The following is a 144179-nucleotide window of genomic DNA, read 5'->3' as shown; positions in this document are numbered from 1 at the left end:
ATTCCAGGGTAAAATATAGTCCAAGCGGAATCTCTAGAAAGAGCAAATAAAAAATGAATGAAGCGAATGGTGGCCATTGTTACAGCTGCATCAGGGCCGTCACCCAACGTTTCCACCTGATTAATACATATTCCCACTTATACATCGCCAAGCCTCTGCAGCTGCCTATAGAGGAAGATTGGCCATACAGGAGCCGTGTCCTATTGGTGGCCGCCCAGTTTTCCCAGAAACTGGTACAAATGTCTAAATAGAAGTTTTTACAACAGCAGAGGATGATTTCAGGATTCAGACCAGAACTGCAAGGCCACTTTTTGTTTTGCTCATCGTAAGTGTAAGGCCCAATGCACACAACCGGATTTGGATTGCGGAATCTGGAGCGGGCGTCCGCCTCCGGGTTCCACAGCAAATGCCTGCCATAAGTATGTAATGTAAAAACAGGTTTCCATGCCCACGAGCGGAAAGAGATTGTGGGGGGGAAATCGCAGCATGCTCTATTTGAACCGGATTCCATGCAGGTGGCTTTCACTGAAGTCAATGGAAGCCATCCATCCTGCGGCCGTTCCGCAATCATCATTGCAGAAAGGCGGCGGGATCGTCGTGGTCACATTTGTACTGAGCATGTGGGCCGGCGCCCTGGCTGGCACATCTGCAGTATAGAAGAAAGAGGACCCAGACAGGGCTTTCTGGCCAGGCACCGGGTTGTATTTTGCTGCAGGATCCCGCGTGCGGAATCCGACCCAGCTGTCTGCATTCCGCCTGAAGGGTTAAAGTGTTGCAATGGCAATAGACAGCGAGATGCGTGAGAATTTGCCCCAAATTATTGCATGCACCAAAATCAACTCCAAATTTCAAGACAGTAGACCTGAGCATACTCCCTGCTTTAGAACTGATTGGCTGAAGCCTGCCATATAAAAGGAGTTTGTGCTGCACCACTGGAGGAGCGCATGGACGGTTAGGCCTTGTTCAGTGTATGTGTCTCGCCGCATTGAGGGCAAAAATCGGGTGAATGAAGAATAGCCGCGATCAAGTCGTGATCTAAATTAGCGTTTTCTCATCCACTCACACAAGCCGCTGAGGCATATTGGCGAAAATATACGCTGCTGCGCAGAAAGCCATTGGTTGGCAGGAATCCTCAGACTGACTGTTAATGCTTAAATAGTCTTCTTTTCACACCTTTGGACGTAACTAAACTCCCTCCCCCTCCCTCTGTCTTCAGCTCCCATAGAAGCCTATGGGAGCCTCCAGCATATCTTATAGCAAGATAGGACAATATAAAATCGGTCGCCGATGTCCTATTATTCCCGGAGCTATGTTTTTACATGACTAAAAATCAAAAAGAAAGAAAGAAAGAAAAAGTTCTGTGTCAAGGTGCTAGATACGACACGATATAGAGAGCGGTATATTAAGTGTTAGATATGATGCATTGTTCTGAGCGAGGTATCTCCAGTCACCAAACTGTGGATTATTGTGGACGGGAATTGGACTACATGGAACGTTACCATGCTTTTCTACAACTGCACATAAAACTGATTTCTTTTTTACCTGTTTCATCCTTACCCCAACTCCGGGAGCTCCTTCTCACTGGGGAACACCTGCTCTACGCCACGTACTACACCACCCTACAGGTGAAGGGACAATAACCCCAACAACCACAAACTTTGTTTGTAGCAAGACTGACTGGGTGGGAGTACAAATACCCAGCTGGCCCTCACTCTGGCCTGCGGCTGACTGGTGTCACGAACCAACACCGCCATCATCCTCCTATTTTCCCCTGTAGTGTTGCGGATGGGAGTCAGAATTTATAGCTACTATGAATCCAAGCTGACACCCAACATCCCGCTTGTTACACATAGCAGTCTTTGTAAAAAATCACTGCGGTTTCCTGTAGGTTTTTTTACCCCCTCTTTTGCAGCAAAAAAAACATTTGGCCAAATAGTAGCAGTAGATTAGTCATAAGTTAGGAAAAACACTTCGGCCTTTTTTTCGGACCTTTTCCCATAGACTTCTCTATAGAAAAGAAAACGTGTGTATACAAAAAAAAACACACCCAGAAAACACTTTCTGAAATGGATGTCATTGTTTACAAGCCTCAAAAACACTACAAAAGTTCTATGCCAAGGAAGTTTAGAGACATATTCCCATCATAAATGCCTGATATGTATTGACCCTCACCTGTCAGAGTACAGGGGTCCTATGACCATAGTTTGTCAAGGTAATGCGGAGTGCGGCCCCCATAGTTTTCTAATGATGTTACAGGTCCAAAAACTAGTGCAGGCAAGCAGTGGATTGTCGTCCATAGCAACCAATCAGAAAACAGCTTTCATTTTGCCAAGGCAAATTGGGGAATGTAAGCTGTGATCTGATTGGCTGGGATTGGTGAAAACTCAGATCCCGGCTGTTTAACCATAAAATACTCCTCGTTCAGTACTGATTGTGGCGTAAACCAAGGTATCACCAGGACTGAGGATGTTCCGTATAAAGGGGGCATTCAAGGGGTTGTCCCAGATTAGAAAAACATGTCAATGGGTTCTATTGTCTGTGGTTTGCACGATTCACACATTGCCAAATCGCTTTAGGAATTCCATAATGGAATACTGCAGCAATTTAGCTGAAAAGCCACGGTGTTGAAACCTACACCTATGTTTCGGGTTTTGGTTGTGAAATTTAACCCTTCTATTGCAGGGGTTGAATTCCACAGCATAAATTCGCAGAAGAAATGGGCATATTGCCGATTTAGAATCCATAGATTCCTCACAGTCCATCTGAAACGATTTTTTAAAATCCCTTCCACATGGCTTGTATTGTATACACTGCAGAATTTGCGCCGTGATCCCGCCAGTGGAGATCCCACAGCATTTACGGCCCGCGTGCCAATACCACATTCCCCCTATATGAAGCTCTCGCTTGCTTACTGCGTTGTCCTCGTTATCGGCGCGCTCATATGCCCCTGTTTCCAAATATTTTCTTCGTTTTACAATCCATCAGCCTATTTTATGTGGAATAATTATCACAAAGTTCATTTCATGCGGCCCGTTCCTGGCATAATCTGCGCGGTAAGCGTAGTCGTATATCTGTAACGAGGATGGAGAAATTAAGATGGTTAAGTCGTACATTTGAAGATTGTGATTAAGTTAATTATAATTCTCAGGCGTTCGTGGCGACGGGTAAAGTGTCTGGAGCGCAAAGTGTCGCTTATTGGAGGAATTACCGTATATATTTCCACTGATGTGCTGATATACAGGAATGTGAGGGATGGAAATGAGGAAAATGTCAAAAGTGTGAGTATAATATAATGTAATATGCTACAAGAAAGAAATAGTCTTTGTCAAAAAAAAAAATCAGTCACTTAGAAGTAAAAAAAAAATTCTTGTTATTTGTATAGCTCCAATTTATTCTGCAGCGCTTTCAGGGTTTTTTTTGTTTCATTTTCAAACTTAAAAGGATGGAGGGCTACCTGAACCACACGGGGATTGAACTTGTAACCTTCAGGTCGTGAGCAAGAGCTTAGGACTGCATACAGCTGTCTTAACACTCTGCACCACACAAGTCTCTGAAGAAATTGTTGTTTTGCTGCAAAACCAGGCAGATAACAAATGATGAGAGTTGTGGTGATTAGATGAACGGTCTTGTCATCTGAGACCCTAAAAGTGGTTCCCCCTCGGCCTATAAGAGGCTCTCGGAGGCTCCTTGTGTGTAGTGACCTCTTCTTCCGCTTGTGTAGAGCTTGTTGACCACTAGACGCCTCTACGATGCAGAGAAGAGATTTCACCCCGCTACCAGAGTCTGAGAGGGGCGCATTATTGGGATGTGAGAAGCTGGATGGTCGTATTGACAAATTGTCCTCCAACTGGCCCTTCTGTCCAGACTGTTAGGAGGTGTTGGGCCAGTGGATGTGTGAGGGTAGACAAGGTAACCGGGCTCAGGACGCCCCGAAAGACCAACCGTAGAGAGGAGCCTATGACTAGACGGTTAGGAGGTGTTGGGACCAGTGGATGTGTGAGGACACGCAAGGTGATCGGGCTCAAGACGCCCCCTACAGACCACCATTAGAGAGAAGCGTCTGACCAGACTGTTAGGAGGTGTTGGGACCAGTGGATGTGTGAGGACACACAAGGTGACCGGGCTCAGGACGCCCCAACAGACCACGAGTAGAGAGGAGCATCTGACCAGACTGTTAGGGGATGTTGGGACCAGTGGATGTGTGTGGGTACACAAGGTGACCGGGCTCAGGACGCCCCCTACAGACCACCAGTAGAGAGAAGCGTCTGACCAGACTGTTAGGAGCTGTTGGGACCAGTGGATGTGTTAGGGCACACAAGGTGACCGGGCTCAGGACCCCCTGACAGACCACCAGTAGAGAGGAGCGTCTGACCAGACTGTTAGGAGGTGTTGGGACCAGTGGATGTGTGAGGGCACACAAGGTGACCGGGCTCAGGACGCCCCCTACAGACCACCAGTAGAGAGGAGCGTCTGAGCAGACTGTTAGGAGATGTTGGGACTAGTGGATGTGTGAGGGCACACAAGGTGACTGGGCTCAGGACCCCCAACAGACCACCAGTAGAGAGGAGCGTCTGACCAGACTGTTAGGGGGTGTTGGGACCAGTGGATGTGTGTGGGCACACAAGGTGACCGGGCTCAGGATGCCCCGAAAGACCACTAGTAGAGAGGAGCGTCTGATTGTCCGACAAGCACCTTCAACAGTTTCAATATCTGCTATCCAGAGACAGGGGGCGCCACTGTTATACAACTGTGTCTGTTGGAACCATTTCCAGACGCTTGACTGAAGGACATTCGTTCTAATGGCGCCTATTACATGGACTGCTTTCACTCACCCTCCCACCATCGCTTTTTATTGCATCACAACGCAACAAATTTGCAATTTTAACATTAGAGAGTCCTACTGACCTTCACTAAGAAATCACAGCAAAAAGCGATAAAAACGTGTGAGAAAATTGCATATTGTTTCAACATTTAAAATTTGAAAGCGAATTGCACTCACGTGAAAATCGCATCTACGTGCGGATTTGATTATTTTTTTCTCCCATCAGAAATAATGGGCGATTCTGCAACAGAATCGCCAAAAATAGAACAAGCTGCGATTCTTCTATCGCGGCGAGAGAAAAATCCCCTGTGCAAATGCACCAATTCAAAGTAACGAATTCTTTTCACGTGCGATTTCAGTGTATTTGCAAAGCACAGACATCGGGCATTGCTTATAAATAATGAACAGAAATCTTTGCCCTACTTTTCAAAAAGAGGTTCTGCAGCAGCTGAGATGTGTATAAAAATAAATAACGTATCCTCTACTACAAATTATAAAAAGTACCTTGGAGTTACCTGTGTACATGGGAGCTGTCTGTGGCTTCTTGTGGTCGCAGAACGTGTCAGTGACTAGTAAGAAGACATATTATATACATGCGGAATACAAACATAATCTAATAATACCAATATAACATACAGTCATCTGATACAATCCCTTAACCCAGCAATAAGGGACCTTGCACTATATAATACGAGCTTGTTGGCAATGCCCTTAGTATTCTATATGGATGGCTCAGTCCAGTGCCGTGATATATGGCGCTATCCAGGAAATGGGAAAAATGGCTTTTTGCCGTTCCCCTTACTTATTTCCATGGTACCCAAGGAATAATATGACTATATGTGTATTTTTCTCTGCAGTGGCTCACAGGTTCCACGGGGCCATTTATCAAGCAGCGAGGAGCTAGCGAGTGTAAGAGGGATGACGTTTCGTCCGCCTTCTCATAGCAAACATTAATCAGACGCAAGGTTGTTACATACACTCCATTCGTTATTAAGCTAACTCATATCCTGATCCCCCACAATCCACTTTATAACTACAAGTATGAAGGAGGAGAGGTCAAGATGGGCTGGAGGTATTCACTGGCAATACAAACTTCTTGTCTCTCTCCAAGGAACACGAGCGGACTATAGAAATCCAAAATTTGACAGATTGGATCCATTTGGGAAATGCTGTATACTCGGATATACGTATAATATATACCCTGAGAGGATCACAACCATCAGGTATGGAGCGTGCCATGAGAGGGGAGACGATTGCAGGAACTTGTGCAGGGGGCTAGCAGGCAATGGGGAATTGGACCAAGGGTCATGGAAAGAGTAAGAACAACTTGGGGGGAGTTATTAAAGAGTTTGCGCCACTTTTATGTTGCAAACATGTCAGAAATTAAGGCGCACCCCACATTTTCACAATAATTTGAGACTTTTGCCACTTTGCTCTTTTCAAAAGTGCCAAGAAAATGGCGGCGGATAGAAAGAGGAGGCGGGGCCTTCCACAGTTTCAATATAATTTACACCAGAAAGAAATGTAGATTTTATTTTGGTGCGTGGATAGCCAAAATGTGCCAAATTAATTAAGAGGTGAACACCTTTTAATCACTTGGACTGCCTCATTTCAACGTATTTTGGATTTAAACTGGCGCATGAAATGCCGGTCAGCGTAAGACACAACGATTATGGCTCAAAATTCGCTCAAAGGCAATCTTTTGAGCGATAATCGTTGTGTGCATTTACACGGTAAGATGATCGCGCAAAATTCGCTCAAACGGCAGTTTGAGTGACAGTTTTGAGCTTTGACTTTGTATAAGCTCTTAAGTAGCTAATTAGCTACTTAAAGTGGTTGTCTCGCGCCGAAACTGGTTTTTTTTTTTTCAAACCCCCCCCCCCCCCCCCCCCCCCCCGTTCGGCGCGAGGCAACCCCGATGCAGGGGTTAAAAAAGAACACCGGACAGCGCTTACCTTAATCCCCGCGCTCCGGTGACTTCTTACTTACCCGGTGAAGATGGCCGCTGGGATCTTCTACCTCCATGGACCGCAGCTCTTCTGTGCGGTCCATTGCCGATTCCAGCCTCCTGATTGGCTGGAATCGGCACGTGACGGGGCGGAGCTACACGGAGCTACACCGAGCCCCATTGAGAAGAGAAGAAGACCCGGACTGCGCAAGCGCGGCTAATTTGGCCATTAGACGGCGAAAATTAGTCGGCTCCATGGGAACGAGGACGCCAGCAACGGAACAGGTAAGTGAAAAACTTCTTATAACTTCTGTATGGCTCATAATTAATGCACAATGTACATTACAAAGTGCATTAATATGGCCATACAGAAGTGTATAGACCCACTTGCTGCCGCAGGACAACCCCTTTAAGAGCTTATTAGTTGGTAAATTAAGGTTGGAGCACTGTCTTCTGCATACTCCTGCTGTGTTCTCCGAGCGGGATAGCAGTTGAAACAATAGCATCAGCGGTTTCCCGGTGAGAACTCAGGTTGCGGTCCTGATAAGACTCATCGTTGCCTTTCAGCTAGCTGAAAGACAACGATGAGCGAATCATTAACGAAAACTGCACGATGGCCGCACGTTTAGACACAGCGATTATCGCTCAAAAGATGGCTGTTTAGTGAATTTTGAGTGATGATCGTTGTGTCTAAATGGCACTTAAATCTCCCCTAAGGCCCTTTTTCAGAATAAGGCCGCCTGCCCATGACCGGGTCAGATTCCGCATTCGGGATCCCACAGCGGAATCCAACCCTGTGCCTGGCTGGTGACCCCGCGTACCTGTTCCGGGTTCTACTTTCTTATTCTGGACTGTGGATATGCCGGACGTCGCATTGGCACACATGCACAGTACAAACTAGGCCGCGCTATCGCTAGGTGATGACGCGGATGCCGTGGCCTTTCCGCAATGATGATTGTGGAAAGGCCATGGGTTGGACAACATTCATTGCCGTCCGCACGGAATCCGCCTGGAAACAGAGCATGCTGCAAACCCTCCCCCCCCCCCCCCCCCCAATCGCAATTGATTTCCACTCGTGGGCAGGAAAAAACGCTTTTCCATTGCATGCTCTGGAAGGTATTTGCTGCAGAATCTGGAGGTGGACGCCAGCTCCAGGTTCCACAATGCAAATCTGGGCGTCTGCAGGTGGCCTAAAGGGCTTATTCAGATGACCACATCTGCAACTGCGCATGCTTCAGCGCAATGCATTGGCACCATGAACGAGGTAGATTGGTGCATAGTACTGCACTTTTTGCATATGCAGGGCATGTTCACATGAAGATGCAAAACATCCCCGCCCTGATTTAAAAGGCTATTTAGCCTAATGAGGTCCAGATGTGTTCTATTTTTCACGAAATTGCATAGCATATTGCACATTTGCGTGTATATTTGTGCACCTCCCATAAACCTTTATGGGGGTCTTTGCTGCGCAATACACAGCAGAAAGAAGGAGCGGGTCCTACTTATTTGCTCATGCAAACCCCATGCATGAGAACGAATCTATTAACATCAATGGGTTCTACTCTCTGTGCATTGCATGCATTGCATGCGTATATTTTACGCATGCGAATATGGTCGTCTGAAGAAGCCCTAAGAGCCGGCTGCACCAACCATGCTGGTGATCCAAGTTTAGTTATATTGTGATCAGCTGTTGAAGTTTGGTTAAGCAAAATGTGTTGCACCATCAAGTGATCCGCAATCAAAGGTTCAACCTGGAAGAAATGTATTGCACGCGGTGATTGGTGACCGTAGTCAGGTGATCATCCTAGCATTCATGGCGATCTTCCCAGCATTCACAATGATAGTAATAATGTGGCCGAAACCAACAGCAAATGTGGGTGTAGTTTCACTACTCAGGAAATCCCATCAGGCTATCAGCCTCGTCCGCCATCTTGGGTTGCGCCAATTGAACTTTGATCAATGAGTTTAATCTACCAAAATCGGGAGATCAAGTCGATCTGAGAACCCAGATCAGGGGCTAAACCACGTTGGTGCAATGTTTTTCTACTTGATCTGAGATCGCCTTTTGCTGATCGCTGGTCAGAACATTGGTGCAACTAAGTCAGGCAATGTAACATGATGTACATCTGGGTGGAAAAACACTGCGGGGGAAGTTAATAATACAGATGCCCCAGAATTCTGGTGCCAAAAAAAGGACAATTTTGGAGCAAGTGGCAGTTTATGGCAAAGATTGTGACTTTTTGCACTTTTCTACCAGTTTTAACACTTTTTGTAAGTATGCGGAGCTTAGTGTTAGGGGGCATGGCTGCCAGTGGCCAGTCAGATTTACTATAATTTATGCGAACAACTGGCGGAAATTATAGCTGAAATCTACGCCAGTTTGTAGCCTGCACAGATTTCAGATTTAACGCACGGACAGCCGAAAATTCGCCAAATGTATTAAAAGGCTTGCACTTAATAATATATTTGTCGCACTTCATGCCAAAACAGATTTTACTTAGACTGGTGTATAAAACGCCAATCGAAGCAAATCTGCCCTTACATGTGGTAACAGAAAAAAAGTGCTCAGTGCTGCCTAATATCAGGGTTAGTCCTAATTAGAGTATTTAAAAGTGCCTCCATAAATCTGTTATCTTTGGCCTATACGATTATGGCATACCGTAAAAACATAACAGATCGGTAAATGCCCAAATAATCTCCATAGACACAGCTTAAATAGTACCAGAGCCAATGATAAGTATGTGACCAGCCACAAAGGAAGAAATTTACAAGGTTCCTGATGGTGTAGAGAGGTGTAGACCAGTGGCGTTCATAGAAAAGAGGGGGTCCTATCAGAGGCGTGAAGCTCCTGGGCCCCAATGCAAAACCTGGAACGGGGCCCCCAACTATGATGCTTTATTCATAGTACTGGGCTCCCTATATGGGCCCGGGTGCAACCGCATCCCCTGCACCCTCTATAGTTACGCCCCTGGGTCCTATAGCAAAGATCAAAATGGACCCTTATTAAAGCAACCCTCCGTTTTTGACAAAATTCTGTCCCTGCACCTCTGATCCGCTGCTTCTGGGTCCTGTTTTCAGCAGTCCAAGATGGCCACTACAATTTTCTGTGCACTGCTCTCTGATTGGTGAGCACTGATCACATGAGCATCACTGGCCAATCAGATAGCAGGTATAGTACATTAGTAGCTTAACTCTACAAATGCACTGTGGGGATTAGGTAGTCTGAATATTGCATTACCCTTATTGGACAACCAAAAATGGGACCCAGAAGCATCAGATCCCCGGGCCAGCAGAGAACAACACCTGCAGGTAATATATCCCCCACCCTCTCCAGTCTTGGGATACAATTTAGTCCTAAAACTGTGTTTGTGTGTGTGTGTGTGGGGGGGGGGGGGGGGGATATGATTTTAAGGTTTTTGATTTTGCCACCCAGGACAGAAAGATCTTGTATTTGTTGTCCCCTACTTTCCCTTTCCATGACCCTTAAAAACAATTCCAACCCCTTTGTTTTTGAGCAATTCAGTTCCTTTGGAGAGGGGTGTCCTGATTCCAGTAGAAAAAGAGGGTACAACCAAACATCACTGGGCCCCTTCTCTCCATGAGCCCTATAGCGGCATATGGTCTACCTCTATGATATGTATGCCCTTGGTGTAGGCCCATAAGTGGAAAATTAGACTTTTTGCTCATTTCCGGATCAATATTTTAATTCGGCATAGTGACACGGAAACAGAACACTGGTGTTGGGTCAAGCAACAGAATGTTGGGTGGAGGGGTCAGCGTTGTGCCACATACATTCATTTTGCTATAAGGCCCTCCCACCATAGTGTACTCCCCCGAGGGGAACTATCTGCATCGGGGTGGAGTTACCTTACCCATTCACTTTGTTTTTAATTAAAGGAACAATGTCACATACAAGACGAGTGTAAAATCCTCGATCTTCTATTATCGCCTCGAATCTTAGGCGATTCTTGCCCGGAATACAAATTGCAGCGAGCAGGTTTCCATCAGGAGCGCCGCGTTCTACCTTACAATATTATAGATTTCTCTCAATTAAAAATGTCCCCACTCAGCAAAAACTGTTTCTGCAATGTAATGAAATAATGAAATAATGATATGCAGGGGAGGACTTGTGATCTTTTTAATCATTCTATACTTCATTTTTAAAAGGGCCATTTGAAAAAGCACGAATCTAATTGACTGCCATAAATCAGTCACAGCATTTTAAGGATCGTAAATATTCTAACTTTTAAAAGACAACGAAATGCTAAATATTCAATGAAATTTTTTTTTTTACCCTGAAAATATAATCTACGGCTGGAGAGCCGGTATGGAAAAAAATAAAAAAGTAAATTTGTTGTCTCGGAGTGGAATTAAATATTCTGAATGTCAGCGGCAGGAATGGAATTAAAGCCGGGATCTTTTTTATTGTTTTTTAAGGTCATTAGGCTGTGAATTCTATAATTATGGAAATTGTCCGTCCACTTCTCTAGAATGTTTGCTCCTCTCCATAAGGTTCTAGAATGTTCAATCAGCCTCTCTCGTGGGAAAGTTGGGTCATAACTGCGAGTGTACCAGCAAAATTGAATTAAGCAAAGAAATGTCATCAGTATTTATAGCTGGGAGGCATCTGTAAAAGTGCAGGGCAAAGAAGTTATGTAGAAGTCAGAGGAAGAAAAAAAATGGCTTTCTAGTGACAAAGGAAGATTTGAAAGAGATATAAGTGTATAATGAATAGCGACTATTGAGCGGCGCTCCAAAGAGCCAGTTGCAGAGATGTCAAATATTGATTTTCCTGTGTATGCCTTCAGACTACATATGCAATTGTTTGGTTTTGCTGTCTATATAGTGCAAAAATGTTTGGGGCTGAAGGTTACAATGCGGGCTATAAAACACCTGATTTTGTTGCCTTTTTGTTTTTACATACAATGATGTCATTTACACATATGCCATTAAAAGAATTTTGATTTCATAGCAGGGGATCCCCCATTCTGGGGTCAATAACTACAAAGAGTGACTCACACTGGAGAACATTCATACATTACATGGACAGTCTGATAATTTCACTGACAGCAGTGTAATACTTTGTTTCTCCTGCGGAGGCACTGCAGGGAAATTGAACACTTAGATAGATTATAGCTGACTGCAAGATGGTCTCTGTGAACAGCCCGTCATCTTGAATAATATAATTTTCTATAAAGTCTAATAATTATATCTACTATGTTATATCATTTTTCTTATAGTTTTGGGTGGGGACAATTGATTAAAAAGGCAAACTCAGATTTGTAGATGTTAAAATCACTTCCCAAAAACTAGGCTGGATAATGACATTCAAGAGTGGACATGCATGGGGACTCAACCAAAGGCATATATATTGAAAAGCCTAATCATGTAGCTGCTATGGGAACCTTGGAGATGTGAGGGGGTGACAAGTGGATAACCCTACTTCCTTGGCTAAGTTCTATATCAGCCCCTCCTGTTATTGTGTAATTTTATAACTGTAGCTGTAAAGGTGGAAGGTTTCTGTGAAAATCATAGAATGGTAGAGTTGGAAGGGACCTCCAGGGTCATCGGGTCCAACCCCCTGCTCAATGCAGGATCACTAAATCATCCCAGACAGATATTTGTCCAGGCTTTATTTGAACACTTCCATTGAAGGAAAACTCGCCACCTCCTGTGGCAACCTGTTCCACTCATTGATCACCCTCTGTCAGAAAGATTTTTCTAGTATTTGACTTGTGAGAGGAGAGGAAAATGGAAGTTCAGGTGTGGTTGGCGATGGTGCAGGTGTAGTGGAGAAGAAAAGTGACAAGCAGCCTGTCTCTATGAGACGGCCCGGTGAGGTGCCAGACTGCGAACAGAAAGCATCCTCTGAGCTGTTGGGTGCTGCTCAGCAGACTTCGGTGACATGTGGGAACAATACTATAAGCTATTAGGACTCCATTCCAAAAATTTCCACTCCCCTCTCAACCTCACAGAAGACTTGTTGTATTGTAACATTCTAGAACTTGTGAAAAAGACTTCCTTTGCTACCTTTCTTTGTTTATAAACCCGGATGAGTTGAGTACATTATGTGGAATTGATATCAGTCGTTTAATAATGTGTCGCAAGCAGGAGCTCAGACGAGGGTCCAAAAAACAGTCCTCCAGTCAAAGAAGAGTATCTGCACTGCAATCGGTCGCAAGCCTTGGCCTGCTTCATGTGGACCTCAGGTAGACCCAGCACTGAAAGCTGGTTAGTTTCATTGCTTTTATGGGTCATGAGAATCTGTGCAAGACTCACCTCTCCAGAGGAACAGCATTGTTAGCAATCTAGTGGGTGGGAAATTGTCCAATGGCCATGGAAAGAGACTATGTGGAGGGGAAACCAAGCCCTTCTCTCCTAGGTAGTAAAATTCGACACCATAATAAAGCACTCACTGTGACCTTTAATATGGTTACTCCGCTCTTCTATCTATGCCACTGCCATTTTATTTGTTAACCATGATATCTATTGCCCAAAAACTAAGACAGTCAAGCCCCAATTTACATCACCTCTTTAGCTCAACATTGACCTGGAGAAAAGATAGATGCCAAAGGAGTGATAGGAAAAACCCTACTTTTTTATATCTCTCGATGATGTGACAGCCCCATAGCCAGCTATGTAATGTCCATAGCCACCATTATTGAGCACATTGTATAGAACATATATGTCTACTGGTGGAAACTTCATCAACCAGTCACTGCATGTCTAGTTGGCTGCATTTCGGACTCTTAAATCTCAGATGTTTTTTATTTCTTCTGTGGACTCTGTTAATCTGGAAAACCCTCCATGAGATCCTAAATCATTCCAAGTTTGATCGAATTTGGCCAAACGTGCAAACAAAATTGTTGCATAATTAAATCAGCAAAACAATTTTTGTATTCCGGCTAAACTTTCCTTTAAAATTTCACAAATCCCCTTTCCGGATGGCGATGTATTTACTGCCAGATGTAGCATTGATCTGCACTAAAATAATGAACACCCTTAACAACAATTACCCTGTAAATACAACACATTAGCAGCTTGCCATCACAATCCCCGCTGTCAACGTTTTTTGACCTTACATTAGCACTACGTGGCGGATATCCTTCACTGAAGTTTACTGCACCGGTAGAACGTGCAGAACCTCTGATCTTGTAATGATTGATAAGGATTTCTGGAGATTCACTCAAGATCTGCCAAGGGGAGTCATTCCGGTTGCTCCATTAAGTTCATTTTTATTCTAACAAACACATAGTGCAGATGGCTTTTTCTTGGCAAAAATTGGACCATCTGCAATATTTAGACTCTTGCATGTTTAATTCAACACCTTTGAGAAAACTCAGCCCAATATTGATGACTATCTAGCCTGACGATGGTGGATCCAAGCCAAGGTGTAAGAAGTGGCTGCAACGTACCCTGTCGGATACTTCCATACGCCGGTAACACAAATATATTTCTTAGAATTAACTCCGGGTTATTATTTGTTCAGTATAATCATCCAGTCAGTAAATATTCGCACAATATTAAGATATTTTGTCAGTACAAGGGCAATTTTTTCCTTCCTTTCTGCGAGAGCGATGCCGTCCAAAATGCGATCTAGCAAATTAAATGGCAGATTGTGGAGTACAATTTGGATAAGAAGCCATAATATATAAACCGCGATCTTGGTCTCGGAACGGTTATCAGCTGACATTCCTGATGGGTTGTACAAGCTGCTGAGCGGCGTAAACATAGTTATATACACTGCAAGCTGTGCAACCGCATAACAGCGTCACTTTCGACTCTACTTTAGTCACTTCTCAAGAAAAAAAAAATTCTAAATTCTTATGATATAAGGCCCGTACTGTACCTTGAATGGTGGGAACTGGAAGGGAACTAACCTATATTTGGAAAAGTCATAAATAAGCACCAAGCCATTTCTGTCCGAGGATAGGTAGATGGTATAATTCAGTACTAGGTAGACAACATCAATGTGTTCTTAATATAGAGAACGTCTCTATATTGCCCCTGTGATACTCTGTAGTTGACAGTCATGACCGTCCTTAGCAAGGTGCAACTTGTTCGGTTGCGCAGGACACCAGCTGCCAGCTTGGGGGGAAGGTGGAGAGGAAGGTGTGTTTTGGGTGGGTATGATCACCCATCTTACGTCTTCCCGACCAGATGATCTTTCTCAGTATGGCAGCTTCTTGTGGAGCTACATGAATCATCATTCTCACGACTCTGTATCCTCCACTTCGCTGCAACATGGAGGACGTGAGAAGATTAAATAATTAAACTTAAACTTTGCACTGAGAAGGGACTTTTGGGGCCAAAATGGGGTACTATTACATTATCGGGGACAAAAGGGGCATTGTTACTTTACAAGGGCACACAGGGGGCACTTTTGAGAGCAAAAAGGAGGCACTATTATTTTATAAGGGAGCAAAGGCAGCATAATTTCCTAGTGGAAGCACTATGACTGTAGAGCACAGAAGGATCCTAAAGGGGAAATAAATGTTAAATGGGTTCCAAGGGGGCAATGAAAAGAACGGCTATGAGTGGCAATTCAGCAGAAGGGTAGCACTGAACAGAAGGACACTACAGGAGCAATACATGACAAATGGGTATGGAATTCAATGCCTCCTGATTCACCCCTTTGCTATTTATTGCTTTTTATGTCCCCAAGGCACGTGCTAAGTTCACCCAAAGGAGGTCTAAAGTGTTCTTTTGGCCTCCATCAAGCCAGTATACCTCGGTATACTTTTTATTGTATGGAACAACTCAGTAGACTTCACTATTGCAACAAAAGTGTCTGCTATATATATATATATATATATATATAATATATATATATATATAGAATAGCATCCTAATGGATAAATAGAGAGGGCTCTCTCTGTCAGCCCATTGACACCCCTACGATATGATTGCTTAGTTCTGCTATAGTATTTATGTTATGAGCTTGGTTCTGGGACTATGTTTGTTATGAACTTTATGCTGGTATTATATCTATGTTCTAAGATTGGCTTGTGTTATATTTATATTATGAGTTTGGTTCTGATGCTATATTTGTGTACTGAGCTTGGCTCTGATACTGTATTTATATTATGAACTTAGTTCTGGTATTGTATCTATGTATTAAGCTTGGTTCTGCTGCTATATTTATGTTCTAAGCTTAGTTCTGGTTCTGTATTTACATACTGAGTTTCATTCAGGTGCTGTATTGATTATATGGATTTGGTTCTGGTATCATATTTATTCACTGAACTGTACTGGTGTGGGTATGCTACTACCTTGCTGCTTTTTGTATAAGCACAATACAGGCAGACTGTTCATCAGTGCAGTATATAGTACATATATAATTTTTCTCCAATGATGGAGTTTGGGGGTAGCCAAAAAAAATTGCCACAGGTTGCCATCTAATCTTAGGCCAGCCCTATTGCCAGTCAGTATTTTTTATACCTATTTGATTTCTATACGGTGCTGGTGAAGCCAAAATATCTGAAAATGTCATGCCATGATAGATTCCAATGATGTTGGGCCCTTTTGACACTTGAATTCTTTTAAACCTATACAACAATTTTTCATAAAGTCCTATTTTTTACATTAAAGTCAATGGGACAATGGGCAGAAAAAATAAAACAACGTCATCTTTTGCAATGTGTTTCCCATTTGTTGCCCCATTGACTTCACCGGAAGACTGTAGGGTTTTCAAAATTGGATACTATGGACTCCCTCTTAATCAAAACGGTAATGCATCAACTCCTCCTCCAAAAATATCCAATTGCAGTATGCCAAAGTGAGCCTGTTAACCTTTACACCCCTGTTCAATATAACCTGCTAGGGTATAGAGACATCATATGAGTGTCTCCCATCCCTTTGAGATTCCCTTCCATGAGTCCCAGTAGAGTTATGATTGCAAAGAATGGCTTCCACTGTGGCAAACTCTCGGTCTAGACCTTGGGGCTCACTGATGTGAAGAGTGGCCACATAAATCTAATCTTGGCAATTGATGCTGATCTACAGGGGTTACAGCAGCTGAACCCACAGAAGTTGTAAACTTTGGATATCCCCCTTTGGTCATACGCTTTAAATGATGACATTTGCAATACTTTTTGACATGTAAATCAATACCTTGTGACATTAAATAAATGTATCACTGTATTGCTACAAATAAGGCAAAAAGTAGAAAACTATAAAATGAAAACTCAATTAGTAGGAAAGTTGCAATATGCACTATAACGGTGTCGTCTCCCAGAGAGATGGGTAGATAATCCCTCAGTTAATTCCTCGGCTAGGTTAACGTCTTTAAGAGCTGCCTTAGGCCCACAGTGTTTCCAGCTGGGCTTTAAATGCCTTGTAATACCGTCTTGTGATGGGATTATTACTCGCACAGAATAGGTCTCCATTTCAAGCTTTCTTTATTACTATCGCCGTCTTTTTGCCTCTCCACACTTTACCTTTGTGACCAAAGTCTTTAAGATTCCTGAGGAACTTTGAAGTTCATCAGCTGAAAAAAAGCACATAAAAAGAAAAAAAGGGACATTACTGTATGTTAGGAACAGAGACTACACAGCAACATATGCAGGGGCAGGATGGGTATGGTTTTTGAGTTTTTTGAACATGATAGGCTTATGTGTGAACTTAATGCGCCAGTGACATAATAACTTTTAGGCCAGAGCGCCATAGTTTTTTCTTTTGACCGGCGGTGAATGTTGTGGCATTATTGCAGCTAATGTTGACCTATGGTGGTCAACCATTTACCTGCAAATGACATCCAAGGTCAACTCGAAGCAATGGTTTTTTTCAAACCTCATATCATCGCCTTTAGGTGTGTCGGGGATAACACCAAATAGCCAGAGCTTTAAGTATACCTGATTTTCAGCAAGTCTTCTAAACTATACCAGGTGGTCTTCCCAATTTCTCTGCTGTCCTGCTATTTGCAATCCACTTTCAGGCAGGGGGTGAGTAGCAATTCTCCCATTCTGCTAGTAGTTCACTGTCCTGTACTTCCTTTCCCTAACTCCTCATGCTGCATTGTACTGTCTCTGGTCCAATTAGCAGCAAGGCAGAATCTGGCCAAATGGTTAGTAATCCCAATATAATGTGTAAACCCCCATACAGGGGTCAGAAGCGTTGTCATATCTCCTTAAGGAGAGCACCAAAAAAGTGTGTGGGGACACCTAGCGGGTTAGTGGATCAGGGGATAGTATAGTTTCTCCAAAAGGAGAGCACCCAGAAGGGGTGTGGGGACACCTAAAAGCTAAGTAAGGAGACTTATAAGGTAATGCTTCTCTGGGAAATTTATGCAAATAAGAAAGAAGGAAAAATACCTCTACAGCGCCATCTATTGGATGGCAGCATTCCTTCAATTCATAGTGACCTTATAACAAGTCCTCAATGATTGGGAATATTAAATCAAGCCAGAAACCATGCACAGACAGACTGTTTCGGGGGGCTTGCCCAATCATTGAGGGCTTGTTATAAGGTCACTTTGAATTTAATATTCCAAATCATTGAGGATTTGTTATAAGATCACTTTAAATTGTAGGAATGCTGCCATCCAATAGATGGCGCAGTAGAGGTATCTTTCCATCTTTCTTATTTGCATAAATTTCCCAGAGGAGTGTTGCCTTATAAGTCTCCTTACTTAGCTTTAAGGTGTCCCCACACCCCTTCTGGGTGCTCTCCTTGAGGAGACTATACCATTCCCTGATCTTCTCATCCACTAGGTGTCCCCTAACACTTTTTTGGTGCTCTCCTTAAGGAGATACGACACTGCTTCTGGGGTGGCCATTACATACCACAGTCGGTCACCCCTAGTAGGGACAATGACAGCTCAGCGATATGTTCAGGACACCCTGCAGCCACATGTGTTCTTCTCATGGTGGCTTCCAAGAGGCATTTTCCAGCAGGATAATGTTCAGCCGCACACACAAGGGGGTCACAGAAATGTCTCCACAACATTGTCACACTTCCATGGTCTGCCTGTTTGCCAGATTTATCACCAATGGAAGATGTATGGGAACATCTGGGATGCCAACTTCAACAGCCTATGAGTATCTGGGTGGATGTGGGTTGCCTTCAGCAATAAATCCAGTTTGGGCACTGACAACAACTGTGTTCCTGTGTGGAGACCTCTGGGTGAGTGCCTCAATCCTAGCTTTGCTATGGAGTGGCACACTGCCCCCTGCTGGTGTGAACGTCTGAGGGGGGGGGATCGCATACCGCAGTTGGTCACCCCTAGTAGTGGTGCGAGGGACAATGACAGCTCAGCGATGAGTTCAGGACATCCTGCAGCCACATGTGTTCCTCTAATGGCGGCTTCAGAGAGGTATTTTCCAGCAGGATAATGCTCAACTGCACAAACAAGGGGGTCACAGGAGCCCCCACAACATTGTCACACTTCCATGGTCTGCCCGGTCGCCAGACTTATCACCAATAGAACATGTGTGGAACCATCTGGGATGCCAACTTCAACAGCCTATGAGTATCCATGAGCTAGAGGCTCTGATATAGCAAATGTGGAGCAATATGCTGCAGGATACAATACAGAACCTATATGCCTCCATGCCCACCCGTATCACATCTTGCATCCAAGCTAGAGATTGTACAAAAGGGGACTAGAGCCTCCATGTCCGCCTGTATCACATCTTGTATCCAAGTTAGAGGCGGTACAACAGGGTACTAGAGCTTTTATGCCCGGCCATATCATATCTTGTACCGCCTTTATCTTGGATACAACAGGGTACTAGAGCCCCCATGCCCCCCGTATCACATCTTGTATTGAAGTTAGAGGTGGCCCAACAGGGTACTAGAGCCCCCATGCCCAGCAGTATCACATCTTGTATCCAAACTAGAGTCGGCACAACAGGGTACTAGAGCCTCCATGCTCACCCATATCACATCTTCTATCCAAGCTAGAGGTGGCCCAAAAGGGTACTAGAGCATCCATGCCCACCTGTATCACATCTGGTATCTAAGCTAGAGGTGGCCCATAAGGGTATTAGAGCCTCCATGCCTGCCCGTATCACATCTTGTATCCAAGCTAGAGGCGGTACAACAGGATACTAGAGCCTCCATTCCTGCCCATATCACATCCTGTATCCAAGCTAGAGGCAGTACAAAGGGGTTCCAGAGCCTCCATGCCCGGCCATATCATATCTTGTATTCAAGCTAGAGGCAGTACAACAGGGTAATAGAGCCTCCATGCCCGCCCGTATTACATCTTGTATCCAAGCTAGAGGCGGTACAATAGGGTACTAGAGGCTCCATGCCCGCTCGTATCACATCCTGTATCCAAGCTACAGGTGGTACAACAGGGTAGTAGAGCCTCCATGCCTGCCCGTATCACATCTTGTATCCAAGCTAGAGGCGGTACAACAGGGTACTAGAGCCTCCATGCCTGCCCGTATCACATCTTGTATCCAAGCTAGAGGCGGTGCAACAGGGTACTAGAGCCTCCCTACAAGGGGTCAATTTTCCATAATAAAGGATCCTTTTGCTCTTAATCACTTACTTATAGCAACGTTACAATCACATGTAGAAAGTTTCATTCGATTACAACTCCTTCTATCTGCTTGATTTTTTTGTGTGACAATGAGTGTATAAGAGAAATTCTAAGTGTTTATGCATTTCATACATATCCGGGTATATGGGGACTCGGCATTAGAGAATTATTTAATGTGGTAAATTTAAAGAGGCTGTCCGGTTAGAAAATAACTTTTAAACTTTTGAGCTTCATCACTTAAAACAACAAATAAAAGGACACCTACCCTCCTCAGCCCCAGCGATCCAGGGCTGCAGCTCCACCATTCACCCTGTCTTTATTGGCAATGGAAGTCAGGTGACCACCGCCTGCCAATAAGAGGCCACAGCCTGTTCTACTGGCATCAGCGCTCACATTCTGGGTGGTATGATGCCAGGAGTTCCAAACAATGATGCTGATTGGCAGGCAGCGGTCACCCAACTTCTGCTGTCAACAGAAACCAGGTGAATCGTGGGGCTGCAACGCTGGATCACCGGGCTGAGGAGGGTAAGTATGTTTTTCTTGTTTTTAGTGATGGGGCTCTAAATTTTAAAAGTTATTTTCTACCTGGACAATCCTTAAATTAGGTATACCAACTACATTAGTGCACAAGGACACGGAACAGAGGGAAGTTGCTTTCTTTTTTTTCAAATTTGTGTCCATTTTCTTTATAAAAAGGAGACAAACAGAAAAGATAAGGGTTTCTTTTTTATCATATAAGAAAAAGCTGAATGTGCCGCTTCTGAAATGTTCCAAAGAGGATCTATCACCGGATATAGTCAGCGGCTCTGCAGCCGTGGCCCCGCTGGCTTTCCCCATTTTTGTTCATACTCACCTATTACTAGAAGGGGTCTTCTTAAAGGGGTTGTCTCACGCCGAAACGTTTTTTTTTTTTTCATTCAATAGGCCCCCCGTTCGGCGCGAGACAAACCCAAGGGATGGGTTAAAAAAAAAAAAAAGTTTATTACTTGCCCGAATCCCCGCTCTGCGGCGACTTCTTTCTTCCATTACCAAGATGGCCGCCGGGATCATCACCCACGATGCACTGCGGGTCTTCTCCCATGGTGCACCGTGGGCTCTGTGCGGTCCATTGCCGATTCCAGCCTCCTGATTGGCTGGAATCGGCACACGTGACGGGGCGGAGCTACGAGGACCAGCTCTCCGGCATGAGCGGCCCTATTCACCAGGGAGAAGACCGGACTGCGCAAGCGCGTCTAAAAACGCCAGAAGACAGCGAATTTAGACGGATCCATGGCGACGGGGACGCTAGTAACGGAGCAGGTAAGTGAATAACTTCTGTATGGCTCATAATTAATGCACGATGTATATTACAAAGTGCATTAATATGGCCATACAGAAGTGCTGAACCCCACTTGATTTCACGAGACAACCCCTTTAAGTCCGGCTCTTGGCAGTGTCAAAGTGTCGAGTAGATGGTCCTTACCAGTCACTGAGTGATGTCAGACCTGACTGACAGTCGGATACCACCCATTACATCCACTGATTGTAAGCGGTGAAGACCGCCCACTTGACACACTGACAACCTGAGAGCAGAACCTAAAAAGAGCCTATCCGGGCCAGCGAAGACGAGTATGAAAGAACAAAATGTGGGAAACTCGGTGAGGCCACAGACTTTATCCAGAGACTGGTCCTCATTAATGACCCTTGGTCCCGAAAGGGATACTAAATAATTAATACAATTAGTAGCGGCAGTCGTGTGTTTGCTGGGGCTAGAAACATGGGGTAACTTTATACTTTTGGAGGTTATTATTATTTGTATAAACATGTATGATAAGCTCTAGTTATTAGCATTTATTGTGCTGTTAGCGTTACCGTCGCTATAATTATTATTTTATCATACAAACTTCTAATGATGATTATGAAAAAGAATGTAAATTAAAACTTGTATTTCTAATATAAAGGGTCATTATATAAAAGTAGCTTTAGTTTGCCATTGTTATTATTAGTACTTCCTTTAGACCAGATGTTAAACCTGCCTTTTCCTTATCTTTCTTCAGTATATATATATATATACCTTTATCTTACATTAGCATTAATAAGACACATTATTAGCTCTATTATACCTTTATTATAATGTGAAAATGAACATAACAAGATTATGAAAAAAAATTAATTTCCAGCAGAGGAATCCATGTGTCGGGTTTCATAGCAGTCTACTGGCAGTTGTGCACTGCTCCCCCTAGTGTTATTTTTCAGAAATGTTCTTAAGTTCCTTTTAGTAAATGACATTTGCATTGCAGATTGTTTGTTCTACAATAAACCGTGTATTAGGCTGTATTGACACAGGCAGCTGTGATATCAGTCTAAGAAACGCAGACCAATATCGCACTCTTTAAACCTACGATTTGTGCCTGTGAGCACAATGCGTTTTGCAAGAGAAACGCATCCTATCGCAGTACATGTGATTGTCACGCACTTTTTTCACACGTGTCAAAATTGCATGTTTTTTCAATAGTAAGGATAGAAAAATGTGATCGCACTTGCACAAAACTCATACGTACATGCGAGTCCGATGCGGTTTTATTTGCTGTCATAGGAAAGAATAGGCGATGCGTACACAAGAATCGCACAAAAATAGAACATGCGACGATTTTTTTATGTCGGTCCGAGAAAAAAGTTGCTCCTGGGAAACACATCATTGAAAGCAATTGGTAATTTTCCTGTGTAATATCTGACTGTATCACAATCAATCATATATCACGTGTTAAAATTGCCCACAAGCACCCTAGCAGAGCGCCCCAGGAGTTTATACACCCCGCAGGCAGCAGATATGTTCCAAAGATTAGTAGCACTGTCGGAAATCCATGCACATCCTGCAGGAACATCCCTGCTGACATGTATGGGATGAAACTACACCTACCAGAATGTCTGCAACCAATCTGCTGCATGTGAACACACCCGAATACATTGTCAGTGCAGCAACATTGGGGTACACTTACTTGGACCAGCGTTTTAGACAGCTGTTGAGAAAGAACCAACTGAAATGTGTCCCGCTCCTTTAATGTCTGTCTATATGATGTCTCTTTCCTGAAATGAAGAAGATTTTAGACATTGAAGCCAACCTTTTTTCTTCATTTACATATTGCTATTCCGTTGAAGCTGACGGTTTTCTTCTGGTCTGGCTCCATCTATTCTCATCATCTGGCTGTGGGGCCCCCGCTATAGAAGGTGAGCTCTATTTTTTCTTATCTCACACATCAATAATACTAGGCCCGCCCACTTTTTTAAAAGTGTCAGGGGCTGACGTAGGTGCTCAAAGAGTCGCAATTTTGACACTTACACCAAAATTGCAACTTTTTGACACCACAATTCTGGTGCAATTGACATAATAATACAGTATTATAGGCTCAAAAAGACTTGTGTCCATCCAGTTCAGCCTATTTTACTGCAATGTTGGTCCAGAGGAAGCTGAGCGCTGCCTGTGATTGGTCACAACGCTCAGCCAATCACTGGCAGCGCTCAGCTGTCATTCAATGAATGGCTGAGCACTGCCTGTGATTGGCTGAGCGCTCAGCCAATCAAATACAGCCCTTTCAGCGGCAGAGAGATGAGTATTTTTTTTTATTTTTTACATCATCTAGGAATGATTTTCAGGGAAAGGCTTATATTTAAAGCCCTTCCCTGAAAAATCACTGCAGCGGTTGCCAGCAGACCATTGCTGTCAATGGGACCACCAGCAGCAACCGCGGCCCCATTGCAAGCAACACTGCACGGACCTGCATTCACGCGTGTTACATTTATTAGTGTTAATCCTCATTTGCCACTTTTCTGCTCAAGACCCCAACTTATCCAGATCCTCTTGCAACTGTATACTGTCCTTTCTTTTGTTAATTATTTCACATAGTTTTGTATCATCTGCAAATATTGCTATTTTACTTTGAAATCCTTCTACCGGATCATTAATAAATATATTTAAAAGAATAGGGCCTAATACTGCCCCTTGTGGTACCCCACTAGTAATCATCCTCTGTTTTCTATCAAACGTTTTGGAAAAATCAAAATGTGCAAAATCCAATGACTAAAATTCTTGGCTTTAAAATAACACTAAAAGCAGGTTCGTAGCCTTTACAGAACCAAAAGCTACAGCCATTTGAAGTGGAGTCAGGAATACTGAATTTACTGCTGTCATTGTTTTAGTCAGTGTGTGTGGAGGAGAGAGGAAGGGGAAGGGCAGACCAGTGGCAACAGAGAAGATCCGTGATTCTCTTGTATATCCCTCTGTCCTGAGGGAGGGGTAACATGGAGTTTTGTTCATGTTATCACCGAACCCCTCTATCAATCAGAGAGCATACTTTCTCTCTGATTGTCACATATGGCGTTTTTCCCAGAAACGGAGTAAAAAGATGAGGACTTCCCTTCTAATCACTCCTCTACACTATTTAACCCTGCAAATGCTGTAGTCATTGATGAAACGTTTTTGCAGAAAATAAATGTAAAAACTTTTTAAATAAGAAACTTTTACACAAAGGTTTAACCCCTTCCCGCTCCAGGACGTACCGGTACGTCCTGGCAGCCTGGTACTTCCCGCAAAAGGACGTACCGGTACGTCCTGGAGATAGCGCAGGATCACATAAGATCCAGCGCTATCCCGCAGCGGGAGCCGGCTGTCAGTCACAGCCGGCGTCCCGCTGCAACAGCGGGGGGGCATCGGAGATGCGCGCCCCGCTGTTAACCCCTTCCCTGCCGTGATCTAAGTAGATCGCGGCAGGGAAAGAGTTCACAGACGGATCGCGCTCCCTCTGTCTCCGGCCGCCTGTCGCCATGGCAACAGGACGCCAGACACTGGCGTCCTGTATTGCCTGTGCCTATAATCGCTGTATAAGCGATAAGGCATGGCAGAGCAGTAGCTCTGCCATGCCTTATGACAGCGATCATAGGCACAGTGTTGTAAGTCCCTCAGAGGGACTCAAATAGTATAAAAAAGAAAAGAAAAGTGTAAAAAAAAGAAAAATGTTAAAAAATTTTTTTTAAAAACCCTTTTTTTATGCTTTTTCTAATATTAGCATAAAAAAAGGGAAAAAAAATTAAAACCACACATATTTGGTATTGACGCGTCCGTAACGACGTATACAAAAAGTTGAAAACACTTTTTATTTTGTACGGTAAAAAGCGTAAAAAACAACGCTAAAAAACAGAGGCAAAATGCTAATTTTTAGCATTTTGCCTCCCAAAGAATGCAATAAAAGTGATCAAAAAAGCCGTACATTCCCCAAAATGGTACCAATAAAAACTACAGCTTGTCTCTCAAAAAATAAGCCGTCATAGAGCTCCGTACATAGAAAAATTAAAAAGTTACAGGACTTTGAATGCAGCTATAGAGGAAAAAAAAGATTTTAAAAAAAGGGGGTTTTATTGCAAAAAAGTGTAAAAACCTTTAAAAAAATATAACAATTTTGGTATCCATGTTACCGTACCGACCCGCAGAAAAAATTTAGTGTGTCATTTATGCTGCATGATTAACGCTGTAAAAGAAAGAAAAAGAAATCTATGGCAGAATTGATGCGTTTTCTCTCCCTGTTACCATAAAAAAAAATAAAAAAATTTTACGATATTGTCTATGTATCCAAAAGTGGCACCGATAAAAACTACAGCTCGCCATGCAAAAAACAAGCCCTTATACGGCCGCGTCCACGAAAAAATAAAAAAGTTATGGCTTTTGAAAAATGGAGATGGAAAAATACCAAAAAATCGCTTGGTCCTCAATGCCAAAATAGGCCATGTCATTAAGGGGTTAAATATAAAAAAAATTAAAAGAACAAAGAAAAAAACCCTACATATAAATGGTATTGTTGCATTCAGATCAACCCATATTATAAAATATTACATTATTTAGCAAGCTTGGAAAATCCATTAAAAAAATTATTTTAAAACTCCAAGATAGCCATTTTTTGGTCATCTCCCTTCCCATAAACAGGAATAAAAAATAATTAAAAAATCATTATTACTTCGAAATGGCATCAATAAAAACTACAAGTTGTTCCACAAAAAACAGGCCTGATACAGCTGTGTCGGCTGAAAAATAAAAATGCTCTTGACCTGGAATGTGGCCCCATACAAAAAATATTTTTATTAAAAAAAAGTGTCTATATTGCGCAAAAGTGGTAAAACATAATAAAACCTCTATGAATTCGGTGTTGTCATAATCCTAGAATAAAGGTAGCATAATATTTATACCACACTGTGAATGCCATAAAAATAAATTGCAAAAAAGTGTGGTGAAATTGCTTTTTTCTAGTGCTTTAATAGCAATAAAAGTTATTCAATACATTACACGTCCCCAAAATGGGTTCCTATAAAAATAAGAACTCGTCCCACAAAATATGAGGTGTCATACTGCTACAAAGAAGAAAAAATAAAAAAGTTATGACCGCTGGAACACAAAAGGGGATACAATTTACTGTCTCTTAAGGCTAAAATTTGTTATGTCACTAAGGGGTTAAAAATGCACTTAAGGCGACTGAGTTCTGTGTCAAATATGTTTATATAAGACAAAAATTCAAAATTCTCAATTAAAAAAAATTTGAGATTTTTGGGAGTGTTTTTCTAATTTTAATGCGACTGTCGGGGGGGGGGGGGGGGGGGTTAAGAGTCTTGCACCTCTTGGTACATTTGTCGCCCTTATGCTAATGCATAGTTTTAGAAGGGCTTATGAAACTCTTGTCTATGTAAGTAGGCCCCCGTATACAGCAGTGCAGTGTGATAGCAGAACATAATGGGGCACATTTATCGCTGGTGAGGTGGCAGAATTCTGGTGTAAATTGTGCCATTTTTAGTGCAAAGTAATTCAGACAAATTTACCAAGATGATAGATGTTACTCGTCTCACTCCGTTTTGTAATAGTGTCTAGAAAAGGGGGCGGGGTTGAGTGGAGTGAGGTATTTAGAGATATTTATGACATGTGACTTTAAAAAGTTTCAAAATTGATCACAATTAGAGATGAGCGAGTATACTCGCTAAGGGCAATTGCTCGAGCGAGCATTGCCCTTAGCGAGTACCTGCCCACTCGAGACAAAAGGTTCGGGTGCCGACGCGGGGGAGCGGTGAGTAGCAGCAGTCAGCAGGGGGGAGCGGTGGGAGAGAGGGAGAGAGAGATCTCCCCTCCGTTCCTCCCCGCTCTCCCCCGCAGCTCCCTGCCCGCCGCCGGCAGCCAAACCTTTTGTCTCGAGCAGGCAGGTACTCGCTAAGGGCAATGCTCGCTCGAGGAATTGTCCTTAGCGAGTATGCTCGCTCATCTCTAGTCACAATCTCACTTCAGTAGATGACTGGTGTACAAAGTGATTCCGTGTCTCTAGAAGTAAAGATGCCACAAATGTATCAACATCTTGCAACATTTTATACATTTCTTGCATCTTTAAACTGGAGAAAGGAAAAAAAATGGACAGAAAAGTGCGGTCAAAAATTTCCCTATTAATAAATAGCCCCAAGTGATTCCCTTGGATAACCCTTTTTGTGCAAAGCTAACTTGTACAAAAACTTTGCAACTTTTTTTGTCTTCTATGCCTCCCCACAACACTGTCCCAGAAAAGAAAATATGGTTTGTCGGGAGAGGGCGTGGCCACCTCGGATCAACACATTTATGTATAATTTACACCAGAAACTGGTGTAAATTATACCCGAAATCAACACCAGCAACTAGCTGACATAAAGTTTTGTTTAGGCTCACAGGCATGGGCTTCTTCATATATTAGGCGCATTGTGCACAGGTGGGAAACATGCTATTGGGGTTGGTTTTAGGACCCCCGTGCTCAAAACTAATTAAGAGCAATATATATAATGTTGAAGTGCCGTTTCAGCCATCTGATGCTACGGCATCTGACAGGTGACATCATCAGGTCTTCTGGTCTGGTGATGTCCTGTAAACCTATCACATGAGTTTCTAATGTAGAAGCCAATGCAGGTCTACGGCATGTCACTGATGACATCCCTCATGGGCCTCCTATTGGCTACAGTGGTCATTTGGGTAAACAACCATGTGAAAGCTGCAGCCAGAGTAAACAGAAGACTAGAGGTCCAAAGCTGGCAGTGGGAGAGCGGTGTAGCTGTGGGGAGGTGAGTAGTGTTGTTAATTCCTGATTCATCATGTAGCGTCTGAGGAGCGGGTCCTCTGCCTAGGAGACAGCGGAGTAGAGTCTGGGCCTTGTCACAGGGCTCTACCGTCTCCCACCCTGAGGGTAGCTTGGGGCCGGTCCAAGTAGCTGAGGGATGGCCTACACACAGGGAACCCATGGTGCAATTTACCTGGGCTTTAGGTTCTCACGGGTGACGCCACCGTTCCTTCCTCCGCGGTGTCGCGGCAAAAATATATGGCCGTCTAGGGAAAGCGGAGTGTACCTCGTGAATGACGTCATATGACCCATGCTACGGCGATAGCCTGATGAGGGACAGCAGAGTGTGCCCTGTGACTGAAGTATAGGTGACCCGTGCAGTAGGGCTGCTCACACCTAGAGTTCAGTACGTCATATGACGGAGGAATTAAATGACAGAACCCACACAGTTATGGATTCATCAAAAAATTCCCAACAAATCGATGTCGGGCATCTTTATTTATAGCCCCCTTACATTGGGGTGTCGCAACATCATTGGACAATTAACTAAGCCCGTTTACTGGTTAGTTTCCAATCCAACATTTCTCATAGGTCAACTTAACCCTTCTTCGTGTCCATTGGTTACACCTCATTACTCCAAGAAATATCATAGTTCTTTGGACAGTTCTCAATCTGACCTCTGATTGGTTACTTCTCAGACATTACATGGCATTCACTGGATACATTCTGATTCTTCATTTGCATACCTTCCAGAAACTTCCAAGTCAGCAGTGAATAACTCTTGACGGAGTGCTGAGGGGCCCAAGTAGCTCGAAGTCCTTATCTTATCTCACCATATGTGTTCCTTGTACTTTAGCTAAGCATGTGGTCGGCCATTTTGTGTAGTCCTTTTCATATGACGCTGTGGCGTAATATTAAATATCACTTATATACCCACATTTACATACATATAGGCACACATACATACATGTGCACCTTCATATATACATACACATATATATGCACATATATATATACATACATGTATATATATATATATACACATCCACATATTTGAACACTATTCTTTTATTCCTAGTGTGAGGAGTCAACCCCTCCCTTAGTATCTTGATATTCCTAGGGCCCCTTCAGCTAACATGTGGAAGCTTCTTGATATTCTTATCTCATCCAGACATATGTCCCTAGTTTGTGAAGTAACTTCTCCTGGTATATTTCAATGGTGTCTCTCATTGCGCATTTTAAATTCATATAATTATTATAATACCTTACAATCAAATAATTTCCATTACAGCGGCGAATCTGGGGCGATGAAAGAACTGGTCCACACTCACAGGGTAGTTTAAATTAGTGAAGCCGGGAAGGGTAGGCAGTGCCACTTTACTTGAATAAACATATTTACAGTCCAAACAGGAAAACAATCCATGCCACCAGGATATTCAGTACAACTTCACAAAGTGGTGCGACAGGGAGGAAAATCACGGGTACACCAAGTAGTCCACAGTTTCAGTTATCTGTATGGCCCTGGGCCCGGCACAACTTCTCTTCTCTCTCAACAACTCTCTACCAGTCGGCACTCATGTTAAGCACAGACTCCACTCTGCAACGGCGGGTCAAGATCTTCCCTTTCTTTAGTACCTCAGTGGATAGAAAAACACCAGCAACTCCTGGGTGTAAACGAGCCCAGGGTAAGCTAGGGTCACCTTTCTCTCTCTTCCATAACGGCTCCCCCACAGACTGAAGGTGTCCGCGTGGGTCTCTCACAACTCCACTCACTGTCACTTATATAACCAAGACCAACACATGACTAAACAAGATACATTTCCAGACATAACCCAGACAGTTAACCCATTCAGTGCTGCAGCTATGCAATACACATCATATTCAGCCAACATAAAGGACACTGACAACACGTAGCCACAAGACAATTTCATTAATGCATTATGGAGGAGACCTGTTGTTCTGGGCCACTACAATCGCCCCACTGCCACCAATGCTTTTGTAACTTAGAAAAACCCCTAAAAACCGTTGTTTAAAATGCCTGTCTTTATAAGCCCCCCTTACGTTTGTACCAGCTTTAAGTTGGCTTAGCTTTATGCCAGCTTTTGGTCCAATATTTTGATGCAATTTTGGTGCACAAGGTTACATTTAGGCCTCGCCCCTCTCCAGTGAAGCCATGCTCCTTTTCAGACATGGCGGAATAAAGCATGTAAAAGTGTCTAAAACACATCAAAAAATGTGGTGGAAAGCGCATAGGACAATTACGATTTTCTGTTTCTTCTCGCACAAGCAAACTGGTGCACTTTCAATAGTACGGATGCCTTCATAAATGCAGTAAACGCTGCGGAAATTCAACAGTGTTTACAGTACGAGCCACGTGGAGGAGACTGCAGAAATCTGTTTCACATGGCGAGGAACTGGAAACATTTTGGATTCTAAGGGCTCAGTCAGACGGGCGTTTTTCCGCGCGATTTGCGCATGCGCATGCGTCCGGCAATTTTATAAAACCATTGCTTTGCAATGGTATCGGACACATGAGCGCTTTTTATGCGCGCAATACAGCCGGCTCCATTGAAAGCAATAGGCTGCCGGCGATCACACGATGAATTTTCGGGAAGGGCTTCAAAATATAAGCCCTTCCCGGAAATTCATCCAGAAATGTGTAAAAAAATATATATATACTTGCCTGGTCCCGGCAGACGGAGTTCAGCCGCGGCCAGCCGGCAGTTCTCCTGAACTGCTCTGAGTAGTATTCAGCAGCCGGGGATTTTAAATCCCCGCCTGCTGAATGAGCTGCCTCTGATTGGTCACAGCCTCACCAATCAGAGGCAGCTCTCACTTACCCATTCATGAATTCATGAATGGGTGAATGAGTGCTGCCTCTGATTGGCTCAGCGCAGGAACCAATCAGGGGCAGCTCTCAGCTGTCATTCTGATTGGTGAGGCTGTGACCAATCAGAGGCAGCTCATTCAGCAGGCTGGGATTTTAAATCCCCGGCTGCTGAATACTCAGAGCAGTTCAGGAGAACTGCCAGCCGGCCGCGCTGAACTCCGTCTGCCGGGACCAGGTGAGTGTATATATATATTATTTTGTTTTTACACATTTCTGGATGAATTTCCAGGAAGGGCTTATATATTTAAGCCCTTCCCGACAATTCATCCCGCGCTCGCCCGCAGTCCATTGCTTTCAATGGAGCCGGCTGTATTGCTGGCTCCATTGAATTCAATGCGCTGGGCAGCTCCGGCCCGTTTCTATTGAAACGCGGCTAGGAGCAGATTTTTCGGGCGATTTTTTTTTTTTTTTTTTTTGGCCCCGGTCACGCGATTTGCGGATGCGCATCTGTCATGCGATCCGCAAATCGCGGCAAAAAACACCCGTGTGACTGAGGCCTAAATCTGCAGATTTAGGTGCGCATTTGTACACTGCAGATTTCCTGCGGAATCACTAGGAGTATTCCGTTGTGAAAGCCCGCAGCGATTTCACAATGCATGAAGGCATCTTTTTCTGAGCCATTGTGTTTAAAAACATTTCTTTAGGCCAGTTGCACAGGGGTGGATTTGCGTGCAGCGTGCGCTCTGAGGATCCGCAGTAAATGGCATGCATTGAAGTATGTAAAAATTGCTTTTTCCTTCACACTCGCGGAAATGACTTGCGATTTCCACGAGCGGAGGTAAAATCGCAGCATGTTCTATTTTGCTGTGGACTCCGTGTAGATGGCCTCCATTGAAATCCAAACCACAGACCGTCTGCAATTGACATTGCGGATAGGCCGCAGGTACCTGTATCATCGCCTAGCGACGGCGCAGGAGGAAGAAATATTTCAAAAAAACCTTGTACTGCGCATGACTGACAGCAAGCCTCCACAGTCATCCACAATACAAGAAAAAGCAGGTATGCGGAGCTGATGGCCGTGGTCCGAGCCAGATTCCGCTGCAGGCTCCCCGATCGTGGTCAGTCTGACTCGTTTATGTGCAGCCGGCCTTAGGCTTATTCAGACGACTGTATGTGCGAAAATGCTTGCTGCAGCGCAACATATGGGGAAGGGACGTGTTATTTGTATAACGCCGACTTATTCCGCAGCGCTTTCAGGTAATTTGTTTATTACCCCCCAGCGAGCACTTAATTTACCGACCTCAGAAGCATGGAAGGCTGAGTCAACCTTGAGCCGGGCTACCTGAACCATGCAGGAATTGAACCCGCGACCTTCAGGTCGTGAGTGAGAGCTTAGGACTGCATACTGCTGCCTTAACCCTTTCCAATCCACTGTCTGACATCTTCCTACATTCTGATTGAAGCTTGTATAGCTCCAATGTCAAAAGACGTCCGACAGGGTATTCTTACCGCCTATTGCCAGCCACTCCGCTGTTGGAGCCTCTCGGCGCACACACACTGGCTTTAGCCAGCAGATGGCACAGTTGTATAACATTAAAAAGAGAAAGCCTTTTAGGAAATCCGGAATCCAAAATTGGATTGGAAAGGGTTAAAACTCTGCGCCCCCCCCCCCCCAACATATTTGAGTGAGGTTGGATTAGGTTGATTTGCGCACGTATCGGTGCATAGCATTGTACTTATTGCGCACGCAGGGCCAGTTCACACATGCACGCGACACATCCTTCCCGTGGGTTAAAAGGGTAATTAGCCTAATGAGGTCCACGTCTGTTTTCCCCCCACATTTTGTGCAGTGTTTCAAGCTTCTCCTTGCGTATCCGCGCATTTCCATAGACTTCTATAGGAGGCCTTTGCTGCGCAAAACGCAGTAAGATAGGGCAGGTCCTATGTTTTTGCGCACAAATCACACATGAAAAGGAACCCATTGAAATCAGTGGGCTGTATTCTCTGTGTTATGTTTGCGCAGATTTTTGCGTGTGAAGAAGCCCTTACGCTGTATAAAAATAAGCATGAAAGTCCGGTCTCACACGCATGTAGCACACGGGGTCACCCTGCGCCCCGACCTGACTGACACGGCAATAAACAGAAAAATGAAAAGTAAATTTCTGTAATGGAGGAATAATCTAAGTGTCCAGGCCGAGACCGGAGAAGTAGAAGAGGCCTGACAGAGCTCTCCGCTCAAGGACACTCGCCTCCACCGAGATTTACGTGATTGTAACTTCACCGGATACACTGCCAGTTTTGTGACATGATCTGTTTTTTATTTTTTAGGACCTCTATATAAACAATTGTGTTATTCTGCAGTAAATTAGGAGGATGCAGCCTTGCAGGAGCCGAAAATGGAGAAGGTATTTTAATCCATTTATGGCGCAATCATTCTTATCACTTTACCCGATCACCAACGGATATTTTTATTTTATTTTTTTACTTTTTTTTCCCTGTTTTTATTTTTCCATTTTTATAGTGTTTGAAAAGGAATAAAATACATTATGCAATTAATTCGCACTTGAGCTTTTCGTTTATCTAGCTGTCCCACATGGAAACATATTTATGGCGCACGTCTACCCATAAACAATTCATGCGGTGAGGTTTTATTTATTTACATCATGGGCATACAGAACGGTTTTGGTCACGTTTTTTCTAGACAGCTGTTATGTTTGTGGAGGGTGCAAGTACGGCGCCCTCCATGGACACGGCCAACACGTCAGACCAAGACGTAATTAATGGTCGCATTGATCAATATAGACATGTATTGGCTGATTGGCCAGCAAAGGGGAACACCTTCATATTGGCCAATCAGTCCATACAACATAGAAGATGTTGTAGAGGGGTTGTGAAGAAGGGCACATTATACACTGAGCCGACTGAGGGATTTCTGACAGACGACACCTGTTGGGGTCATGTGGAATGGGGCTGACATCATGGCACACTGCAGCAATAGTGTTGTGATTGGATTAATGAAGATAGATAGATAGATAGATAGATAGATAGATAGATAGATAGATAGATAGATAGATAGATAGATAGATAGATAATCTTCATTTGTATAGCACCAACATATTCCGCAGCGCTTACATAGACAGGGGGGATACAGAAAGACAAAAGTACAAAAAATCGCAAAACCACGGTTACAATCGTAATCAGTTGATGGAAACAATAGGGGTGAGGGTCCTGCTCCAACGAGCTTACATACTATATAATGGGGTGATACAGAAGGTAAAGGGGCTGGAGATGTGCGCGGTATGGCGGGGTGGAGAGTGAGGGGTGATATACACAGACAATGGTCAGACATTTAGCTATGCGACGGCAGGATCAGTATGACTACAGGAGCGGTTTATGACGACTAGCAGGGATTGCAGTCAGTAGGTCAGGGAGCATGTTATCAGGTGGCGTATAAAAGAGTTCGTTTAGAGAATGCGGTATGCCTCCCTGAAGAGGTACGTTTTTAGAGCACGCCTGAAGTTCTGTGAGTCCTGGATTGCCCGGGTATCCTTTGGTAGTGTGTTCCAGAGGACTGGTGCTGCTCTGGAGAAGTCTTGGAGGCGGGAGTGAGAAGTTCGAATTAGAGGGGTGTGCAGTCTAGTTTCGTTTGCCGAGCGGAGAGCCCGGGCTGGGTGATGGATTGAGATGAGGGAGGCGATATAGGGGGGCGCTGCGCTGTGGAGGGCTTTGTGGATTAAGGTAGTAAGTTTAACTTTAATTCTGTATTTAACGGGCAGCCAGTGCAGTGACCGGCACAGGGCAGAGGCATCTGAGTAGCGGCTGGACAGGAATATGAGCCTGAGGAATATGAGATAGATAGATAGGAGATAGATACATATGAGATAGATAGATAGATAGATAGATAGATAGATAGATAGATAGATATGAGATAGATAGATAGATAGATAGATAGATATGAGATAGATAGATAGATAGATAGATAGATAGATAGATAGATAGATAGATAGATAGGAGATAGATAGATATTAGATAGATAGATAGATAGATAGATAGATAGATAGGAGATAGATACATATGAGATAGATAGATAGATAGATAGATATGAGATAGATAGAATGATAGATAGATATGAGATAGATAGATAGATTGATTGATAGATATGAGATAGATATGAGATAGATAGATAGATATGAGGTAGATAGATAGATATGAGATAGATAGATAGATATGAGATAGATAGATAGATAGATAGATAGATAGATAGATAGATAGATAGATAGATATGAGATAGATAGATATGAGATAGATAGATAGATAGATAGGAGATAGATAGATATGAGATAGATAGATAGATTGATTGATAGATATGAGGTAGATAGATAGATATGAGATAGATAGATAGATAGATATGAGATAGATAGATAGATAGATAGATAGATAGATAGATAGGTACGAGATAGATAGATAGATTGATAGTTATGAGGTAGATAGATAGATAGATATGAGATAGATAGATAGATATGAGATAGATAATAGATAATATTATAGATGATCCTCATCTTGTTTGGATAGTTCTTTAACACCATCCAATCAAGATGTCCATCCTTGAACAGCATAAAGATGGTACTGCCTATTGAAGTGAATAGGACTCAGCATACAACACTAACCTGGGCCACCGCACAATGTACGGTGCTATCTGTTACCTGCAGCAAAATAGCGCAATAATGTCAAAGTTATGACACAACAGGAATAGTAAATCTGCCCATATGTTTTTTTAACCTAAATAGATCCAAAATTCTGTTCTGAATAATTTCCTAAGCAGTCAGAATGCCATTCTTCTAATACAGCTACAACGTCCCTGTGTAAATATGGTTAAATGAAAAAAATCTCACTGTCTGTTGCCATCACTAGGTGGAGCTTACTGTATACGGTATTATTATTGAATACAGTGTGTCTACAATATACAGTAAGCTCCTGAGCTCCACCTAGTGGTGGCTGCAAACAAAAAGAATTTTACTATTTAACTCCATGTCCAAGCAGAGGATTTGGAGCTATCAACCCAGAGAAATTTGTAACAACACAATAATCAGCACAGAATGATGAATCTCAACATGATGTGGTGTTAAAAAGTGAAAATTCAATTTGAGGATCAGGTTCACTGACTTGGGTAGAGGTTTCCACAACAGAGCTGTATAATGTTTCGGCAAGTTTGATGAATCAAAGTTTATTTCCAAAATATAATAAGCATTTATTTTACCCTAATTTTATCAGATATTAGGCTTCATGCACCCAGGCATATTCTCTGTCCATATTACGTCCATGTCCATGAGGCTTTAAACTAGCTAGTCATTAGTTAGCAGGTGATGCCAGTATACATGTCTATGGTATCACATCTAGTTGGCCAGTATGGTGTCCATTGGACTTATCCATGACTGGCAGGGTAATATGATTCTCATAATGATGTCCTCATCATCCCCAACGTTCAGGTTACATTCTCCAAGCAACCCTATCGCAAAAATGGTACGTCAAAGAGATAGCTCAGTGGGCAATGGAAATCAGACAGTAAAGAAGCACTTGCAATGGTAGAAACACTTCAATCCCTCCTTAGGGACATGAAGTAAGGAAAAAATGGAGAGGGCACTAGAGAACCAGTCACTCAAAAAATGTTAGTAATAGGTGGAAAGTGAATAATACAGTGTAGACTTGGAGGGGAAAGAGGAGAACGTTTCACACCCTTAGCAAATCCCAAGGTATCCAGAAGAGCCAGAGAAAGGGGAATTGGCCAGTATACTCCTGGAAAAGCTTTGAGTATTCCTGTGTGTAATAAAGATCACAGCATGGAGGCTCAGTGGTGCCTTGCTGGGGTCCAAGGTTCAAATCGGACTAAGAACAACATCTGCATGGAGTTTGTATGTTCTCCCTGTCTTTGCATGGCTTCCCTACAAGTATTCCTCCAAACTTTCCTCCAATGCTCCAAAAACAGATGGGTGAATATAGATTTGGAGCCCCAGTAGTGGCAGAACCCAATGTCAAGTGATGTAACCTGCTGGGTAATTTGCATGTGCTATATAAATAAAGGTGATTATTATTATCATCATCTATTAGATGGATCTAGGCTGATGTTTCCTCATATCTTTAATGGCTCTTTTTTATCCCTTTGGAGGTTGCTAGGGTTGTGAGAGGTTCTTCTCTCCCCCTCCGAGTAAGTCTACATGGTATTATTCACTTTCCAACCTTTTGGTTTTTTTAAACATACACGTTTTATTGGGTTATTTTGATGTTGTATACATTTACAAGTGTCCTGATTTGGGGCACAAATATACATTACATAAGCAACAAGTAAAGAAGAAGCATAGCCATGCTGAAGTCCGATTCTCGCAGGCACATGGCGGTAAATCTGGCTGAAAGCATCCTAATAGCAACTGCACCAAAACAAAAAAAAGCAAGTAGAAATAATGCTGCATAGTGGGATTCCCGTTAGGGTGTAAGCATGGTCAAGGAAGCAGGCTAGTAGGAACCCGGGATAAACAAAGGGCAAATAATCAGAAAGGGAAAAAAACAATTAAGGGGCCAATCCCTGCAACACCAGCAGGCACTCATAGTATATGTTTGGCATCTGAATGGCGCAAATAGGGCATCAGGCTCCTCCTGCAATAAAAGAAAAGACAAGACAGAAAAAGAAAATGGAAAAGCAGGAGAGGTCATAGGGAGAGGGAAATAGACCGAGGATCAGTCCGCAGGGCTTACAGGAGGTAGAACGGGAGGCGACTCCCCAGAGGCAGGCTCAGAGCCGAGCTGTCACCTAGGAGGACTATCTAGGGCTAATATAATCAGCCCATGGGAACTAAATTTTCAGGAAGTTCTTCATTTTATCCACCAAGATGGCCATCAGGTTCTCATTATTCATGTACCATAACATACACCATTTGATTTCAGAGAAGGCAAGCGTATGTTTTTTCCAAGATGCCGCTATAATTTGCTTTACAGCTAAGAGCACAGGATTGGGAGTTCCCAAAATTGGCAAATATTATCAGGCGGCCTAAATAGCACAGCTGGTCGTCTACTACATGACCACAGAACCTCATTTGTGGCTCGCATTGGAGGTGACGGAATGCCACCCCATTCCATTAGATGGCCTGTTGTAGCTCTTACCGTCCCAAAGGTCATTTATTACTAACCCAATCTTGTTGCACTCCCTCCAGATCCGGTCTCATGTCTTCATTTCTCCTTATGGCCCCTATATGTGTCAATGTGGTTGGCTGCCGGACTCACCAAGTTGTATCACTACTTGAATTTGTCAGGGATTAAACCCTTTTCCAACCTCCAAGCACTTTCTGCCCAGTCGGGACCTCTTTCACTACCTGAAAATAAAGCATATTCTGCTGGCCCTCCTTAAGAATAGTTTTGCGCCCTATCTGCTTAAGTCACGTTGACGTCAGGACTCACACTTTCCACCTTTTAGTGACATTATTTGAGTGGCTGGTCCTCTAGTGCCCTCTCTGTTTTTTTCCCCTTCATGTCCATATTATGACGACCATGTATTCGAGTTGTGGCTGCTGGCTCTTGTGGGAAGAGGACTGACCCCTTGGTGATGTGCCAATTCTTTTACTACTTAAGTGGATTTTGTGTGGCACCAATGGATGCCACACACCTGGTGGGTCTTAAACATATTTATTTCCCTTTATTAATATGTCTGTGTGGCACCTGGAAGAATTTTTTTCCTTTCAGTTTATAAATCCCCCCCTTAGGGAGGGGACCTGTAGATATGTATCAGATGTAGTGCAGTCAGATGTTGTGTATCTGTAGTGTTTTTCTGGTATGTTTCCATCACTATGCCTTTAGAGATATATATTCTCTGCTGAGTGGGCATGCTCACTCTCTGTGAAATTGCTGCTCAGCACTTTGGGCCAAATAGTTCCCCTTCCCCTCTCACAGCATGCCATCTCACAGACGCAGAATAATGAAGGAGAAGCTGCAGCTGCATCCCCCTCCTCTCCCTTGCTTTCCATGTTCTAGTTATTGTTTTACTACAGCACTTTTTTTTCCCAAGACTGTTGGGTCTTCTAAGTAATTATAAAGAGCCTACAGGCAGAAACAGGGAACTACATGCTGCTGGAACATAATGAAGAAACTGTAGCTGCATCTCCCTCTTCCCCATGTTCTAATTATTGTATTACTATAGCAGATTTTTTAGAGGCTTCTGAAAATTTATAAAGAGCCTATAGGCAAAAAAGGGAACTACAGGCTGCTGAGACATCAAGAAGATGCCTATTGTTGTCCTTTAAAAGATTTTACAAACATTCATATATCCACTACTGATTTCTGCACAACAATTGATAAACATAGATTCACTGTGAGGTGAGAGATAGATATACAGACAGCAAATTTCATAGAAGCAGAAGGCACTATTGTATGTCAATGCAGACTCGTGAAATCTCTTCCAAGTTGGGCACTGCCAACCTTCTCCTGGGTAGTCGTTTCAGGCCAGGCTGGAGAGAGGACCAGCTTGTTTGTATAGAATTCCAACAACAAATATTTTGGCTAAGGTGTTTAGGCTTCCATTGGATCTGGTACCCCAGACCAGTCATCAAACTACAATCTGGTGCATTGACCGGTGCCAAAAAAGACTGCACTCAAGCATTATGTGTGAGCGATCAGAACTCAGTGCAGGCTGCTCCACTATATCCTCCCAGTCAGTGATAGCTCACAAGTAGGATTTCATTATAAGATATGCTTTACCGATCCCACTGCAACACAACTACATACATGTATGCATAATATCCGATGAAGGGCTTGTATGGAAAGTCTACATACTGCAGCCTGGATCAGCCATTGCAATGACATTGACCGCAGCTGCTATAGGATAAAGAATAATGGTTGCTATAGGATTACATTAAACAGTTCTGCTTATTGTATGGTGGTGGTCTCTGTACAACATCCATTCTGATGTGCCTGAATCTGCAACATTTTTAAGAAAGCGTTCTATGACACAACTAAGCGATTGCTCTTAAAAAAACAGCCAGGACTATCAATAATTGGTTGCAAAATGGTGCAGGTGGGTTAAAAAATATTGCACAATTTTCATATACCATGGGGGGGAATTTATTACAGATTCTACTGGCGTTAGAGTCACAGATATTGGGGGAAGGGGGGGGATGTGACTTTTCTTGTTTTTATGCTGCCCTCACCACTTTCTGGAAAAAGAGGCTTTTTTTAGGAGAGGGTGTGGCCACCACGGATCGACAGATCTATGTATAATTTGCGCCAGAAACTGACATAAGTTATGCCAAGAATGTATGCCAGGTCAGCCATGGAGAGGCATGCGCCTCTGCATGTATTAGGTGCATTGTGAGCCGGGGTAAATGATACCAAGATCCGCGTTGGAAGCCTTTACACTGGGCGATTATTGACCAAATAATGGTTGGAAGCGAGCGTCCGCTGACAGGGCACTGAGAGAGAAATTGCTCACTTGTTGGAGTTGCTTGGACTTTAGCAGAACTAAAAACTAAGTCACTATCGGCCCGTCTAAACAGAGTAGTTCCCTTATGAACGACTGCATGTTAGAAGGGAGTGGAGGAGGGCGGCTGGAAGAGATCTTCAGGGCGCTCCGCCTTCATTCACAGAAAAACTATTGCTCCTGTGTAAAAGTGACAATCGCCCCATGCAAAAGGCCTTTTAGTAAATTTCCCCCCATATTTATGACAAAGTTGGGACATTTTTCGGCATGGTTCAATTAATACGCAAACCCCCAATCTATCTGTAACACTATTGAAATGAACTAAGTGTGTAACAATTGATTAGAATGTAAATGTTAGGCAGGTTTTACATCCATATCGGAACCTTCAACCGAAGGTTCTGTCGCAGATGCGGCTCAGAATACTGGAAGAAGAAGCGCCGCATGCAAAAGCTAGGCAGCTGGGCAGAAACCGAACCGACCCCATTATAGTCAATGGGGTTCCAACCTGAGACGGCGCCGTTAGGCTGCAGGGATTCCCCTTTACTGCTTCCTAAACAGAGCAGGAGAGCAGAAGCTGGAGGGCTGATGTGAAACCACCCTAAAGCCGCATACACACGGACTCCTAGCGAAGATGCACAATCCGCGACCTCTCCGGAATGGCCGCAGATCCAGTGGCTTCCATTGACTATGGAAGCCATCCGTGAGGAATCCATGCAAAAATGGCGTATGCTGCAATTTTTCATCCGCGAGCATAAAACGTAATTGGTTTCCGCTCGTGTGCATGAAGAATCACTTTTCGCTGTGGAATCCAGAGGCGGGCGCCCTCTGCTGATTGGGCAATTCAAATCCGCCCGAGCACATTCACCCCAGTCTGTTTTTTAAAAACTGTTATGTTTTGGTTGTTTTTTTGGCTCTATTTATTTATTTCTTACAAGCTTACAACTCTGGACAAATACAAAATGTGTGATTGTCTTATACAGTTAATACGCAGCTGCCTTACAAATTTTGGGGCGTTTTAGCGATTTTGTCCTTTGCATTGTGATTTATACTTCTTTAGGTTTTGAGATTTTTAAAAATTATTTTTGATTGTTTTTCGTAAGGGGTCTTGAAGTTTCCTACACTAAAGCTAGGTACACATTTGCGTAAAAAAAAAATCTGTGTTATGTCAGCAAAAAATGGACGTTTTTTTCATACGCGTGCAGCTCTGTATGCCCACCGTATTTGGTCCGCGTGTCAGCTTATTTTTTTTCTCTGTACGCCATGCATTTTCACATCTGTAAAACAAGAAAAAATGAAACAAGCCCAATTTTTTTTTTGATCTTTAAAAGCAAAAAAAACCGGACAGCACACGGACTGCGCATAGATGGCATCAGTGTGTGTGCTGTCTGTTTTTTTTCTCTGCCTACCATGCATTTATCAAATCCGCAAAAAAAATTGAAACAAACCCAATTCTTTTCTGCATCTTTTAAATAAAGGGACAGCACACGCCATTGATCTGCTGTCCATTTTTTCTCTCCCCATTCACTTGACTCCGTAAAACGAATCAGAATAGTGGTCCGTTTTTTCATGCAGTCCGTAAAATAATGTGGGTCTGGTATGTAGTCTGCTTTTTTAAGCTAGTGTGCCGCGGACTAAATGCCTGGCTGCCATTAGAAATATTACACCCTAATAACACATAAAATACAGACGCTTTGGTCAAACCTACATTGTAAAAGAACAACTCTACTATAAAGTTGCACCTTTTGCAATGAGCTTTGGAGCAGCATGAGACGAGGGCCCCAGGATGGTGTCCAATAATTAACCCTCTATCTATGGGGTGGCTTTTTCATTTAATTCTGAGCTTCAATCATTATGGAAGGTGTTGAAAGGCGGTGGGGTGCTGATCAATCCCTACACCTGAACCCAGAGGGGGAATGCCATAGACGCTATGCAGGAGGGCTTCATGGCACAGAGTAAGGTATGAACTCCAATAAGAGGAGGGAAGAGCTTGGCCATAACACCCTCCCTGTCCCTTAAATGAGGGGGGGTAAAAATGACTCCCATCATAGTGTTTGACAGAATAATCCAGGATGATAAAGCAGCTTCTCCAGAGGGGGTAACAATGCTGGATTCTCCCTTGTAAGCTGCAGCCTGGAGGGATGATGAGCCTCCATGAGCGGCAGCAGCAGTCTCCTCCTCATCCTCTGCCTCCCTCCTCTTTCTCTCCCTGTATTCAGCTGGTTGTGATGAAAGCTGACATGCAGATCACTCCATACTAATGTGCAATAATTAACATAATAGCTGTAATTAAATGCACGCTAACAAGGCCATAAATATATCATGTAGTGTTACTGTCTCACTGCCCCTAAATGCTCTCTCATCGTCCATTAAACCTGGGGCCTCCTGTGCGATGGATGTGTGCGCCATTCCAGCAAAAATAAATCCCACAAATCCTGCATGGAAGGAAGGGAAGGGACCTGGAGGTGTCCTCCATTCATTATCTGCACGGTGCAAATCATAATAATAATAAGAGAGAAATAGAATCACAACAGGAGAGTGTGAAGATGGTGATTAGAATGGGTAGAACTGCACAGTGCATAATAAGAATGAAATATTTAATAGGAGCTAGAATTCTAATACAATTAATAGGAATATTGGCTTGAGAAATATCCTAAAACAAAAAAATGAGAATTTAAATATTAAGAATGTTATATAAATAATTAGATGAGAATGTAATATAATGCCGGCATGCAAGCTGTGTTCTAAAAGTATGGATTGCTTCTATGCAACCAAAGCCACTATCAAGAACAATAGATTCTCTACCAAATGCAAAATTAGCAGTTTGATAAATATTTTTAAATGACAGATAGATAAATGAATAGATAGATATGAGATAGATAGATAGATAGATAGATAGATAGATAGATATGAGCGATAGATAGATAGATAGATGTGAGATAGATAGATATGAAATAGATAGATATGAGATAGATAGATATGAGATAGATAGATAGTTATGAGATAGATATTAGATAGATAGATATGAGAGATAGATAGATATGAGATAGATATAGATAGATATGAGATAGATAGATATGAGATAGATAGTTATGAGATAGATAGATAGATAGTTATGAGATAGATATTAGATAGATAGATATGAGATAGATAAATAGATATCTAGATATTAGATAGGTAGATAGATATGAGATAGATAGGAGATAGATATCTATCTATCTCATATCTATCTATCTGAGATAGATAGATAGATATGAGATAGATAGATATGACATAAATAGATATGAGATAGATAGATATGACATAGATAGATAGATATGACATAGATAGATAGATATGAGATAGATTGATAGATATGAGAGAGATAGATAGATAGAAAGATATGAGAGAGATAGATATTAGATAGATATGAGATATATGAGATAGATAGATAGCTCGATAGATATGAGATAGATAGATAGATAGATAGATAGATATGAGATAGATATGAGATCGATAGATATGAGAAAGATAGATAGATAGATAGATAGATAGATAGATAGATAGATAGATAGATATGAGATAGATAGATATGAGATAGATAGATATGACATAAATAGATATGAGATAGATAGATATGACATAGATAGATATGACAGATAGATAGATAGATATGAGAGAGATGGATAGATAGATAGAAAGATATGAGAGAGATAGATATTAGATAGATATGAGATATATGAGATAGCTCGATAGATATGAGATAGATAGATAGATAGATATGAGATAGATATGAGATCGATAGATATGAGAAAGATAGATAGATAGATATGAGATAGATAGATATGATGATAAATAGATAGATATTAGATAGATATGAGATATAGATATGAGATAGATAGATTGACAGATAAATAGGCAGAAGAGAGGTAGATAGATAGGGAAAAAGAGAGAGCCAATTGCAATTAGGATTAGAGCAGGATTTACCTAACACCAGATCACAGTCAGATGGACAAGAGAGCAAACCAAATCTTTACAGAGCAAACGCAACAAGTTCATGAATTCCTCCTTCCAAGACCCAACGGACTGCAAACACTGTGAATATTTACTGAATCTCACATTTATGTCTCTTCATTCATAATTCAATGTATTTGTTTATTAGGATTTGATGCAAAATTAGCAATTTGCATTTAAATGATAGACAGTTGGATAAATAAATAAACAGAGGATATGAGAAGTAGATATGGAGATAGATAGATATTTGTGAAGTTATACAGAAACAGTTACATGACAAACACAACTCTGCTACATGTGCAGCCCCCCCCCCTGCCCTGGTTGTAGGCATTGGTGTCCTGTGTTGTATCCAGATGAGCTGCTTTGACTGATTGAACAAGAGATTACACGGATTCATCAACAAAGCTTCCCTAATAGACGTGAAAGGCGCCTCTTCACACCAAGCAGGGTAATCAATGATATGAATCAATTAATGTGACTTTTATTGTGTTCACAAAAACAGCAACAAACGAATCCATGATTTTGTCCTCCCTCCCCCTGCAAAAATATACACCCGCCCAACGCATGTCATGTGACCCTACACCCCAAACCGGGTGATGACCAGGATCATCGCCTACAAGAAGCTGACAGACAATTAATAAAGAGGCCAATTAAGAGATGTGATAATTATTTAGACGAGTTCCGGCTACTGTTAACTCCAAAATTGCCACTCTAAAGTGAATATGTGCTGCTTAATAACACAACAGGTGGAAAAAATAATAATGAAAATAATAAAATACATAAAAATGTATGAAATGTGATAGTATTGTATTTTTTATTGTTTCTATTGTAATTTATTAATGGATATATATCATTGGGAATTGGCGCACGACTTTATGCAGAGTGCAGAGCGGTCCGGATAACAGAGCGAATATTACACAAACAAATACAAATAGGACACATTTGTGTAGTAATGGATACTATGCTTCATATAGAGCTCTGAAGAGGCAGACGGGAATATCGCAGAGTGACACGGTTGCATTGGCGTCTCACCAGTCTTGGACTAGGAGCTGACACTTCAGGCAGCAGTAGTGCAGAGCGATGCCTCCTCCGGCAGAACTGTGTGACGAGAGTTACAGGATTATTTACAGACATTCATACTGAGTTGTTACTTGTTAAAAAAGATGTGGATAGAGCAAATAATCCGAGTGTCACTAATGGACATTTTAATTAATGCAAAAGGGGAAAATAGGGCAAAGTGGGTCCGTGAGAAATGACATAAGGGGATTATTAGTGGACTAATCTGTCAAATAAAAATGAGAGAAGAAAGAAAGAAAGAAAGAAAGAAAGAAAGAAAGAAAGAAAGAAAGAAAGAAAGAAAGAAAGAAAGAAAGAGAAAATAACTAAATAAGTTAATATAAAACAACTAGAGATTAGATAAATAGATAATTATAATATCTATGTTCGTTTAACTCCAATAATAAGAACTACTACACTTACACATTGTATCATTAGAAAGTGAGAGATGTAGCAGAATTTAAATAGTCTCAGCCACCCCTCACTAATAATAATTCGCGGGGTTAAAGTACAATGCTATGTAGACCCAATGTGAGCAGCGACCAAGAGTCCCACTCAGCTCTACTACATGTATATGTAGCTTGCAGAATATCAGCGTCATTATAATATTCGGGTCCAGTGCACACAGGCTACAGTGTTATATATGTCCACGCACTGATATTTTGTATCCTCTCAGCTCCTGCTTCTATTATTGGGAGAGGCTCTTCCTGTGTCATCTGTGCACTTTTGGTTAAATACTTGAGAGTTTTATAGCCAATTGCAATTAGGATTAGAGCAGGATTTACCTAACACCAGATCACAGTCAGATGGACAAGAGAGCAAACCAAATCTTTACAGAACAACTACAACACGTCCATGAATGCCTCCTCCCAAGCCCCAACGGACAGCAAGCACTGAGAATATTTACTGCATCTCACAATTATGTCTCTTCATTAAATAGATGTATTCGTTTATTAAGGCTTAGCCCAAAATTAGTTATTTACATTCATAAATATTTTTAAATGATAGATAGAGGAATAGACAAGCAGAAGTAGATAGATAGATATGACATAGATGAATAGATATGAGATAGATAGATAGATATTAGATAGATAGATAGATAGATAGATAGATAGACAGATAGATATGAGATAGATAGATGGATAGATAGATAGATAGATAGATAGATAGATAGATAGATAGATAGATAGATAGATAGATATTAGATAGATAGATAGATAGATATGGGATAGATATGAGATAGATAGATCGATAGATATGAGATAGATAGATAGATAGATAGATAGATATGAGATAGATAGATAGATAGATATGAGATAGATAGATAGATAGATAGATAGATAGATAGATAGATAGATAGATAGATAGATAGATATGAGATAGATAGATTAGATAGGAGACAGATAAATATGAGATAGATAGATAGATAGATAGATATGAGATAGATAGATAGATAGATAGATAGATAGATAGATAGATAGATAGATAGATAGATAGGAGATAGATAGATAGATAGATATGAGATAGATAGATAGATAGATAGATAGATAGATAGATAGATAGGAGATAGATAGATAGATAGATAAATAGATCAGATCTTTACATTGTACTGCAAACATTCTACATCGGCATCTTCAATGCAAAACAGTTAAATGACAAATACAACTCCGCTACATGTGTAAGGTCAGTGTAGCCCCCCTGCCCTGGTTGTAGGCATTGGTGTCCTGTGTTGTATCCAGATGAGCTGCTTTGACTGATTGAACAAGAGATTAAACGGATTCATCAACAAAGCTTCCCTAATAGACGTGAAAGGCGCCTCTTCACACCAAGCAGGGTAATTAATGATATGAATCAATTAATTTGACTTTTATTGTGTTCACAAAAACAGCAACAAACGAATACATGAATTTGTCCTCCCTCCCCCCTGCAAAAATATACACCCGCCCAACGCATGTCATGTGACCCTACACCCCAAACCGGGTGATGACCAGGATCATCGCCTACAAGAAGCTGACAGACAATTAATAAAGAGGCCAATTAAGAGATGTGATAATTATTTAGACGAGTTCCGGCTACTGTTATCTGCAGAACTGCTGCTCTAAAGCCAATATGTCTTAAAATAATACAACAGGTGGAAAAACAATCATGAAAATAACAAGATAAAGAAATTACATAGACATTCCGAAATATGACGATCCGATAGTATTATAGCTTTAATTGGTTCTATGGTAATTTGTAATTTATCAATCGCTATGTATCATTAGAAATTTGCACACAATTTTACACACAATGCAGAACGGTCCGAATAAAAGAGTTAATATTATAACAAACAAACACATACAAATACAAACATAACACAGTTATTGTGGTAATGAGTAATATACTTCAGGGCAATGCGGGTCCATGGAAATGACATATGGGGATCGTTAATGGACTGATTTACCAAAGAAAAATGAGAAAAGATATACATATATATATATATATATATATATATATATATATATATATGAAACAGATAGATAGATATGAAATAGATAGATGGATAGATAGATATGGAATAGAAAAAACTTTTGCAGTTGAGTCCTCATGTTATCTTTGCGTTGGGAGCTGATATTACACAATGGGCTCAGGGAACAATTAACCTGTAAATCTCCGTTTCCGATTTTGACTTTCTCAGATGTGTTGGCTTTGAATATAAATGGAGACTGGCTGTTCTCTTGCTCTGGTCAGTCACCTGTGTGCGATGAATAGCGCCTCATTTCCTCGGCTTTCACATGCTAACAGTGCCATGATTGCCTCGTTATCACCCTGTGCTGCGGATTCCAGACATCTATAGCTTCTTTTGTTATGATGGCTTCTTTACATCTAATACAGTCATCAATAGATGCTGGATGCCCCCTGCACTTTCCCTGCCCACCCCATGCCTTCCTATCACCTGACAAAGGTAACTAACTAGTATTTGGGTCTATTCTAAATAGACCTGACACTACCATACATTCCATCGTTCCTTTCCAAGCTGCTTTCCCTCCTAGAGTCTTATGGACTCCTGTCCTAAATCTTGCCCAGGTAGCATGCCATGAGGGTTTACAGCCAGGGTGCATGCATTGTCAGGGAGAGGCATGGTGAGGGTCGTAGCTCCTGTGCCAGGGCGATGCCAGGCTGCTGTCCTCATTCTTGCAGATGATGAGAGTTAGTGTAACTGATGTCTCTTTGTTGACAATTTCATGAAACAACTTGAGTTGTGCATGGTGTAGTTGAGGGGGGGGGTGAGCAGGCGGAGGGGGTGACGTCAGGTGGTCATGTGACCCCCCCTGCTAGTATATCTTTAACTCGAAAGTAATCTATCAGGCAGTCTTTGCAAAGGGGACTTTAAAAGTGGCTGTGTGGGTAAGCTAGCTATCACCTGGGCACCACCCCTGCTACCTTGTGGACAGTGTCCTAGCTGCAGCCTTCACTAGACACTCAGATAGTGTCTTCTCTGGACACTGCTACATTCCCCTCCCTATCCCCTGGACAATCTGCTACCTCCAAGACTGGAAAGAGAGGGAGGGGGAACTGGAGCACTAAGAGGAGACCAGCACAAGGCTGTGTGTGAGTGCACAGGATCTAAGCACTGGCTGACTTGCTTGCTGCAAGTTGGGTGGCCTGAAGACTCTACTGAGGACTTTTCTGGAGATTTGCTTCTCGGTTGCCTCCTTCATTTGTTCCCTTTGCACTTCATCCCTAGCAGTTCAGCCTGGCCAAAAGCTGTGATGACCCTATCTGGAGGCAGCAGTGCCAGTGACATGTCCGGCCAGACGGTGTTGACGGCTGAAGATGTGGACATTGATGTGGTGGGAGAAGGCGACGAGTCCCTGGACAAAGACAGTGACTGTGAGAGCCACCATGAACATATAGAGGATGTGGAGGATCTCGGGGGAAAGGAACTGCTAAGAAGCCCCTCAGACAGTGCCAATGAAGCAGAGGGCAAAGGAGACCTCCAGGAGGGAAATGCACCCATGCAAAGCAAACCCAAGAACAGCCTGGTGAAGCCCCCTTACTCTTACATCGCACTCATCACCATGGCTATCTTGCAGAGCCCCCAGAAGAAGCTGACCCTCAGTGGGATCTGTGAGTTCATCAGTAATCGCTTCCCTTACTACAGAGAGAAGTTCCCAGCCTGGCAAAACTCTATCAGGCACAATCTGTCCCTCAATGACTGCTTCGTCAAGATCCCCAGAGAACCTGGCAACCCTGGCAAGGGCAACTACTGGACCCTGGACCCCCAGTCCGAAGACATGTTTGACAATGGCAGCTTCTTGAGGAGAAGGAAAAGGTTTAAAAGACATCAACCCGACAGCTTGAGGGACCAGACTGCACTTATGATGCAGAGTTTTGGAGCTTACAGCCTGGCCAGTCCCTATGGCAGGCCCTACGGGCTTCACCCTGCAGCTTACCATCACCCAGCAGCATTGCAATACCCCTATATACCCCCTGTAGGGCCCATGCTGCCCCCAGCTGTTCCCCTATTGCCTTCCACCGAACTCAGCAGGAAAACCTTCAACTCCCAGCTCAGTCCCAGCCTCCAGCTGCAGTTGAACAGCCTGAGTACTGCAGCGTCTATCATTAAATCAGAGCCCAGCAGCAGACCATCCTTCAGTATAGAGAACATTATTGGGGTGTCAGCGGCCTCCTCTGTAGGGGCACAAACTTTCCTGAGACCCCCAGTGACTGTACAATCAGCCCTGATGAGCCACCAGCCCCTGACACTCAGCAGAAGCGCTGCCACCATCACCCCTATATTAAGTGTCCCCACAAACCTCCTATCAGGACAGTTCCTGCCTACGGCAGCTGCTGCAGTAGCCAAATGGCCGACGCAATAAACCCAAGCAACAGCATAAAAAAGACTTTAGAACAACCCGCAAAAAAAAAAAAAAAAACACAACAGAACGGACTGCTGTATTGTATCTGTACATCCCTGGAATGCATTGTGTACAGGTAACAAACTATAGATCATTTGTAAATATTTGTATCAGAAAGAAAAAAAAATACAAGAAATCCTTATATTTGATTAATTTTCCTTTCTGGGTTTTTATTTTTGTAAGAAAATTGTAGATTTAGAGCGCTGAGCTTTCATTTTTGTTGAAGGTTCACTTACTTTATGAAAATGGAAAAAAAAAATGTACAAGAGTAAATTTTAAATAATACATTTTCAAGAAAATTGTAAAACAAAAAAGGCGAATCTCTAAAAATAAGTCTGTTTATATATGAATGAAAAATTCTGTGTATCTAAGTGTTAATCCTTCGTGTTGTACACAATTTTGTAAATAAATTTTTTTTTTTAAAAATGTTACATTGCCTGCTAATTTTATTGAGATCTCGAATGAGAATTATCGTGAATTTTAATTGGGGGATGAGAGCTGGAACTAATGTACAGAGAAGGTACGGAGGAATCTATGGATTCATTGGAGATCGGATTATGAATAGCTCACATTTACAATATGAAATAGACGGATTATTTATTATATACTTTTACTTACATGTTTTCATATTTATGTACATTGCAACATTTCTTCTATCTATCTATCTATCTATCTATCTATCTATCTCATATCTATCTATCTATCTATCTATCCCATATCTATCTATCTCATATCTATCTATCTATCTATCTATCTATCTATCTATCTATCAACAATCCATCAATCTCTATTTATTCATGTTATTCTTATATATATATATATATGTATATATAGATGTGTGTGTGTATATATGTATATATATATATGTCTATAGTTACCTGTGTAATATATCTAGAATTCTTTCTTGATCATCTTCCATCTATTTATCCATCATCTAACCATCAATCTCTATTTATTTCTGTTGTTCTATAAATAAACTTATATATGTTTATTTATAGAACACAAATATATATAATTATAGTTATCTGTGTAATATCTATCTATCTATATATTTCTCCCTAATTATTTCTTGCTAATGTTGTTTCTATCTATCTCGCAGTGCATTTCTAATCTCTGAAGGAAGCGGGGGAATCAGTAGTGTCCGCTTTTAACTCTATAATCTTATTACTTTCACTAAAGACTGATCCCAATCAGTGACAGGGCTTTGAAGCCAATAATCTTTAGCTACACTGTGTATACGGAACTATCTTTAGATATATCTTATATATACCAAGTGTATTTATCCAGGTTAACCCTTTGCAGATATTGCCACTGCTGGGCACCAGATCAACCTTTATGGCGCAAATCTGAGTAAATAATTTGAATGCGGATGTCTCTTCGAAAACCAACGCTTCTAAGAAGCCCAACTCAGAAATGGAAATGTACAGGTTAATTCTTCCATGAGCCCATTGTGTAGGATCAGCTTCCGATACTAAAGAGAATATGAGGACTGCAAAAAAATCTGACATTTCTCTAATTATTTGTCTATTTCATATTCATCCAATTATTTATTTGTATTCGATAATTAATTATCTAATTTCTAGTTATCTTGTAACAACGTCTTTCTTTCTTCTTTTCTCCTTTTTATTTAGAAAATGAATCTCACATTTCTCTAATTATGTCCTTATATTTCTCTATTTCCTATTTATCCAATGATCTATCTATAATTATGTCTTGATATTGTTCTATCTCTATCTCATATCTCTCTAATTAATTCTATCTTGTATCTATCTTATTTATCACATATATATATATATTTATCGGATTTAGATCTATCTTTCTATCTATATTACTTGATCGTTAAAGTCGTCTAAAATTGAGCAAGAAATAATAATAATGATGATTATCATTTCCTCTTTTTTTTAAAATAGATCTCTTTCTAAAAAGATAGATAAACAGACTTTAATATGGCCAAGAAATAACGAGACATTTTGTATCCTATCCCTCGTAACATATTTGTATTCCGCTATGTTATATCCTTTCCCTTCTCCTGACGGCTGCATTTAATGCACATTTAATAATACTGCAATTTCCATACCGCACGGACAATCCTGTCTAATTCTTATAAGGAGTGTCGGCCGCATCCCGCTGCCAGAGATTCCGGTGTGGCTGATATTTGGAGCAGGGCTGAGTGTGACTTTTAGGGCTGGGGTAATATTATCCCTGCACTGAGTAAACATTTATGCTCCTGTATAAATATAAGGGAATAAAAGCCGATGAGAGAGCAGGGAGTTTATAAATAAGAGGAGTCACCTGAATACAGGGGGGATTATGTATCACATACAGCACACAGGGCACATTGCACCTCTCGTCTCCTCCATGTGCGGCGGCTGCGGTTGCTGCAGTTTAGAAAACTTGCTTCACAGTTGTGTCTGGTTAATCGGTTCTGAGTAAACAGCAAATGGTCCTTCATTTGTACAAGAGGGAGGTTAGGACTAAATATAGCAGATCCCCCTGGGAAAAAGGGAAAGGACTTGTCTTCTTGAATTCACTTTTAGGCTCAAGAAGCTGCTGATCCGATGCTTCTAAATGGCATTGGATAACAGGGTCTCATTCCAGTCCTGATCCTTTGTTACTTATAAAATTACTTCTTCATATCTCAGTACATAGCAGTAATACCTCAGCCTGACAGGAGCTGGCTCAGGCCATTCACCCTGCGAGGAGAGGGCTGCTCCTTGCAAATCAGGCCTGATGCCTGACATAAGAAATACAGAAGAAGAGGAAGAAGAAATGTTTCATTCCGTTTGCTTCATTCAGCATCACAGAACTATTTGATTGCAACATTATTAGTAGATTATTGTTATTATTTTGTTACATTATTAGTATCATTCTTATGACAATATTATAATATTGAATTGCTGTTTTGCTGCGATCCCTGCTATTCTACTATTATTTATATCGCTGTTATTATTTTACTAGTATTTTATTATTTTATCTTATCACTGTTTTGCTGTTTTACCCTCGTGCTATTTGTAGAATTTCACTAGTACTGAATCATGATTGTCATATATTGTCAGTCGATTATTCTTATTATGCGTTTATGCGCCGTTTTACCATTTTAGAATTATTCTTGCGTTCCGCTGTATAATATGTGTGCGGCATCCGAAGATTTTTAAACCTTTCTTGCGCCTTATATTTTTAGATTTCTTTTGCTATTTTTGCAGTCGAGGCTCTTGTTTATGTATAACTGGATCTTATGTCACATTTAGGATTTCTTTGATCAGGATTTTTCTTTTATTCCGCTTTTTATATTTATTCTGTTTTATATTTTTTGCCTTTATTCTATTTTTGTATTTAATTATTAATTTCGACACATTGACAACATTTTACCATATTACATAATTAAGGCTTTTCTTTTTTTTTTTTTTTTTTTTAAGACTAGTTTATCCATAACGAGTTTTATAAGTTTGTCGGTATGCTTTATTTAAAATGTGCTTATTGAATAGAAAAATAAAAGCTAATGAGTGTAATTAGCAAATGACAGCTACAGCCCACCGCGAATCTGGAGAAATAACATGGTTGTCGGAGTTTCCACAGCTGTGTTTTTTTTGCTTTCATGGGGTCACAAAGTGAGAAAAGCAAACTAGCAGCAGACAGGTATCCATGTACCTCGGTCACTTGTGGGGATCTGCTGCTACTAGCAGTGTCCTCTAGGTGGCAGAGCGGCAATGCTGCAAACGGGGATTTGTCAATCTAGGAATCGTTTTCCTCTGCAAACCATTTCACGAGGTTTCTCTTCTTAAACAATTCATTTGCCAGGATAATTCGTTAACCTTCTCTCTGTGCATGTAATGCATATAAATAAATGTTAATTAATTTTAAGTTTAATTTACATTTTTGCCTGTGGGTAGCATTTGGCCATTTCTTGTACAATGGACTTTGGAATTATAGCGGTACCTATATAAATATATATATTTATACACACACATATATATATATATACTTATATATATTTAACAAAAAATGTATATTACAGGTTCACTATAAATACATTTTATTCTCTCTATCTAATAATTATTACGTCCTGATGAGGTGTCATTTAGGGCTCGGCATTAGGATTAGCTTCCTGTAATGGTTTTGGATGGTGGTGTCAGTACAGAGCTGAGGCTTTGTAATGTCATGTACAAGTGGTAGCTGCTGCAAGTGAACTTCAAGCCTCGTCCGTGTAACCCAGTCTTATTTTGTGCTTTTCTCTCAGCTTCAATAAACTATTTGACACACATGGGAAAACCTGACACTGTTAGTGACAGATGTCTATTAGTATAAAGCATAGCAGCCTGTCCTGCGGGTGTATTAAACGTAACCGGATACTAAACATTGAGAAAATGACCATGCTCTGCTCCTAACAGTTGCTGGACGCACATCCAGGGCCAACATTTCACTGGTGATTTACAACAATGGAAAAATATACCCTTCACTGCCCAGAAACATGGAATAGAGCAGATCCTTGCACCAAGGCACAACGCTGCTGCTATAACAATGTGTAAAAAAAAAAAAAAACATCATAAAAATAGGGTAAAAGCGTGGCGGCGTTGGAAAAAATGGGGCTAAAAATAATCGAACATAAGCACAGAGAGAATCTGTAATAAAAAATTATATATATGTATATATACACTGTATATATATGTATTTTCATTTATATACATATATATATATATATATATATATATATATATATATATATATATATATGGAAAATATTTATCCAAATTACAATAACCTAGCATAATAACAACAATGACTGTTTACATAAATGATAAATTAAACATATTTACAAAAGCTATAAAAAAAAAAAAAAATATATATATATATATATATATATATATATATATTTACACTGGTACATATTTGCTTCTGGAAATAAATATTCTTTTATATATATATATATATATATCTATCGACACACATGTGTGTGTATATATATATATATATATATATGTATATATATATATATTTCGACATATATATATATATATATATATATATATATATGTGTGTGTTATGCATTGAGCAACGGGCATAATTTCGAGGTTATCCAGCTTTGTACATGTATATAAATGACTAGAGCGCTCTGATTCTGTGCACCGTTGTGACTATTGTTAGGCTACGTCTGTATTGTGTATATATAAGCGCTGCTGCTTACACATTCCATACAGCGGCTCCAGACTGTAGGGAATATCCTTCCTTTTTCCCGGCTACAGTAGATGTATAATATACAGCCCCCTGAGTGTAAATGAATCAGTCAGCTGCTTCCAGCGTCACCTTATTATGTGATGTTATAATGTCACATCCCTGTGTGTGGCTGCAGATGTAATGGAACAGGATTCTCTGTTCACGGCGAGTAATAGATGGCGGATCTTACTGTGCGCTGTAGGACAAAGGCAAAAATCACAGCAAATTCTTGGATTTCGGGGAAGGCTGGGAGCACGTTTACATTAAAGAAATGTCCATGTTACAGCTGCAAAAAGCAGATGTTTTTCATACACTTGCAGCTCCGCGTGGCCTTCGTATTCGGTTCGTATTCGGTCCGTGTGTCCGTTTTTTTCTCTGCATGCCATGCGTATTTCACATTTGCAAAAAAAAAACTGAAACAAGCCAAATTTTTTTTCTGCATCTTTTTAACGAAACGGACCGCACGCGGATGGCATCCATGTGTTGTCCGTTTATTTTCTCTCCCTGTTGACTTGAACAGGCGAAACTTGTCCGTATAACGGATCAGCATAGTCTGTGTGAAAAAACTCGGTAGTGTTTGCTGCCTCATTGATTAATATAGGTCCATCTATCTATTGTGAAACCTTTTTGAGAGGACCACCCAAAATTGCATTGAAAAGCAGTCTTCTAAGTGTGTGGTACTAGCTCATATCTATCTATCTATCTATCTATCTCATATCTATTTATCTCATATCTATCTATCTCACATCTATCTATCTATCTATCTCATATCTATCTATCTATCTATCTATCTCACATCTATCTATCTCATATCTATCTATCTATCTATCTATCTATCTATCTATCTCATATCTATCTATCTCCTATCTATCTATCTCCTATCTATCTAATATCTCATATCGATCTCTGTCATATCTTTCTATCTATTGATCTATCTCATATCTATCTATCTATCTATCTCATATCTTTCTATCTATCTATCTATCTATCTATCTATCTATCTCATATCTATCTATCTATCTCATATCTATCTATCTCATATCTATCTATCTATATATCTCATATCTTTCTATCTATCTACATATCTATCTATCTATTTATCCATCTCATATCTATCTATCTATCTCATTATCTATCTATATATCTCATATCTTTCTATCTACATATCTATCCATCTCATATCTTTCTATCTATTTATCCATCTCATATCTATCTATCTATCTATCTATCTATCTATCTCACATCTATCTATCTCACATCTATCTCTCTCTCTCTCTCTCATATCTATCTATCTATCTCATATCTATATCTAAGTAATATACATATTTAATGAAGGAAAGATCTTTTGCTCTAATTGTTGGACCAATGCCCTGATGCATCTACAGTCCTGTACATAAGGGCTCATTCTGATGGTCATGTGACAAATACAGTATGTAGTTCAGAACTCTAGCCTTCCCTCACAAACTATATTGAGGTTCCCCCCCCGCCTCCCCATTATAAAAAAAGAGAAAGTGCATATGAGAAGCCACCTTTCTTTCCTGGTGTTTTTGGTGCCATATAAAGACACCTATGTGAAAAAAATGGCAAGGTAACAACCTGCTGCAATTGCAGAAAAATGCCACTGACCCCAAAAAACGCACGTCAGGCCCCCAAAAAATCACCCCACAGCACATTTAATTTTTTCTATTGACTGCGAGCTACCAGCCGGCCGCAGTGTTTACACATAGAAAAAGCAAAACAATTCCCCAATTAGTATTAAAAATATGTAATTTTTCTCTTGGGGTCTATTCACATGGGCACTTCTTCCGTATAAGGTGGACAGAACTCGCACGGGGAGAGAGACCATTCATTCTAATGGATAAATTCACGCACGCGATTTTTCATTCACACCGAAAGTCTGAAAAGTCCGAGTCTGAAAAATCGTTGCATGTCTTATTTTTGAGTGATTCTGGTTCAAGAATAACCCATTCTTTTCAATGGGAGTGTTAAAAAAAACAGATCACACTCGGATGTCATGTGATCCATTTTTAAGACATTTTACTATTGGGACCGCAAGTGATTTTTTTTGACGCACATGAAAAATGCGTGAAAAAAATGTACAAGGGGTGCAAAATGCGAAAATACATCATACACAAACATCCCAGTGAAATCGCAGGTAAATGGTCAGTTTTTCACTGTCGTATATTGCACTCGCCTGTGTGATAACTACCTAAGGCCTCATTCAGACAAGCTTTTTTTTTTGCGCACAGCACAAATAGCCGCGAAAAAAGAACGCGTCTATTAGAACCAATGGCTTCCTACTGAAGCGTTCACTCCAACAATTTATAGACGAGCAAAATACTCTCACCTGCAAAAGATGGGACATGCGTGACTACAATGCCGGCATCTAAGGTGCGTGCTGCGAGAGAAGATAGGACCGGACCCATCTTTGGTGCGCTTTGCGCAGGAGTTCCCATTGACTACTATGGGAGCTGGATTAACACACGCCACGCACCACGGATCGTGTAAACAAGCAAATGATGTGCAAATGTAGATTGCGCCTTTAGCTTAGTTTACACGATTTTTCCACATGCGAGCGGCGATCTTTTTGCGCAAAAAAAAACGCTCGTCTGACCGAGGCCTAAAAGTGATGTGTGCGAAACCACCCTTAGAGGGCTTCCACAGAGGTGCATGAGCCGTCTACCAAAAGCAAAGGGACTAAATAAATGGATAATTTATATAGAAGACATTTAGGAAACAAAATACATGAGACAAAAGCTACTTGGCGCAAGTGATATTTATTTCTGAAAGATGTGCCCCCTGTAGGGCTGGGTTCATGCACAGCGGTTGTGTTCGGACAGTGTTTTCATGATGCGGCAGGACTAGAGATGAGCGAGTAGTGCCTTAGCTGAGTATCTCCCCGCTCGTCTCTAAAGATTCGGGGGCCGGCGTGGGTGACAGATGAGTTGCGGCGGGGAGCGGGATGGGGGAGAGAGGGAGAGAGAGATCTCCCCTCCGTTCCTCCCCGCTCTCCCCCGCCGCTCCCCGCCCCCCGAATCTTTAGAGACGAGCGGGGAGATACTCGGCTAAGGCACTACTCACTCGAGTAATGTGCCTTAGCGAGTATACTCGCTCATCTCTAGGCTGGACACAACGGATGGCATTTTGGTACACTTTTTGAATTGGTCCGGTATCGTTAGCGGGACAAAACGCTGCAAGTAACACGTTCCTGTCCAGATCAGGGAGGCATCCAGCAGCAAAACCGATGGGCTGCATACTTTCAACTATGGAGTAAGTTCTGGCGCACCAGCGTTTGACTACAGTGTCAGAAGGGAAAAAAGTCTGAGGAAGCCGGCCTCAGATCCTGAATGACATAACTGCAGGGAAGAAAAACCTCAGAGGCGGAGCAAGATCACTCCTGTATATGTCCTGAGTATCTAGACCTACGCTGTGACATCCCCGTAGACTTCTATTGGCCAGACATATGTAAAAACTAAAAACGTGTCGCCTGGACACAACAAAAACATTAAAAAAAGCAAACCCATACAACCCATTTCCCGCCGGAAATCTTGCGGTTTTGCCGCAGCAAAAACGTAAAGATTTCCGCCGGGAAAGCGCAGCTTCAAAACCCGCGGCACTTTAGCCACAGGATTTGGAGCGGCTTGACCGCATACTTTTCCATGAGAAAACCGTGAGATTTCTGGCAGGATTCCGCCCTGTGTGAACCTAGCTATAGAGAGGAGCGCAGCCGCAATGGAAAAAAAAAATAGACATGCTGCGGTCGGGGAATCCGGCTAATGCCGGCTTTGCCATGACGGATTGGCCATCCTATGTGGAGGAGATTTGTGACAAATCTCGTCCACATGGCTGGCTAAACCCAGGATTAGCGGCCGTAGGCGGATTTGCTGCAGCAAAATTCCGCACGGAATTTCCGCGGCAAATCCGCCCTTTGTGAACCCAGCCTTAGGGCTCCCACACACTTACGTTTTTTTTTTACGCGTATGCAAATGGGACTTTCTAATGTTAAATACGCATCGCAAGTTTGTGCTTGGCGAATTTTATGCAGTGCGTTTTTAACATTAGAAAGTCCCATTGACATATGCGTTAAAAAACGCAAGTGGGTAGGAGCCCTTTAGGCATACCATACCCATATAGGTACATTGTTACATATGTCTACAGTATATACATATACATATACTGGCGTAACCATAGGTGATGCCGTTGCACCCGGGCCCAGGAGCCTTAGGGGGTCCATAAGGCCTCTCTTCTCCATATAGGGAGCCCAGTACTATCAATAAAGCATTATAGTTGGGGACCCTGTTACAGGTTTTGCATTGAGGCGCAGGAGCTTCAAGTTACACCACTGCGTTAAGGGGTTAAGAGTAGTTGGGGGGCCCCAAAATAAACTTTTGCACCCAGGCACATGAGCCTTTAGCTACGCCCCTGTATATATATATATATATATATATATATATATATATATATATATATATATATACACTTTTTTAATATATACATGAAATGTGATGTGAGAAGCTCCAAAAGATGGACTTGCATTATTTTATGGTGCAAGGCGCTGGTGTACAAGTACTCCAACAAATAAGTGGCGCAAGGAAGAGACGTGTCCCCAGAGGTGTGAGCTGTACCGGGTGTATAACGCAGCATGCACCATCTTGATACATTTTGCTCAGTTTACCCCAACATGACTTCATTTCCCTTTAAAAAGCACCCAACTTTCTCCAGAGCCCGCCTAAATATTGCATCCCTATTACAAGTCTGAAGTATATGAAAGCCGTCATCTTGAAAGGCATTGCAAATGCATATCGCAGCCTTGTGCACATAGCTGTGTTTGGGCTGGCTATCACGTGGACTCTGAACAGAGCCTCCATTGAAGGCTATAGGTCTACATTGTACCTCTGGACGCCTTCAAAATGTCACTTTTTTCTCACAACATTTTTGCGAGACCAAAAGAAAAAAAACAAAAAACATTGTGGCCCGCCGCGTCACATGTCGTAACATGCAGACGATTTTCTCAAGGGGAGAACACGGTACTCTAGGTCCCCTTCACACGGGCATATTTGCGTGCACTAAGGATGGAACCTATTGATATCAATGGGTTCGGTCACATGCGTGTATTTTCCCGTGCAATCCGGTTGCGTAAAAAAACTGAAACGCAGCACGCTGTATTTTTCTGCACATTTGCGCCCCCACAGTCCCCATAGAGATTAATGGGGATGTGCAAATGCGCATACAGTACGCCAGGAGATGCGCAAAGCACTGCATAATTGCGCAGGAAAGAAAACACATCTGGAACTCATTAGACTAATTAGCCATATCAATATTTTTTTGTCGCGTGTAAATGAACATGCCTTGCGGGCACAAAAAGAACAGTAATATACACCGATGTGCTGCAAAAAAGCATCGTTCATTCCAAAAATAAACAGCATTCTGGAGCGCACAAATACGCATACGCTTGTGTGAGGAGGGCCTTATGGAGGCGCCATAGGATGGAACTGGAATGCCTAGAGATCCATAGTAGAGATGAGCAATTATACTCGCTAAGGCACATTACTCGAGCGAGTAGTGCCTTAGCCGAGTATTTCCCCGCTCGTCTCTAAAGATTCGGGGGGCGGGGAGCGGCGGGGGAGAGCGGGGAGGAACGGAGGGGAGATCTCTCTCTCCCTCTCTCCCCCCAGGTGAGTTGCGGCGTACAGCGGGGGGGGAGCGTGGGGGAGAGATATCTCCCCTCCGTTCCTCCCCGCTCTCCCCCGCCGCTCCCCGCCCCCTGCCGCCCCCCGAATCTTTAGAGACGAGCGGGGAGATACTCGGCTAAGGCACTACTCGCTCCAGTAATGTGCCTTAGCGAGTATACTCGCTCATCTCTAATCCATAGCACACACTTAGGCACTGCGTTGGCCTCTGATGTGGTCCGTGCACACAACTATCCTATGTTCATGGGGTTGAAAACAACGCATCGCGTGCACCTTGCAAATAGTGCGATGCTACTGCTGGTCCAATTGACAGCAATGGGTGGTGCGATGTGAGAGCACGCACGAGATTGGACATGCCGCGATTTCCTTCCCGCATTGCATTGCGGTACCATGCAGAGAAAAAATTGCTTGTGTATATGACACCATTCAAAACAATAGGGTTCATATTTGTGCTTTTCGCTACGCACAAATCTTGTGCGATCTTCTCGCCTGTGTGAAGGCAGCGTTAGGCTATATATGTAAACCCGCCAATCCAGCTTTTGTTCCCCTCCAGCATTGTAGGAAAGTGCCAGTGGGGAACCAAAGCCGATCTCATAGTTTTCTATGGGACAGTGGAAGGCATCCAACTTATCAGTTTTGGTGCCGGATGCCTCTCTGCGCTGGAAAGAAAAATGGTACATGCGCAAAAATGACATCAGTTATGTCCAACTCCAGCATGAAAACACTGGCCGGACATAACAGATATACGGGAACCCAATCTTACAGATAGAGTATTTTGGTCGTTCCTGGCTTTTGACTCCAGGATCTCCATAATTCCAAATTTTACTCCCATACTTAGGTCAAGTTCATACACGAGGGAGCCCTGGTCATACTGGTGCAGGTCATAAGGGAAGAAACAAAGACTAGGGAGTATGAATCCAACTTAAAGGGGTTGTGCCAAGATGGCACCCCTCGGTTCACATGGCCTATAAGGTATATCAATTCCATAGAGCGAAGTCCCCTCTCAGGATCCTCCTCTATGTCCCAGAATGGAGAGCCACTCGGTAGGAGCCGGTCTGGTCCTGCAGACTTTCTGCTGTCCTGTTATTGCAGGATGGCCATTCATGTGAACGGTGGTCCTGTAATACTATATTTTCACTGCAGCGGAAATGTCAGGTTGGCCACAGCTTTTTCTGGCAAAATCAGCCATTTCCCCAGGAGGCCAAGAGAGGAACTCAAGGCATTCACTTCAAGGGAAGAGCGCTGCACCAACAAACCAGGCCACTGTGCTACAGACGGCGTTCCAACAGTTTCAGTCTGGTGCAACTTATTCTAATCAACTGATTGCATCCGTCCCGAACAAAGGACCCCCCGCTGATCTGCTATTGGTGATCAACCCGGAAGATAGGTCATGAAGAGTTTTTCTCCTGGAAAACCTCTTTAATTGCTTTTTTTTTTAAACAGCGCCACTCTTGTCCGTGTGGCTGTATATGGTATTACAGATCAGCCACTTTTATTTGACTAGCAGAAAACCAGAGAAAAAAAAATCATAGAAATTCACAAGGACATTAATGTCATCATTTACAATCCTTTTTTCTTTCAAAGAAATGTAAAAGGGATTTAGTGAGCGAAGGGGCAAAAACTTTCCATTCTGTAAAGATTATTAAAGAGAATTTAAGATCATATTTGGTTTTAGAGTGGAGCTCTGTTCACATTGGTGTCATGGCTTACTTTCGTAAGGACGCATTGCCGGAACCATCGAACTACAGATACCAATGGCTCCTGACAGACCCCGCTGACATACAATGGGGCCCGTTGGTTACTATTCTTGATGTCGATTGTGATAGAACTGCCGGCAGAGGCTTCCATGCAGATGTGACCCAAGCAGTGTCGTACACAGAAGAGAGGGGGCCCATAGCAAAGATTAAAATATTAAGGTGTTGGAATTTAGCACACAAGATCGAAGGGTTCGGCGTTTCTTTTCCCCTCCTTTCCCTGACCCCCTAAGACGTTTTCAACCCCCTTGTTTTTGAGCAATCAATTTCCTCTGGAGAGGGAAGTCATACATTGATTCCAGCCATTAGAAAAGGGGTAGAACCAAATATCGCTGGGCCCCCTCTCTCCACGAGCCCCTAGCCACCACATGTCCTGCCTCTATGGTACGTAAACCCTTGGAACCAAGCCTTTATTACAATTGAGTCTCCATTAAAGGGGTTGCCCCACTAATAGATCTTATCCCCTATCCACAGAATAAGGGCGTCTGCATATTATGGGCGTATTTTTTTAAACGCAGTGCTCAGCAATACACATGTAATATCGGTATTCACTGCATGTTTTGTGTACCCATAGACTATAGTGCTGCGTATTAAGCACGTAATATGCACCAAAATAGGACAACGGATTTTTATTCCCGCGCATAATATGACTGAACGGCCCAATATAAATCAATGGGCCTTTAACACTGCGTATTACGCTCGCAAAAAATACGCAAGTCATACGCAGCCTAAGGCCTTAGTCAGACAGGCGTTTTTTCGCGCGATTTGCGCATGCGCATGCGATTCATGCATATATAGAACCAATGGTTCGCTATGGTATCGGTCACATGTCCGCTTTTTATGCGGATATGCGATAAATTATAGGACACGACGATTCGCAGATCGCGCCTATCTGCGTTCGGCGTTTTATGTGCGCACCAAAATCATTTACTGCAGCTAGCTGCGTTTTTTTGTCGGCCAGTCTAAGTTTCATGCGCATTTTGATGTGCACGGCGATTTTTCTCCGGTCAGACGGGCGTTTTGCTGCGACGATTAACGCGGCTAGGTGCAGATTTTTCCCGCGATTTTTCGCCCCCGGTCACGCGATTTACGCATGCGCATCCGTCATACGATCCGCAAATCGCGCGAAAAAACGCCCGTCTGACTAAGGCCTAAATATGCTTGTATGAGTGAGCCCTAAGAAATAATTAGCTGATTGTGGGGGCTATCTTTGGCAGACAACTGAAAGAAATGTAGTTAGTGGGGCACATCACTGGTGTAACTATAGGGGATGCAGGGGATGCGGTTGCACCCGGGCCCAGGAGCCTTAGGGGGCCCATAAGGCCTCTCTTCTCCATATAGGGAGCCTAGTACTATAAATAAAGCATTATAGCTGGGGGCCCGGTTACAGTTTTTGCATTGGGGCCCAGAAGCCTCAAGTTACGCCTCTGGGGCACATGCTCAACTATCGCACCATTCATGCAAGACCTTCGGAATCCCTATGTTCACGATCAGTAGAGGGTCCCATAGGTTGGACCCCCACCGGTCAGCTAGTTATCCCCTATCCTGTGGATAGTCGAGCACATATAACAGTATATAGCACTATAACTAGAGCAGCTGATCGGTAGGGAAGTTTCTACATTTTCAGTCCCTCCTTCCATTAAAGAACACTAGAGTCAGCCTCTCTGGACTAATAACAGATGACAATAGATTGTATCCAATGGCAGAAATGAAAACGGAAAGAAGACACTTATTAGGGTTACTATCTCTTTAAACAAGTCAACATGTGCGGTAATGAAGACGTATGACAGAGCTATAGTCAATGAACCTGTGTATAACGTAGAGTAGGGTTAAACCAATTACAGGAAAATGCACGGTCCAGACTCTATTATAATATTACTGTAGTCCAGACGTGAAAATACATAAAACACACAATGCAGTTCCTTGAATATTTCATGTCTTTGTAATATATAGCGGATGTGTAATCACAGGAATATCCACTATTTATATGGATTGTCAGCCGGCCTGGCTATATGCCTCTCCATATGACTACAATATACAAGTGAAGAATGACAGTAGGCCTGGACTTTTGTAAGGGCGTATGTGAGGGGTCCGGCTGATCTATGGGAGCTTTCCTCCACATCATTCTATTCCCGATGACTCATTATAATATGGTGATTTATATTTTATAAGCTATTTCCCATGGCTACTGGCTATGATCAACACGGCCCATTCAATTTAAGATTTGTCCCCAAAGTTAAATTGGAAGGAGTAACAATTTTGTTGGGTATGATAAATCTAATATTTGACGACATGAGCTGCAGGGTCAGCGAGAGGGAGGTTCAAGCAAAACATCTGTAGAGAAATAGTTCTGAGTTTTGTTCTGGCGCCGGCGGGCTTTGGTAGAAAGTCTGCTGTTTTGTAGAAATAGTGTCACTATCGTCCATAGGTGGTGTTTGGTATTGCAGTTATTGTACCAACCCTGAGCTACATTTTGTTTCATACTCCAGAGCTGCACTCACTATTCTGCTGGTGGAGTCACTGTGTACATACATTACTTATCCTGTGCTGATGCTGAATTACATCCTGTATTATACTCCAGAGCTGCACTCACTATTCTGATGCTGGAGTCACTGTGTACATACATTACTTATCCTGTACTGATCCTGAGTTATATCCAGTATTATACTCCAGAGCTGCAGTCACTATTCTGCTGGTGGAGTCACTGTGTACATACATTACTTATCTGTGCTGATCCTGAGTTACATCCTGTATTATACTCCAGAGCTGCACTCACTATTCTGCTGGTAGAGTCACTGTGTACAAATGTATTACATTACTTATCTTGCACTGACCCTGAGTTACATCCTGTATTATACTCCAGAGCTGCACTCACTATTCTGCTGCTGGAGTCACTGTGTACATACATTACTTATCCTGTACTGATCCTGAGTTACATCCTGCATTATACTCCAGAGCTGCACTCACTATTCTGCTGGTGGAGTCCCTGTATACATACATTACTTATCCTGTACTGATCCTGAGTTACATCCTGTATTATACTCCAGAGCTGCACTCACTATTCTGCTGGTAGAGTCACTGTGTACAAATGTATTACATTACTTATCTTGCACTGACCCTGCGTTACATCCTGTATTATACTCCAGAGCTGCACTCACTATTCTGCTGGTGGAGTCACTGTGTACATACATTACTTATCCTGTACTGATCCTGAATTACATCCTGTATTATACTCCAGAGCTGCATTCACTATTCTGCTGGTGGAGTCACTGTGTACACATATATTACATTATTAGGGCTCAGCCAGATGAGCATTTTTTTGTGCGCGCCCATGTGCGCAAAAAAAAAACGCGTCTTTCAGAACCATTGGTTTTTTTATGAAGTGTTCACTTGTCCCTTTTTTACAGGCGCAAAATCTTTGCACCTGCAAAAGATAGGACATGCATGCACCGCATAGGTCCGTGCTGCGCGTAACGATTCCCCGCAGGGAGTCCCCTCATCACTGGATACTGACAGCATTGTGACAGTGTTTAGTGATGATGGGACTCCCCGCGGGGATGAAAGAATCCCCTGTCACAGCTGTGGCAGAGGATCGCAATGCTCTGCCATTGCTTTCAATGGGGCCGGCGTTGCAGCCGTCCCATTGAAAGCAATGGGATGCAGGCAACCCCCCCCCCCCCCCCCAATGATTTTCAAGGAAGGGCTTGAAATACAAGCCCTTCCCTGAAAATCATCCCCAGCTGCTGTAAAAAATAAAAATACGTCACCTCTCCGCCGCTGTCGGGACTCTGGCGCGTCTTCTCGCTGGCTCCCTGGAACTGTTCTGAAGCACTTTCTTCTGGCTGGAGATTTAAAAATCCCCGCCTCCTGAAAGTTCTGGGTCTGATTGGCTGAGCACTCAGCCATTCACAGGCAGCACTCAGCTGTCATTCATATCTATAATATGGTCTTCCCTGCTTTAAGGACAGCTCTGCTTTGACCCTACAGATCTCAAAATTGTAAGGCATACCAGAAGCCGGACACCTGTTTGTCGCTTGTGACGTGTCAAGTGAATTTAGTAAAAATCCTTTTTTAAGAAATCCTAAGACCTCGTTTAACACACAAAAGCCTGCAATTTCTATCAACAAATACATCCACTATAGAGCAGTTTATGGCAATCCGTGGTTTGCTAATAGACTACTGAATAAGAGCAGCCCTAAATAGTCAAGTAGTCTGAAATATAGAATAAACTGATAGGTTTTGGGAGTTTTAACACGGATAAACACCAGGATTCCTCACTGATCAGAAAAATGAGACGCTTTTTTAAAGCATTACCCAACATAGCGCCACTCCTGTCTATGTGGCTGTGTCTAGTACCGCAGCTTAGCCACAGCTCAGCCTCTATTAAATGCAGCTGAGCTATAGTAACAGACAGAGCTGCATATAAATCAGCGTTACTGTGTTGAGTACTGCAGTGGGGTCCTCCTTTTGTTGACCAGCAGTGGTCAGGGGGGTCATACTTCACACTGATGGTATATCCTGGCCTATCCTATGTGTTTTAAAAGTCAACCAATAGGTTGACAGCTGCTCACTTGTGTCTGTGATTGTGCTGGGAGTTCCTGCTGTGAGCTGGGGAGAAGGAGCTGCTTCTAGGCACAGAGCCATTCTCATAGCTCCTGCAGAAAACTGTTACTGAAAGTTTTTAGAAAAATTATGAAAAATATCAAAAACATTTTGCATGTGAATTTCTTTGGGGGTCAATTTTACTAAATATTTTAATATATGCTAATAAAGTGGTGCCAACATCAAAGGGGTTTTCCAGCACTAGACTACTGATATAATAGTTCATGAAGAGTTGATCGGCGGGGGTCTGCCACTTGGGATCCCTGTCGATCAGCTGATTGAAGAGGCACTAGAATGAGCACTGCTGTCACTTTAGTCTCTATCTGGCACAGTGCCATACATCGTATAACAGCTGTGCCTGGTACTGCAGCCCAATCCAATTCACTTGAATGGGACTGAGCTGTTCTCAGGCCTTGTGACCGATAAATGTGACATCACAGGCCCGAGAAAAGGCAAGACCAAAACTTGAATCCACATCAACGACCTGTACATTGGCTACTCATTTTGCCAACCCGGATAGGAGGGCATTTTTTTTTGTTTTTTTCCCTCTAGAATCTATCATGACCTTTCAGCCATTTTTTCACTTGTTACTACACAGGTTCTCGCCACTCAATAAGAACCAATCACGTATGGTCCATCCTCAATAAAGGGGTTGTCCCACTTCTAGCTGAAGCAGACAGCTCCATACATTCGCAATTACTTGGGCCGGTATATACTTTAATAGGACTCAGCTTGCAGTACCAATCCTGACCACTGCACGATGTACGGAGCTGTCTGCTTCCTGCAGAAAAATAGGTGGGACAACCAGTTTAAAAGCCTCAGGAGTGGCCGCATAATGTCATACTCAGGTCTTGTGATGAAAGTGTGCATGGATAGGCATCAACAGATGTTAGGGCTGGTAGAGAGTCTCAACACCCCTGGTCTTAAATCACTCGTGCGTTACAAAAATAAACGGTCTGGGTGTGGGAAGGGTTAAGATGATCTGGATAATGTGCTTAGGCTACACCAGGTATTAACCTCCCATGGAAGAATTTTTATTCAGTGAATGTTCAATGTAGCAGCTAGAGATGAACTTAGCGCGTCTCCTGTACTGAGCAGGGAACAGACTCTCAAGCCATAAAATGCACTTAACAGTCTATTTAATAGTGGCGAGGTCCTTGAAAATGCAATATCCATGCTAATCTCGCCTTTTCCGAAATCACAGAGGGAAAATAGGTCAGCGGCAGGCAGAATCCTCTCCTTCTATCTGAAATTTGACATTTATTCTTATTTAAACAAGTAAGTAAACTTCGCTTAATTTTATTCTGGATTCAGTAAGCAAGATGAGAAGGTGCGGGGGGGCACTTGTCAGGTTTATGAAGATTACGGGCCTGGATCGTATGCCGGAGAGGTGGCGGAGAATCTCCTGGTGCTCCAAAATGGATCATTAAGTGTACCCAGGAATTAACTAAACTGCCACCTTCAGGCTTTACCTACAGCGACGGATTTTACAAGGAGTAATAGCCCCTGAGCAACAAAACCCCAGCAACACTAAAAGGCGGCCAGTGCTGCCGCTGCCCGCGATCTGGAGAAAGGCACTTAGTGACTGATGAGCCATGTGTTAATTGGCCCTTGTATTTACATGCGGACAGCTATTCATTTGGATGTTTAACTTTGCTGATTGGTTTCCAATACCTCTGCACATCGCAGATGACTGCCCGGCACTGCGGTGCAGCGGCCCAACAGGACCAAATCGGGAAACCATTTAACCCCTTTACGATCGCCCAATAGTAAAATTTACATAGGGTGGTTGTGAAGGGTGTATGGAGCAGCGAGTCTGCTCCATATCCGGCATCTATCAGCTATTTCTGGCAGCCGCTGAGAGCTGCTGCGATCGGAATTAGCTCTGATCGCGGCAATTAACTGTTTACATGCCGCGGTCAAAGGTGACCGTCCGTCTAAACAGTCAGCAATACATCGACACCCCCACAATGCGATCAAATTATTACAAGATCACAAGTTCAAGTGTAATAAAAGTGTAAAAAAAAAAGATTTAATAAAGTTTTTTTTAACAGTAAAAGTTTAAAAAAAGAAACCTTTACCCATCTTTCACATAAAAAAAAATCTAAACAGTTAAAGAAAAACCATAGATTTTGGTATCGCCGTATGCGTAAAAGTCTGAACTGTTAAAATACTACAATTTTCATCCCGTATGGTAGAGGCTGTAGAAAAAAAGTACAGAATGACAGATTTGCAGGTTTTTTGGTTAGCCCAGCTCTCAAAAAATTTGAATAAAAAGTGATCAAAAAGACGTATGTTTCCCAAAATGGTACCAATAAAAACTACAGCTCCCAAAAAGTGCGCCCTCACACAGCCCAATCGCCAAAAAATAACTAAATAAAAATGACAAGTCTCAGAATATGGCGACATAAAGCAATATTTTGTTTAAGATAAAAAAAATTTTAATTCTTAAAAATAGAAAAACATTAAAAATCTATATAAATTTGGTATCATCGCAACTGAACGGACCCATAGAACAAAGTTCATGTCATTTTTACTGTACTGCGAAAACAGTAACCCCCCCCCTCCAAAAAAATGGCACAATTAGATTTTGTTTTTTTGCACCCTACTTATCCTTTTTTTAAAAAGTTTTGCTGTACTTGATATGGTACCACTAAAAAACACAACTTGTCAATGGGAAAAGTAAAAGAGTTACAGCTCTTAAAAGGCAGGTAAGAAAAAACTAATGTAAAAGAATGAAAACGCTCTGGTCCTGAAAGAGTTAATTAAATATGCTTATAAAAATGGAATTGCGTACTGTATGTGGTTGGTATATGGTTATTTATGTCATAGTGCATTCACAAAATGTATCACATGTTAATGCCACACATAACACATTCTACTTTGCTTGCATAGTTACAAGTCTGTATTTGCTACTAGGCAATGAAGGGCCAGTGCCTAGGGCGGCAGGCTGCAGAGTGGTGGCCGTGGTACCTCAATACTTGCTAGAATAATTTTTTGAAGTATCAATTATCCAATGTCTTCCCAGTCAGGTTGTCTTCAAAACAGAATTAGCGTATTTCTCGCTTTATAAGGCGCACCGGACGATAGGACGCACCCCCGTTTTAGAGGCGGAACATAGGGAAAAAATATTAAGAACTCACCCAAGGACAGCGCAGGGGATAGTAGAGAGCAACGGAGCATAAGGTGCAGCAAAGCTCTGAAACACCGGAGCTCTATGTCACAGTGGCGCTTGTGGAGGAAAAAAAGAATCCGATTGGTGAAGGCGGGGGAGCAGCAGCAGATCCCACCGGCGCTTACCACCAATCAGCGGTATGTGCAGGCGGCAATGCAAAGGAGGGAGAACCGCTCTCCTAACTAAATGTGAGTTTCTTCGCCTGATTGTTCGCACAATTGTGCGTTTACCTTTTGATCGCGCGTTTAACAAACAGCACGTTCGCTCTATAAGATGTACTGACTCCCCCCCCCCACTTTGGAGCGAAAAATACGGTAGGTGGTGTGGTGCCCCTTTGGGTCAGGGATCGGAATCTTCTTCCTCTCCAATCTATACTTTCAGGCTCTCCACTGATGGAACTGTCACGTCTGACAAGGCGAACAGACCTTTACCTTTACAGCCATGTTGTTTTAGCCCCCATTCAGTTGCAATGCCTGCCATTACTTTCTGAACTGGACGCTAGTCCAATGTCAAGTGGGAGGTCTCTATCGCACAGTGTCCATGGCTGACATAGCATTTGAATGACGCTGGGTGGTGGAGACAATGAACTGGTGTCTGCTCCGAAAATAATGGGAGGCGTTGTAGTCTAATAGGAGGTAAAACAAGAATAATGGCAGTGGGTTCAGCAGGCAGACTGCTGGAGAGGCACACAACCCGTTTCCTCTGTCAGAGGATGTGGCAGGTCCTCTTTAATGGAGATCATGGAGTGTATGAGGAGCCCAATAAAGTAATGGAAAGCCCCTACATTTCAGAGATCAAAGAGGAACCCAGTGCTCAAACCATCTAATTTGTTTGTATGACATGTCCAAAAATAGAAAAATGTGCCTAGAGGTGCAAATACCTTTAGATTTTTTGTTAACACTAGAAAAAAAACTTAAATCAGTTTAGCAATCAGCTTTTAGGGTACAGCTATATTTACAAGACACAAAGACTAAAGCTGGCCATAGACATGAAAGTCCTGCTGCCCATAGACAAGAGAATCTTGCTGCCCATAGACTTGAAAATCCTGTGGGCCATAGACATGAGAATAATGCTGCCCATAGACAAGAGAATCTTGCTGCCAATAGACATGAGAATCCTTCTGACCATAGGCATGAAAATCTTGCTGCCCATAGATATGAGAATCCTGCTGACCATAAACATGAGAATCCTGCTGACCATAGACATGAGAATCCTGCTGACCATAGACATGGGAATCCTGCTGACCATAGATATGAGAATCCTGCTGGCCATAGACATGAGAATCCTGCTGACCATAGACATGAGAATCCTGCTCACCATAGACATGAGAATCCTGCTCACCATAGACATGGGAATCCTGCTAGCCATAGAAATGAGAATCCTGCTGACCAAAGACATGAAAAACCTGCTGATCTTAGACATGAGAATCTTGCTGAATATAGACATGAGAATCCTGCTGCCCATAGACATGAGAATCCTGGTGTCCATAGACATGAGAATCCTGCTGTCCATAGACATGAGAATCCTGCTGTCCATAGACATGAGAATCCTGCTGCCCATAAACACAAGAATCCTGCTGCCCATAGACATAAGAATCCTTCTGGCCATAGACATAAAATCCTGCTGACAACAGACATGAGAATCCTGCTGGCCATAGACATGAATCTTGCTGGCCATAGACATGAGAATCCTGCTGGCCATACACATGAGAATCCTGCTGGCCAAAGACATGAATCCTGCTGGCCACAGATATGAGAATTCTGCTGACCACAGCCGTGAGAATCTTGCTGAATATAGACATGAGAATCCTGCTGCCCATAGACATGAGAATCCTGCTGACAACAGACATGAGAATCCTTCTGCCCATAGAAATGAGAATCCTGTTGACTATAGATATTAAAATCCTGCTGACAATCCCATATCCATCCGGCTAATTCTTTGTTCTTAAGGGAGATGCGCCATGCTGATGGTGCCTGCCAGATAGGTGCCCTGCCCATAACCCTTACTCCAATTTGTCAAATACAAAGCCTAATTATAAGCATATAGTATGGTGTCTGAATAAGAGTGCCACACAGTTGCCTAAATAACAATGCTATACAGCACTGCACATTACCTAAGTAGTAGTTCCACACAAAGCCAAAGAAAATGATGTCCATACAGTGATCAAATAATACCAATATATAGTGATGTAATAACAGTTCAATACAGAAAGTAAAATATATAACTATTACTGCTACACAATTAATAGTGGTCGTAAGCCTTGAGCAAACAAACTCACAAGTCACGTACCCCGAAAGCTTTACTGCTGGCATGTATATATATAACAGAGTGTGCATGTTTATCGAGAAGTTGGGCAGAATAGTTGTTGGCCCACTAGCAGTGCTGGCCTTAGGTTGGATGGCAACTTGTGCAGAATTGTAATTGGTGTTCCCCATTATAAGAAAAAAAACAATACATATTGCACTGATAGGCTGTCTGCCTTCTGCTTGTGCAGAAAGCAGCAACATATCCACACTAGAACAGCTCAGTAAATAAATACTGTACCAGAACCAAACTCAACATAAATGCAGCCCCAGAACCAAGCTCATGACATAAAAACAGCACAGACCAACCTTAGTACAAAGATATACCCTATTACCAAAACCAAACTCAAAACATAAATACAGAAGCAGAACCAAGTGATTGTGTTGTGGGGGCCCTGATGGGCTGAGACCGGCACCTCGAAACATCAGAGGGGGGAAGAAGGAGGATGATTCATGCAGCTTCACATAATGCTCTGCAGGAAGGAAAATGATGATCTGGCTAGGTGAACCTAAGGGGTAGGGATCGCCCCCAGCCTAAATCTGCCATGATGCAACCCTGCAAAAGCTGGTAGCTGGTGCCATGTGCAACTGCACAAATCACATGTAGCTTATGAACACGGATTCATTCACACAGGTGTATACAATTTTGATCTGTGAGAAACGCACCATATGGGCGTTTCCGGTGCGTATGCGCTTTTTTTACGTCCATTTTGCATCTGTACTCACTGTGTTTTTCACGTGCATAAAAAACAAATGCAAAAAGTCCCATTTGATGTCGCCTTTCTTTTCACACTGTCTCCTGGCAACATGCATCAAAAAAGCCTTGAAAATGCACGCAATTGCGTATTTTCTGCACTTGTACGCGATCCCATAGACTTCAATGGACCATTTCAGTCTGTGATACAGACAAAGCAGGGTGTGCTGGGATTTCTTTATGCGTGCAAAATCCGCACGTCTGAATTCACCAATGCCACTCAATGGTGTGGTCCATATTAGTCTGCAAAAAATACACCCGTGTGCATGAGGCCAAAGGTTGGCCATGCCCACTACGGTTTTCTGATGCCCATCACCAATGGTAGAATGGACTCTACACTAGTTTTTGCCTTATTTTTTTACATTTCGGACTTTACACCAGTTCCCATTCTGTATATTCTTGATCTCGCATGAAAATAAATGGATACAAACTATCCTCTAAGTGCGGCAGGGTCTGCTTCAACAAGCTGTATTCTCTGCCAACAAGTCATCTACTTGCATGGTTGAGAAAGATGTGTAAGCAAAGCTCTGACTAAGTGATACGGTGCTCGGATCAGCAGACCCCACAATTGTGGGAACGCGTCTTCTACATCTCACAGGTTACAATTGGCAACTTTTCCATAAATAAATAAAAATGTTGTCCTTCATATATCGGTTTCGGGCCTATTAATAGTGTTGGCACTTAATACCCCGCTTCACGTCAAGTCCAACAAATTACCGACCAGGTGGCATCCTTATTTGGTATCCTGGCAAGAGGTTTCGTGAGCTTCACACCTTGGCCCACCAGATCTGTCACCATATTAGGAAATCACACGTTCAGAATTCCAAATTCCCTTTTGTGACAGGAGAAATCTGAATTTGTGGATCTCATAAACACCCCCCCCCCCCCCAGATTAAAAAATAAACAAAGCATAAAAAACACTATGATTAATAGCAAAAAAGCAATATGCTCATTTTTTATTGTTTTTTATTCTTGTCCTAAGTTTAAAAAAATGTTTTATGATTTTTGCAGATTATCCGATGCACGGACGTGTTCGCAACGATTGCTTAGGCTGCAAATTAAATGATTTTAGAGTTCCTCTGCAGCCAAGGTGCTGCTTCCATGCAATTTTTTTCAATTCCTTCGTATTTAAGGATTTAGGATCCATTTATTAGAAGTAGCAGTTCAAGAAAAGAGTCTTAGACACTATATAAGGGGTCCTTTTTCTCATCTACTATTTTGGTTGTACAAAGTTAATATCCCCCACCTTGTCTTTGCAATGACAAAGGCCGCCTTCACACGGGCGTATTGGCACACGCAAAATTGGCGCATGTAATACACAGGAAATAGATTGCATTGATTTCAATGGGTTTGTTAACATTTACGCATTTTGCTCGGGCATTTCGGTGGCAAAACCAAAAAAATACAGCATGCTTTATTTTTCTGCAGATTTGCGCACCAAGGGTTCCCATAGAAGTCAATACGGGGTGCGCAAATGCATATGCGAAACGCAAGGAGATGTGTAAACGCTGCGCAATTGCGCAGGAAAAAGAACACATTTGTAACTCATTAGGACTAATTTGCCATTTCAATTGATGCGTCTTTGTTTGCCGTGCGCAAATAAACATGGCTTTCAGGCGCAAAAAAAGTACAGTAGTATTTGGTGATGCGCATGCAAAAAAAAGCATTGGTAATTCCGCAAATACGCTGCGCTCAGGGCGCGCAAATACGCTTATGGGAAGCCGGCCTGACTTAGCCTTCTCTTTAAAAAAATAAAATTCTAGTAAAAAGGTGAATTTTTTTCTTAATTCTCTATTTTTGTCATTGTATTCTTTTTGTTAAAAAAAACGATAATTTGAAAATAAGCTTAAAAAAAAGTTTAAAAAATAACCTCCAAAAGCGAGTACCTACCTCACGTACACATAGGGAAATTTTCAGGCTTTTTTAAGCATAAATAATAGATGTGTCATTTTTCAGATTTAGCCATAATTATAGATGGGAGCGCCGCTATAATGAAGTGAGAGCTACACAATTTAATAGGCTATTGAAATTACATGAACTGGCATTGATTAACAATTACAGAAAAATCACTTGGAGGTACATGCTTGTTATTTAATTATGGGAAATTACCTCTGAAATGAACACCGTAAAACCAATGGCCGGTCCTACGGATGACAAATAAGCTAAACAAATCATGTGAAAATTCAGCGCAGAGAGAAAAAAAAGGAGTTTATAAAGAAAATTAAGGAAAAAACATAAAAAAATTTTTTTTAAATATATTTAAAAATATTTTAAAACTATATGTATACATAAAAAAAATTAAAAAAATGCACACAGCCTCAAGCACAAGGCCGTATAACGGCTTCATTTGTACGGAGTCATAATGAGGGCTTCCATAGAGGTGCACGATCCGTTTACTACCGTTGCACCTCTTATCTCACACGGGGGCATGTGGAAGTTTTTTCTCATGGATTCCATATCATTCCGGCATTAAAAAAAACGTGAACTAATTCATCGGACCCCAAATACATAGACGTGTAAGTTATAACTAGGCTATAATATCTCTAAGCAATCAGAGTCCGTCTTTACATGGAATGCAACAATGTAACGACTTTTTGCCTCTAGAGGCTTTCCAGTGCCCATATAGGTTGTCATTCCTCAGGCCCCACACGGGCTAAAAAATTGGCATTGATGGCTGTTAGCTACTCCCCTCCTCTTTCCAACTGCTCTATGTATATGTACAGTGTATTCTACTTATGAACCAGGAGGATCAGGCTGAGCAGAGCTTATAGATCTTGCCCCATGAAACGTTACTTCAATGCATGGATCCAGGGAATTAAGCTGCAGAGCAAAACTAGAATTTCTGCGCCCTGACGAGAGGCAATTGGCGACTATCTTAAATCGGGGTTGTTTTAGTGACGGTCCATTTATTAAAAGTCCATCTAGTATATTTTCCTGCAAGGTTGATCTAGAGGATTTGCCTTCCTTAATGCTATAAGATAATTGTTCGAATTGGATGAATTTATGTCACTTTTTTTGAACCCTACTGACCGAATATCTATAAACGAAAGAAGAAATGATATTAAATAAGAGCTTAAAAATGTATATAAATGAGGGGGGCCACTAGAGCCCAGACTGCATATAAATGAGGGGGGCCAATAGAGCCCACACTGCATATAAATGAGGGGGGCCAATAGAGCCCAGACTGCATATAAATGAGGGGGGCCAATAGAGCCCACACTGCATATAAATGAGGGGGGCCAATAGAGCCCACACTGCATATAAATGAGGGGGGCCAATAGAGCCCACACCGCATATAAAAGCAGCAACTAAAGGAAAGTCGAATCGATGGAATATTTTTTTCATCAAAATTAAAAACAAAAGTTTTTTTGCATATTTATCATTTAGAAAAATAAAAAAAAAAGTGGAATGTCTTTGATCCCGTAATATTATCACATAATCTCTAACAACTTGTATCTATCTGAAGTGTCATTCCGATTCTACGCGGACAGTGTAATTCAGTATGCCATTGCCTGTGCAACTTATCTCTAAGACAGTGGTATGACATTTTAACGGAATTCACTCATGAATAAAGTATCACATGCCAAATATTACATCTTAATGTCAAACGGAGTTCAGGATGACATTAAGTCTCAATAAATACCAAGGCCAAGAAACATTCTACCGCAAGGGTCCGGAACAGAGCATAACAATTCCCTAATACACGGCGCCGGATCACTAGCTGTGACTACAAAAAGAGGCGAGGAAAGTAGGTAATTGTGGTCACAACTCATTTGCTTTTTATTCGAGGTTTTATATTTATTTTTGTTAAAGACCCTCTAATTTACCAGCAGCCTCTATCTGATGGATCTCACCATTAGGTTTGAGAATTAAAAGAAAATTTTACTTTTCACTTTTTTTTCCCGCTTTAGTGCTTTAAATTGTAGCTATGGTTATCACTTTTTTTCATGGAATCGTGGAGGAAGTGTCATCTTCCTCGCCTTCCAGTAGCCCGTAGTTCCCCTTTCCTTGTTTGCAGGATCTTTATAAATGTCCAGAAACTCCTTCAGCCTCCCTAAAAAATGTATCCAAAGTATTAAAAATATAGTCAAGAGAGGAAGGAGGGGGATGCAGCTGCAAATAAGTGGCTGTGCTGCTCTGACAGAAACTCAGGAGTTTAGCTCCGCCTTCATCTGTCCTCATCACTGCATCATACATAATCCAACCTGCAACCTGTTTCATTTAGCATAGTTGGCAGGATGGCACCACCAATGAGACGCGGAGGGCCATAGCAGCAACCCTCCGAGGACGTTGAGGACTTTGTCAGTTTGCAAAGGACAGCAATCAAAAAAGAAGGGGGGAATGTAATAGGGTTGATAAACTGACACTCAACCCTCCACAGGGTTCTGCTTCTCTGATGGAGCTTTGGGACTTATCTTAGCTCCACGTTCATCTGTCACCGCTACGCCATCATACACCATCCCATTGGCAATATATTTCATGAGACTGCCTGTTGTGAAAGGGGAGGGACGGCAATAAAGGAGAGACCTGAGATTGGTTCAAAGTACTCACATCACACCAAGACGAGCCAACCAATGCAGGAGGGATGGAACGAAAAAAATTAGCAATGGTATAGAAAAGGCTCACACAGAGGTGAATGTCAACGGCGCATAATCAGAACCACATCCACAAGTGTAGCAGCACTGTGAATAGGGAAACAGTTGTCAATAATTTTGTCCACTTGGCCATTAATTGGCTTTCTGTTTTGTACAATGTTATAATTGTATCATTAAAAGTTCTGCAACTTTTTAGTGCTATCAGTGAAGCTAAACATTCTTGTTTACACACAGAAGATCGGGAATGTGTTGCCCATACGCTGCTATAGGCCCATACTGTCCCTCTGATTTTATATGGTGGGTCATGTATGAATTTATGAAAAACTGTAGTATATTTCATTGTATGCCAAATTTCTTGTAGAAGAGGATACGGCCCCTCCCGGAGCTACTATCCAAGGTGAGCGGGTCTGCAGTACAGAATGGGAGTCTTTGTGCCGCCTTACAGGCTCTGTGTACGCATCCTTGCGATGTGCATGAGGCACCCCTACTCCCCCCCAGACAGGTGCCTTTAACTTAGATAGCCTATTATGCAATTAGTGGTCGCTAACGCAGGTGCTGAGCCGTCCCATCTACTTATTTTAAACTCGTTTACCAGAAATGTCCCATAGAGATGATCACATGACCTCAAAGAGCCAAGAGGAAGGCACTGCTACCAATATGGTTGGGACTGGGGGTTGAGGGGGGCGTTCACAGTGGATGTACTAGCAAATAGTAGCTTGCCGTTAATAAAGCATCTGATAGGTCCCAAAATTTAAAGGGGTTTTTGGTTTTATGTAAATAAAGTTAATTCATTGTATCATGAAGAGTTATACAACTTTTCATAGACCTTGTGTTTCAAATCATCACTACTTACAAATTTTCAAGATCTCTGCTTGCTGTGAGTAAACAAGGACAATGCTTATATTCAGAGGCTTTAGGGTCTTTTTACACAGGCCGATCCAGGCGTTTAAAGGAGTTCTTCGGTTACCAGACAGTATTTCTGCAAAAGCTACAATTGCCTTAAAATAACAGAGCAGTACTTACCCATTTTCTGCCGCGAGGATCCAGTGATGTTGCCCCGCTGTCCTCCCGGTGATTGTTGTGGAAGATGACGTCAGCAGAAGTCACTTGACCGCTGCAGCCAATCAGAAGCTGCAGCGTCACCGCCCTTCTCCTGGCATCAGTGCTTACATACTGGGTGTCATTATGCCAGGAGTTCAGAACGGAGTCGTTGCAGTAGTCAAGTGACTTCCGCTGATGTCATCTTCCCCAAAAATCACTGGGAGGACAGCGGGACATTATCACTGCATCCTCAAGGCAGAGGACGGGTAAGTACTGCTCTGTTTGTTATTTTAAGGCACTTGGAGCTTTTGCAGAAATGTTGCTCGCTAAACGGACAATTGCTTCAAACTAACGCCAATCACACTGATCGGTGCTCACTTTCTTAGCCTTTTCATGGGCTGATTTAGACCCTATATGGGACAAACGTTCATTCATCTGACTGCTTGTTCCGCTGTGGGCAGCACAGACTCCATTTTTGGCTGCACAATAGTTGCGATCAGCCGACATGTTGACTGATTGGTTCCAGCTTTACTCTTGGCCTGTATTTAATGGCCATAAAAGGGGTTTCTCACCTTTTACTATACCCTCAAGAGCTCATATTAGATGATCAGCAGGGGTCTGCCATTTGGGATCCCTGGCAATCAGCTGATTTCCTGTGCCACTGTCAATACAGGAAGCAGATTGCACTGACCAGAGCGCAGTGGCCCAGGTTAGTACTGCAGGCACAGTTCCTATAAGCAACTTAGCCCTCAGTACCAGCCTGGATCGTTGCGCTATAGTCAGCGCAATGGGCTTCCTGCGCTGTCAGTAGGGCCAGCAGCACCGGGAATCAGCCGATCCGTGGGAATTCCAAATAGCGGATCACTGCAGATCTGCTAATGATTATCTGTTCTAGTAAAAAGTGAGAAAACCCCTTTAAAGGGAGTTTGTCAGCTCCTATGAGCCCCATATGCTAGACTTATGGGCTCAGAGGAGCTGAAGCGCTGAATCTGGTGGTGTGGGTCTTATACTTACATTCCCCACCGTCCCCCCGCTGTGCGCTGTCAGTACCGCCGCTGAATGCATCTGGCAGACTATTTGGCACACACATAGAATTAAGAGGAGTTGTGCGCCTATGAAGTCCACCGGATGCATTCAGCGGCGGCTTTGACAGCGCAGAGCGGGGGAACGTCAGGAAAGGTAAGTATAAGACTCACATCGCCAGATTCAGCGTTTCAGTTCCTATGAACCCATTGGTTTATCTTATGAGGCTAATAGGAGCTGACAAACTTCCCTTAAAACCTGTCCACGTCATACAGAACAGACATAGGTGCACGGCTTGTTACTATCAGAGCTCTGATACACTGTAACAAACCCTGCAACTGTATGAGTAACCACTCTATTCACTGACAGCAAGCAGAGAATCTTGAAAGATAGCAGAGAATCAAAACACACAGTACATGTTAAAGTTGTACAACTTTCCATTAAACAATTCATTGTAACCCCCCTGTGTCGTTACCTTAGTATTTAGAGGTAAGCGTAGATTTTTACGTTGCTTAGAGACATAAAAATCGTGTACCGCGCGGTACGGAAGGAGTTTACCAGATGATCAATACAAATCTCACGATATTATGCCTTTCTTAGGAAAAATGGACCATTATAATCTCTTCAGATTACCGCGAGCCGGGCGTCATAGTAAAGGAATAAAAAACATGCTGACGGATAAATTAAAAAAGCGCAAAACTTGTGTACCATTACAGCGACACTATAGCTACAACCCTGGGTAGCCTCAAGAGTCAATAATGCTATACAGACATGACCCCAGCGTCATACTACAAGTACATGATCCTATAACATCACCCGGCATACCATGTGGCATTGGTCGCCCGCCCTGTTATGGGTTATTAGGCTGCAATACCCAGTCATTAGTTAATGCAGTTAATGAAAGCTGCTCCTCACACAAGAGTGCAATCGCCTTACTGTGAAATACTGTAAGCCGGGACAGCAACGTCGGTGCCCATCATCTGCTCTCCCTCTAACTACTTTTCACATAGCCTGATCCCACTAGTACTGAGGGCAGAGCGAGCCCCATTCACAGGGAGCAGTGGGCAGAGTTTGGCGTTGTTTATGAAAGCTATGTAAGTGTGGGCCATCTCTAGTGGCCTTTGATGTCAGATCAGGATCGCGCTCTTTGAAATCATACACTCTCATTTTTTTTTAATATCCCGGAGAACACTATTCGGCTTACGAGACCAGAAACCCTAGAACGTGCGGTAGAGACCCTTGTGTGCGTTCCTTGGCATTTGCACTCAGTGCTGGGGCAGCCTCACCCAACGCCATACCCGACAGCATTGACATGACTAACTGTTAACCCTGCGAGGGTCTCAGTGCTTATTTATAAGCTGGCTAACGTCTGCCCATCCTCTCATTTACATACTGCTGTCAATGGCATCTTGCAGGAAAGTACTGGGGGGAGTGGAAAAATAATACATATGGCTATCAGACATTACTCAAGACCCATGCAGATTGGGACTTGGTGGGTTGGCCCTTCTGTCCCACTCAGCCTTTTGACATACCTTCATTATAAGGGTTCTCCTTTTTGGACAATGCCTTCTTATTAGATGGAGTTTCATAACAATAAGCTGTTAGCAAATCCTCCCCCTACTGGGACTTAAGAGATTTGCTAGAATCTGTGCGGCATTCTGGTAGAAAGTGTTCAATTTCCCTACAGCACCTCCACAGGAGAAATGAAGTATTACACAGTGCCCATTCACATCAATGGGTCGCCTTTATAATACGGGATGGGACAGGTCCTCTATAGCAAGAGGTGCTCTTTATAACCTAAACTCTGGCAAGAGAGGAGGATCCTGAGCAGAGGACCCACGTTTATTAAAGGGGTTGCACCATCGATCAATTGGGGTGGTTTAGAAATTAGAAACATCTACTAAGGCCGCCTGAAGACGGCCGGGTCAGATCCCGCTGCGAGAATTTGACCCGAGCTCCTGCAGGGACCAACACGGCACTCACCTCTCCCGCGACTCCGGCTCTGTGATGTGCCGGCTGCCGCCCAGCCGGCGCATGCCCCGCACAGAAATAGAGCATGCCGTGATTTGTTTTCCTCGCGCAGACAAATCGCGGCCGTCTGCATAGGATTACGTTTTCTAACGCAATCCTATGGCAGCTTCCACAGGCGGAAATTCTGCGGGAAATCCCGCCGCGAAATTTACACCTGTGTGCAGGGAGCCTAAGGGTTTGATTTTGACGATCTACAGTCTTCTTTCGAAGCCATTAACGAAGCAACTACCTAGATTTCGACATATGGAAAGAAAGGAATCATTACTCGCTTATAATTTGTCAGCGGACAAGCGGCGGCAGGTGTGGGACCGGGCCCTGAAACCATCCTCAGGTATACAGTATAAAGAATAGCTTTGCTCCATAAACTCGACTCTGCCATACCTAGTCTATGCTGGAGGTGAGGGCTTTATGGAGGCTCGTTGACCCAACTGTACTGGACGTGCACCCAGATAAAGCCCTTTTGGTTAATGGTTGAATCCCTTCTACAAAATGCTCTTGGCATTCGTGTTCCATTGCATCCCTCATACTACCTTCTCAATGTCCTTCCTTTTAGGATGGGTCACAACACAGCTAAGCTTTTATTATGTATTTTAACTGCCGCGCAATGCCTAGTGGCCCGAGACAGTGGAGACAGTCTATGCCCTCCAAGTTTATAGAATTACACTATATGGACAAAAGTATTTGGACACTGCAGAAAATCAGCAAATATGCAAATTCTGAGTTTGCAGAACGGTATGCTGGGAAGGGCATAAAATAAAAAGCTGCTCATTTTGTAATAACTATTCATTCATCCGATTGAGCACTTGTGGGACGAACTGGAGCAACGGGTACGACATCGCCACCCACGCCCATCCTCACAACAATCTCTTCCCACAGCCTGGCACGAGGAATTGCAAGCTAGTCCAGCCCAGACTTACAGAGAACTTGTGGAAAGTATGCCTCGACGACACCAAAGGGGGGCCGACATGTTACTAAATAGGATAATAAAGAACTTCTTCTGAAAAACGCGCAGTGTCCAAATACTTTTGTCCGTATAGTGTATATGATAGGATACAAGATATACGCAGTATGGAATACTTTACAGCGTTATTGAACAACACAGTAGACCCCTTCCTGGTTGTGTGGTCTCAATGGGACACATACTGGATTACCAGAGGTGACTAATCTTTACTCGCTCTATTAGATTTTACATCGCTCACTATCCTGTTGAGTTGTTTTAAGCTGAACGACTTACCTTATGTTTCAGTTTTGTCTTTGTCTCTGTTTGATCTTCCCCTTTTGTTTCTTTTAAGTATCATACTGCTATTACTTAGGGTAATTATATTATTATTATGTCTAGTAAAAAACAACTTTTTTTCCCGCCATTAGCATTCTTGTATTCAATATTCTAGACTAGCTGATATACCTGTGCGTTGCATGGCACTATACTTTGCACTTAGTATTGAATAATCAAGTTGTGACCCCTTTGCTTTTCCTATTTAGGACCTAAAGAATGGTTGTGCCGAATTTCAAGTTTGTACGACATCGGGAAGTTAGGGGATTAGATTAGGTGCATTACATAAGGGGTCACTAAAGGCCCATTTAGACAGGATGAATGTTGGGCAAATGATGCCTGATACAAGCATGCTGCTGCACGGGAGATAGCATCACTGGCTCGCTCACAGAGCGGCCAGCAGGGGGTGGAGAGGCTGCAGGAGATTTCACTCCTTGCTCTTCTCCGTCCCCCTCCATTGACTTAACATAGCGGCCGCTCAGTACTAAATGTCTGCTATTTACACTGAACGATAGGGTCATTGTCCTTTGTTTATGCAGCATAAACGATGGACGACGAGCTGAACGATCATCGTTCAGTGTAAATAGCAGCCGTTCAGTATTGAACAGCTGCTATGTTAAGTCAATGGAGAGGGGCGGGGGAGAGCGAGGAGAGAAATCTCCTCCAGCCTCCGGCTGTGAGCCAGAGATACTAGCTCCTGTGCAGCAGCATGGGAGCTAGTATGTGCGGGGACAAGTGTCGGGCATTGTTTGCCCAACATTCATCCTGTCTAAATGGGCCTTTACTTTTGCACTTAGAATTGAATAATCAAGTTGTGACCCTTTTACTTTTTTCTACTTACAACCTAAAGAATGCTCGTGCCAAATTTCACATTTGTGTGGTACAGATGTGTGTTATTAGTTACATTACATAGGGGTGCACTTACTTTTGCACTTAGAATTGAATAATCAAGTTGTGACTACTTTACCTTTCCTATATATGACCTAAAAAATGGTCATGCCAAATTTCAAGTTTGTATGACTCCGGGAAGTTAGAAAATTAGATTAGGTACATTACATAGGGGGTCACTTACTTTTGCACTTAGAATTGAATAATCAAGTAGTTTTTAATTACGCCAGTATTTGTCGCCTGGTGGTGAAGAACACTCCTGCAAAATTTCACTCAAATCGGACCAGAACTATGGATTTGTATCCGACACCAACAGATCTTGCGTTTTATATAAAAGATGAGAGATGTTATGGTGGTTTCACATCTGCGTTGGAACCTCCAGTCGGGAATTCTGTCGCAGATCTGGCCCAAAATACTGTAAAAAAAATCTCAATGGGGATCGTTCTCCGCTAAGGATGAGTGAGTATACTCGCTAAAGCACTACTCGCTCGAGTAATGTGCCTTAGACGAGTATCTCCCCGCTCGTCCATATAGATTCGGGTGTCACCGCAGGGCACGGAGCTGCGGGGGAGAGCGGGGAGGAACGGAGGGGAGATCTCTCTCTCCCACCCGCTCTCCCCCGCTCCCCGCCACGACTCACCTGTCAGCCGCCGCGGTCCCCGAATCTTTATGGACGAGCAGGGAGATACTCGTCTAAGGCACATTACTCGAGCGAGTAGAGCTTTAGCGAGTATACTCGCTCATCCTTATTCTCCGCCCTTCGGTTCTGTCATAAGACCGAACAATTCGGCCAGGGAATATCCCTTTCCTCCTCCCTAAACGGAGGAGGCAACTGGAACTCCCTGGTGCATATGTGAAACGACCTTTAACTCTCCACTGTTTCTACTGTGTTTCCCTGAAAATAAGACCCTGTCCTATATTAATTTTTGTCCCTAAAGAGGCACAGGATATTATTTTCAGGAAGCGTCTTATACTCACCTAGCAGTTGCCGTTCGGGTTCCCTGCCGCTGGGCTGTAGTGCTCCTGCAGGCTTCCCTGTAGTCCTCAATGCTGACAGAGGCAGGGTATTCCAGCTCCGTCACCAACAAGAGATGCTCCATCGGCATTGAGGACTGCACGGAAGCCTGCAGGAGCGCGGCAGCCAAGCGGGAGGGACTCAGACGGCGTCTGCTAGGAGAGTATTGGTTTTTGCTTTTCTTCGTGTACTGTAGCTAGGACTTATTTTGGGGTATGGCTTGTATTAAAAAAACAGGGTAGGGCTTATTATCGGAGTAGGTCTTATTTTAGGGAAAACACAGTATTCTGTTGATTTGCTGTTGATTTGTAACAATTTAATGTAAAAATTCAATAAACACACTGTTTCTAAAAAAATGGGCTGTACCAAAATATAAAGTTAGTTTGGCTTCACATCTGCGTCGGAACCTTTGGCTGGAGGTTCCATCGCAGATCTGGCTGAAAATACCAGAAGGAATATGGGGCAACTGGGCAGACTCCATTATAGTCAATGGTGTTGACCCAACATTCAGAGACGGAGCCGTTTGTACTGAGGGATTCCCATTTCCAGCTCTCCAAACAGAGCAAGAAGGCGGAATCCCCAGCACAGGTGTAAAAGCACACTTACTACGTATCTACAGGACTGACATTACGACCCCAACACAAATCTGATGGTTGTCACATAAATGGAGCGCAGGACGCATATGTACACCGAAGTTCCATTCATTTTAATGACAGCACTGGGAATTGCAAAATATGAACACTCAGAAATCTCTGCCTCTGTCACTAAATGAATGGAGTGGCGGCGCACATGCATGTCTTCCACTGCATTCATGCAGCGACTGTCGGGACCCCTGTTCTTGGGATTGTTGGGTTCCCAGCAGTTGGACCCCCACCAATCGTCCTGTAGATAGGGGATAATTTTACACATTGGTACAACGCCTTTAACTTTAGGCAATATAAATAAGGGGATATAAAAAAATAGTTTTCTACACTAGATAATCACTTCAAGAAGTAACGAAACTTTAGCAAGACGTTTGTCCTAGTGGCGTGTTAGAAGTTTTGATCAGTAAGACTAACTTTACATGGAAGAGTGCGATATCGCGCTTGCCAATGTGTGATTCACCATTGAAGATGCAAGACATTTTTATCTCAAAACCGCCTCGCATCACTTCAGGGAAATGGCGGTCCTGTCAGCCGCGGCGGAGGATCGCAGAGTTTCTGCCATTGTTTAAATGGGGAAACCTCGCACCACACTGTGTGCACCTAGCATGTAGTGCGATGCTGCCGCCAGCTCCACTGGAACCAATGGGCGATGCGAGGGCACACCCTAAGATAGGAAGTGCCGCCATTTGTTTCCCACATCGCATTGGGAATGGCGTTCATGTTCATGAGTGATTTGTGCGCCTCGCAACGCAAAAATCTCCCAGGATTTTCTCGGTCGTATAAAAATGACCCAAAGGTCCAGGTGGTGAGATTCCCGCTAATCGCAGAAATGAAGGTGGCAAAGTGCTTACCCAAGTGCTCTGCCCATACAGCTGTTATCGTTACACCTCAGCTCTACTCGGCAGCTGAAAACAGGCTCATGAGTCCATCTTCAGGTGCCGAAAAGAGCCAAGCACAACTGAAGGGGCACGGTGCCCAGGCAAGCACTTCTACCCTTTCATTTCTGCAATCGGTGGGGGTCTTAGCATCTGAGCCCCACTGATCAAAGCTTTTGACATGTCACTATGAGATGCCAAAAGTTTTATAAAAGTGCAGTTACTCTTTAAGTGACATCACTGGTGCAGTGATGTAACCACTAGACAAACCTTAGGTGTTCAGAGTGCTTTTCACAGCACCCTTAACTTTAGTTTCTGTGAAATTTTGTACAGGGTTTACCTAAGATCTTACCAGAGTCCTTGGACTTCTGCATCAGTTTCCTGACGGTTCGTACACTCTTGGGTGTTCTTGATTGAAAGCCTCGGCCAACTCCCGTGAACTTCTGTTACCGACCATCAGGATGATCTCATTTCTGTCCTGGATTGTTAAAGGCATCTTCTGGTACCTGAAAAAACATGATATTAGTTTTCCATACCGCATTATTTAACATAACAACTTTAGGAATATTGAACGTGACATCATCCATAACTCGAAAATGGTTGCAGATATTCAAAAATATGGCCTCAACTATCAATTTCTGATGAAATTCTACTCTTAAATCATGTGTCCCATGACCCGCTTTCCATTGACTAGCTGCTGGTCAAAAGAAACCGTCTTGTTCTAAGGCCTCTGGCACACTACCGTATTAGGGGCCATGGGCTATTCGTATTAATACACGGACAGCACACGGCCCCGTTATAGGCCTATGAGGCTATGCACAGAGGTATTTTTTCACACGAACCAATGATCGGCATGAAGAAATACCGTAGTATTACACGAAAAAAATCACAGCGCGTCCTATCTTGGCGCGTATTATGCATGCATATATGTCAAGATAGTGGATGGGGATTAACGTCGTGCAGCAAGTTATTGGGTACTTGCTGCATGCTGGCACATGCGTGGTACGCAGCTGCTTACGGCCTTAGGGTTAATTCACGCACACATATTTTCAGTCTGGCAAACTCTACAACTGAGTAGACTCTGAAAGCACAAGATAGTCAATGGGGGGAATTTTAAAAAAAGTTCATACCAGATTCTGGTGTAAAGAAGTTGCCAAGTATTGCGCAAGTTCTGCCTGTGCAAAATGTTATTGACTTTTTGACAGTTACGTTGTTCTATGCCACCTGTTCTGGGAAAAAAAGAAGTGGCGCCGCCTGCCTGATACATTAAGGCTGGGTTCACACAGGGCGGATTTGCCGCGGATTGCCATTGCATATCCGCACTGCGGCAAAACCGCTGCGTTTGCAGTGCAATGCAGCACAAATGAGATTTGCCAAAAAGCTGTTCTCACAGGGCGGATTTTTTCCGCACAGCCGCAGTGCGGAAATGCAACTGCGGCGCGTTTTTAAAAGATGCAGCATGTCCATTCTTCTGTCTTTTCCGCAGCGCTTTTTTGACCATAGACCTCTATGGATGCGGCCAAAACCGCTGCAAATACGCGACAAAAAGTAAAAAAGCGCTGCAGAAAAAAACGCTTGCGGATTTTTCAGCACGAAAATCCGCAGAAAAATCCGCAAGCCCAAATTAACCTTTGAAGCGGTTTTGCCGAAGAAGCGGTTCTTTTGCGGCAAAACCGCAACAGAAAAACCACGGCAAATCCGTCCTGTGTGAACCCAGCCTAATGGATAACCAGAAACTGGTTGACATTATACCAGAAGTCTACGCCAACTACTAGCTGGCATGGAGGTCTGTGTGGGCGCTGGGAGGAGCTAAGATGCACCTAATATATGAAGAGGCGTGCCGAAATATTAAGATTGGCGCATGAAATGTCGGTCTTAATCAATTACTCCCAATGTGCCAATTTACACAAAAGTTTCTCACACGAATCGCATGAAGAAAAAAAAAGCGCAGCGCGTGCTGTTCTGGTCCAATAGTCGGGCAAAATTCACCCATTTAAGTCAATGCAAATGCAAGAAAAACGGGCAGCGCACGGACACCGCCGTAACGCTGCCCCATATTTCATGGTCCACTTTTAAGGCCGATGTCACACAGTGTAAGTGCATTTGTGCAGTGTATTTGCGCAATGGGTGTTGTATTTTTTGGCACATGCTTGTGCGTGTTTTACTGTATTTTTTATGCGCAAACCGTACGTATTCCGGCACGCAAAAAAGCACGCTCCCATTGACTGCAACGGGCAATTAGTTCAATATGTGCAATTACCCTGTGCAAATACGCAAGAAAGTAGAGCCCGCTGCGGATTGTTTGCGAGAACAAACTGCGCGTGAAAAATACATTCATGTGAACGAACCCATTGAAATCAGTGTTTTCTATTCACTGCATATCTTGTGTGAGCAGTAGATCGCGCAAATGTGTTTTTGTGGAAGCAAAATTTGCGAGTGCAATGTGCAGTGAACAGAACCTGTTGATTTCAATGCGTTCGGTCGCATGTGGATATTTTTTCGGCCGATTTCGAAGGCACAAAAAAAATGCAGCATGCTCGATTTTCCTGCGTGCTCAAAAGTCCCCATAGAAGTCAATGGGGATGCGCAAATGCGCTCAAAATACGCTAGGAGATGCGTGAAGCACTGCGGAATTGCGCAGGAGAAAGAACACAGCTGGAACTCAGAAATCTCGCAGAATGTCCGCAGCGGGACTGCGTGGAAATTCCGCAAGATTTCCGCAGCTGAACGCCCGAGACATTTGGCGCGGGCCTTGAAAGCAGCTTATTCCGCTGCGGCTGTTCCTCCCCATAGAGAGGAGAAAGCCCACAATGGATATGGCGATACAATTGACATGCCGTGGCTTTGAATTCCGTGCGGCATGTCAGTTGCAGCGCGGCTTGGCCTCAGCGGACTGTCCGCAGCGTGCGGACGGGATTTTTGCAAATGTCGTCCACTTTGCTGCTTGGTCTCGGTCTTAAGATTGCAGGAAGGAAAGTCCGCACAGAAGTCCCACCCCGCGTGAACCCAGCCTTAAGGTACAATTAGACGGAGCAGCCTCATAAACGTACGGACGACAGTCATTGGTGGGCTTTTACGCAGTGCGGCGATTGACTCGTTTTTCGCACGTAGAGGGGATCTCCGTGCAAATTCTTTGTTGTTTAAATGCAAATGACTGCGACTTTGCACTAGCGACTATTTTTCTTTTTTGTGGTGAGCGGACATGAAACGACTAGTGATTTATCGCTCGCCGCCATGTTGGTGACCTATTTACAAGGAATGACCGCCATTTATATTCTCTCTTTCGAGCAATTATTTAACCACTAGTCGCCCTGTGTAAAGGCACGCTTATATTATGTGGAATTATGATTACTGGAGGAGGCTAAAACTGCAGCTACAAGTCCTGTCAGCGACTGGCGCCAAGAACAGTGACATATGGACGCCACATTTGTCCAGGGCAAACACCTTTTCCGTCCTCCATAATTTTTTAGTCAACTGTATTAAACATTGTGTATATCGTTCCCCATGCCCCGCGGTACTACACCAAGCCGGATGGCTGCAGTGCAGGCTATTACGAAGCCAAAAGTCGATCTATTCCCAAAACAAAAATGGCGCCTTCCTTCCTCGCCGGCCGTTGTCGTGGTAACCCTCTGGCAGCCCGGCTGGAGCTGTGACGTATAGATATTGCGCTGTCGCCCGAGTGTGACGTGAGGCTGAGAGCTGGACGCGGCTATGGAGGGTCCTATGACAACGCTGAGTGTTCTGCTGGCGGTCACTGTGCGCTGGGCTGTATCCCTCTACCCGTACTCAGGTAACCCTCCATGGCGTGAAGTACTACTGCTCCCAGCACGTTCTTATAGTAGTACCGCCATATTGGTCCCTTCCCATATTCCACTCCAGCGTGGTATCATTTGCACTGGGATTTGTCAATAAAGTTATTAATGTTTTGCATAATGAAAACTTCTGCAAGATTTGTGTTAATTCCTCACGTTCAGGGTCTCTGCTGCACTGACACACTGTAGCAGCACTGCAGCTCTTCTGATCACTTCCTTTAGGAGGTTTTTGTCAGAAATGAAGAAAAAAAAAAACAGCACGAAGCAATATATATATGTGTAAAATGACGGCTCTAGCGATATCCGATACCGGGGGGGGGGGGGGGGTCAAACTCCTTCAGCCGCGTCAGTATTATAGCTGCCTTCAGAGGGCGCGTTCACGCTACAGCGTGTTAGCGCAGCGCACTACATGGGAAATGTGTGACGTAATACGCAGTGAATAGAACCCAGTGATTTCAGTCGGTTCGTTCACATGAGCGTATTTTTTCCCCGCAATGTGCGACTGCGAACAAATAGTGCGCAACATGATCTGTTTTGGCTCAATACGCCATTGAAGTGATTGCGCCGGGGCAACGACGCAGGGAATACGCAGGAGACCTCTGTATTCACTGCATATTTGCGAACCGCTTCAATGGGCCGGCTGTGTTCTTTTTTGTATGCGCGAATATACAGTGTATTTACACGATCGAGATGTTCTTACGACCACGTGAACGCGCACTAATAGTGCCACCTATATTCTCCGCAGTAGTGATAGGGACCCTCGCAGTGCGCCCCGCAGTGGCGATAGGGACCCTCGCAGTGCGCCCCGCAGTGGCAATAGGGACCCTCGCAGTGCGCCCCGCAGTGGCGATAGGGACCCTCGCAGTGCGCCCCGCAGTGACGATGGCGACCCTCGCAGTGCGCCCCGCAGTGACGATGGCGACCCCCGCAGTGCGCCCCGCAGTGGCGATGGCAGTTACCCTCGCAGTGCGCCCCGCAGTGGCGATGGCAGTTACCCTCGCAGTGCGCCCCGCAGTGGCGATGGCAGTTACCCTCGCAGTGCGCCCCGCAGTGACGATGGCAGTTACCCTCGCAGTGCGCCCCGCAGTGGCGATGGCAGTTACCCTCGCAGTGCGCTCCGCAGTGGCGATGGCCCTCGCAGTGTGCCTTGCAGTAGCAATCGTGACCTCTCTATTAGCCACTGGCTGGGCAGGCATTCCATTTGCCCAACCTGTAGGTCTGGTCTGGCAGCGACTGCTGAGTCTGTGACCTCTGACCTTGATGTAATTTCCCGTATCTGGGACGCCATTATTTTTGTTCTGTGATGGATCTGCAATCGGCAATAATTTGTACAATTATCATTTGTCGTTCGTTTTATGCAGCCATGAAAATCCTTGTTCCCTGCTTGCCAGTCGTTGCGTGTAAAAGGCGGTCGCTGAGCCGTTCGCAGACCGTTCCCAGCACTTCCGAACTCCCCTGACAGACCAACCATGGACGGAACAAGCTGTGACGATAGAATTTAGATGATTGTCTGCGTGTGTAAACGGTCGCCGTTCGCCTGTCCCAACGATGATCTGCTCCGTGTGAGACGACGTCCGGCCCGTTCACATCAGCGGGTCCCTGCAGAGCGTCTGCGCTGAATTCTGGACTAAACAGTGTTGCATGCAGCGAGATTTCATCCTGTAAGAGAGCGTTCATACCGCGTCTTTTAACACTGCGTAATTCTGTTCGGGGATTCCATCACAGCGACGGAAACGAACGGAACCGTTTACTCCTATCGTTTTACAAGGTTTCAGTTTTATTTGGACTACAGAAAAAAACAATCAAAAACGCAAATGAACGGATGTAAAACGGACACCAAAACCTACGCCCGCGATGCACAGCAGATAGAACCCATTGGGTTCAATAGGATCCTTCACGCGTGTTCTTTTTCTGCGCGCATTTCAGACCTGGAGAAAAAACGTAACATACTCTATTTTGGGCCGCAATTGCGCAGCGGAGGCCCACGTCTGCTCGAAATCTTCGAACTGCGCGATTTTGTGGGGTTAAAAAATACCACCTCTACCTATTAGTTCAGCTGCCCCGCCTACTCAAACATGGCGCTGCTGGGACCACGCCGATGTATGCTGTCTCGGCAGCGCAATAAAGTACAGTAAAATGCGCCCACGGTTGTGCGCCCTGCATAAACTTGAATGCCATTATTCACTGACAATAAGCAGAAAACTTGATGAGGAATCAAAATAGGAAGTTTTAATAAATTTGTAATGGACTGATGAGCATTAAAGGGGATTTAAGGGCAAATCCTATTGATGACTGGTCCTCCGGATAGGATATGAGTAGCTGATCACCTGACCTGCAACCGGGCAGAATGTCATTATTGAAGTCGGAGGCAGAAATATTATAGAGGGCTTCACTCCTATTGAAGTCAATGGGAACGCTGCCACCAATTACACCTCTGCCTCTGACCCCGGGGTCGGAGCTGGAGGCTTCAGTTCCTCTATTGAGTTCAATGAGAGTGAAACCCTCTATGATGCTTCCGCCTCCAACCCGGATTATGATGGTTGGTCCCGCCAAACTGATGTAGGCCTGGGTGATCAGCTGATCGCGGGGGATTCTGAGCAGCGGGTCCATGGCGGTCAGCTATTCATGATACTATTCTAATATTGAGGATAGGTCATCAATAGGGTTTGGCCGGAAAATCCCTGTAGTTTAAGAAAGGGCTTGTCCAAGGAGGCAGAATCCCACCCGGATTTGTGGGGTCTAAACCTCCACTTCTGGCCCATCTCCGACACGAGGCATGAACGTCATCTGAGGGGATCGGCTCTTCCACTCATCTCTTTACTAAGCCGGCCTCCTTCTAGCTCTCTGCGTTGGCCGTGATAAAGTTGGGGTCTGGATTAGTTATTAAGATGAGTGGAACAACCGGCCCCCTGCAATGACGGGTAAAGGGAGATGGGCCATACCACATGACTCCATCAGAAATGGGCCAGAACGGGGGGTCCTGACACCATGGACAACCTGTTTACTGCTTATCGGGCAGCTGGAAGCACTGAACCTGGAAGTGGTTGACCGACTTCTGCAGGAAAGTTGGAGGATTCATGCAGTAATTATGGGGTGTTTTTATTTATTTTATTTATTTTTTTAATGGGTTCTAATTAGTAAATTTGGTTTTATTAGAGGAGGAGTCATTGAATTGTTAAAGAAAAATGATCCGCAAGTTTCGGTGATGCCTCCTCTTTAAACCTCATTGATATGAAACTGAAATATGTCTTTAAGAGGCTGACTCTTACTATTTCTTGCATTTGGAAGTCATAGAGAGCGACGAGCTGCAGAGAGCGGCTTTTGGTCTGAAGGACTCGCCATGACCCGGGATTACTCGCCAGCTGCAGAGGAAATGATCAGTTTAGCTTTGGAGGAGCCACTTAGGATTGTTGGGGCTTGACCGATCAATGCTAACTGATCGACTGACTGAAGGGTCCTCGGTGGACCTGGAGATCCCTTTAAATAAAGCTGGTAGCACCGGTGGCTTAGTCTCTTCACACCTTTACAGCAAGCTCAAACTCAATTAAATAATTAAGCGTGAAAACCACAGTTAAACTCCACGGCTCTTACCGCACATTGTCTGCACATGGATGCCTCCCATAGCGTGGACCATACACTAACCGCATACCTACATGTATAGATAATATGTCTGTGCACTACTGCATAGCCGGGCTTCAAGATTACATTACAGGTGGATAAGACTATTGTGCAGTAACTGGAGACTAGAGATGAGCGAGCATACTCGTCCGAGCTTGATGCTCGTTCAAGTATTAGGGTGCTCGAGATGCTCGTTACTCGAGACGAGCACCACGCGGTACTCGTCTCGATTAAACGAGCACTGACCATTGAATTCAATGGAGCCAGCAATACAGCCGGCTCCATTGAAAGCAATGGGCTGCCGGCGATCGCGGGATAAATTGTCGGGAAGGGCTTAAATATATAAGCCCTTCCCTGCAATTCATCCAGAAATGTGTAAAAATAAAAAATAACTATACTCACCTTGTCCCAGCAGAACGATGTTAGCCCATTGAATTCAATGGATAGGGCGGGCGAGGAGCAACATGCAGGGCTGCATTTCGGGCTCCGAGGTCTCACTATTAAGCCACAATAGTGGCAAGAGTGAGACCCCCCCCCCCCCCCACTGTCAGCATAACGACCGTTCTCCTCTGCCACAGCTGTAACAGCTGTGGCAGAGCAGAACGATGTTAGCCCATTGAATTCAATGGAGCCGGCAATACAGCCGGCTCCATTGAAAGCAATGGGCTGCTGGCGATCGTGGGATGAATTGTCGGGAATGTGTAAAAATAAAAAATATATATATACTCACCTTGTCCCGGCAGATGGAGTTCAGCGCGGCTGGCCTGCAGTGGGTGTGAAGGGGGTGTGAGTCAGACCTGCCCCCTGATTGGCTCAGCGCTGAGCCAATCAGAGGCAGATCTCACTCACACCCATTCATGAATGGGTGAGTGAGTGTTGCCTCTGATTGGCTCAGCGCAGCTCTCAGCTGAATGACAGCAGTTCAGCACCACAGTGCAGGGGACAGCAGGAGAAGACATGGCTGTGCCCTGGCAGCTGAAGGGAGGTGAGTATCTATTTTTTTTGTTTTTTATATCATTTTTAATTCATTTCCAGGGAATGGCTTATATGTAAAGCCCTTCCCTGAAAAAGAATTCAGGTGTGCCAGCAGACCATTGTCTTCAATGGAGTCGCCGGCAGCAGCAGCGGCTCCATTGAAGAGGATGCCTGCATTTTTATTCTTTTTTACACTAAAATCTTTCTTTTTCAGGTAAGGGCTTATATTTTTAAGCTCTTCCCGAAAATTCATCCCGCGCTCGCCGGCAGCCCATTGCTTTCAATGGAGCCGGCTGTATTGCCGGCTCCATTGAATTCAATGGGCTAACATCGTTCTGCTCTGCCACAGCTGTTACAGCTGTAGCAGAGGAGAACGATCGTTATGCTGACAGTGCGCGGGGGGGGGGGGGGTTCTCACTCTTGCCACTATTGTGGCTTAATAGTGAGACCTCGAAACCCGAAATGCAGCCCTGCATGTTGCTCCTCGCCTGCCCTATCCATTTCTGTGTTTTTTACATGACTTTGGTGATTTGCTAAGATTTTCACAAATGAAAACCTTAGCAGAGCACCAGTCATATACAAAAATGCTCGAGTCGCCCATTGACTTCAATGGGGTTCGTTACTCGAAACGAACTCTCGAGCATCACTGAAAGTTCGACTCGAGTAACGAGCACTCAAGCATTTTGGTGCTCGCTCATCTCTACTGGAGACGTCATGCAGTGTGTCACATTGTCACCATTTATCCAACTGATACATTGCAACAAACTATCAGGACGGAAGAGAGATTTGTGCTGCTGATGTGTTTGGGTCACAGAGGATTGTCTAGACTGGATATCCACTAGTTGTCAGTAGCATCCCTCCCCTAGAAGTTGTCGGATGAAATGACACTTTCTCTGTGATTGTAACGTTATAAGTAATTACAATATCAGAGCAAAAGGAGAATTTATTGCAGAACACTGACCACTTGTCGGAAGGCTCTAGTACCCTATTGTACCGCCTCTAGCTTGGATACAAGATGTGATACGGGTGGGCATGGAAGCTCTAGTACCTTGTTGTACCGCCTCTAGCTTGGATACAAGATGTGATACGGGTGGGCATGGAAGCTCTAGTACCTTGTTGTACCGCCTCTAGCTTGGATACAATATGTGATACAGACAGGCATGGGGGCTCTAGTACCCTGTTGTACTGCCTCTAGCTTGTATACAAGATGTGATATGGGCGGGCATGGAGGCTCTAGTACCCTGTTTTACCACCTCTAGCTTGGATACAAGATGTGATATGGGCGGGCATAGAGCTCTAGTACCCTGGCATGGATACAAGATGTGATACGGGCAGGCATAGAGGCTCTAGTACCCTGTTGTACCACCTCTAGCTTGGATACAAGATGTGATACGGGCAGGCATGGAGCTCTAGTACCTTGTTGTATCGCCTCTAGCTTGGATACAAGATGTGATACAGGCAGGCATGGAGCTCTACTACCTTGTTGTACCACCTCTAGCTTGGATACAAAATTTGATACAGGCGGGCATGGAGGCTCTAGTACCCTGTTTTACCACCTCTAGCTTGGATACAAGATATACGGGCAGGCATGGAGGCTCTAGTACCCTGTTGTACCACCTCTAGCTTGGATACAAGATGTGATACGGGCAGGCATGGAGCTCTAGTACCTTGTTGTATCGCCTCTAGCTTGGATACAAGATGTGATACAGGCAGGCATGGAGCTCTAGTACCTTGTTGTACTGCCTCTAGCTTGGATACAATATGTGATACGGCTAGGCATGGAGGCTCTAGTACCTTGTTGTACCACCTCTAGCTTGGATACAAAATTTGATACAGGCGGGCATGGAGGCTCTAGTACCTTGTTGTACCACCTCTAGCTTGGATACAAAATTTGATACAGGCGGGCATGGAGGCTCTAGTACCCTGTTTTACCACCTCTAGCTTGGATACAAGATGTGATACGGGCAGGCATGGAGGCTCTAGTACCCTGTTGTACCACCTCTAGCTTGGATACAAGATGTGATAGAGGCAGGCATGGAGCTCTACTACCTTGTAGTACCGCCTCTAGCTTGGATACAAGATGTGATACGGGCAGGCATGGAGCTCTAGTACCTTGTTGTACCGCCTCTAGCTTGGATACAAGATGTGATACAGGCAGGCATGGAGGCTCTAGTACCCTGTTGTACCGCCTCTAGCTTGGATACAAGATGTGATACAGGCAGGCATGGAGGCTCTAGTACCCTGTTGTACCGCCTCTAGCTTGGATACAAGATGTGATACGGGCAGGCATGGAGCTCTAGTACCCTGTTGTACCGCCTCTAGCTTGGATACAAGATGTGATACGGGCTGGCATAGAGGCTCTAGTACCCTGTTGTACCGCCTCTAGCTTGGATTAAGATGTGATAGGAATGGGCATGGGGGCTCTAGTACCCTGTTGTACCGCCTCTAGCTTGGATACAAGATGTGATACGGGCGGGCATAGAGGCTCTAGTACCCTGTTGGACTGCCTCTAGCTTGGATTAAGATGTCCTTGCAGAAATCAGCTCAATGCATGTGCAAACTGACCCTAAGAACAGCTGATCGGTTTGGATCCTGGACAGCAGACCCTTGGTGATCTAATGATTCTTGTGGATGAGCCTTTAATAATTTACAACTGGACAACCCGTTTAGGTGACACCAATAAAAATATAACTCCTCCCACAAAAGAAAATGCCATCATAGAGCAATGTCGACAGAAAATATAGCTGTGTCTGCGGCCCCAACTACTGTATAATTTGGCTGATCTGTATGTTACTTCTATCGTTCCAGCGAGTCACCCGGTCACCATGTGATGTCGTCCCGCAGAGACGTGCGGCCTCCTGGTGTCTCAGTTGTTACAGCCTGGTGGATACATTGTTGCAGTCAGATGTTGTTATATGTCCAGATACCAATAGTCAATTTGTATCATTCTCACTGGATCCCCTAGATGGGAGGATCCACCCACATGGTTAATGTTTATTCTGGGGCACAAGGATCCTTTTAGGAACAAGGAGGTTAATCCTATCAGTCACGTTTTACATAGTGGTCAATGGGACATCTACGCTGCGATGGAACAGGTGTGGCCCCCAATGCTGCCCAACCCTGTAGGAAGACGAGCCTTCCCGGGTACGTGATTTACTACCCTTGAAGGGCAAGTGACATTTAGTGGTCTGGAAAGTCTTAGAAAGATTACACTGTCAATGGGATACCACATAATGTATGAACCTCTAGGGAAAATCCCACAGACCACCGAACCAAAGACCACCCAGTGCAGTGTGATGGCCACTGCTCAGGGGAGGCTGTGTTACTTTTTCCGAGAGGACATCTCAGAAGGAAGGGGTTAATTTTGTAGCTCGCAGATTCACGGCTTGGAGTAATTTTAAAATATTCCATAAATAACCACAAGCAGAAATAGGAAAGTCTGGAGGTGTTGTCATATTCCCGTTTTACAAGATGTGTCATCGGAAATGCTCAGTACGTGTCGTCTTTATTCATCTTGTTACATTGTAACTTTCGGTTATGCGTTTGATGTAGGAAAGAGTCGCTTAAGTAGCACTTGTATAAATTGGTATCATTTAAGGAATTGCATTCCTTTGAGAAACTTTAAAGGGATTGTCCAGTTATGAATTACTAATAGCTCATTCTCAGGCTAGGTCATCAGTAGTTTGCTGCCGATCAGCTGTTCTCAGTCAGTTCGCTCATGCACTGAAGTGATTTATTACAGGAAACAGACAGCTTCGTTCTTACTGTAGTGGCCCCGTCTGGTATTACAGGCAAAGTTCACACTGAAGTGAATGGAAAGTGTGCCTGCAATACCAAACCTGGCCACTGCAGTGGAAATGGAGCTGTCTGTTTTCCGTCGAAATGAGCTCAGTGCATGAGATCAATGGCCGGCGAACAGCTGATGAGCAGGGGTCCTGGGCATTGGGCCTCAGCGAATCTACTATTGGTCAGCAGTTCTACGGAAAGGCATCAGTAGTTCATAAGTGGACACCCCCTTTAAATAATATAAGAGATCACTGCTTAAATGCCATTTCTGCCATCTAGTGACGTGGTCGCTTACCATCTTTTTAATTCCATAATAGGGGCCAGGAAACAACCAATGTTTGGCGACTACGAGGCCCAAAGACATTGGCAGGAAGTAACGCTCAATCTCCCGGTGAAGCAATGGTTTGTAGTTTTCTCAAAAATTATTTTGCACATTTTTTTTAATATTAACCTAAAATTTTCATTTGGCGATCCGTCCCTCATTCCCTCCCCCATTCCCTCCCAAGGCTTTATAGGCTTTATTGCTATGTTGGCATTGAAATCAATGGCAGCCTTGCCTGCAGTTACAAGCATGGGCCACTACAGAGGTTGGCGCAGAAGCTTCCGCTCTGACAGCATGCACTTGCTCAGGTGATTGGTTGGGGTCCCGAGCAACAGACCCCTGCCAATCAACTACTTATGACTTATCCTGATGATAGGTCATCAATAGTAATTCACTGGAAAACCCCTTTAAGCAATATCTCTCACCCACTAAATAGGGTATCAACAGGGCCAGCACGGTATCTGACTTACTACACAGTGCCTATACTGTATTTCCATTGCGGTCCTGTTTTCCCAGAGCAGAACAGAATTGCACTCCCTTCTAGTAGAGCAGCTGCCTGGCATTGAGTATACTTCTGCAGAGAAAAGGCTTTCTTAGGGGAACAGGGCTCCTTGGTATCAAATTTAGTATCTGGCTTTAATCCTGACTTATAGTGAAAATACGGCGCAGGTTTAAAGCTCCTGCAATCTAGCAGGCGCACATTGCTTTCTGAGCTGTCGGAGACGGCCAAGGACCAGAAGGAGAAGACAGAAGAGGTTAATAATTACTTCCGCCTTCTCTTTTTCAGCTTACATAGGGCCTAATGAGTGAGAATAGAGATAGCGCCAGTAGCTAGCATTTCCTGTGTTGGACCTGGTGATCACGTGAATGCTGGGTGCCGCCTGGCATGGCAGAGCTGCTGGGTCTTAGCAGGCCCAGATCAGTGTGAAACTTAGCTCCGCCCCCATCTCCTCTCATTGCAAATAGTGCTGAGGGGGCGGGAGCTCAGTGCACTGCTCCCGGCTCTTCCAGCCTCCTCCCCCTGCAGAGAGGAACGCCGTATATTGGCCGGCGTGAATACCCGGCCGATATACGTTCGTCTGAATAAGCCCCGGAGGCATTGTTTATTGGTCTGTTTGTGATTTTACTTTTGTTAATGTTACAATTTTTATAAACCGAAGACACCCCTGCGAGGGGTGTAAATGTGCAGCTCAATCTGTAACACAAATTTCACTAAAAATCTTTGTAACGAAAAAGTAAAGAAACTTATTTTTTTAAATAACAAAAATTGCTTTATGTCACCAAATTCTGAACCCAATAATTTTTCTTATTTTGTTCATCGCTTCCACTATGTGAGGGCTCATTACTTCGAGGGGAGAACTGTAGTTTTTAGTTGTAAAATTTTGGAGTACATCTTTTTTATTCAATTGTTTTGGAGATGGGGTAAGAAAAAAACCCTCAACAATTCTGACATTTGGTACAATTTTTTTTTTTACTTGTTTAAAGAATTGTATTAAGTCTTTTTTTCTCCATTTTTCTTTTTGTAGTCCGCACAGGGGACTTGAACTTGCAGTCATTTGATCGCTTGTACTATATACTGCAATACTTGCATTGAAGTATATAGGTATTTTCAATGTTTCTTATTAAACGATGCCACATAGGCCAGAGGCAGGGCTTAATAGGCATCTGTACATGACAGCTCTGGGAGCTTCCTTTACCATGCTCCGGGCAGCCTTGCTCTACCCCCCAGAACTGCTTTGATTGGAACTAACTAATGGCTGTGGTTACTGGCAGCTCTCAGCTTCCCAAAACAGCTGATAGCCACCGGGTATGCCGCAGACGTGGCTTCTGAGCCCTCTCCATACACCCTTCGTGACCACATGACATATATATGTATGTGATGCACTTGGGAAGGAGTTGAATTTGGTGAAAACAAGCCACATATCTCCGAACCACCAATGCAGCCACGTGATCCTCTCAGCCAGTTGCCATATAACACTTACATGGTTTGTTTCTAATAGATGCACTCATTGTAAGAGGTCTATTACCAGTACAGGCACTCTAGTTGCCGCTGTACATTTGCCGGTCTTTGCGGTGGGCATTGTAGCGCCAACCTCCAATAAAACTTTTTCCCCCCTTATTACCAGGTACTTCAATTCTACTGAGAATGACCTTCTGTACTGGGGTCTAGACTACCCCCCTCTCACAGCCTATCACAGCCTGCTTTGCGGTTACATGTAAGTATAACATAATTTCTTGATGATTTTCCCCTTCGTCGTTGACCTGTGTACCCATCCCACATTGTCATCAGGCTTTTTTGAAGGGCAACACATCATGCCAATCATTAGGTTAATAACAATTTCTTAGTAGTTGTGAGGACCTCACTCGTTACTGACTAGAAACTAGTTTACATCCTGACCAGTAATTAATTGGGCTGTCCAGTTGTAAATCACTGATGGCCTATCCTCAGGATAAGCATTATTAGTAAATCAGCGAGGTCTTTCACCCAGGACCCCTACCACTCAGCTGTTTGCCTTACTAGTGTGTTGGTGCACTGAGCTGATTTCTGCAGGAGGCTGACAGATCCGTTCTCTCTGGTAATACAGGCAAAGTACCCATTGGTGTAAATGAGAACTTTTGCATGTAATACCAAATCTGGTCACTCCAGTGGAAACGGAGCTGTCTGCTTCCTGCACAGATCAACTCAGTGCACAAATGCAGTTGCCCAGAGAACAGCTGATCGTTGGGGATCCAAGGCAATGATCCTCTCCAATCTACTATTGATGACCTATCCTGAGGATAAGTCGTCAATAGTGTAAAACTGGACAACCGTTGTAATGGAATTTACCATATATCATAGTATCTACCATACTCTGTTATAGAGCTCACATGATCAATCCAGACTGGGTGGTGCTGAAATCGTCACGAGGATATGAGAGCCCACACCACAAGCTGTTCATGCGTGGAACAGGTATGTGTATTCATAGAGTAAATGAGTTGTGTATTCTGGAGATTGGAGTTGTATCCACAGTGTTACAGTATCTTTACAGATGTAGCAGAGTGAAATGTGTTATATAAAGTGTAACTAAAGTTTTAACAAACTTTTGACTGAGACCCCACCCCACTAATTGCTTAAATGAAAAGGCGGAAGCTCTGTGCCCACTATTATCTGTCTTCGGAATGGTGTACACACTTTAGGCTTAAAGGGGTTGTTCAGTTGTAGACTATTGATGGCCTGTCTGTTGGCCAGGACCCCCACAGATTAGCTGTTCGATGAGCTGCTGCACTTTTGTACTGAGCTGATTTCAGCAGGAAGCAGACAGCTCCATTCATACTGCAGTGGCCAGACTTGGTATTGCAGGCCAAGTTCTCATTGGAATGAATGTGAACTTTGCCTGCAATTCTAAGCCTGGCCACTGCAGTAAGAATGGAGCTGTCTGCTTCCTGCTGAAATCAGCTCAATTCACAAGCACACTGGCCTGGCGAACTGCTGATCGATAGGGGTCTTGGGCAGTTGGCCACTGCCATTCTACTACTGTTGACTTATCCCAAGTATAGACAATCAGTAGTTTACAGTTGGACAACTCTTTTAATAGAAAGTATATGTCAGTACACGTCTCACTGATAACAGCTCAAGGGACTCGCCTCTCCGATGAGCACTTTTGCCTCTTTCTTTAAGCTATTGGTGGGGTCTCTCTGACATGTCAAAAGTTTGTTGAAAGTTTAGCTTGTTGGGTTTTGGTCTTAAATGGGTAAACACATATGCTAGGCAGATGCTTAACTGCGTGTGCACTGCCCGTTGACTTTAGACTTCATGCTGGCCCATGTATGTCTCTGCAGCGTCTGCAAGGATATCACTTAATACACGGTGCGCAGTTGTCATGCTGTATCTTAGTTCAGTGTGCGGTGATGACACTTACTGCCCCGGACCCAGCAGTCATGTGCAAGGTGCTATTTAAGCAATTGCCGCAGTGTCATCTGCAAGGTGTCTCAAAGGTGGAGTCGCACACTTTAAAGATGGTGGCTATTTGTTCAGTCCTCCCTTGAGTGTTGCACATTGGGTCAACTTCAAGAAAACAAGAAGTGTCGGAGCACATACCGTATCTGAGACGTGGAGAACACTTGATTTATTCCGGAAGAAGTCTCCTATCACTCATGGTTTATGAATCCATCTGACACGTCTTCCCGCTGCCTGTTGGCTGATGACTTCTAATTATTTCCCATGAAATATGGATACATTTCGCTTTTTAACCTCTAAGGTGACTCCTTGAGATGTCGCTCCTTGTTAATTGCTGCTGGCACCATGAGTGATGGGATGTGTATACAGACGATGCCCATTTAATATTAATAGGCGCCATCTTTGTAGTTTTAGTTGCAGACCTGATCATTTACATCCCTGCCGTTCTCTGGTACTGCTCTCGCCTGCAAGAAACCTCTGCAAGAAAAAAAGTAAGTATGTCACCCGCAATCAGAATTGTGAGTTTTGGGGGGCTGTTATTGGATGGGCATTACTGAATTCCTAAAACTAGAAATAAATGATAGATATATATATATAATGTATGTATTGGTGCCAATTTCAGGATTTACAGCGGTCTTCTCAACTACAAAGTCTTCTGCTGTCAGTGCACTCCTTCACTCGGTACCCGGCGGCCTGTAGTAAGTGCAGTGCCGTTGGTCAAGTGATGTAGAAGTGCCATCACCTGACCAAGGAGGGCACTGCGCTCAGTACAGGCCACCGAGTGAAGGAGTGCACTGACAGCAGAAGACTTCGGAGGAGAGATGACCGCTGTATCTCCTAAATTCAGCTGCTGGTACTCAGCCAATTTTTCCAGTCAAAATCTGCACCAGCGGTGTGAATTTTGCGCTGCAGACATTCCGCAGCATTTCCCCACCGTATAAACTTACCTTTGGGGTAACGGAATTGGTGGAGATTTTCCTCAGCGGAAAATCGACACCAAAATCCACACCGTTGCTGTGAATTTGGGTGGGGATCCACATCAGAATTCAGCCCTTCCATTAAAAAAAGAGTGAAATCTGTTATGGATCCGCACCCAAAAATGCATCAAAATACCTTCACACGCAGCGGAAATTCTGCGGATCCGTTGCAAAATCCGAAGCATTTTTGCATCAAAAATCCAATTTTCACCTGCAAATCCATAGCTGATTTGAACCTGCAAGTAGTGGAGGCATCATCTGACCAACGGCGACGCTTAGTAGCACTTTCCGGATTATGGATGTGCGCTGCATTGAGGGTCAGTATGAGGTGAGAGGAGCAACGTTGCAGGTTCAAATCAACTGCGGATCTGCAGCTGAATGCCAGTCAAAAGTGAATGCACACTTAGGCTAACTTCACACGGGAGAGCACAATGTATCGCTGAGAATCACAGCCCAATATTGCGCTCGCCAACATGCTATTTCCCACGGAAGCAAGGCGATTTTATCCCATAACCGCCTTGCATCACTTCGGGGAAGTAGCGATCGCAGAGTGTCTACCATTGTTTTCAATGGGCAAACCTTGCATCGCAGTGCGCTGCGTACAACCAGCAATGCGGTGCGATGCTGCTGCCGACCTCATTGACAACAATGGGAGATGTGATGCGATAGCACAGCCAGAGATGGGATGTGCTGCGATTTCGCACCGCTCATGTGTATGACCCGATTGAAAAGAATAAGGTTCATATTCGTGCAACGCACAAATCTCACGCGATTTTCTCTCCTGTGTGAAGCCGGCCTTAGGCAGTATTAGCGTAGCAGGTCTATTTGCTCTAATGTAACCTGTTTCCATATTATTATGCCGCTATTTCAGCAACAATATCCACAGTCGGCCTAAATAAAGGCACCTTTACACTTGTGATATTTAACTCCTTGTTTCCTGTGTCTCCCGTCATTCAGGTCTTGTCTCTGTTCTGCATTTTGCTGTATCCCGGGCTCATCCTCATAGACTACGGACATTTTCAGTATCCTTTGTTTGCACATAGTTTTCGGTTTTGTCCTCGGTCCATTCGGTAGGCTCTCCTATAGCAGCTGGAGGGCCGTCGCCTGTCAGTCATACAGTTTCTATATTTGGGCCGTGGATACATTGTTTCTTGTTCTAAGCCTTTGATACCTTCAAATCCAGGGTGTGCTGCCCCCATGTTACCGAGCCACAATACAGGCTTTGACATTTGCATGTTGACCCTTGCCGGCTTTTGTTTTTCCCAGCACTAAGAAATGCAGCCGACCTAATGATGTTGCCCTTAACGCAGACACACATACAACTCTGTCAGTCTCGGTTTTGCGCTGTGGGGGATCATCGCGCTATCGTGTGGCCGCGAGGTTTTGGGGTCGCTGGCGTTTTGCCTCGCTTTGAACTATAAACAAATGGAACTTTACCACTCGCTCCCGTTCTTCTGCTTCCTCCTGGGAAAATGTATCAAGCAAGGAATCGCAGGCTGGGGGTAAGTGAGCGCACCGCTGGACGTACATACAGGCTTGGGAGTCACTAGCGTAATTTTTGCTACAGTTTGCTACAGTTGTATCCAGTCTAGAGAATCTGTGGGCTATATACAACAGCCGAAATTTCTGTCCTGATTTGATCATTTGTTATCAGGTATTATATATGGCACTGTGTACACTTAGTGTGACCAGCTACTAGGGGTATGCCATTGAAAATATCTCTTTAAGCTATGGCCAAATCTAGCGGATTTTCCACAGGTTAAAATCCACTGCACAGTTCGCTGCAGATCATGTCCAAATTCACATGGAATACACAGATTTCGATTGTGGATTTCACCACCTGAGGTGAAATCCGTACAGAAAATCCACAGCATAAATTGACATGTTGCGGATTTAAAATCCCTACCCCAGTTCAATTTATGGTACGTTGAAGGGGTGAAGTCTGTTGCAGATCCGCTTCAACATCCACACCAATGGTGCTGATTGTGACAAGGAATTTGATGCAGATTTTGGTGTATATTTTCTGCCATGGAAAATCTGCGCCAATTCCTTTATGTGTGAACGGATCCTTGAAATCATATCCACACTGATCACAGTAAAATGCTGCGTATTTTAAGCAGACAACTCCGCTATATGTGAATGTACCCCTTAAGGTGCTTTTACACGACGGCCTGCTTACTGTGAATGGAGGCGGGTAGGTCGCAACGATCCCCGACCTCTCTGTCTCCGGTCAGCGATGCTCGTTTCTGTGTAAAAGCAATGAAAGCGTAAATCGTCCAATGTAAAAGCACCCTAATTGTCATCACATAAATATTAATCTATAGCACCAACATGATTGGCTGTGAAGCAGCCAGATATACAGGGCCACATAGCAGCCAGGCATATACTGTTAAATAACTTCCAGGGTTAATGTCAGGATCCCTGGTGGCCTGGGGCACTGAAAGAGGTTAGGATCCCCGTTGGTCTCGGGCAATGAAAGGGGTTAAAGTCAGACTCCCTGGTGGCCTTGGACAGCAATGGAGTTCACATCCGGATTCCTGATGGCCACATTGGTTGGATACACCAGTTTAATAGACTTAGCCTATTGTGTAACTTTTTAACTTCTAGTAAACCTATATGTTTTTGGTTTGGGTTGATTTAGGCTCGATTCACACATTGTAGGTTTCATTCATGTTTTCTGGCATAAGTGCAGGAAAAAAATGGTGCAGTATGCTGTTATTTTTTTACAGTACAGTGACAGAAAAACATGACTGAAATGAAATCGAATCCATTGTAGTCAGTGGGTTCCGTCGGGCACGGCTGGTTTCTGTCATTTTGACATGCAGGCAGGAAACGGGAACCTGAACAATCAGTATTCAGACTCCTGTTACAGCCAGGACAATGCTGCAGCCTGTAGAGGTGGACCGCAGGGAAACATCATCTGTTGGGCTGCTAAAAGATGAACGTAGACGATCATCGCTCATCGTGTAGTTTAAACAGCCGCCGTTCCATAGCGTACGGCTCCTGTGTATTTCAATGGAGAGGGGCGGGGAAGCAGGGGAGAGAAATCTCCTGCACTGCCCCGACCCCCTGCTGGCCGCTCGGTGTGCAAGCCAGCTCTGCTAGCAGCACAGGAGCGCAGGGATACAGGGACGAGTTTGCCCGACACTCGTCCAATGTAAATGGGCCTTAATTCTAGCAATGCTTGCCGCAAAGGATTTTAAAACTAACAGTTTGTCTGCCTTAGGCCACCATGGATCTGGACTGAACCCCATAGCTGATCCAGGCGGGTCCCCTTCCCTGGGCCGCGGGGGATCCAGGCGGCAACCCTGTCCCTGCTCTGGGCCATGGGGGGTCCGGGCGGCAACCCTGTCCCTGCTCTGGGCCATGGGGGGTCCGGGCGGCAACCCTGTCCCTGCTCTGGGCCACGGGGGATCCGGGCGGCAACCCTGTCCCTGCTCTGGGCCACGGGGGATCCGGGCGGCAACCCTGTCCCTGCTCTGGGCCACGGGGGATCCGGGCGGCAACCCTGTCCCTGCTTTGGGCCACGGGGGATCCGGGCGGCAACCCTGTCCCTGCTTTGGGCCACGGGGGATCCGGGCGGCAACCCTGTCCCTGCTTTGGGCCACGGGGGATCCGGGCGGCAACCCTGTCCCTGCTTTGGGCCACGGGGGATCTGGGCGGCAACCCTGTCCCTGCTTTGGGCCACGGGGGATCCGGGCGGCAACCCTGTCCCTGCTTTGGGCCACGGGGGATCCGGGCGGCAACCCTGTCCCTGCTCTGGGCCACGGGGGATCCGGGCGGCAACCCTGTCCCTGCTTTGGGCCACGGGGGATCCGGGCGGCAACCCTGTCCCTGCTCTGGGCCACGGGGGATCCGGGCGGCAACCCTGTCCCTGCTTTGGGCCACGGGGGATCCGGGCGGCAACCCTGTCCCTGCTCTGGGCCACGGGGGATCCGGGCGGCAACCCTGTCCCTGCTCTGGGCCACGGGGGATCCGGGCGGCAACCCTGTCCCTGCTCTGGGCCACGGGGGGTCCGGGCGGCAACCCTGTCCCTGCTCTGGGCCACGGGGGGTCCGGGCGGCAACCCTGTCCCTGCTCTGAGCCACGGGGGATCCGGGCGGCAACCCTGTCCCTGCTCTGGGCCACGGGGGATCCGGGCGGCAACCCTGTCCCTGCTTTGGGCCACGGGGGATCCGGGCGGCAACCCTGTCCCTGCTTTGGGCCACGGGGGATCCGGGCGGCAACCCTGTCCCTGCTTTGGGCCACGGGGGATCCGGGCGGCAACCCTGTCCCTGCTTTGGGCCACGGGGGATCCGGGCGGCAACCCTGTCCCTGCTTTGGGCCACGGGGTATCCGGGCGGCAACCCTGTCCCTGCTTTGGGCCACGGGGGATCCGGGCGGCAACCCTGTCCCTGCTTTGGGCCACGGGGGATCCGGGCGGCAACCCTGTCCCTGCTTTGGGCCACGGGGGATCCGGGCGGCAACCCTGTCCCTGCTTTGGGCCACGGGGGATCCGGGCGGCAACCCTGTCCCTGCTTTGGGCCACGGGGGATCCGGGCGGCAACCCTGTCCCTGCTCTGGGCCACGGGGGATCCGGGCGGCAACCCTGTCCCTGCTCTGGGCCACGGGGGATCTATCAGCATTGATGCTATGTGGCCCTGTGTGTATCCAGTTGCTTATAGCTAATTATTTTAGCGCTGTACATACAAATATACTTGATGTAAGTAATTTGGAAACGCTCCTTATAAAAATGCTGTGTTTGCGCCTGCGCACGGTCCATTAAGGCTTACATAGTATGTGAAATTCCAAGGAATTAGTTGTGAAAAGTTGGCTGTTTGTGACGTCGCCGCTGTAAACTGTCTGTACAGAGCCGAGGTCTTCAGGTTCACACCGGGCATTTTTGCATATGAAAATCCATACTTTTTATAAATTCTATGTTTTTCAAAACATTTTGTATCAATTTATTGATTTGCAGATTTCGGCTCACGCTATTGTTTTATATTTAAATTTTCATGGAGGTGATTTCGGCATCCTCTGCCATCCTCGCACGAACCCCTGTGATACTAAAGAACGCACTTTTAACGTGAAAGATTAATTCTTTATTTACACGGCGGATTTTCTTGTGCGAGTTTTGTGTGTTGCGAGACGCACGGAAATAGAAGGCGTTATTTTAAAGGGGTTTATTTACTTTTGTGTTTTTTGTTTTTTTTTTCCAGTTATAGTGATGTTGCAATTTAAGCCAGAAAAATTGGCGCATGTTCTATTTTTGGGTGACATCGCCCATTATTTTCTATGCATCCTAAGAAAAAATATTGCGTCGCACCCACATACCAATACTATTAAAACATGTAAGTATGCCATGCTTGAAAAACGTGCGTGCAGCGATGTCATTCGTTTTTTTCGTGAAACGCATCGCAGTGGCGGGGATATCACAGGTTTACAAGCGCCGTGTTCGCTCGTGTAAATACAACCTTGCTGCAGTTTTTACAAACTTTTAGACAAGTCAGAGTGCTATGTCAAAATTTGGGAACAGTGGGGGTCCCGCTGCAGAAACCACCACTGATTGCTGTAACGAAGGGACTGCAGCACCCACCCAAGTGCTGTGCCCCTTCAGATGTCTTCGCTCCCCGTCAGCTCCTCTCGGCAGCTGAGGATGGATGCCTAGAGGTCTGTAAACGATGTCTATAGACCTCTATGCATCCATCTTCAGTTAATGAGAGGAGCCGGCAAACGATGAATACAGCCAAAAGCGGCAGAGCACTTGGATGAACACTGCAGCCCCCTCATGTCAGCGATCAGTGCGGGCCCTTGCTGTTCAAAACTTTTGACATGTCAAAAGTTTGTAAAAAGTGCAGTTCCTCTTTTAATGTCCTCTTGATCCTTCTGGCTAGTAGGTCCCTCAGGTCTTGCCCTGCCCCCTGCTTCATTATTTTTTTTCAATATCCCAAAACGCGCGGCGGACTGTTCCTCGTCCACTTAATCCTGACACTGTGTCGTGTTATGTCACCTGAAGTCCCCTACAGAGGCGACTTATCTTGGAGAGGCCACTTTCTCTCTCTTCACAGGTTCCTGCTGCTGCTGAAGATCGGGGTGACGGTAATTGCCGCCTTCAGCCTCTGTTGGATCCCTTTCTTGACAGACATTGAACAAGTCCTTCAAGTCCTCAGCAGACTGTTCCCCGTGGGCCGCGGACTCTTTGAGGTCGGTGTAGTGTTCTCTGTTCTGTTTCACATACACTTTAGGGATGCAGGGCTGCACACCCTTCCTGGGACGGGGTGGGGGGGCTCGTTGTAAGTGGCCCTGGCCCCTCGGATATGGCTCGCCAGCCCTCTGCTTAGTGTTTAACCCCTTGGCTCGGAGTCGTGTGCCAACAGATTCTGCTTATGGCCTCATTAAAGCCATTGTTCCACTCGCACATTCTTTCCAGTGAGATGGATTCCATAGTAAGCCGGCGTGCCAGCGAGGCCTCATAAACGCAGCAGCCATTACCCGCTCTCTTTTCTTAGGCCTGTAATGTGCTATGCTAATTGTTTGCCTTTTAAAGCCATAATTATTTTTTATCGGAATCATTCTGCTGCTTTAATGCCGCAATTATTTTCTAGAAAAATTGATTTGCAATTTCGCTTTTTTATTTTTTTTTTCCTTGTCCGTCTTGGCTGCAAATCTGCTTTCTCTTGTCAGGGTTGTAAAGGGACGGAGGATGATCATAGCAGGGAGGAAGCAGGCTGCTGTAAAAAGGGCTAATTGGAAGATTTACAGTCATGCAGCTATAGGGAAATTCCTTTAATCTGACATTTGATAATCCAGAAAGTCTGATAATCCAGCGCCTATTGGGTCCCAATGATGGTGGATGAAAGGCATGATGCTGCGTGTAGTTCTCACGTTTGGTCTATCTGCAGACGTACATTTCTAGTGCCCGTTCTTCAGAGGCGCTCATTACGCAGTCATGCAGCATATATATGAGCGAAATTCTTCAACTTTCTAATATTTTAGGCTGTATTTACGCAGGCGAGAAAAACACGCACGTTCTGAGTGATTGCAAGACGCACAGAACACGTCCCCCCCCCCCTACCTTTCCTCCAAAATGCATCGCAATCAGAGAAAATCGTAGGTTTATAAGCATGATATTAGTCTGAGTTTCTCTGACCGATATCTGGCTTGTTTGCGTAAATACGGCCTTACCCAACCGTTCCTATCCATTTTCAACATCTCTGCTTGCTGTCAGTGAATGGGAATACTCTAGTTTACATTTGTCCAGGATGTTAATGTTTCACGTTGTGGAGAGCGCCACACGGGTGTAGAGTCTTATATGGGCCATGCAATGCCCCCTAGGAAAAAACTATGCAAATGAGTGATGTAGTAATCCTCCACAGCGCCACCTACTGGAATGGTAGTTTGTATTCCTAGGCACATTGCAAGGCCTGTTAAAAGGTCAGATATTGACTTGGAGCTACTATTCCAATAGGCGGTGCTGTGGAGGTTTATTGCATCCTTTATTTGTCTAGTTCAGGGCTCATTCACACAGGCGTATGCAATTCCACTGCGTGAAAAACGGACCAATTTCTCCGCGTTTATATGAGCGTCTCGTGTTGGTTTTCTTTTTTCTTTGATTTTTTTTTTTCTTCTGTGTCATCCATTTTTCAAGAAGGCCCAATTAATGTCACCCTTTGTTTCAAGGTCCCCTGGTAACACTTGCGCACGTTCCTTCCATGTTCGTTGCATTGTTTTTACATCCCCATAGACTTGGGCGATCTAGGTCTGTGAATAACGGATCAGAAAAGCGCACGCTGGAACTGATTTTTCTCTTTTATGTCGGCCGTTGGTTCGCATTCAAAAACCCCCAAAAACGTAACTAACGTCCGTCCGTGTCAGTAGCCTACTTTGCGTTTAATAAGTCTGTTTGTTGTCTGCATTCCTTCGTTTAAAAACACAACACGGACGGGAAAAACACCCATGTGAATGAGCCTTTCATTCAAAAGCTGAAAAGCTCCTATATTTTGCTTACAGTGCAGGAAATCCTCTGTGAGCGCAAAACGGCTGCAGCACTAATTGTTCTGTGCTGCTTGGTGCTTCAGGCTGATAAATCTCGGTTGTCGATGTGGATCAAGGCTGTCGGCATGGAGTCCAGGGTGGCTAAAAAACACTTCCAGCACCAAAATGTTGTAACAAGCCAAGGGTGGAATTTAAGTTTATGGATGCATGAAATAATGTTTATGTTCACTGACAGCAAGCAGGAACCCTAAAAACTGGTGAATTGAGATACAAAGTATATACGTTGACTCGTACAATGATTGAAATGTCATCACCATAAACTAAGTTATGGTGCTCATAGGACAGATCCCGAGGAGTCCACATTCCCGGCTATTGCCCATGGTAGTCATCATCAAACTTCTTTCTGCAGGCTGTGCAAGCACACATTGTTCTCTATGTGACGGCGCATGCACAGCCTGCAGAGGTGGGGAGTGGGTAATTCTGCATCCCAGGACTCCTTGTGACCTCTTCTGTGAGCCCCGGAACTACAGCCTGGTTTAGACACAATGATTATCGCTCAAAAGATGTCTTTTGAGTGATACTCGTGTGCCTTTATTTGCAAGGTGATCGCTCAAATGTTTCGCCGCTTGTTTTCTGCATCCAGCCGTTCTCTGCACGGAGCGCCCGGCTGTTATACAGCTGAGCGCTCCGAGCGGGGTATGAAGAACACAGCTAGACCGCTCTGTTCTTCATACCCCGCCTGTCTTCAGGGAGCGGGATACAGCTGAAACAATAGTATCAGCTGTATCCCGCTGTAAATTCCTGATAAGATTGATCATTCTCTTACAGCACGCTGAAAGACAACAATTAGCGATTCCTTAACGAAAAGCTTATTTTTTTTAAGACAATTGTGTCTTCATCAGCCTTTGGTTTGTGTCGCTCGTAGACGATGACAGGGTCCCTTTAGAAGGTTGAAACTCAATGAAACGACCTCCTAGTATCCATGACGTATCACAAGATTCCACTGATGACCATATGTGCAACACAGAAGTCAGTGAATTCGTGTAGGATCCAATTTAACCCCTTCCTGCTGCAGCCCTTTTTCGTTTGTGTCTTTTTTTTTTCTGCTCCCTTTCAAAAAAATCACAACTCTTATTTCTCCGGTTTCGTGGCTACAAAAGGGCTCATTTTATGCAGAACAAGTTGCATTTTCAATGGTTTCATTTGACCCACCATATAATGTACTGGAACACTGGTACAAAGTGGGGAGAAATGTGGAAAATGCAGCTCTGCAATTTTTGCTTTCTGTCACCATATTTGGACCGCCATAACTTTTTTACTTTTGCGGTAATTGGGTTGTGTGCAGGCGCACTTTTTTGAGGCGACCTATAGTTTTTATTGACACCATTTTTGGACACACAAGACTTTTGGATGACTTTTTATTCATTTCTTTCTGGGATACTGAGTGACCGAAAAAACACAATTCTGGCATTGCATATTGTTTTTTTTTTTTACAGCGTTCACCATGAGGGATTAATAATGCTCTATTTTAATCTGGACTTTTGCAGACACAGTGATACCAATTTTTTTTCCCCTCTTAATTTTTGATGAGACGACTGGGAAATTTTTTTTTTTAGTTTTTTTTTTTTTTCACTTTTACTACTTTTTTAACTTCACTAGTTCCCATAGGGGACTTCAACTTGTTTGATCGCCTATAGTGTATTCTAACAGGCAGTCTATGAAAACGTGCCACAGACACATCTTCATAGGCAGTCAGTCACAGCTGGCCTGAAAACTGAACGTGACCCCCTGATCACACTGTGGAAAGCGGGGGGAGTGTTCGGGACCCCCAAATGCCAATCAGGGCATTTTAATGCCGCTGTCAGAATTTACAGCAGCATTTTAATGGTTAACAGCCACAAGCGGGGTTCATGGTGGTTCTGGCGGGCATCAGCTGCGGAGATCCGCTATCTATATCTAGCAGGTTTGGCGCCCAAGTCCGCTTCATACACAGACCACCGATGGGCACAGTATTTGTATGGCACACGCCGGGAAGGGGTTAAAGTGGACGTTCCGAACTTGACCGCTACACAAGAAACCTTAGTAGTTCTCAGCGGGAGCGCTCTAAATCTGGGTGAGAAGGGTTCCTAAATAGTGGATGTGCCCGTAGCAAATCCCTGGTGAGCGGCTGCGGCGGTGTAGCGGAGGCCGGCCGTTCCTTCTTCCCCTGGCCACACAGCTGTGAATTAGCAGCTGCCTGACGGATGAGTTTCGCTGACATGATCGCTGTGGTTACGAATTTAATTTTGAAAGCGATCCTAGCACAACTGTTAATGTCTTTACCGCTCCTGATTTATGACATGTTAACCCTGTCCCTGCCAAGGGGGAACGCCGGGCATCTGACACTGTAGCAGAGCTCGGCTGACAGTGTTATGCGAGTGTCGGCTCGGACTACAGGGAAGTCATGCGGATTCTTACTGGGAAATGCTGCAGATTCAGCACAAATGTTATATCGATGACATTCACGTTCACTCCGCGTATATAACACCGCCATTACTTTACTGTTAAAGGGCCACACGCCTAAAGCCGGCAGTCACACACGTGCTGGAGGTTCCCGGCTCTGGAGACATGCAACATGAAATAGTGGTTATAGGGGGTCCGGGTTTGGAGTTCTTTGCGTTATTTGAAGACCACTATAGTTGGCCTTAAATGTCTGATGAGAGGGAGCAATAGATTGCACAGTCTGTAATTATACGATAGGTGTAAAGGGTTTGTGTGCTGTGCAAGTCTTTTTGGAGGTCTGATTCATTGGGCTCACGAATCTTGGCAAGAAGTGTTTGTGCATAGAGTTCTGGTCACTCTGCTTAAAGTCTATGACTGCAGAAGCAAAGAGTGCGCTGTGGATGTTCTTTTAGGGTACTTCAGTCATGGAGGAAATGGTGCAAATTTTCTGCAGTGGAGAATTTTGCAACAAAACCGCGTCCCATTCGCACCATTGGTGCCGATTTTTACGTAGTTTTTGCCGTGGATCCAACAGCAGATTTCAACCTTTCATCATTTGCTGCGAGTTTTGGTGCAGAAAATCCTCACCAATGTCACTATGTGTGAACCCACATATATTACACTTCCCTGTTTCCCCGAAAATAAGACGCGTCTTATATTAATTTTTGCTCCCAAATATGCGCTACATCTTATTTTCAGGGGGTGTCTTTATTTCGCCGCGGCAAATCCGTCTGTGGCCGCTAATCCCTCAATTGGCCAGCTTTGTGGACGAAATTTCTCAGAAATCTTGTCCACATGGGACAACAAATCTGTCACGGCAAAGCAGGGAGAAGCCGGTGTTGTGGTGCGGATTCACCGGCCACAGAAACGGAAAAGCGTGCAGCCAGGTCACTTCAAAACAAGCGGCTGAGTGCCGTGGGTTTTGAAGCAGCGCTTTCCCGGCGGAAAACTCGCTGCTTATCGCTGTGGCCAAACTGCGAGATTTCCGCTGGAAATACGCTCTGTGAGAGCCCAGCCTTAAGAATCACACAGGGTGCCTGATTCACACACAGAGCCATAAAAAAGTAAGGGCTGTTAAGTAACGTACCTGTCTGCAGACAGAAGTTCCTGTACCACTTGTAAGCAGGGACGGTATTGCAGCTTCCGGCCACCAGGCGGAGCTCATCACAGCAGACATGTACAGCAGGAACAGAACGTACAGTATGGACTTTTCCAGCCAGCAAGGGGAGCTCACAACAGCACACTCGTACAGCACAGCAGGGACTGGATAACAGCAGACTGTCTGCAGATCTACCTATACATCTGGAGGTAGGAGACAACGGGGATGGCAGCAGGGGACAAGCCTCTTGACTTGCCTGCACACTTTACTATGCCTTACTATCGGGGGTGCCTTATATTTGGGACTTCTGCAAATTTCAGGGGGTGCCTTATTTTCGGGGAAACACGGTAGTACCCCCACCCTTACAGGGCTCTAGATGTAAGAAAGTTACCCCAGAGCCATTGATTTCTAAGCTGTATAAATGTAGGCGTTGCTAGTTATCCACCACCGGGGCAGCTGGCCTCTTTACCATTTATTTTGTATTGTGTGATAGTCTCTGGGTTAGGACTTATAGGAACTATTAGCTTCCGCTACCAACACTTGGTGAGCTAGGGTCTCATTTTCAGCTCCTTAGTACAATCTTTGAGATAGCTGGGGTCTGTATTGAGTTTATATTAGCGGACTCTGGAAGCTAGATGGCTGATAGCTCTAGTTTTGTTGGTAATCCGTCCGAAAACATTCGGCTAAACTTGAAACCAATGAAACTCGAGGCAATGATTTCCATAGTAAACAATGTAAATCCAATTAATTAGTTCTAGACATTCCAAAACACACACACCCACATTTTTGTACAGCGTTTAGAGCCACTTTTACAGCACTGCTCTAAACGCTGTACAACGCTCCCATTCATTTCAATGGGGCTGTTCACACAAGCCTTTTCGGCGCTACCTCGCACATTGAAATGAATGGGCAGCGGTTTTAGCACTGCTGAAAACTCGGCACAACTTGGTGCTGCATTTTTTGCAGCATTAACCGCATATCAATTTTTGGGGGGAGGGCTTGAAACATAAGACCTACCCTGAAAATCATCCCTAGCTTCACTAGATGGGGGGAGGGGGAGGAGACAGTACTCTCCTTGCAGGTGCCGTCTGGGTCTCGGCCGCTCGTCTCTGGCGCTGCTCCAGGCTTTCTCTGCACTGACAGATCTATTGCTGTAAGCAAGGTTTGGGAACCCCGCCTCTAGCAGTAGATTGCTGTGATTGGTTCTCGGCACTGGCTCGATACCCAATCACAACTATTTATTGACTGGCTCAGCCAATCCGAGCTTGTCTGCTCTGATTGGCAGAGTCAGTCAATAAATGGCTGTGATTGGACAGGGCGGTAACATGGGCCGGCGAAACTAGAAGCGGGTGACAAAAGTAGAGGCGGAATTCTGCGTTGAAGAATCCGCAAAACCGGAAATCGGCGAAAGTAGTAGTATGACTGCATTTGGGTTGATCAGTTGCATGATATCATCCATGCTTAGCTAGGGCAGATATTCCATCATACTGCTCCTCGGTGACTGATCGCACCTTAGTAGTTTAGAATACTATTTCAGTGGAGGTGCATCCAGTGCCCAGAAAGTGTTCAAAACCTAAATCTAAATAAATTAATAGAAATATAGCGCATTAATGTTTCTTCTTTTCTTTCAGGATAAAGTCGCCAACGTTTGGTGCAGTCTCAGCGTCCTTTTCAAAATCAAGAACGTTTTATCATCGCAGGCTCAACTGCGGCTCTGGTAAAACAGTAAAATGCATCACTAAGACGTGCGCCGCAGTCAGTCAACCAGAAAATTCCAGGGTTCACAAACTTATTCATAATAGGGGACACACAGATGTATGCATCCTATACACACACAAATAGATGAACTTTATACTACCCTGTTCTATATACTGCATATATTATAGTGTTTTCTAAAGAAAATTGTAGTGTGAACTCACATGCAGGACTGATTATTCTTCACTGAAATCTGTGCGACAAACCTGCCTTGCATGCGAATACCCTTATAGAGGATGTCCTGTTTACAAAACGCATTTTCATACACCTTTTTACGAAATCCTAAGTTTATAGAGAGGGGTTCTCTGTTCAAGACCCTCAAACAGTTAAGAGCTTCTCTTGCTCAGGAGGACCTGTCTTGTTCTGCATTACACAGATTTCAATGGATACTATGTAATACTTCATTTCTCCTCTGGAGGTGCTGCAAGAAATCAAACACTTACTACTATAGATTGAGCGAGTATACTCGCTAAAGGCAATTGCTCGAGCGAGCATTGCCTTTAGCGAGTATCTCCCCGCTCGAGATGGAAGGTTCGGGTGCCGGCAGCGGGCAGGGAGCTGCGGGGGAGAGCGGGGCGGAACGGAGGGGAGATCTCTCTCCCCCCCCCCCCCCCCCCCCCCCCGCTCCCTCCTGCTGACAGCTGCTACTCACTGCTCTCCCGCACCGGCAACCGAACCTGTAGTCTCGAGCGGGGGAGATACTTGCTAAAGGCAATGCTCGCTCGAGCAATTGTCTTTAGCGAGTATACTCGCTCATCTCTACTTACTACCATGTTTCCCCATACATCACAGCTGATCACTGGGAGCTTCTGCAGGAAAATACTTGGTAATAATCTTCTTATCAAGGGACCCTTCTAATAAGTAGAGATTGTCCAACACACAAAAAAAATGGTTAAAGGCTATTTATACTTTTGCACTCTTTTTTTTTTTTTTTTATTCAATGTGTTTTTAAAAATGAAGACTTTTGGAAATGGTTATCGTTAACCAGTTAAGCAGCTATTCAGATAGAGGATTAGAGTAGAGATAGCTGTGTAGTATTAAGTGGGTGGGGTTATGCTGCACAGCCTCTGAAAGAGTAGAGGTGAGAGGTAGCTGAGTGTGTAGGCATTCATGAGAGAAACTGGCTGATCAGTTCTGAGATCGCACACGTCAGAAACTTGAATGTAGGAGAGATTGTACACAAAGTATGAGGTTTTCTAAATGCGCGGAAAGGAAAACTCAAAGCAGATAAGTGCATAATTGTTTTTTCGGGAGGGAGTTAATCAGATATGTGTGTATTGAATTTTCATACACAAAGTTTTCCATAGCCTTTAAATACCAATGGCTATATATGTTTTCTTATTTCCTTATTCCTTTTCCCCTTCAGTTTTGCCTGTACCATGCTAGGCGTACTACCATCCTGTATCAAGCTTACTGCTCATCCGACTATCAGAGGGTTTAAACTTGCTTTGGTAGGTATTAGTATGTATTCTACATATACATAAGGACATACAAGTCTATAAAGGAAGATATGCGACCAGAAGCTGTGCTCGTCTTGATACTGCTTTACATGCACCAGTTTATCATCCAGTCCGATCTGCCTGACTGAACTAATATTAGAGGTTGAAAATCTGATTGGATCCGTCTCTGCTCACACGTCTAGATTGTGTAAGGGTCCTTTTACACGAGACAACTGTTGGGCGCTAAAGTCATCCCAGCGATAATCATGCCTGTGTGAAGGCCTGGGTGATCCCTCAGTGAATGGAGGAGGAGCGGGCCAGAGTTTGTTCCAGTCGCCTGCCTCCATTCACAGCAAACAAGTCGTCATTAATAGATGATCGCCAGCCTGCTTACTTGGGCTAATTGTTTGATTTTTATGCCTGCAGATACGAGCACGCGCGATTAAGCAAACTAATTATCATTTGTTCAGTTGCTAGTAGCAGTTACACTGGGCGATAATCGTTCAGATTCCCGCAATCCAGCAAGAATGATTGTTCCTTGTAAGACAGTCCCTATAGTCTTGCCCGGGCAATTCTTTCCTGTTACCTGCACAAGCCATCAAAACACTCGTTTTGACGTAAGTCCTCTGCCTCAGTTTGGCTGATTAAGCCAGTAGTTCTCTCTGTCACCTTCTAATAGGTGGCGCTGTAGAGACATTGTATCATCTCTAATTTGCATACTAAATTTCCCAGAGTACCATGCATGGCATTATAAGTCTTCTCACACCTACTAGGTTCTCTCCACAAGAAGGAACTATACCCCTGCTGACCCATTCACTCACAGCAAACAGATATTAAAAACCGTGAGGAATTGAGACACAAACTGTATTAGAGTTTTGCCGAACATTTCATTGTTCTTTTATTTTTGCACTTTACTTAAAATCAGAAATCCTATTCTCATGAGATTGAAAAGCGATAACCTAAATGGCGCCGGATTCCCTTATAGATGATTACATTATTATTTCTTTTTCCTTTAAAGGTAAACTGCGCTTTATCATTTTTCTTGTTCTCCTTTCAAGTCCACGAGAAATCCATCCTTCTGGTGTCATTGTAAGTAATTTTTCCCCTTCTTGAACGTGTCAATATTAAAAGGGAACCGGTCATAAAGTTTTTACAACGCAATCCACCATAAACCTTTAACAGTGCTGCTAATCAGGTTTTCCTTATGGCTATTTGGTTTTGTAATCCATACCCCAGTTGATGACAGATTCCCTTTAAGGGGTTGTCCAGAACTCTGGCCATCTTTTCTATTGATGACCTATTGTCAGGATAGCTCATCAATAGATGATGGGCTGGGGTCCGCCACTTTGGAAGCCCACCGATTAGTTGACTCATGGGACTGCTGTCAGTATAGAGCTATTGATTAGCTGACTCATGGGACTGCTGTCAGTATAGAGCTATTGATTAGCTGACTCCTGGGATTGCTGTCAGTATAGATCTATTGATTAGCTGACTCCTGGGATTGCTGTCAGTATAAAGCTATTGATTAGCTGACTCATGGGACTGCTGTCAGTATAGATCTATTGAATAGCTGACTCATGGGACTGCTGTCAGTATAGATCTATTGATTAGCTGACTCATGGGACTGCTGTCAGTATAGAGCTATTGATTAGCTGACTCATGGGACTGCTGTCAGTATAGAGCTATTGATTAGCTGACTCATGGGACTGCTGTCAGTATAGATCTATTGATTAGCTGACTCATGGGACTGCTGTCAGTATAAAGCTATTGATTAGCTGACTCATGGGACTGCTGTCAGTATAGAGCTATTGATTAGCTGACTCATGGGACTGCTGTCAGTATAGATCTATTGATTAGTTGACTCATGGGACTGCTGTCAGTATAGAGCTATTGATTAGCTGACTCATGGGACTGCTGTCAGTATAGAGCTATTGATTAGCTGACTCATGGGACTGCTGTCAGTATAGAGCTATTGATTAGCTGACTCATGGGACTGCTGTCAGTATAGAGCTATTGATTAGCTGACTCATGGGACTGCTGTCAGTATAGAGCTATTGATTACCTGACTCATGGGACTGCTGTCAGTATAGAGCTATTGATTAGCTGACTCATGGGACTGCTGTCAGTATAGAGCTATTGATTGATTAGCTGACTCATGGGACTGCTGTCAGTATAGATCTATAGATTAGCTGACTCATGGGACTGCTGTCAGTATAGATCTATAGATTAGCTGACTCATGGGACTGCTGTCAGTATAGAGCTATTGATTAGCTGACTCATGGGACTGCTGTCAGTATAGAGCTATTGATGAGCTGACTCATGGGACTGCTGTCAGTATAGAGCTATTGATTAGCTGACTCATGGGACTGCTGTCAGTATAGAGCTATTGATTAGCTGACTCATAGGACTGCTGTCAGTATAGAGCTATTGATTGATTAGCTGACTCATGGGACTGCTGTCAGTATAGAGCTATAGATTAGCTGACTCATGGGACTGCTGTCAGTATAGATCTATAGATTAGCTGACTCATGGGACTGCTGTCAGTATAGAGCTATTGATTAGATGACTCATGGGACTGCTGTCAGTATTGTTCTATTGATTAGCTGACTCATGGGACTGCTGTCAGTATAGATCTATTGATTAGCTGACTCATGGGACTGCTGTCAGTATAGAGCTATTGATTAGCTGACTCATGGGACTGCTGTCAGTATAGATCTATTGATTAGCTGACTCATGGGACTGCTGTTAGTATAGAGCTATTGATTGATTAGCGGACTCATGGGACTCCTGTCAGTATAGAGCTATTGATTAGCTGACTCATGGGACTCCTGTCAGTATAGAGCTATTGATTAGCTGACTCATGGGACTGCTGTCAGTATAGAGCTGTTGATTAGCTGACTCATGGGACTGCTGTAAGTATAGAGCTATTGATTAGCTTCTCATGGGACTGCTGTCAGTATAGAGCTATTGATTAGCTTCTCATGGGACTGCTGTCAGTATAGAGCTGTTGATTAGCGGACTCATGGGACTGCTGTCAGTATAGATCTATTGATGAGCTGACTCATGGGACTGCTGTCAGTATAGATCTATTGATTAGCTGACTCATGGGACTGCTGTCAGTATAGAGCTATTGATTAGCTGACTCATGGGACTGCTGTCAGTATAGCGCTATTGATTAGCTGACTCATGGGACTGCTGTCAGTATAGAGCTATTGATTAGCAGACTCATGGGACTGCTGTCAGTATAGAGCTATTGATTGATTAGCTGACTCATGGGACTGCTGTCAGTATAGAGCTAGTGATTAGCTGACTCATGGGACTGCTGTCAGTATAGAGCTATTGATTGATTAGCTGACTCATGGGACTGCTGTCAGTATAGATCTATAGATTAGCTGACTCATGGGACTGCTGTCAGTATAGATCTATAGATTAGCTGACTCATGGGACTGCTGTCAGTATAGAGCTATTGATTAGCTGACTCATGGGACTGCTGTCAGTATAGAGCTATTGATGAGCTGACTCATGGGACTGCTGTCAGTATAGAGCTATTGATTAGCTGACTCATGGGACTGCTGTCAGTATAGAGCTATTGATTAGCTGACTCATAGGACTGCTGTCAGTATAGAGCTATTGATTGATTAGCTGACTCATGGGACTGCTGTCAGTATAGAGCTATAGATTAGCTGACTCATGGGACTGCTGTCAGTATAGATCTATAGATTAGCTGACTCATGGGACTGCTGTCAGTATAGAGCTATTGATTAGATGACTCATGGGACTGCTGTCAGTATTGTTCTATTGATTAGCTGACTCATGGGACTGCTGTCAGTATAGATCTATTGATTAGCTGACTCATGGGACTGCTGTCAGTATAGAGCTATTGATTAGCTGACTCATGGGACTGCTGTCAGTATAGATCTATTGATTAGCTGACTCATGGGACTGCTGTTAGTATAGAGCTATTGATTGATTAGCGGACTCATGGGACTCCTGTCAGTATAGAGCTATTGATTAGCTGACTCATGGGACTCCTGTCAGTATAGAGCTATTGATTAGCTGACTCATGGGACTGCTGTCAGTATAGAGCTGTTGATTAGCTGACTCATGGGACTGCTGTAAGTATAGAGCTATTGATTAGCTTCTCATGGGACTGCTGTCAGTATAGAGCTATTGATTAGCTTCTCATGGGACTGCTGTCAGTATAGAGCTGTTGATTAGCGGACTCATGGGACTGCTGTCAGTATAGATCTATTGATGAGCTGACTCATGGGACTGCTGTCAGTATAGATCTATTGATGAGCTGACTCATGGGACTGCTGTCAGTATAGAGCTATTGATTAGCTGACTCATGGGACTGCTGTCAGTATAGCGCTATTGATTAGCTGACTCATGGGACTGCTGTCAGTATAGAGCTATTGATTAGCAGACTCATGGGACTGCTGTCAGTATAGAGCTATTGATTGATTAGCTGACTCATGGGACTGCTGTCAGTATAGAGCTAGTGATTAGCTGACTCATGGGACTGCTGTCAGTATAGAGCTATTGATTAGCGGACTCATGGGACCGCTGTAAGTATAGATCTATTGATTAGCGGACTCATGGGACCGCTGTAAGTATAGAGCTAGTGATTAGTTGACTCATGGGACTGCTGTAAGTATAGAGCTATTGATTAGCAGACTCATGGGACTGCTGCAAGTATAGAGCTAGTGATTAGCGGACTCATGGGACTGCTGTCAGTATAGAGCTATTGATTAGCTGACTCATGGGACTGCTGTCAGTATAGCGCTATTGATTAGCTGACTCATGGGACTGCTGTCAGTATAGATCTATTGATTAGCTGACTCATGGGACTGCTGTCAGTATAGATCTATTGATTAGCAGACTCATGGGACTGCTGTCAGTATAGAGCTATTGATTAGCTGACTCATGGGACTGCTGTCAGTATAGAGCTAGTGATTAGCGGACTCATGGGACTGCTGTCAGTATAGAGCTATTGATTAGCGGACTCATGGGACTGCTGTCAGTATAGAGCTATTGATTAGTAGACTCATGGGACTGCTGTCAGTATAGATCTATTGATTAGCTGACTCATGGGACTGCTGTCAGTATAGAGCTATTGATTAGCTGACTCATGGGACTGCTGTCAGTATAGAGCTAGTGATTAGCGGACTCATGGGACTCCTGTCAGTATAGAGCTATTGATTAGCTGACTCATGGGACTCCTGTCAGTATAGAGCTATTGATTAGCTGACTCATGGGACTGCTGTCAGTATAGATCTATTGATGAGCTGACTCATGGGACTGCTGTCAGTATAGATCTATTGATGAGCTGACTCATGGGACTGCTGTCAGAATAGATCTATTGATTAGCTGACTCGTGGGACTGCTGTCAGTATAGAGCTATTGATTAACTGACTCATGGGACTGCTGTCAGTATAGAGCTATTGATTAGCTGACTCATGGGACTGCTGGAAGTATAGATCTATTGATTAGCGGACTCATGGGACTGCTGTCAGTATAGAGCTATTGATGAGCTGACTCATGGGACTCCTGTCAGTATAGAGCTATTGATTAGCTGACTCGTGGGACTGCTGTTAGTATAGAGCTATTGATTAGCAGACTCATGAGACTGCTGTCAGAATAGATCTAGTGATTAGCTGACTCATGGGACTGCTGTCAGAATAGATCTATTGATTAGCTGACTCATGGGACTGTTGTCAGTATAGAGCTATTGATGAGCTGACTCATGGGACTGCTGTCAGTATAGAGCTATTGATGAGCTGACTCATGGGACTGCTGTCAGTATAGATCTATTGATTAGCTGACTCATGGGACTGCTGTCAGTATAGAGCTATTGATGAGCTGACTCATGGGACTGCTGATTGATGCCTGATTCAAGGAATGTTTATGTAGTTGCATATAAATGACTAAAGTATGGTGGTTCAAAATAGGATACAAGAGCCAGAACTTGTTCAGAGCAGAAACACAAATGGCTCTTACAATGCACCTAAATCTGCAGAATTGCAGGTAGTATTTTTTTTCCTCCAAACATAATTTTTATTCTAAGATTTTTACTTTTTCAACAAACAGAAAAATATAACTAGAAACCTTACCAGAAAATAAGAGTTTAGCATCAGTTTAAGCCACGCAACGGATGAAATATAACAGTGACATTATAGAAATGAAAAAGTTAGGAAAGAGGAGGAGAGGAAGAAGGGTTAAAAAAGGGGGGTTGTGGAGGTGTAGGGGAATTGGGAGGACCCACACAACTGTGCCTCGCAATATGTGGAGTACCAACAACATATCAAGAAGTAGGGTAGGGTAGCGCTCCCCATTAATCTCCGTACCTCGCTCCAGCTTTATATAAGTTTGTCCATCTCTGTAAGTGCAGAAAGAGTCAAGGTAAGTTTTACTGTACCCAGAGTACCTCTCATGCCAGCCAACAGAAGTCTGGTGGAATGGTAAGAACACTACATCTAGTTCACTTTTAGTTAAGTTCGTAACTAGTTGGATCTCCCACTTCTTAAAAAAACTTCTGTCTTTGTGTCTTTCCGTGCAATTTTGCCTGCACTCAGAAGTTTTTTAGGTTGGCTAGTTACTTCAGCTATGTTCGGAATTGCTTGATCACGCCACCTGCGTAGCTGGGTACACTCTTGTGCATTGTCGGAGACAGATCCAAGGAAGACTCGTAGTGAGAAAGAAGCCATTGTGCTGGAGGAGGTGGACAGACCAATACTTAGTGACAAAATTCGCTACATTCCCCCAGAATAGTTGCATTATAGGGCAGGACTATATTCTGTTGCAGAGATCGGCAGCAGGCACCCCACATTTAGGACAACATAGTAGAAAGGTTGGCCAAGAGGGAGACACTGGCTAGTTGAAACCATAAGAGGCGTGATGAATCAATTTATAGTATGTCTCCATCCCATGTTAAAGGTCCCTTACACTGCATGATATGCTAATGTCCAACGTCTTGTAAGATGTTCATAGTCTGTGCAGTAAAGCAGAAGATCGGCCAACAATGGTTTGCATATAATGCAGATAAAACATCTGGAAGTCCGAGCCTATGGCTTCTGTCGTACCTCCAAGGCTTCTGTCCAGGAGCTTCCTGGGAGGAGGGGGGGGGGCACCTTGTGTTTCACGGGAAACCTGCTCTGCAAATATTTTTCCACTACTTTCAGAGGTTTGTCATTGAAATGAGCAGCGAGGATGTTTGGAGCGGCCGGGGTGGGTTTACTTGCAGACCACTGCTGAGTTTCATTGACTTGTTATCAATGAGATGTGAACTGCCTAATCTCTGGTAATTCTTCGTTAATTGTGTGTAACAGCCTGGGATTGCCTTGTTTACACAACACTTCACAAGCAGATTACCACAAAAGGAGTTTGTCAGAGGAGCTACTTGCACAGGAGGAAGCGACACCTCGCTCTGTTGTGTCAAGGAAATTGACCAGAGAGTTTCTTAGTAACCTGCATCCATTACACTGCTGTGGGACTACAAGTACCAGCATGGTGCACTTTAAGGCGGGATTCACACTGATGCTTTTCAGTTTTTTTCCCTGCTTTTAAACCCAGAGCATCCATTGAAAGCTAGAGGTCATATCGTGCCGCTGTACGCCTTCAAATGTCACCTTTTCTTACGACATTTGTGCAAAACCAAATAAAACTTTGTAGCACACTGCATTACATGCCGTATTATGGCGGTATTCTTCTCGGGAAGCATCGCACCTAGGGGAGAACATGGGGCTTCATGTAAACAGGCAGTTGCTCATCATTGAACGACTGCCTGTTCACAGTGAATAGAGGTGGAAGAGATCTCCGGCGCTCCACCTCCATGCACTGAATAGTATCGCTCCTGTGTGAGAGTACAAGAATAGAGTAAGTGGTTGGGAGGAATGTCAGACGCTTCTACGCCCGGGGGTGCTGAGAACAGAACTCGTGATGATCGACTGATCACCTTGAACGTTGTGTTCTTAAAGGGGTTGCGCATTTTATCACAAGCCTTTAAAAAAAGAACGAAAAACACTTTTTTTAAAGGCGTTTCTGAGATTAGAAAAAACTTGCCTGCTTTCTTCCAGAAACGGCCCCACTGTCACCCATGGTTGGGGTTTGGTATTACAGCTGAGCCCTTTTCCTTTAAGTCCTGCAGTACCAGACATTGCTTTTTTAGACAAAATTGGTGCCGTTTCTGGGGGGAAAAAAAGCAGCCATGTGCCTTTTAAAGGCCTCTGACTATCTAATTCATGGCAGAACTCTGACGCTGAGCCTTGGAGTTCTGGCACGGGTTATTATGTGAATCGGCACACCGATTTCGTCCCAGTCAATGGGGTAAAGGCTCAATGTGGACACTGCCACAAACTGACTTGACTTTCTTTTTTTTTTTTCGGACGTATTAACTGCGGCACAGATTTTCATAGCATTCAATAGGATGCTAAAATGGGGGATCCACAGAGATTCTGCTGTGTGAACGAGGCCCAATGTTATATTCAGCTTCCTAGACGCATGTTAGTTTTGGGGAAGCCGAGTAACGAGCTGTAATGGCAGCTTTAAAAGTTTTTCCAGTAGCTAAGAAGCAATTTGATAACATTTTTAACAATGTGACTTTTTCATTTATTGGGGTACATGGCCTATGCCATATCTGTCTGATAGGTGTGCCCCCATATATCACATGGTGGCTACCTCACTTACTTCTCCTATCCGACATCTATAGCATATGCCTTTAAGGGAATCAGTGGGACAATAGATCATTTGTGGATAGCCTAATAAGGTTGAGCTGGCATTTTTGGGGTTTAGTATGTGCAAAATGTTCCCTATTGCTAATGAGGGAAAGTGTGGGGACCCCAAGCCCTCTAATTTTCTGGTCGCTGGTAGGGCCAGCCTGGTGCGTTGCCTATATAAAGAAAAGTCAGTCAGTCACCCCATCACTAATGACCCTCTCTTTTGGGATGGGGGAGAGACCTGAGATGTAGGTTTTGTGGTCGGGGCTCGGTCCAGCTTACTCTCTTTATACGGCAGCAACAGTTGATAAAGCCAGTGAGACCCAGCAATAAAGATGTCTTCTGTTACAGGCCGGCCTGTTTACTCCTCAGCGAGGCTCCACTGATGGCCACTTGGTTTCTGCTCACGTCGACTTTCAGGTAAATTCTAATTTCTGTAGTAGATTACACCGATTAGCGGATCTCCGGAGATCTGACTATGACTCCTTGTCCTCCGGCACAGCATGCTACCACTACTACAAAAGGATGGGTTGATGATGGCATACGTAATCACTACTCTGATCTTCCTCTTGGTGAGCGCTGCCCTCCTGTCGTTTCACAAGAAGACGTCTGAAGATTCCCTTAGGTTGAAACCATTCTGCTCTTTTATAAGAAGATACATTCGCTGGTTTAGACTCCGTGACACGCTGGTGAAATTGCTGGTAGGTAATTCTGGTCCTTCGCTTAACCATTTATGGTCTAAACTGCTACATATAATTAATAATCTCCTACCGTTTTGTGCATAAAGATCCCATGCAGTCTTATGCGTAGTCATGGTAACAGACTACAAACAAACTTTGTGTAGTCTGATCCTGCAGACGTGTTATTTCTGCTGATTCTTCACAAAGTACAGACAGTAAGAGAAAAGGAAGAGAGTAAAGATCTTTTTTTTCCTCTGAGTGTTTGTAAAGGGACCAACAGACAGAGTTCGCTCATTCAGTTTCAGCAAGCATGAAAATGCTCTCTGATTGGTGGTACAGCATAGGTCATCAATAGTTGATCAGCTGGGTACCGTCGCTCGGGACCCTTACTGATCAACTGATTGTGCGCCCGCTGTCAGCGCCGTAGTTACACAGGGGTTGGAGCAGAAGTCTCTGTAGTGGGCGGCACTTGTAACTGCAAGCGCTGCTCTCATTGACATGAGTGGGAGCCGTGTCTGCAGTTACAAGCGCCGGCCACTTCACAGATCGGAGCAGAGACTTCAGCTTCTTCTACTCCGATCCCTGTGTAGTTGTGGGCACAACATCAGTTGATCTGTCGGGGTCTCGAGCGACGGACCCCAGACAATCAACTATTGATGACCTATCCTGAGGATTGTAGATGAAAATCACACAGATTTGGGGTTTTACAGCAAATCGGGATAGTTTTCAAAGTGACTCTTGAAGGGATTCTGTCATCCAGGCTCATGTTGCAGGTAACCAGCAGTTGGCCGTTGAGGTTTACCTGTAGAACCTCAGTTTAATCTTGTGGCCATTAGCCTTCAATTTGAAAATTGTGCTGATTTGCTGTAAGGTTTTATGTTGGTGCAGATTTCAGCTGTCTGAGGGCCGCTCCGTGTTTCCGTACCCTTAGTACTAGTTTTTCAGCCTCTGGTACATGAGCCTCAATGAGTACACTCCATGGGGGATATTTATCAGCTTTGTTTTTGGTGTAAAAGTCACAAAATTTGGTCCAAGCCCCACTTGCGCAAAAATTTTGCAACTTTTTCAGATGTGGCTTTTGGGAGGGGATTTTTGTGTGGTGCACAAAGATGTCAAGACGCACGCACCCCTCCATATATTAGGCACATTGTGCTCTGACAAGGATGATATTAACCCCTTCCTTCCTCGTGACGTAAGGTTACGCCATGGGAACAGGGTACTTCCTGCAAAATGACATACCCTTACGTCATAGGGATAGCGTAGTAAAAAAAAAAAATACTAAAAAAAAACTGTGGAACAATTGAAGTGTTATTTTCTTCTTGCCCTGCAAAAAAAAGTTTATAGAAATTATACAATTCATTATAAGTACCCCAAAAAATGGTACCAATAAAAACTACAACTCACCACACAAAAACCAAGCGCTCATATCGCCGTGTCAACAGAAAAATCAAAGTTATGGCTTTTGAAAAGTGGAGATGAAAATCCATAAAAATTCATCTTGTCTTAAGGGCCAAAATGGGCCGTGTCATTAAGGGGTTAAATGCTGTCACTGGCCGCAGCATGCGGTGAGAGCAGCACATGCATATGATTAGACAATATAAGCTCTTGGAAGATTCTGTTCTCCTTGTGGAGATCCAGGGAGTCTTACAGGCAATGATCCCTGGGAAAAGGATGCAAATTAGCTCCAAAAGGAAGAAAACGGTCTAGTGCCACCTATAGGTTATTTTTTTTAATGCACTCTGAGCTGTTTTCAAAAAGTTTTTGTTGCCTTGATGACCTCTTTAAACTCCATGTAGTTATGACCCGGTCAGGATCGAACTCGTGACCCCAGGGCTCTCCCTCCCAGAAGGACTTATGGCTGTGACTGACCTTTGATCACGTGCACCGATTATTACGGTGTAATGACCAGATTATTAAATATCATTTGCCATCGACTCTACAATTTCCTTGTATTTTAAAACCTCCCAGCGGTGCCTAAGATCCAGTGATCTTACAAGACAAGATGCTTCAGTAAATCATCTTGGCCTCTGAAAGGCTTCTTGGATGATGTGTGAAATGCTTGGCGGTCATTGGAGAACAGCACATGAGACGGCTAAATCTGCCTCATGAGTGCTATATATTTCAATCAAAACTATGTGTGATGTGTAAATGCTTCGGGTTTAACCCCTTCACTCCTGCCACCCCCTTATAACCTAATTTGTCATCTAGTTAGCAGCGTACTAGAACTCTACCATGTGATAAAGGCTCTCTGTCGTTGCAGTTCTACTCCTCCATGTTGGTGATGGCAGCGCTGACCGTGGCGAGCTGTTCCTTCGCCCCGCCCCCTGCACTCCCCGATCTCTTTCCGGTCCTGATATCTGCCGTTTCCTGCATTCACTTCCTAATGTTCTTATTGTACTTCAATATCCTTCACCTTTGGGAGAGTGTGGATGGAAGAAACAAGAAAAAAGTATCTTAATTTTTTTTTGGTTACTGTTTCTTTAAAAAAAAAAAAAAAAGCTAAACTTTTTTTTATATATTTACAAGGACCAAGAAATGTATATATTTTTTTTGAAACCGTGGTTTGATAATTCAACAAGGAATATTTTTGTAACTGAATGACAGAAATGTAAAAACGGAATTAAAAAAAAGCTGAATTAAAAAACATTTGTTTTTTGTTTTTTTTATTTTTAAATACTATTTCTGATGGAAAAGAAATTATGTGAATTTACAAAGAGCATTTTTTTTTCCTGATATGGCTTATTAAAGGAATATTTTTGTTTTATGTTATTGAATGAATGGAATTTTAAAAAAAAGCAAAACTCAAAAAAACATTTCTTAGCGGATTGATTTTTAATTACCGTGACTTTAATTGTGTGGATTTGGCTACTTTCACATCTGCGGCGGAGTTTCCGTTTTCTTCTTCGGTCACGGAGCAGGAAAGGGGGAATCCCCGGCCAAACGGATCCGTCTTATGGCAGAACTGAACAGACCCCACTGACTTTATATAATGGGGTCCGCTCGGTTTCCGCTCAGCCGCCCGGCATTTTACCGGAAGAATAAACGCAGCATGCAGCGCTATTTCTTATGGTATTTGGTGCCGGATTTGCGACGGCGCCTCCGTACAGAGCTTCCAGCGCAGATGTGAACCCGGCTTATCAAGAACCAAGATTTTTAGTTTTTTCTATTTATGTAAATCTGGTTTAATAATTGCGATTTTCGTTCTCTGTTATTGGATCTTAAAGGAAAAAACCGCCCCCTGCCCGTCAGACGTTACATCCGTATGACTTGGCACCTTCTAAGATGGATACAAACGTCTTGGACTACTTAGCGTGTGCGATACCATTTATAGCCGCAGCGTTGAAGCACTTCAGGGTCTTGTTGAGAGGCGGTCTGCAGGTTTGCCCGCTGCCGGGGTCTGTGGATCCTCCGCAGTGACGCCCCCCGCCCCGCGGCTGCTGACAGGTGTTACACTCAATTACATAAAACATGTGCTTTCAGTATCTGCCATAAATGCTGCCACTTTGTAGCTTCTTTCAGATGGACGACGCAGACCTGATCTCTGCCTTCAGCTGTGTTTGCACTACGTTGCATAATGTGGAAGTTTTTTAAAACCTATTTTGCTACACTTACGGTATGTATTTAGTTGTTGTATCAAGCGTAAGTATCAATCACGACCCACGCAGCGGCTTATCGGTCTGTGTGGGCCGGATATCTCACGCACGCGGTCTTGTATTGTGCATACGCTACCCATACAAAAAGTATAAGGCTCTCACTGCGTGATATGCGGTAAAATAGAGCACGCCGCCATCTTTTTTCACGGGCGTATCTGCACGCAATGTTAACACGCTAATGTACTAATGTGTGTGTCTATGTACTTTCATTGACTCCGTTCATCGCGTATCACGCGGGCGTAATACACAGTCAAACCACGGTCGTGTGATGGAGCCCATGGGCTGATGGGTGGACAGCTGCTTATCAGAACTGACAAAAAGTATGGTTTTCACCGGCTTGGGTATTGTTGGCAAAAATAGTATAATTAACCCAAAACAATCTTTTACTATATAATGTGGTTTACATACGCAATTTGTTCAGCACCACAAGTACAGGAAGTCTCAAAAGTGTAGAAACTCCCATATAGAATGAAAACGGTTTGGCAAACAGTGATGCAATTTTGCATACAAGCTGAAAGGGAGAAAGCTGTTAGGCCATGTCGCCAAAAAGACGGCCATTTTGAATGCCACCATCTTGGATTCAATTCAAATTTCTCCAATGGGAATACTGTTCTGGCCTCATTCATCGGTAAGTTTTTGGTTTGGTAACCTGGTTCTTGGAATTTGGAAAGACGTTTGGCTTCTGCTCTGTGGGTAATGGAAGGTCAGGTTGGGTAGCGATGATTGAAATCTGCAATGACACCTGTGCTTCGTTCACCTGACATAAGGAGGATCTCAGCACTTTCCGCTTGGGGGCGCGCCATCATTGACATTGCCGGTCACAAAATAAAATCACTGTTAACATGAGAACTAATAAAGTTATGATAAAATGAAGCATGCTGTTGTTTTACTGGTGAAAGTCTCTGCCCATCTGATATATCACACACCGACCTTCCCATTGGAAAAATTAGTTGAATCCAAGATGGCGGCATTCAAAATGGCTGTCACATTGGAGACATGGCCTAACAGGTTTTCCCCTTTCCCTGCAGCCTGTATGCAAAATTACATCACCGTCTGCCAAACCCCTTTCATTCTATGAGGGAGTTTCCACACTTTTGCGACTTCCTGTATTTTTGCTCTCCGTTCTTGGGGCTTCGTAGCATTAAAAAAAACCAAAAAGCGTTTACGGCGCGGACTGCCGGGCCGCACTCAGCTGAGCGTACTTATACTCCGTATTTGGTTAGTGTTTTGCAAACACCAGGCGGTTTCACACGAACATAATTAGCTGTGTGCCGCCCGCGAGACCGGCGCCTATCTTGGCGTGTATGCACATGTAATACACGCCAAGATACAACATGCTGTGATCTTTCTTGCGCACATATTTCACGCACTGTGTGAGCGGCAACATGGGGGCCTATGGCAGTTTGTATAGCGTATTATCTGCGCAAAACCCACCAGTGTAAATCTGTGTTACAGCTCTGTTTGTAAAACGCACAATGCGCTACTTTTATCAATTTTTGGGGTAAGTCTTCTCATTCTAATCTTTGGAAAGGGATTACTATGGCGATCATCCGGATTTCATCAGTATTTGATCCGTTTTTCTATGAGTTTTTGTCATCGTCGAGCAAAAAACGGATCTGCATTTGTGAAATAGAAAGTAAAAAAAGCGGCAAATACGGCGCAAATTCTGTTACACTTGCAGTTTCATCCGGATTTATGGATTTATATTACAGATGTGCTACAAATACGCTTGTGTGAGACTGATCTTAGGGACCACGTGTGTGCATGCAGGTTGCGGAGCGGCAGCAGCAGAATAAGGGCTCAATCGGACGGCTGGATTGCAGATGTCGGTCCGTGCGGCGTATTCACAGACTGAAAAACGTTTAAAAAAAAGTTAGAAAGGCCATTATTTTCCATTGAAAATCCGCAGTGAATTCTTTAGTGGGCTTGTGCAGTGCATGATACTCACCAGAATAGGGCCTGCCCCGTGATATGCAGCTGCGAATGGGCTCTGCTCGCGTATATACGGCCGTCTGAATGAGCCCTAAGCTGCGTGTCTAGGTGTGTCTGGCAGAAATATTCCGCAGGTGTGAACGTTCCCATAAGCTATAATGCGCCTGCATGCTGTCCATGGAATTACATCAGCGCAACCTGGGAAAATACGCTGGCGTGTATCTAGCCTTCCCGAGCGCCAATTCCCATGTGGTGTAAAACTGCAATAAAATCCACATTAGACCTTTACACCCTGTAACGCGATGGGAGGGCAAAACAAATATTTTTGCATTGCACAGAATGTTTCCTTCCGCGGAAACCTCTTTTGATGTCATATGTTGTAGATTTTTGATACAGGATTTCTTCATAGACCACCCCCCCCCCCCCCCCCCCCTTCCTTCTCCTCCTACCCCAACGGCCGCCAGTAAATCAGAAAATCCCTTTTCGGGTCTTTTTGCTCAGGCTGGGGATCAGAGGCATCAACATTTGAATGGCGCCTTATTGGGTCTTTTGTGCAGGCATAGGAATGCTTGCTTGCTGGCAACTATGGGATGTGCTGCCGCCGGTGTTATCTGTAACATATGACCATATTAACCATCGTTTATTCGCATCCTACTGATACTTTGTGTAAAAACTGTTTAGAGGGGTTTCCCACTACCTAAAATTGCCCCACAGCCACCCTGTACTTCCTGGTTGCTGATGACCAGGACATGTGACTGCAGCAGCCAATCACTGGCCACAGCAGTGGCATCCTATAGTCAGTGATTGGCTGCAGCAGTCACAAGTCCTGGTCAGCAGTAACTAGGAAGGACATAGTGGTTGCGAAAGCTATTTTAAGTCATGGAAAGACCCATTTAATGAGTGACAATCAACATCTCCATATTGTTGGTCAGTGCTTGATAACCGGTAGTGTTGCTCGTCATGATGAGCCGGGCGATAAAATCGGGTCGATTTATGCTAAATTTGGTCGGATCATCCTGATTTAACTTTTAGCAAAAATTACCAAAATATTGTCTTTCTGCTTGGAGTTCTACTTTTGAATCTGGCAATGATGGGGATTTGAACCTGGGACCCCACCACTGCAAGGCAGCAGTGCTGCAATTTTTTTTTTCACTCCCCCTGATTTTAATGGAAGTTGGAATTGGGATTCTTCCCCAGTGAGGGAAGAACCAGGAGTGCAGTTGTGAACGAGCCCATGGGACCCGTCCACACAGGCGCGTTCTTTTGTCTTTATTTTTGGCAGATGTAACACGTAATACAGACAGGACGCAGCGCCATTAATTCGCATTGGTGTATTTAGATGAGCGTTTTTGGTTTTTTTTGACGGACTGATCGTTCACATAAAAAAGCAGCACGTTTGGTGTTTGTCCTTGTTTACAGAGCAAATTCGTAGTTGCAGGCGTATTCACTGCGTCTTTTATGCAGGTTCCTAGGAGACGGGGGAAAAAAAGGGAGATCATTTGGGCCCTCTTGTGTTTTTTTTTTTTTTTTTTCTTGTGCGTGTGAAAAAACTGTGAAAACCGAAGTACATACATTAAAAAATGTGCACATGCATCAAAAACGCATGCAACACGCACATACTGGTGTGAAAAGGGTGCGTTTTTTGTTCCTATCCAAAATTGCATACACCCGTGTGCGTGAGCCTCTACTGTGGGCGTAGCAGAGGTAAGCTACTTTAATGGTAAGCCCCATTGGCACAGACATTGCAAGTTTCCACGTGTTTCAACAAGTTTGGACAGATTGAAGAGAGAGATTTATTCAGTCTGCATTTCAGTATAGAAGTGAATAGATGTTTTTAACGAACACATGTGACCAAAAATAAGCCAGTGAGGTAATGTAACTTATTATATGTGTAATATTATGTAATTTATAGTAGAATCAATAGCCCACCAACTAGATGTCCGGTCTGTTACCAACAAAGTGTAATTAATCGTTCTGTTAGTTAATGGTCATTATAATTTACAACAAAAGTTCTTAAAGGGGTTGTCCCGCGGCAGCAAGTGGGTCTATACACTTCTGTATGGCCATAATAATGCACTTTGTAATGTACATTGTGCATTAATTATGAGCCATACAGAAGTTATCAAAAGTTTTATACTTACCTGCTCCGTTGCTGGCGTCCTCGTCTCCATGGTGCCGACTAATTTTCGCCCTCCGATGGCCAAATTAGCCGCGCTTGCGCAGTCCGGGTCTTCTCCTGTTCTCTATGGGGCTCCGTGTAGCTCCGCCCCATCACGTGCCGATTCCAGCCAATCAGGAGGCTGGAATCGGCAATGGACCGCACAGAAGCCCTGCGGTCCACGGAGACAGAGGATCCCGGCGGCCATCTTCAGCAGGTGAGTATGAAGATGCCGGACCGCCGGGATTCAGGTAAGCGATGTGCGGGTTGTTTTTTTAACCCCTGCATCGGGGTTGTCTCGCGCCGAACGGGGGGGGGGGGTTAAAAAAAAAAAAAACCGTTTCGGCACGGGACAACCCCTTTAATTTTTCAGTTTTATAAGGTTCATATATATTGCAGTTACCTGTTACTGAATAAAACATCTAAAAAATGATTATTCTTATTTTTAGTAAGTTTATATTCAAACACGTCCCGTCTGTTACCATATGAAAAAATAAATTAGGGGTGTTTATAACGAACATATCAGAACAAATACAAAATAGACAATCTTATACTGAAAATAATGCGAAAGAGCCTTGATTATATATTAACTAGGAGAACAGAAATTTTGGAAAAAACAAGCATTCTTCAATTGCTATTCATTTGCATGTCCTGTCTGTTACTAAAAGTCATTTACTAAGAGTTGATAGAAAGTTAGGAGGTAGGTATGACAGATACATTTGTCACAGTGCATACCGTGTTTCCCCAAAAATAGGTCCTACCCTGATAGTAAGACCTTTCGGGGGGGAGGCTTGAAATATAAGAACTCCCCCAAAAATAGGACCTATCTTGGGTGCTCCAAAAAAACTCACATGGTCGGTGGTGTCAGCGGTGTCTGCATCGGCGGCAGCGTCCTCCTACGTCTTACAGCTGCCTTCTGCTGGTGATGGGGCTTTGAATACCCCGTCTCCAGCAAAGCAAGTGCTGTGATTGGCAAATCGAGCGCCGGCAGCCAATCACAGTGACATCAATGAATGGCTGTGATTGGCTCATCAAGCGCCGGCTGTGATTGGCTGCCAGCGCTCAATTAGCCAATCACAGCGCTCGCTTTGCTGGAGGTGGGGTATTCAAAGCCCCGTCACCAGTAAAAGGCATCTGTAAAACCAAGAGGAGGCCGCGCCACCACCGGACACCATCGGGAGGAATCGGGATGCCGCGGACCAGGTAAGTAAAAGGCCTCCCCCGAAAATAAGACACTATGCCCTCTTTGGGGCAAAAAATACATATAAGACAGTGTCTTATTTTGGGGGAAACGCGGTAGTTTAACTACCTATAGCTATTTTTAAAGTTTCAGACAAAAATATATTTAAAAAAAAATAAAAAATGTGAAAAGATTTGCGTGTGCGGGTCCTGTCCATTACCATGGAATGCACCATATATAATATTTGAATTATTTGCTGAAATCGTTTTAAAAAAGGGAAAATTGTTTAAAAAAAGCTAACTTCATACGGGCAAGTGCAACATGGAGGCCATGAATCCCGCCTCCATATCGCGCTCGCCATCCATGTGAAAGATCCGAGGACGCGAGGTGTTTTCATGTGAAGCTGCCTCACATCACTTGGGGGGACCATAGAGTTTCTCTCATTATTTTCAATGTGAGATCTCACATCGCGTGCACTTTGCATACGGCGCGATGCTGCCGCCGACCCCATTGCAAACAATGGACGCTGCACGCAGTGTGCTCCGATTTGTTTCCCACATCACATTGCGGTGCCATGCAGCAAAACATTGCTATTGTGTATGATCCCATTCAAAAGAATGGGTCTCATATTTGTGTGTCTTGCAACGCACAAGTCTAGTGCGATTTTTCTCAGCTGTGTGAAGCCGGCCTTAAAGGTACCTTTACACGGCACTGCTATCTGATGAATAATTGCTCACAATAGTTGTTCAGTGTAATCATGGGCACTGACAAGGTGACAAGCGTTAATTTTCAGCTTGCCAAAAAAAGTAATCTGGTGTAAAGTGACAGCGGTTCATATTTGAATGAATTTACATAAAAAGTCTCCTCTGTGATGAGCAGCAACAATTGCTTCTCTAAAGGCCCATTTACACGGAGCGATGATCGTTGCTTCCAAAGGTGCGGCCATCGCGCACTGTTCGTGCACTGCTAGCTGATCCTTAAATTCAAGCCAGCCTAAAAATCGTCCTGTGATCTTATCAGGACCGCACGCGGAGTTCTCCACAGGTAGTGCTGATGGCATTGTTTTAGCTTTTTAACCCGTCGGAGAACAAATGAGCTGAATGCAGATAACAGCCCTCCCGCTATTAACTGCATTCAGCTAAAGGCTTCATTTGCACGCTAATAAGCTATTAAGTAGCTGAGTAGCTACTTTGTAGTATATGAAAATTAATTGCTCAAAGCAGTCACTAAAACTGTCTTTTTGAGCAATCATTGCTCCATGTAAATTGGCCTTAAGATCCTTGCTGATGTTCATCCTTCTTGGCATTGTGTTAACACATGCCTGAATGCTCCAGATCAGCAAATTGTAAAAACTGCTTTTATAAAGGTGATCCCACTTGCTGATGAGCAATTAATCAAGGACATTTGATTAACAGCACCTGGCCAATGCTTAGATTTGAATTCCTATGGAAGCAGTGAGCACTCCTTCACACGGGCACTATGACTCTTAGCCGCCCGCAGCGCAGCTGAAAATCGCAGGAACGAGAGGCAGTTGTGACCAAGTCTCCCGTTTATGCACCCGTTCAGACAGGCCGGGTGCGGCGAGTATACGCTGCACCTGGAATACTATGGGGCAGGGAGAGCTCTGCTAAACTCCCACCCCCTTTTTGTCCCTCCCCCTCTCCGCTCCAACCTATGGGAGCTGCCGGCAAGGGGGAGGGACCTAAGCACACTAGCTCCCGCCCTGTTCCGTCCTGCCCCTCCCATTGCTGGCAGCAAGAAAGGGGATGAGGAGGAGGGAGTTTAGCAGAGACACTGCCAAACTCCCTTCAACCTCCCTTTTCCGGCAGGTCTTATAGGTTACCATATCTTTTTCCGGGCGGGGTTAAAATCCACACCATATGCACTACCTTTTACGGCCGTCCAATGCATCAGATGGTCAAATTGCCACGATAAAACGCTCCTGTGAAACCAACCTCAGGCTTTGTTTCCACGAGTGCATAAAGGCCCACTGTTTTCACGTCCGGCCGATATACGCTGTGATCTGATGCATTGGATTCCATTGCATCAGATCACATGGCCGTATTCCCGTGACGTAAAAGTGTCCGGCTGGCCCAATATATCACCGGGCACTTTTACGTCGGACCAAAAGATAGCCCTGGAAATATCTTTCTTTCCGTCCGGAATACATCGGCCACTGCATGGGCTCCTATGGGAACCAATGACAGCAGCCGGAGAAGGGAGGTGGGGGGGAGTTTACCATTGTGGCTGCTAAGCTCCCTCCTTCTTCTCCCCTCCGACTGATTGCAATAGGAGGGGGCGGGATGGGGGCCCTGTCCTGCCTCCTCCCATTGCTGGCTGCGGACAAGAGGCGGGAGCTTAGCTCCGCCCCCTCCCATTGCAAACAGCCAGAGAAGAGTAGGGAAGGGGAAACGGCATGGTGGCCACAGCGTATATGCGCGGGGGCCCATGCCATCTAAACCGTTCATGAGTTTGTGTGCCCATTCACAAGTTTTATTGAAATGATATTTTTGGATACAATTAACTCTTAATTTCTACACCTTTATACATAGAACACGGCGTTACCCCACCCAAACCGTACAATTAATCATAACTATAAGCAAATCATAATCACCCTCTCTAAATCTCACCAGCTTTTTTACAATACCTCAATGCAACCAGCAGCCGATGGGAACTACCCATTATATAGATCAGGCCATCTCCCCCAAATTTACTCAAACGTAGTAAAATGGCTTCTTTTTTGATAGTTTGCCCCCCCCCCCCCCCCCCTCCCTCCAAAGATCTAACTTCTCTTATCTTTAAAACAAAATATCCTACTGTCCAGGGGATGCAGGTTCCGTCCAATGGGCAGTAATTGCCTTCCGTGCCTGATACAATGTCTCTGAATTCCCAGAAGAGTAACAATATATACAGGTTCTGGGACGCAGACCGATATTAACAAGATATATCTTGATATATTGGATAATCTCTGACTATATGCGATAGATCTGCACCATCCATATAACATTTCGGACAGTCCGAATTTAATCTAATACCTATGTTATACAACTTTAATGGAGTGCGATAAACTCTATGAACTGAATACAATTGTGAGACTCGTTGACGTTCAGATAGCGCTATCATTGGGGTGATACCCAACACTCGGCCCGTTTATCTTCACTAATAGGGTCTAAATCTTATTTCCATTTTTCTTTTACCTTTATTGGGAATTGCTGTAAATAATAAAGTGTCTGTCTATATAAATCAGATATTAACCCTTTGTAGCATCAGGACGCACAAGAAAAGTCACCAAAGGGTGTTGAACCGTAAGCACAGATACGGACCGGCCGGAGCAGCAAACGCATGTCGGAAAAGAAGGAACTTGAAAAAGTAACTATGGGTACATCAAAGCGCTCTCTGAATTGTTCAAAAGTATCAAAAGACTCCAAAGTTCCCAAAAGATTACCCCGCTCTTCGCCCATGATGAAAATCCCTCCAATTTAAGAAAACAACAACAACAAAAAATACCCTGACCACCTAGAGTGGGGTGTATATAGTAAATCCGTCCAGTTCTTAGATTTATTCCACAACTTAATTAACACAATAGTCGGATACACTGTAGTTCCTTTTATTCCTCCTTTCATCCCTTTCACATACTGTTATAGGGGGCTACAAACTGGGCCGCAACCCCTGGTATAAATTTGACTGGCACCTAATCTATGAGATAGAGCTTACATTCGCACATCTTTCTAACAAAAAGGGTTTGTGCAGAATGAACAATCCCTTTAATTAAAGGAAAAATGTAAGAGGTAAACTTTTTTTCCCCCCATAGGTTGACTTCCTGGCGGCGGCTCACCTCCATTTATACTTGTATGCTGAGCTCCTACTTCTATTGTCAATGTTATAAATTTACAAAAGGTCATTTATCAAGTCCAGTATGGCGGCTCTGTGGTGCACGTCTGAAATCTCCAAGGCCGTTCTAGTAATAACTAGTGTGTGTATTGAGGCACATGCTGATCTAATCACCTTCTGGCAGCGTCTGAACACCGCAAACTTATCAATATCAATACGACGCTGCCAATAAAGTTCACAGATTACACAGAAAATGGGACCGAGGCTTAAAAAGAGCAAACGTGAAAACCTAAGTGTTATAATTACAGTGCTAATTTGTGGACACTGCTTATGTGGGCGCTTTGCTGCCGCTGTTTGGGGGCTGAGATGGATTAGAGGGCTCGTCCGGGGGCGAGAGTGTATCCATTTTAAAAAACTATCTGTTACAACAATAAGGCTGGGTCCTCAGGGGGGCTGATTCACAGCAGAATGTCCACAGTGGGCGTTCCACTGCAGATCATTTGTGGAGAGTCTGCCTCCAAATCCGCTAGATTTGGTTCGGGCTTTATCATAAACTAATGTGTGGAATTCACCCCCTCATTTAGAAGAGGTGAGTTCCGCACTGCATGTTCATTTCTACATGAGTTTTGTGCGGATTAAAAATATTATTTGTGTGAATAAAATATTAAAATGTTATATTATATGATTATTAATATGCTTTGTTTATACAGGGTCAATATATTCCATAACAATTTACGTTTTGAATTCGAGCAAGACTTATATACTTTTTTTTTTTTTTTTTAAGGGATAGAAAACATAATTTTTAGTACAGAAAAATTTTATTTTTTTCAAAATTTTATATGCATTAAATTCTTCAATTGAACAATTTAACTAAAAATGTATAAGGGGAAAGATACACCACACTATGTAATAAAAATGCGGGCGATGTCGTTTTACCAAATTGCACTGTCCCGATTCACACTGGAAGACCGCTTTATTAGAGACCCCAAACACTTACAATTTTTTAACTTCCCTGCATAGAAATTAGATTTGTGACCCTGCAACAGAAAATTATGTGCCAAGTTTTTTGTGGAACAGTTTCCATGTAATTCCACATTAGATGGGAAAATCCAAGAGAACAGAAGTAAGCAACACCTTATAGGAATCTTCAGGAGGTCATAGTTTAAGTTAAATCCAAAACTTCAATTTTATTAATAAAAACTCAATCAGCTGAATACTTGCACTTGCGACGTTTCGTCAGGCACAGCGGACGTTGTCAAAATCCCGCAATCTGAGTGACTTCAAACTAGGCCAGGTCATCGGTGGTAGACTAGCCGGGGCTGGTATGTCACTGCCGACTGCATGGGGTTTTCTCATGTAACAGTGTGGCGTGCATGTCAAGAACGGTCAGATCGAGGAAAACCATCTAAAGAAAAGGAGATTTCGGGAATGGTAACAACTCGTCACTGAAAGGGGTCAGAGGAGGATGTCAATAATCATCCAGATGAACAGTCAAGCACATTGCAGCCAAACACAATGCTGATGCTCCAACTAACATGTTCAAATGTGCAACTCAATCTTCCTTAGTACAGAGGGGCTTCAACAGCAGATGACCAGTTCCAGCGCCGTTGTGTTTAAGAAAAACAGAAAGTCGAGACTCCAGGGGGCAAAAGAGCACAAAAATTGTATCCCTGAGCAGTGGGAAAATGTACCAGGTCAGATGGATCCAGAATTCTGTTGCACCATGCTGATGGGAGGTCAGAATTTGGTATAAGCAGCATGAATCGAAGGCCCCTTCCTGTCAGCTGGTCAGAACATCCAATCGTCAGAGTCGCGGCAGCACTCCGCTGGATCCAACCACAAAAGTGGGAGATGGCAGGAAGATAATGCGCAAAAAGCTCACACAGGAGGACCCGACTCCCTTGAGTCCTCAACAGATCATCGATTCAGAAGAATAAAGTAGCGAGCAGCGCCAGAGATGGATACTTGTTCTTTAAAAATGCATCAATAGATGCCTCTTTATTGCATTAAGAAAATCCAGTAACGCACAACGTTTCAACCCGGCAAGGGTCTTTCTCAAGTGCATAAAAACCATACAATACACATACAGAATTTATATAAACCCCCACCAATACACAAGCAACATATAATTACAAAAACACCCACTTGCACCTGAAGATCATGAAGACACCGTCATGCACGCTGGTCCACAACCTGTTCCTCTTCCTTCCTTGGTAACCGGCGTCCGATGTCATCAGCGGGCGCCGCGCTATCCCGACTCGTCATCCAGCACTCTGACATCACATGCTGGAGACTGCGCATGCGTGCGGAGTCATCCAGCGGAGACTGCTGACGGAGTCCTCCGTTGCTATGGCAGCGTCGGAGCACAAGCTCCGCGATAGTTTCTATATAGATTCATTAGCCTG

The 144179-nt window shown here is 43.9% G+C and overlaps 2 protein-coding genes and 1 long non-coding RNA gene across 3 annotated transcripts; 2 read left to right on the top strand and 1 right to left on the bottom strand.

Moving 5' to 3' along the window:
* Positions 1-45355: 45355 nt before the first annotated feature.
* On the bottom strand, positions 45356-91054 carry LOC136621885 (uncharacterized). Its single transcript, XR_010791281.1, has 3 exons — positions 90975-91054; positions 87804-87957; positions 45356-45718 (listed from the first exon to the last, which is right to left on the bottom strand). It is a non-coding gene; the product is annotated as an uncharacterized lncRNA (long non-coding RNA).
* Positions 49044-50953, top strand: FOXD3 (forkhead box D3). Its single transcript, XM_066597702.1, has one exon. The coding sequence runs from the start codon at positions 49429-49431 to the stop codon at positions 50536-50538; it is 1110 nt and encodes a 369-aa protein (XP_066453799.1). The 5' UTR covers positions 49044-49428; the 3' UTR covers positions 50539-50953.
* Positions 91055-91123: 69 nt separating the features above from the next.
* Positions 91124-131657, top strand: ALG6 (ALG6 alpha-1,3-glucosyltransferase). The gene is made up of 14 exons (XM_066597703.1): positions 91124-91241; positions 99960-100044; positions 102091-102180; positions 102826-102914; positions 104310-104392; positions 105836-105900; positions 106195-106380; positions 110926-111061; positions 118064-118149; positions 119554-119638; positions 120645-120715; positions 128692-128760; positions 128843-129041; positions 131281-131657. Exons 1-14 carry the CDS (start codon positions 91163-91165, stop codon positions 131476-131478), a joined length of 1521 nt encoding a protein of 506 aa, XP_066453800.1. The 5' UTR covers positions 91124-91162; the 3' UTR covers positions 131479-131657.
* The last annotated feature ends 12522 nt before the right edge of the window (positions 131658-144179 follow it).

Source organism: Eleutherodactylus coqui, chromosome 3, assembly GCF_035609145.1.
Source record: "Eleutherodactylus coqui strain aEleCoq1 chromosome 3, aEleCoq1.hap1, whole genome shotgun sequence".
Taxonomy (NCBI): Eukaryota; Metazoa; Chordata; class Amphibia; order Anura; family Eleutherodactylidae; genus Eleutherodactylus; species Eleutherodactylus coqui.
Note: the sequence above shows the minus strand (reverse complement) of the source record. Positions and strands in the feature narration are given on the sequence as shown.

Coding starts and splice junctions, on each gene's coding strand:
- FOXD3 (XM_066597702.1), top strand. CDS start 49,429: ATGACCCTATCTGGAGGCAGCAGTGCCAGTGACATGTCCGGCCAGACG.
- ALG6 (XM_066597703.1), top strand. CDS start 91,163: ATGGAGGGTCCTATGACAACGCTGAGTGTTCTGCTGGCGGTCACTGTG. Junction 105,901..106,194: donor ATAGACTACGGACATTTTCA/GTATCCTTTGTT, acceptor ACGCAGACACAC/ATACAACTCTGTCAGTCTCG. Junction 120,716..128,691: donor TCCATCCTTCTGGTGTCATT/GTAAGTAATTTT, acceptor CTTCTGTTACAG/GCCGGCCTGTTTACTCCTCA.